The sequence below is a fragment of the Lagopus leucura genome, unplaced genomic scaffold (genome assembly GCF_019238085.1).
Source record: "Lagopus leucura isolate 7727_CA_CO unplaced genomic scaffold, USGS_WTPT01 Super-Scaffold_73, whole genome shotgun sequence".
NCBI lineage: Eukaryota > Metazoa > Chordata > Aves > Galliformes > Phasianidae > Lagopus > Lagopus leucura.
The window spans coordinates 47,127,685-47,233,492 of record NW_024962252.1 but is presented as its reverse complement, the minus strand read 5'-3'; the positions used below and the strand labels follow the sequence as shown (position 1 = coordinate 47,233,492).

General features: G+C 40.3%; 7 protein-coding genes, 1 long non-coding RNA gene and 4 other non-coding genes across 17 annotated transcripts; 7 read left to right on the top strand and 5 right to left on the bottom strand.

The window, feature by feature from the left end:
- Positions 1–14,409: 14,409 nt before the first annotated feature.
- Positions 14,410–14,494, bottom strand: LOC122174940. Its single transcript, XR_006177283.1, has one exon. It is a non-coding gene; the product is annotated as a small nucleolar RNA SNORD100 (small nucleolar RNA).
- A 332-nt stretch (positions 14,495–14,826) lies between these two features.
- RPS12 (ribosomal protein S12) lies at positions 14,827–18,464 on the bottom strand. The gene is made up of 6 exons (XM_042895230.1): positions 18,424–18,464; positions 18,234–18,285; positions 17,677–17,793; positions 16,073–16,175; positions 15,467–15,568; positions 14,827–14,909 (listed from the first exon to the last, which is right to left on the bottom strand). The coding sequence occupies exons 2-6, from the start codon at positions 18,245–18,247 to the stop codon at positions 14,847–14,849; spliced, it is 399 nt and encodes a 132-aa protein (XP_042751164.1). The 5' UTR covers positions 18,248–18,285; positions 18,424–18,464; the 3' UTR covers positions 14,827–14,846.
- LOC122174939 lies at positions 15,215–15,349 on the bottom strand. The gene has a single exon (XR_006177282.1). It is a non-coding gene; the product is annotated as a small nucleolar RNA SNORA33 (small nucleolar RNA).
- LOC122174941 lies at positions 15,635–15,721 on the bottom strand. Its single transcript, XR_006177284.1, has one exon. It is a non-coding gene; the product is annotated as a small nucleolar RNA SNORD100 (small nucleolar RNA).
- Positions 17,037–17,109, bottom strand: LOC122174929. Its single transcript, XR_006177272.1, has one exon. It is a non-coding gene; the product is annotated as a small nucleolar RNA SNORD101 (small nucleolar RNA).
- Positions 18,465–23,900: 5,436 nt separating the features above from the next.
- On the top strand, positions 23,901–37,904 carry SLC18B1 (solute carrier family 18 member B1). Of its 3 annotated transcripts, none has more exons than XM_042895247.1 (14): positions 23,901–23,973; positions 24,388–24,527; positions 26,194–26,289; positions 27,968–28,041; positions 28,909–29,056; positions 29,624–29,780; positions 30,913–31,049; positions 32,564–32,665; positions 33,547–33,638; positions 34,367–34,462; positions 35,209–35,283; positions 36,601–36,694; positions 36,792–36,838; positions 37,329–37,904. In XM_042895247.1, exons 1-14 carry the CDS (start codon positions 23,928–23,930, stop codon positions 37,399–37,401), a joined length of 1,377 nt encoding a protein of 458 aa, XP_042751181.1. In that variant the 5' UTR covers positions 23,901–23,927; the 3' UTR covers positions 37,402–37,904. The 3 variants fall into 3 exon arrangements, with proteins under 3 accessions (XP_042751181.1, XP_042751182.1, XP_042751183.1); XM_042895248.1 differs by having other exon boundaries at positions 23,952–23,973; positions 24,244–24,527; XM_042895249.1 differs by lacking the exon at positions 23,901–23,973 and having other exon boundaries at positions 24,064–24,411.
- Positions 37,905–39,614: 1,710 nt separating this feature from the next.
- LOC122186169 lies at positions 39,615–41,406 on the top strand. Its single transcript, XR_006181076.1, has 3 exons — positions 39,615–39,875; positions 40,504–40,597; positions 41,245–41,406. It is a non-coding gene; the product is annotated as an uncharacterized LOC122186169 (long non-coding RNA).
- Positions 41,407–46,216: 4,810 nt separating this feature from the next.
- On the top strand, positions 46,217–56,235 carry LOC122186151 (pantetheinase-like). Of its 4 annotated transcripts, none has more exons than XM_042882592.1 (9): positions 46,217–46,435; positions 47,754–47,990; positions 48,094–48,224; positions 49,434–49,626; positions 51,059–51,353; positions 52,139–52,512; positions 54,102–54,272; positions 54,522–54,667; positions 56,091–56,235. In XM_042882592.1, exons 2-8 carry the CDS (start codon positions 47,781–47,783, stop codon positions 54,648–54,650), a joined length of 1,503 nt encoding a protein of 500 aa, XP_042738526.1. In that variant the 5' UTR covers positions 46,217–46,435; positions 47,754–47,780; the 3' UTR covers positions 54,651–54,667; positions 56,091–56,235. The 4 variants fall into 4 exon arrangements, with proteins under 4 accessions (XP_042738526.1, XP_042738507.1, XP_042738536.1 ...); XM_042882573.1 differs by having other exon boundaries at positions 55,479–56,235; XM_042882602.1 differs by lacking the exon at positions 56,091–56,235 and having other exon boundaries at positions 46,220–46,435; positions 47,762–47,990; positions 54,522–54,827.
- A 102-nt stretch (positions 56,236–56,337) lies between these two features.
- Positions 56,338–65,486, top strand: LOC122186166 (pantetheinase-like). The gene is made up of 7 exons (XM_042882617.1): positions 56,338–58,515; positions 58,608–58,738; positions 59,623–59,815; positions 60,476–60,767; positions 61,980–62,353; positions 62,518–62,688; positions 63,260–65,486. Exons 1-7 carry the CDS (start codon positions 58,306–58,308, stop codon positions 63,377–63,379), a joined length of 1,491 nt encoding a protein of 496 aa, XP_042738551.1. The 5' UTR covers positions 56,338–58,305; the 3' UTR covers positions 63,380–65,486.
- A 7,027-nt stretch (positions 65,487–72,513) lies between these two features.
- On the top strand, positions 72,514–74,633 carry TAAR1 (trace amine associated receptor 1). The gene has a single exon (XM_042885408.1). The coding sequence runs from the start codon at positions 73,384–73,386 to the stop codon at positions 74,380–74,382; it is 999 nt and encodes a 332-aa protein (XP_042741342.1). The 5' UTR covers positions 72,514–73,383; the 3' UTR covers positions 74,383–74,633.
- Positions 74,634–78,049: 3,416 nt separating this feature from the next.
- Positions 78,050–84,609, top strand: TAAR2 (trace amine associated receptor 2). The gene is made up of 2 exons (XM_042874586.1): positions 78,050–78,072; positions 83,574–84,609. The coding sequence occupies exons 1-2, from the start codon at positions 78,050–78,052 to the stop codon at positions 84,607–84,609; spliced, it is 1,059 nt and encodes a 352-aa protein (XP_042730520.1).
- A 6,782-nt stretch (positions 84,610–91,391) lies between these two features.
- TAAR5 (trace amine associated receptor 5) lies at positions 91,392–92,390 on the top strand. The gene has a single exon (XM_042874573.1). It carries the CDS (start codon positions 91,392–91,394, stop codon positions 92,388–92,390), a length of 999 nt encoding a protein of 332 aa, XP_042730507.1.
- The last annotated feature ends 13,418 nt before the right edge of the window (positions 92,391–105,808 follow it).

Below are 105,808 nucleotides of genomic sequence, written 5' to 3'. Positions count from 1 at the left end.
TTTTTTTTTTTTTTTTTTTTTTTTTTTTTAGTAGAGCTATGATTAAGAGGAAGCATCAATCTAACTGCATGATGCATATGATAGTTGATGTCTTAATTTTATGCGTACAACAAATTACCTCATGTTTAAATCTGTTTTGTTTGAGCTTCTCTTTGTCTGTTTGCCTTACTGTTTCCTACCACGCTGCCTTCTAAGTACAGGAAGTCTACTTGGAAACGTTTTTTGTTTTTAAGTTGACTAGAATTTCTTGAGATAATTATTTTAACATTGTGTTTATGGCTGGGCTGTTTCAAATTGATGTAGCATTACCTTGCAAGAACCTGCTGAATTTTTTGTCAGTTTTCTACCAAGACTGAGATCTTTAAAAATGCTGCTCTTTTCCACTGAGGTCATCTGATGATAAAAGCCAATGGCCTTTTAAATTCCCTACCTAAAGCAGCTTCAATGTGTTTCCCTCCACCTCTTTTCTTTGTTTCATTAATTTTCTGATGGCTACTTAATTTTCACCAAAGTTCAGCACAAAATTTCAGCTGCTCAGCAACTAGCAGTCAGTGGATTCCAGGTTTTCCAGGCCACTCAGATGCTGCAAGTGTCTTAAGACCAAGGAATCATGGCAGTCAGAAACAAGATGGAAGGAACCACTGATACTTCCTACAGGAACCAAGGAGACATTCCATGGATGAGACTTGGATAGGTCTGAATAAAAGTTATTCATGATCCAATTATAAATCAGCTCAACACCTGTGCAAACCTTTTTAATGGAAATAAATTTGATACACAGTGACACTCTCCCAAGCCCAAATATTACAGCAGTCGTGTAACAAAAACGTTACCTGGCATATCACATGACCATCAAAATACAGAATGCTGGGAAGCTTTTTGTATTCTGGGGAGCTCTTCAACAAGTATTCCATAGATTAAACTTTTGTTCTACTATTGCTGGTAGATGGTGATTTTGTGTAAAGGTCTATCCAAGAGTAGGATCCATGGCACACGTATTTATCACAACACAGTCTATGTCCTGAAGTTAAGGTTAAGCAGATGAAACGCATGGCAGAAAAAGAAGCTGTTACGTTCACACTGAGGTTGGTGAGCTGAGAGACAGACATGCTCTAGCTTTCATAGTAATCACTGGCAGAGCCGTGAAACAATCCAAAGCCAGCATCCTAACCATAAAACCATGCTTGCTCTCCTGGCATAGAGAGAAACAGAAACATGCCAGAGATGGAAAGCAAACACCAAGTAGTAGAATGGCCCCCTAAAGTATTTTGTTCCCAGGGGAGAGATTAAAGTCTTGCAGTACATATAAACACCTGCCTAATGATGACAGAATTGAATTTATTGCTTCATGCAACAAAAATGCCTCAGAAATAAGATACTAGACTTACTATTGAGATCATCCAAAACATACCACGTGTTGTAGTTATCATAAACTTCAGGTGAGCAAGCTGAAACATCTGCAGCACATGTACTATCTGGTGAACACCAAGGCACAGCTCATAGAAACTCTGCCTGGGACCCTCCAGAGATTGTAAAGTAGCTGAGACATGATAGACTCGAAAGAACACCTCACTTCATGAACCTCTCATACTACCCCAGCACAGCAGCTCCAGTGGAAGCACTGCCAAATGCCTAACTTGCACACCCTCTCCTTCAGGTTATCATGCTCTTCGGTTAGTGGAAACACATTTCTGAGGCTGGGATGATAAGTCTGAACAGAGACCTTAACACACAACTGCTGCACTTTTCCCTTTGGGGATCAACCATCTTCTATAAGCACTTAAACTGTAAAACATTTCAATAAAAGAACACTGGGCCTCAAAAAACGTTAATAGAATTCAACTTTTAAAATAAAAATAATAAAGACAACAACAACAACCAAATCTTTCTCATTCACCTTGTTACATCCATATGGTCAAAAAACAAAGCACCTCTATCGTAATTACATCTGTTACAACAGGTTGTATTAGCTCTTAGGCTGCCCATACAAAACAGTTTACCAGCTCTACAGTATTTACAGTTGGTACAAGTAAGGGCAATTTCCATTAAACTGTCTATACTCAGCTTGACTGTGCTGTTAAAGGTGAAGTACCATAATTTATATATTGGCTGTGATATGGTTAAAAACAGTACAAATGGCAAAAAGATCTACACTGCAGTCATCTGATATTGTTGGATTTATTTTCTCTTATGAAAGAAAGTTTTCATGGCTTTTTATTGTTAGAAGATGTAATCAAGATGGTCACTCTTGATTGAAGAGAATTAATCATGTAGGTTGAGGAGGAACCACATTTGCAGATCGTAAATTAGGTGAAAATGATCCATATTTATTTATTTTCATTTCTTCTCCTCTGGGCAAAAATCCCTGCTTCATTATCTGGAGCAACTGGCAATTTCAAAATACAGTCCTCACAAATTACAAATATAGCTTTGCTCCTCAGATCTCGAGCCAATAACAGCTACGAGAAAGAAAAAACAAATAAATCCTTGCCCCCGCTCACCCTTTCACCACCTTCACTATTCTGTTCCTCTCAGAAAAACTTGAGAGAACTGGCGAGCTTTGCAGTATGCCAGAGAAGTCGATGTGCATGGGCTAGTTTAGATCAAAGGGAGAAATGCCTACTAAAGTGCCAAGAGCTCCTTCACTGCTATACCAAAAAAGTGCCAGCTCACCTTTCCTGCTGGGTGAAATATTGTGGAAGGAGATGAGATGCTCTCTAACATGGGCAGGTCTGGGTCATTAGATATATTATGGAGCAAAAGAATAAATGAATTTCAGTTCCTTTTGGAAATACCTCATTCTGGTGCACAAAGGCAATATGCTCACTGGGCAATAGAGAACATGTGCCAAATTCAGCCCTTCAGATATCAGTTTCTGAGCTGGCTTGACAGGTGGTTCCAAAAGAAGTACATCACAGTAACATATTTCTCATGATGACCAAGGCTTGTTGTTTCCTTCACTTTGGTAACTCAGTATGCAGGCCCTTCTACAGCTCCCTTTAACCTTCATTCTTGAGCCAGATGCTAATCAAGGAGGTTCCTAAAAAAAAAATCTAGAAAAAACATTCTAGCCACCCAAGTTTCTTGACCATACGAGGGCCAAAGTAGCCACCTCCTCTTCACTTGCTCTCTCTGCAAGTGCTACTGATTCTTTTTGTACTTTTTTATGGCTGTGAAAATGAAAGAAGACTTTAGGTAGCCATCTGGGTTCTTTTATCATTCCTGGGAGCACATCCACCATATCCTTTCCAATCAAGAATGCCCACAGGATGACATCAATGATCCACTTGCCCAGTTTTATCTCACACAGTGGCTACTGCAGAATTTGCTCAAGGAGAGCACATGGAACAAGATACTGAAGTCCAATCTTCGTTCTCACCCTGCATCATGCTTTTAGATTATGGATATCATCAGGAACACTCCTGCCTATTGCCAAAAGTATCCGATTTGCACCTTTTATCCATTAATTTGTCTAATTTGCTTTGAAGTTCTTCATATGCTGCAAGTGTCTTAAGACTTTACACTTTCTTGCAACAGCAAGTTGCAAAGGTTTATCACAAGCTTTGAGGGCATACAGTTTTTAAAATCCACTTTAAATTATCTCCTATCAGTTTCAATCCACGTCCCCAGTCTGCTATTACAGGATTTGGTAAATAAGTTTAGCACTCATGTTTTGCATTGCTTTTGATATGGTAAAGCAAGCCCATCTCTATTCAGCCTTCTCTCCAAACTGAAGTGAGCTTGCTGTTACACACCCTTAATAACTTTCAGTGTACTTACTCCTAGCTTGTTGTTTAAAATCTTCTTTTCCTCTTCAAACTATGCTTTTCATGAGATGTGGAGACCATCAAGAATACATGCAGTAATCAAGATGTGGGGCATAAAAGACTTCCTACAGTGAGAAAATTGTTCTCAGTACCCATTCCAATCGGGGCAGTTTTGGCTGCAGCTGAACACTGAGCCAATTGTGACAAAGAAATGATAACTCAACATGGTTTGGATTATCCTAGATCACCACGAAGTTGTTTTGGAATGCCGAAATTAAGTTCAGGCAAGTGACTAGACTAACATAACATGGGATAATGCTGTGCAGAGATAGATACTTGCTTAAGCTCTGGAATATAACTCTCTCAATGCAGTGCACAGACTCCTAGATTCTCTCAGCTAGTGTGTTTACAATTACAGTGCACTGGATAAAACAGACAGTCCAACAGTCTCTCCCACACATATGAAACCTTTTCATGTCAATACCTCTCTTTTAGGTAACCCTCACAGAATCACTAAGGATGGAAAAGATCACCTAGTCCAACCACCAAACCATCCCCACCATGCACCTCAGTGCCACATCCACATGCTTCTTGAACACCTTCAGGGATGGTGACTCTACCACCTCCCCGGGCAGCCTGTGCCACTGCCTCACCACTCCTCCAGAGTTTTTCCTAATAGCCAACCTGAGCCTCCGCAGTGCAACCTAAGGCCATTATCTTCTCCTCTACCCTCAAGATATCCAGAGCACTATATACAGGTGAACATTTGGATTATCAGTAAAGATCAGTCAGTAACAAATTCTTTCCAATTTAAAACTTGTTTTCAATCCCTGAGAAAATTTACCATTACTCCATCTGAAGGCCAATGCTGAGCTGTTATTTGACAGAAAAGAACGAGAAGTAAGAACAGCTTCCTTTTTCCCCAGCACTGTATCTTTTCCCTCCCCATGTACGCCACTGATGCACCTCAAAAAATATTTACGAGTTCTCATTCAAGTATTTCAGCTGATAAATTTAATATCACAATCCCTGGGGTAAGCAAAAAATAAAATACTGCATTGGCCTTCGCACATGTGGAGATTATATTACTTTACAATGAAACCCAGCAAGCTGCACGTTACAGCTTTTACCACAATCTCCTCGGTAGGAATGTTTCAAATACATTGCATATGTGTGAATACAATATAAGCATACTGAAATGCTTTGAACGTTGTAATACATCAGACACTTCAGGGAGAATAAAAAAATGCTTTCACCTATCCTGGCTCTTATCTGAAGCCCGCACAGTCCTTAAGCACTCCATTTGACACAGGTGTGTCCAAGCCTCACACAGTGCTGCCCACAAAACCAACCTATTTTCTAAACAACCCACTGCTTACACATGTCCCCATAACCTCGGCAAATCTGTATCTTATTCATTAATGAAGATATCTCTGTGAAAGAAAGAAAGCAGGCAGTGCTGCTCGCTCTGTGCGCTACAGCTCTGAGAAAAACAGATTAAAGCAGCCACAGCTGTACAACAAAGCCCTTTGCTTCATGCACTCACATTTCTACACGCTGTAAAAACCTAAACATCTGACTCATTTGGATTTTACAAGGCTATCACGCTGGAAAATATGCATAAAAATCGACAGCATTCAAAGGCGCTGAGGAGTTCCACGCCACGTTTGTTTCCCCCGCAGCCGGCTCTCGGGATCACCGCAGCACCTGCTGCCGTAACTCTGCGGGAGCCAGCAGCGCACCGCGCCGCCCGCCGCCGCGTAGCCGCGACAACAGCGCCCCCTTGTGACCGCGTGGCGGCCGCCTGAGGGTTGAGCGCGGCCCGGCGGGGCCGGTCCCGGCTGGAGCCCACCGGTAGCACCCTGCGGGCAGGGCACTCAAACAGCTCCAGCTCAGGGACGTTATACAGCCCTGTATACATAGGTTATTCAGAGGTGAGAAATGACCAAAATAAATAAATAGCCATCCTGAAAACTTTATTCTTCCGAAATCGAGTATCTGTTGTAGCTTCCCGTGCTTAAAGCGAAGTTTTGCTATCTGTGAACACCTATTTCTGTCGGGACGAGGCACAGGCAAGATGGTGCACCCAGGAAATAAAAACACACATCGTGAGCATTTCTGAGTGACTCATCTGCCTCTGATTAGAAGCCCAGCAGCAGAAGTGGAATCCACATCACTGTTTTTAACACAAAAATACAGGTGGTTTTATTTTTTCTTTCTTCACGGCATAGTTCGGGATCACTCAGGGTCTGTTTTCTCTTTGAACTAAAAGAACTGTAGAAACAGCAGCATGTGCCTATTGTCACAAGGAATCATAGAATCACAGAATTGCTCAGGTTGGAAAAGACCTTTAAGATCATGGAGTCCAACCACGACCTAACCATACTACCCCAACAACCCTCCACTAAGTCATGTCCCTGAGCACCACATCCAAATGGCTTTTAAACACATGTAGGGATGGTGACTCAACCACCTCTCTGGGGAGCCTATTCCAGTTTTTCAACAACCCTTTCTGTAAAGAAGTTTTTTTTTTTCTGATATCCAACCTAAACTTACCCTGATGTAACTTAAGGCCATTTCCCCCCGTCCTGTCACCTGTCACCAATGAGAAGAGACCAACCCCACTCTCACTGTAAGCACCTTTCAGATATTGGAATAAAGCAATAAAGTCTCCCCTTTGCCTCCTTTTTCCCCAGACTGAACAGCCCCAGTTCCTTCAGTCACTCTGTACATGCCCCAAGAGCCAACCTTCTGCTTGCTTTGAGCTTGGTAATCTGCCTATGACAATTTTTATCCTTCCACCAACTCTTCCCTTCCATGATAGTTTGCCTCTCTATGGGCCAGTGCAAGAAAACAGAGAAAAGCATTTTGCTATTAATTTTGTGGATGATTACTGTTTGGAAAGGAATGGTGAAACTGTGGCCTCTTCAGGTTCAAATCCAGATGTCGGATAGGGAAAATCTAAATGCTTGGACACATGTCTCACTGACTCAGCCTCTTGCTATTCCTGTTCTGACCTTACCTGCTAATTATGTTCACCAGCCTTAGTAATTATCCATCACTTTCTGTTTCCCACAAATCCACCCCTCTCTCTTCACACATCTTCTGAAACTGCTCCTTCTCTCCCCCTGCTTTCCAATTACACATCAAGTTTGTGGAAAAAAAAACAAAAAAAAACCAAAAAAAAACACTTAAAAATCTTTTCACTGGGAAGTCTAAGTTAATGGAGTTGAAAAAAATAAAAAGTCCCCATCACTTTATTCCCAAGAAGTCTCAGAAACATCTTTGCTACTTTAATTGAAAAGTAAAAATATCAGTTAAAAAATAAAAATATCTGAAAAATTTCAGGCCATGGGAAATAAACTTAACAAAACTCACACATATAAGTGGAATCTTATGGGAAAACATAGTTAACAAGTTTTATATTTACAACACTATTAGCTCAGCCAATTACCATGTTATGGATTTTATCATATGATTGACAGTCACACAAAAGGCTCAATTCCATCACTATTTCTTGCCTGCAGGACATTCTGGCTACAAGCTTTCTTGTCTTCTGAATACATGCAAAGACACTTCACTCATCAGCTCCTAACAGTATTTTTAGGGGCATTTTCACATAGTCGCAAGCAGAAGAGAGACATATTTTAATTAACTTCCAAATTAAAGCTTTTAACATACGTTAAAATGTAATGGAAATTGCTACCCTTAAGGTATAACTTACCGGGACGAAAGCATAGGTGCTTTCCACAACAGTCAAGATAACCTTTAGTAGTCTAGGAAACGTCTGACTAAATTATGTACGCAATTTCCTTTCCTGTTTACAGCTTTTATGGTTTTGACCAATGCTTATTAGTTTGCAGTAAGGTCAAAAGAAAACAAAAGAAACGCTATAGTCTAAACACACAAAGCATTTAGTATTGTAACTACACTGTCCATCCTCTGAGAGCATTTCTGTAATGAGCTGCTTTATGTCTTGTGGTTTTCTGTGTATTTTCCTTTTTTGGAGAGGGAGGAATAAACACACTGTAGTTGAAAGTGATCAGCACACGTGGTTAATCACCTGTGAAGAAATTGCCCTTCTCATAAGGTACTGTTGTGCAGCACCAGAAAGTCTGGGTGTAGGTTGCATCAGCATGATATTTTCCTGAAAGCACCAGTGATTTAAAACACAAAAAGGAGAGGACTAATTTCTTTGCTTACTAGTTGAGCAGAATCTTTTATCCCTTTTGTTACCAGTTTTAAGTGGGAAAATAAGAAGCTATGGCTGTTCAGATTGCTGATCTAAATCCAATTCTCATTTAAATGCTCCATTTGAAAACAAATTTGCATTCTTTACTGAAAAAAATAACAGTAGGGGGGTTTTTTCTTTCTTCTATTTTTTCTGTAGACTCATATTTGGTGATGACTTTTCCTAACCAAGATTAAAGCACAATCAGACTAACGTGAGGTTCTCTACACTCTCTTGCCCAAATTTTATTAGTTCAAAAGACATCTGAAGTTCCCAGAACACATTAGCTAGCCCAAATGAAACTGATGTGATGACTTACCACCAACTAAACATATGGTAACATCAGAATTGTACAACTAGCATGTGAGTAACCACAAGCTGGAAAGGAAACATTTTCCAGCTCGCTGCAGAACAGAATGTTTAGTCTTCTTATGCACTTGTTATCAGAAATTATTTTCAATTCTTGTATTATGCATCACCACCCAGAATTTTTTTGCAAATATAGATATTAGGAAGTATTACTTTTCAGAAAGGGTGGTCAGGCACTGGAATGGACTGCCCAGGGAGGTGGTGGAGTCACCGAGCCTGGGGGTGTTCAAGGAAAGGCTGGATGTTGTGTTGAGGGACATGGTTTAGTGGGAGCTACTGGGAATAGGTGAACAGTTGGACTGGATTGTCGGAAACGGCGGGAGAAAAGATACGACCAAGGGCTTGATCAAGCTTTCTCACCTTTAATCAAAAGGCACCGTTATTTATTACAGCATATAATGAGGCTAATACATATTGCAAAAGGCGAGCTCCTGATTGGTCGGCGCATGGGTAGCCGATTCAACAGCAGCAGCATTCCTGCGGCCAGCACCCCCAGATCTGCATCCTGTTATTGCTTCGTGTTGATTCCTCATAATCCTGCAAGGGCACGCCGTCCTTGATGATGATAGGTCAGCAGGCTCGTGTTTAGGCCTAGTTATTTCAGTCTTGTCAGCGGGGTTGTGTCAACATGACCCTTTTCTGCAAGCCAGCTTTCAGCAATGCTCTCCACACTGGATGATCTTTTAGGTCTTCTCCAACCTTGGTGATTCTATGATTCTATGATTCTATGATATGTGCTACCCTGAAAGAACTGCCATTCCTGGGGCATTGCTTACCTCCTTTCACAAGAGGTGTCTTGTGAAGAACCTACAAGTTGAGAACTACCTGCCTGCAGATGCAGTTCCAAGGGAATGCAGGATCCTGCACAGTAAGCGGGAAGGTGCATCTCCCTTTGTGAAGCCAGGGAGCACACACTAAGCAAATGAAGAGAATGGGAACAGCCAGGCCTGGATGTTCCCAACAGGAACTTATTCACTCACAATACACTCCTCAGTGAAATACTCCTCCACAATTGTATACAAATCTTTTTGGAATCTCTGTACAAGTGGTTATTAAGCATACTGCTATCTTTTGATAGTCTGGGAGAACAGATTGAGACAGACCAATTAACCAGTGAACATAAATGCGCCTTAGGTAGCACTCTCCATTTCTGAAAAGGTTTAGCACTAACCATGCCTTTTCGTAACATCTTAAGAACAGAAGCCCGTTAAAGAAATTTGGAGGAAGGTAACAGCAAGGTAACATTGCAGATGTTTAGGAGCTTGTCCCACGTGAGGCTCAGCATATGAAAAACGTATGCTGGTCTTTGTTTGCTGGGTGGTTTTTCTTTGGACAGATTATGCAATAGGCACCCAAGAACTGCTCATTCTGAGCAACAGATAAGTGATATGATGCTATATCAAAAAAGGCCATGACAAATGCAAGACAAGCACTTCATGCATCAAACAGAAATGAATTCATGCCATGCTTGATGCCAAGAACATCAACCTGGAACTGCACAGAGGAGATTGCTCCAAAACGGTGGGATTGTACTTGAAGAATCACTCTGAAGAGATGATGTTGAACTGCAAGCCAAGTAGGAATCAATATAGAAAACTGGGGGGAAAAAAAGCATCTTATAGGCTAAACAGCCAGAAAAATGATGCTCCTGTTTGCAGTGAAAGAAAAGGATCAAGACATGTTGGTCTTAAGAAGCAATATTATGAACAGTCTTGCTGAGTTTGAAATAAACAGCTGAGATTTTGATTTGGATCACACATCCATGGAACAGAAGGGTAAAAGTCAGTGACTGCAGAAAGAAGGAATTAATTTATATATATTAAAAAGCAGCTTGCTAAATTCCATTCACATAAAGGCATTTCTCAAACGTGTGCTGACATTGTATTTTGCTACCTTGAAAGAAGTAAAGCCGAAGGGTGATACTTCAATATTGTAATATTTAATCCACTCAAATATATAGATGAAAAAGTCACCGTAGCTTGTATTGACATATACCTTTATAAATATATGTGGATATCTGAGGGTGTTTCATTTTTTTACTGTGGAGGGGGTTCTACAAAGCGTGACCTCCATTCCCTTAAACACATACCCTTAAAACTAGAATATTTCTAGTCTTCCACCCCCATCTGCCTTCGTAAACCTGTCCTTAGCATCTGCATTATGTTATCCAACACACTGGCTGCTAACAAGACAATCAGAATAAAAGGTGACTTCAGGGGCATGGTCGTTTTTTTTTTTTCTTCCCCCCCCAAACTCGGTCCTCAAAATACAAAGCTTATTTTAACAAAGATTTAAAGTCTTTCTATGTGGAAAGTATCTTAGATTCATTTCAATAGGGGAAAAAAAAAAAAAGAAAGAAAGAAAGAAGGAGGGGGAAGGCTGGGAATTAAGCATATTGGAATTGTAACTCTTTTGGAGCAACAAAACAGGAAATTTGCTTTAATAAACATTTGTCTGCACATCAGCACAAAATATATTTGTTTCATAACTTGATTGTAAAATTTTACAGGGCAGTAATTTCACAGATATGGCCTGAATGCAGATTATTTCATTGCTTTTAGAAAAGAGCATCTGATCACTTCGCACTGGTATTTCTGCAGAGTATTAAGGCACAAAAACTACTGTTTTGCTTCAAACAGTCAAACTTCTCTTACTGATACTAATCTCAATCAAGCTAGAGTGAAGACAAACATATTCCTGGTATTTACTGAGCTAGAGGGAAAACAGAAATTGTCCAATCATATAAGCAAAACACGATGTTGATTTTCCCTTGTGGATATTTTTTCAGAACTCCGCCTAGTACCTAGTAATCTTTCAGCAGCACAAAGCATCAGGTTTTGTTTGGTTTACTTAGAAGTTTGGTTTACTTACCAGGTACAAACAAAACCATAAATTCTAATTATCAGAAAAGTGTGGTTACTTTTCCTTACTAAAAGTATCCCCATTTCATGTAATACTGTATTTCTTGCACATATGTCAGTGAAAATAAATAATTTTGCTTAAATACTATGAGAAGTCTGCCTAATTCCTTTAGAATTGGAGAACAGGGGAGAAGCTTCTGCAAATCATGGTTACTCCCAAAATGGTTCTTATCAGTTCCTGTATTAAATGAGCCAGAAACTTATGGGACTGAGAGAAGGAAGCACAGTTACAGATGCTGGGAGACTCATATGCAGTGTTTCACTCCCATAATACTGTACTATCAATTACAGTAACTACGTGAAGCAATTAATGTGAATATAGGTTATTCCATCAGTGGAACCTTCATTCAAAAATAATGCTAACTCATAATAAGATTATAGATATGTGCATCATTACATAAGAGCATGTCTATCACATCATCTGTCCAACATTTTTTAAAAAGATGGTAAAATTAAACATCTGCTTGCTGACCAGTGACTGGAAGAATCTGTATTTACTTGACAGTCAAAACTGCATTGCATGTAACTACTGAGAAAGTTTGCCATTTCTTCTGTTTTTCTTCAGTTTAGGTGAGTCACACCACACTTTTTTGCTTGCCCAGCATACAGTATCTGCTTCGAAAAGCACAGTTAAAAATCCTTCTGCGATTTCAAACCTCAAACACATAATCTCCAGTGTAGAAGGCAAGACTAACATAAGACCATTCTAAGTTCCTTTGCACCACTGGATGTGAGGCCTTCAGAAAGCAGAGCATGTTGTCTGCACCAATCTTAGCACAGAAGGGCACACTAATATTCTGCTTATTTCTCATAGTTAAGGGCACTGTGTGGTTTAATACCAAACATTCTTTGTGCAGAATTGATGCTCACCAGCCATAACATTCTTAGCATTAAGTAGAACTGGCATATTCACTTCTCTCTTGGTAAAGCAGAGAAAACACTCTCCAGAGGAGCAGAGCCTACAGATACATGCACACAGCAACTTAATGCTGACAAGCTGACCCCTGGCATTTATGCTACTGAGGAACTTCTCTACACTGGGAGATCCAGTGCACAAGAACTTCTTTACAGCAAGGGTGACGGAGCACTGGAACAGGCTGCCCAGGAGGGTTGTGGAGTCTCCTCTGGAGATGTTCAAGACCTGCTTGGATGCCTACCTGTGTAACCTGGTGTAGGGAACCTGCTTTGGCAGGGGGGTTGGACTCGATGATCTCTGGAGGTCCCTTCCAACCCCTACAATTCTGTGATTCTGTGAACGAGCTGTTCTTAATCTTTTCAGTGAGGACTTGGCTTCCACTGCACATCATAAGCATAACTACTTCCTCCTTCACAATAAGATGCATGCAGTATGAGACCACTGCCATTATGCCAGACTTCAGAGGTCTCAAACAGTAAAGCGGGAATGCACACTGTTAATGGAAAGTACTGTCAAGTCCCTGACAAGAACCAGTCAAATATATTCCATCAAAGTAGGAGAGAAGGGGTATGTATGCACTTGGATGCTCTAGCAGTTTTGACCTAAGACAAAAAAAGTGTTAGTACAGGCCAGGATGACATACAGGTGCCTCTAAAAGAGTTCCACTGGTCTCAAAATACTGGGTTTGAATCCCACACAGATGACCCTGTTAATACTGCCTAAGGTCTGCATACTTCACAACCAAATAACTTTTCTTCAAAGGACTTCTCTAGCTTTTTCCTTCACACAGAAAGTAAAAATTTTGGCCTGAGAATGACCACCAGTTCAGGCAAGAATTTTAACTTATTTCCAGAGAACACATATTGCTGCTTCTACACACCAGAAGGCAAATATCTGTACATTGTTTAAACTCCCTTTGTAGTCAAGTGAAATTTACCTGAATTAGCAATTCCCTGCTATCCATGTCATTTTGTGTTTAAAAAATGAAAATGTTTGTGTCTGATTAAAACATTAACACCTGGAAAAGCTGTTTTTAGTCACGTGCTCAGCCAGGGTTTCCTTGGATCTGACCATGTAAGTATAGATCTCACTGTTTTGATGAACCTTCATCCACTACTCCAGAGGAGCTTACTGCATTGCACATTTGTTGCTCTCAGCCCAGAGAATTTGAAGGACCTCACTACTTTTTGTAGGTAAACACACTTAGACATTTAATTAAGAAAATTTCCAAACCCTGCAGCATACCAGCAAGTTAACCTGGACATTAACCCCAGTTTCAGACCCCAGTTCCCTGTGAATTAAACTATAATGGAACAGAGAGCCAAGGAAAAAGCAAACCTTAATACAATTAAGATCACTGCTACCACCATAATTCCAGACAACTTCCCCTAGCACGTACCTGGAAACATTTTAGAAATATTACAGGCACATAGGCATGGGTATACCATGCATTTTCAAAAGGGAATCAAATCCCTTGAAAGGTAGAGCTCCTAAACACAGGACAAAAGATAAACCACACTTTAAAACATGCCAATTTACAAGAAATACTTAAGCTTATTAGCCAAATCAACCTACATTTTGTGGTAGCCTTTCAATTCCATTTTGAAAGGAGTATTCTTACAAATTAATTGCTTAGAAACCTCCAGTAATCCAATGAGATAAACTGAGGATCCTATCAACAAGAGAATTCCTGTAATTTCAATGGTAATTGGTAATATACTTAGTAATATAAATTTAATAGTAGCTGTAATTTATTCACAATTAACAGACACACATTCCAGACCTTTCAGTGTACACGTGCCCAGTCCCAGTCCCATTCATGTCCTATTTAAGCAAATCCTTAGGAGTCCCGTTGGAGATGCTCCACTTTGCAGAAGATGCAACACATAGGAGATATTAAACCTGTTCAGATTTCCAAAAAGGTTTTGCTTAACAAAAAGTTTGTACCTAGCCACTATTAATGAAACCAAGACAAAGGACAACAGAGGACAAGACACTATTAAGAACTGCCTTGTCTCAGCAATGAAATCCCAACCATTTGGCTATCCTGACAGCAGTGTACACATGCACACACAATCATTAACTACATGACAGTACTATTTTTATACAGGTAATTCCACGCAGTTTGTTTCAGAACTGAGTGAAGGAAAACAGAACTAATGTCAAGTTAGTCTCCTGAATAAGATTTATTTAAAGAATTTCTGCAACATCTCAGAAGATTTGGGTAACAATTAAGGCAGTTCTCCTCATTTGCTTCAGTAGAGGGAGCCAAATTTTCATCACAGATGCAGCAGTTACTTCAGACTTTCCCAGACAAGTTACTCTGGAAATGTTGTAGAAGTGCAGGTCTACATGCTGCCAAACTAGGTGCTAGCAAAGACCATAATCAACTATCAGCATTTCTGCAATTCAGAAGCTGTATGAAGTTCCCTAAGTTGCAAACCATGGTACAAACATGGAAAGGAGCACCAAGGAATAAGAATAGCAAGGATTCCCATTACCTTCTTAAGAAACAGAACTTAAATATTATGGAACTACTCAAGACCTTTCATCCTTTGTTATCCTTTGTAATAATGAGAATCCCACCAGCACCCACCCATTAATCACACACACACACGCTCATTAGGCTCAAAGTTTATTTTTCATTTCTTGCACTTGAAGTACTCTTCGATGACATCTTTGGCCTGAGATTCCTTGCCATAATCCTGTAACACAGAATAACCCATTATAAACAAGACAACCCATTCTGAAGTTTACATCCTACTTTTAAAAGAGCTAGTATTCTGACATGATGTAACCTCAAGAGAAATCGTATCTACCAGTTGCTTTCCTTTGGTTTGCTAATAAATGACTATTTTAATATTGGACTATGCTATTTCATTTAAGCATATAACCCACTGGTGAAGGTCCAAGCAGACTTAATTTCTGCTTAAAGGAAATCAAATATATCAGTATGCAAAACAGTAACAAGTACTACAACACATGCAGAAGTCATTACTGCTTATGGTGAAGATGTAGCCATCTTTTGGGACCTCAAAGACAATAAATTTTCTTCAAGGCTCGTACTGTGGCTTTACTTTACCAGTAGTTTTAAAACATGCTCTGCAAAACATTTTCAAGTTGAGCAGAGACTATTAACTGGTGTTTTTTTTCTCTTGAGTTTATTTTCTAGTTAAAAAACTTGTCTTTAATGCTTAGTGGCAAGAGGACATAAACAAATCTCATATTGCTCATTTCCAGAATTAAAGGAGTATCATCTTACTTTGACAACCACACAACTGCAGCCCACTACTTTGCGAGGTTTCCCTTCTCTGTCGATCTTGCAGAGTCCTACCCATTCACCCAGCTTTTTGTTGTCATCAACCTGCATAAAACATTACATCACATTAGAACTGTTAATTTCTAATGTAACTATACTCAATAAAAAACTGCTGTACTCTCAGAGGTATTGGGTAACGTATGGCTGTTTTCCCCACAACTATCAGTAGAGGGAGCCAAAGTCTCATCATTGTACAGCTCTTATGTCTTTAATTTCAAGAAAACTCACATTAAGACCCTACACACACTCTATAACCACTATTTAATGAGTTAATCTAATGAGTTCTGTTTCTTCAAATACAGTACAAAAATAGACTTCAACTTTAAACTTAAAATACATCTTTAACCATTCCATGGCTTTTATGCTGGTCACCTAAGAATCACATTAAACTGAAAAGTCACTGCTGCTGTCAGAAATTTTGCTTTCATAAACTATATACAGAATTACAGTACAGTGTCTCAAAAGTTCACCTTTTTATTCTCTGAAACAAGCAGATCAGCTCACAAGTATGGTAACTTCCAGACTTGTGTATGAGGTTCTGACACTCACCTTTATCAGGTTGATCTGGTGTTCTGCACAAAGTGCTTCAACTAGCTTTACGTACATGGGCTCATCACAGTTTGAAGCCAGGACACAAAGATGGGCTTGGCGCCTTAAAAGAAGAAATGGAAAACATAACCTCAAATGCTGACCAAGCCTTCTTAATAACCAAAACCATGACAAGCAAGATTCAGCACATTCATGTGTAGACAAGCCACTTTATTTCTGGTCTTTTTAAACCACTTTTGAATTATAAAATACACTTTTCATATGATCTACTACTATCTCCTGCTTCTCAAACACAACACAGCTCTTATGCATTGTTTTATTATGTGATTCTATACAACTTCAGAAGCTTCTAGAAACACCATTATATTAATTCTTAGACCCTAGAAAAAGGTGTAATGACTAAACACCAAGTCCCATACACAACTAGCATCTTTATTAGACACTAAAGCAACAAAATTACAAGTTGCTTTTTGCCCTCTACCTCAGATTACAGTCATTCAACATTAGGATTGTAATTACAAAAGCTTGAATTTCTATGCCAGGTTTTTAAAAGCTCTTCAGAACAATCTTTTCTACTTACGTCCAAAGAAGCTGTTATGACAGGGCCCCAATTCTAATTACGATCTTTGTATACTGCAGTACAATGTTAAGAATATCAAAGGGATACCTGACAACAAAGAGAGCCGTATAGGTCTTCTATGCTTAACTCAATGTAATGTGACCACTGCAAACAAATCTTATGTTACAGCCTTCTCCATCATGAGCACCACTAGAACATTTCAGAAGTTTCCAAGCAAGAACCATTTGACACAAATGCACCCAAGCCTTGTATAAATATTATCCTTTTAATGCACATTACGTAAATTTTTATCTTAACTCAAAAGACTTCTTGCCATCTAGTTCTCAGTCAATTACACTTCTCCCTTTTCTTATTCAGTACTGTTTTAGAGCTTTTTGCATACAGGTTTGTCAGACCACAGTTCTCACTCAAAAGGAGTGAAGGGGTATCCGACAATTTGTGAAGTCATCACTCAAACACTGTAGCTTTACACTTAAATGTTATTTAAAGGCTGATACTAGAAGCTTGTATCTATGCACATATACCAGAAATAGTACCTGCATACCTGCATATTACATTTAGCACATGTGTAACAAATTTAATACTATTTTGATATAGTACCAAGTCAGTTATTTACAGCCATATCAAAAAGGTGAAGCTAGCCAGAAAAAGGCAAGCTCTTTTTGTAAAATAATTAAATCAAGTTTTCCAGTTTAAATCTGACATACATATTAGCCTTCTCAATTCTAATTCTTAACAAGCTTTGGGAGTCCCATCCTCTCTTAAAATGCAAGGTTAAAAAGAACCCAGACTGGATGTGGCTCTGGGCAGCCTGGCCTAGTGGCTGGTGATCCTGCCTTTGGTAGGGGGGTTGAAACTAGATCTTTGAGGTCCTTTTCAAACCAGGCCATTCTATGAGTCTATGAAGGTTTGTGAGCTTGAGGTGGCAACCAATGCCATTCCACCTTAATGTGCTTAATATACTTTTTCACAATATTCCTCACTCCATATTACTATTCACAAATAAAAGAAACACAACACTTACTTGTCCAAGGCTTTGGCTGCTTCACGAATACCACGAGCGAGGCCATCATGGATAAGTGCGGTCTTCAGCACTTCTTGGAGGGCGGTGTTAACATCCATTACACCTCCAGCAGTAATGCTAAACAGAAAGCAGACATCATTGCTTTGCCCATGCCAGCATCTTCACAATCATAAGCAGAAACTTCCCATTCACCTGCAAGCACCCAACTGCTAAAAACTACAGGAAAAAAAAAGCAAATGAAAGAGCAAAACCACAGCAGCAATTGAAAAAAAGTAGCAGTTAAAAGGAACCTGAATACGTTTTAAACCTTATTGGTGAACCAGCCAGCTGTGGACTCCCCATGATCCCTCACAAAAGGGCCGGTCGCAAACCCAGCCATGCCATCAGCGCACCTCACCCCGCCTATAGGGGGCAGGTAGCGGTGGTGGCAGCACGGCGCGGCCTGCCCGGCCCGAGACGTCAGACCCGACCCGACGCGGGGCACCCAAGCACGGCGCTGCGTCCAGCAGCGACCCGCCACCTCCGCCCTCCACCCCGCCAGCCGCCGCCCCGCTCACCCTTCCTCGGCCATGGCCCTCTCGGTGGGTGCCGCTCCCGCCCGGCTTCCTGCTGCAAATACAGAGACAGACCGCCCCGGTAAGTGCCGGCGGCCGCCCCGATATCCCCGCCCAGCGCCCCCCCGCCGCGATGGCCCGCCGGCCGGAGGGATTCTGCCCGGCAGGCCCCACCGCCGCCATGGCCGCTCACCCCGCTGCCGCCGCGAGCCGCAAGCGAAAGAGGGGGCGGGCCTTCCGCCTCGCGTTCAAATACAGTGCGAGGACCCCGCCGCCAGCCGGTGCGGAGGCTGTCCGGCGCGATGCCTGATGCGCTTCTGTCGACCCGCGGGGGTTGGCGGCGCGGAGGGGAAGAATGGGGGAAAATAAAGCCTGCAAACAAACGAACCTTACTTCAGATTCTGCTGTCTTTAAGCAGTGGTCACCGCACTACGCTGCGACTCAGAAGCCTGAATTCCTGTCGGGCGCTCCTTGCTTGCTCCCTCCTGGTCCCTGAGGTGGGATCCTCAATCTCTCCTGTGCCAGACCTGGCAACGTGAGAGTGGCTGAAAACACACAGTAATGAAAATAGGCAACAGATACTGGTCACCATGGTCTGTGGCTGATGTAATTGAGGGCATTTGTCACCAGTGTTGCCAGCCACCTTTTGTGCAAAGCCCTTTGATCTCCTACCTTCGTGCAGCATGGTGTGGGCCAAATGCGGGCAGTGAGGAGATGCGCAATGATGTGAGTGCCAGAGAGGCAATGAATGGTTTTAGAAATTAGAGTGTATAATTTAGATATTAGGAAAAATTTTGTCTCTGACAGAGCGGTGAGGCATTGGCACAGGCTGCACAGGTGGGTGGTGGGGTTGCTGTCCCTGGAGGTGATCAGGAGCCGTGTGGACGTGGCACTGAGGGACATAGTTAGTAAGCATGGTGGGCAGGGGTTGGCAGTTGGACTAGGTGATCTTAGTGGTCTTATCCAACCATAGTGATTCTGTGATTTACTTTATACTGCTCAGACCCAGAAAGCACACAAACACAGACTATAGTGCCCACCTTGTGCCTCTCTCCAGGCAGAGTTTCCTATATCCATCTATATTGCTTAATCTTTCTGTTCTTGAAAAGCCCCAAACATGCCAAATCTATAGAGAAATTTCTGTGTCGAGTGGAACAATAAACCATTCTCATTCTCAAGATCATCTGAGGATAACACAATCGTATCTCATTGCATAAGTGCAACATATTTTCTCTCTGGGAGGTGGAAGTATGCACATCTGAAAGATCTGTCATAATTGTGGTGAAATTATAGACTAGTATTCTGAGAGCAGAATATGCAAGAATAGTCTTCCTAGAACAGTTGCAAGACAACAAACCTGTGCTAAGAGTTACCTATATGTAAATAGGATATTTTCATTGGCACTGAACTCTGTGTTGAAATGTTGGTATAGCACAGTAGCTATTTGTATTTATATGTAATTACTACTTTTATTATTATTTATTGTATATATATAATTTATATATATAATGTATTTTTATATAATATATATTATATATAATAATATATATTATTATAATAATATTATTATAATTATTACAGTTTGAAAGTCCACTCACTGCACAATGTGCTAATGTGAACTTAGTGCTCACGTGAGCGCCCTTTACACACTGTTAGCACTGCCCCACCTGTTGTACCATCCTGCCCAGTTTCCTAAAAGGAGTATTGAGTTTACTAACCTATGTATTTGTTCTTGATCTGGAGTTATGATGACCATTTAACACCCTGCCTCTTAAGTGCTGGCATACAACCAGGAGGAATTATACATTTCAACCACGGATTACAGTTCTGTACTCATCAGCACCATGCTAACTACATAAGTGCACCACAGTTCTTTCTGGAGTTCTCCAGAGGCAAAGGATCTTCTGTTCAACTGGTGACCAATCGCAGAAAGAATGCATGGCAGAGCAGAAAATTCTGGAATTACAATAGTGCAAAGAAAGTGTTTCTAGTCCACATAGGGTTGAATGTGTGAGGTAACAAGTGGAGTGCTAGAAAACAAATATACAGTGGAAGAGCCTGTCAGTGTGCTCTATTGGGTTGAGGTGGTGTCCGTGCCAGCAGTGGCCCAATGTGCCACTGAACAGCCAGCCCAACAGAGGAACTTAGTCCTCCTGAGATTTGCTTGCATTATAGACCATATAACAACTGTCTGTAAACCTGCATGTGTGGAGAGGAAGAATATGCACAAGATGCTGTGACAGGATGTTCAGGAATTTGGGTTCTCTCCAGCTAACTGTTCTGGACAACCCAGTTGGACTCACAATCTCACTGCATATATTTAAAATTTTTCCATCCTCTCTGTTAAATTCCTTGACACCTCCTGCTGTTCTCCCTGATTATTGTGGCAGCTTTCCTCTTTTTACCATGTGTGATCTAAACAGCAATAGAACCTGGGGGGCTTTTTTAAAAGAGCAGTACTGCAATAAGAATATAACAGCTTGCTGTATCTCATGTCTTTCTCATGCTCCTTTCTCTATTTCTCTCCTAGTCTCTGCCTGTGGTAGACTCTGCTTTTACCTTGTTCTTTCCCTAGAATCCACAACCCATATTTCTTTAGAATACCAAACTGTTGTGAAAATTTAACCTGTCATGTTCTGAACTGTGGAGATTCAGGAACTGAGCAATGAAGAGTTCACACAGAGCACAGGAGAGTAAGGCAGTCAGATAGATGGGTGAAAGTGTCAGCTGTTACAAACTTCCAAGAAAGGTCCACAGTACTGCTAAACTCCGAACAGACAGTTCTGAATTTTGGTTCTGAACAGTATTTGCAGAACTTATTTCCCTGTGAAGTCTGTTTCCAGAAATGCAAAGCACAAGCAGTGCTATGATAAATTTCTGATGCAATGAGACAGAATTATCTAATTTTAATTCCAAAATTTATCTGTCTCATGGAACATCAGGCTGGAAGCTTTCTTGCAAGTAACATCAGTGCTTATTTGACTCTGCTCTTCCTAAACAATTATTTCATTTCCTGGTCATACAGTTCAGAAAAAAAGTTTTGCATCATTAATGCTTTTTTGTAGTGGGTAAGTTACTTTTACCCATTTTCTTGCCCTATATCCACAGAAATCCTGCTCACCAGCCCAGACAGGTGATAGGAGTATTTCCAAGCACCTTCAGGCAATAGTTTGCAATAGCCATCCATGTGGCACTACTCAGAAGAACAAAAGATATCTACACCAAGTTTCAAGCACCTGTAGAAAGTATGGTGTGATCATTCTAGGGTTGCACAAAGAGGGAAGCTATGGTATATCAGCACCAATGGAAGAAAAATCTTTGATGTCATGAATATTTAAAAAAAAAAGAAAAAAATCTGTACAAGAGTCTCTCTCAAAGCATGTGCTTACCATTTGATTACATTACAGCAATAGTGAACTTTCTGACTACCTGTGTGCACCATTATAAATTCTGGGGGAAAAAATGTCATATGATACAAATAAACACTGGCCAAGTGATTTCTGGTTTGTAAGGCAAAAGTGTTTTTAAGAGTTATACAAATATACAGCACACTAATATAGGAAACATATCCTCACTTGTGCTAATTAATTCAGAATACCCTGAATGTCTACACTGAAAGCTATTCATAAAGCATTTTTCATAGCGTATTTCTGTTGCTTGTCTGTTTTTGCAGACTAAACAATGGATGTAAACTCTTTGTAGTGTTTATAGAGGGCTCATTACTGCAAACCTTGAATTCTACCAATGATTTGGGATCTGAAATACAGATTTTTTTTAAAGTTGCTGGAGACATGACATAAGCAAGAAAGGTTTGAAGTATGCTTTTAAGAAAATGAATAGTAAGGCTTAAGAAGCTATTGTGACAGGCAGGTAGCAAGTACCTGTTCAAAGGCTAATAAAAATTTATAGCTAGTTTTATAGTTTCCCTTTTTAAAAAATAGGAAGAATTAACAAAAGTTCTGTCAACCAGTTGTTTCTCATGACAACAAGCACTGCATTCACAAACTGTATGGACACACAGGGAGCTTGTAGCCCCATCTCATTTTATGAGCTGTAGCTCATGCTGATCACGTCACTTCTGTTTCCCATACTTCATCTTTCTACTGCACACATGGACTTTGTGGAAATGTGATTCCATAAGCTTTATTGGACTACTTACTACTTGCATATAATTATTAATGAGAGGAGGATGAGGTCTTGAAAGAAGCTGAAATTTGTTGGATGTGATTCTGCGCTGAAAAGTAGACTTGGAATAGAAACAACTGGAGTAGTATTTCACCTCCTGAACAGAGTTGACTGTTTAGCAAAAAAGGAAAGCTTTCTTTTTCCCAACAGTCTCTCTCTACCAGTTTATTACCTCTATTTGTGCCTCATGCTTTGTGTATACCAACATTTTCTTGTTATCCTTTATCATTTATAAGCATTTTTCCCTTCTAGGCCATTCAATGGGCAGCATCTGTGAAAAAGATTTCTGTTCATGGCTTTGTCTGGAGGCAGATGGGAAAAGGTCAAGGTAGTTCTTGGGGAATTTTTTAAATTAATAGCCATAAACATATGCCACACAAAATGCACTGTCAAAATATGATCCCAATAAACCCTTGTTCTTTGGAACTGCTAAATAACTTAAGGCTTCCCAGTGTTGTGACAAGAAAGAATTGTATTTTTTCTCATCACTGTCACTGGCATTCTGAACTAACATAAATGGGAACACTTGCTCTGAAACATCCCCATTATGCATCTTATATTATAACTGGTGACTAGATGGAGTACTGATAGCACAGCTAAAATAGTGCTTTTAGGAAGTTGTTACTGGTTTGTCTCCATAGCAATAGGTGCTCTGTCTTTCACTGGGGTTTGAAGAGGTCTCCAACTCACTCTTCTTCTCCTTCCTCATTTTCCTCCCCTCTCTGTAGGAACCTGTGCTGACTGCATTGCCCAGTTGCCTTCTTTCCAACTCCAGCCTAGATTTTCTTCCTGCTACTTTATAGCCGTTCATTCTGTAACAACTTTGGCATTCAGCCCTTTTGTTACTGTATACTGTTGTGCTCGATGAAGGTTGCGTGGATGATCGCTTAGCAGGCAAATCAGCATTCACACCTGAGCAGTCTGACCACGGTGGTAAAACTTCCAGAGACCGCCACCAGGTCGGTCACACTGAGCAGAATGGAACCCTGTGCCTGGTCTTTTACCACCAAACCGTTGCTCAGCTGGCCTTACTGCAGAGGAGCTCCTGGGCCCTGCAGCCCCTAGCGATCACAGCATCGTGATGCTCACAGGCTGTTGCTGGGACAGGTGTGCGATGTGTGTGGAGGCCGGCTGCTTGCTAGCAGATTGCATGGCGAGGCACAGCACACCTCTTGCAGGATTCAGTTGGAAGACACGAGTGACGGAGCTCATGTAAACCCCTGTGACACCGCGCTGCTCGGAACCCTTTTAGAACTTCCGACATAAATAAAGATTTATCGAAACGGTCGGAATCGAAACCCTAACATCTCAACGCTGCCAACAGCGCTGAGCTCTCCGTGCCCACCGCTCCGATCCCAGCACATCCCACGAACCCCTCGGTCCGCAGTCAGGACGAGCCGCATCCCGAGCATGCTCAGTGGCCGGCGTCTGTCCCTGCCCCGCTGCGTTACCAGCACGGGGCCGCTGCCAGAGGAGGCGGTGCCGGCCATTGCGAACCCGCCGCTCTTCCCCATGGGCAGCCGCGCGGCGGACGGTGCGGGGCCCGATCGGCCGCCAGGTGGGAGTGGGGCCGGCGCCCCGCGGGACGGCTCCTGGAAGGGGCTGCCTCAGCGCGCGGGGCGGCGCTGGGTGCGGGACGGGGCGCTGCGGTGGGTGCCGGTGTCGTGCTTCGTGCAGCCCGCCTGCGGAGCGGGTGCCCCGTGAGGCCGAGCTTGCGGGACAGAGGCTGGAAAGGCTCCGCTGCCGCCGGGCGAAGCGGCTGACACTGAGGGATGGGCACGGGAGTACCGAAACGCGGCTGGGACTGTTTGCTTCGTGTGTCGGGCAGGTGGTGCCTGTGTGCGGTCCTGCGTTACGGAGAAAATACTGCTGCGTGGTGAGGAGGATCGGCGTTTTGCACAGAATTTGATTTCCAAACGTGATTTGTAAATCGTGCTTTTCTCTATCCGGTTTTTTTTCGTTTTCGTTTAAGAGGATGGCACGCCAGAAGCACCAGGTGAGGAATCGAGTAGGCTTACCAGGCAGCAGCTATTTACCATGCTTGCAGCAGCTTCCATAAACTTCAGCTCAATGATATGCTATTCCATCCTGGGCCCCTTTTTCCCTGGAGAGGTAAACTACCTGTCTGTTCTTTCGTTTGTGTTTTTCACCTTGAAGTTTTTAAGAGGATCTTGAGCACTATAGGACCTTTATAGCTGTGCGTGAGCTGTGGTTTACTCTTTGGTTATGGGAATTGGTATCGATGGCCTGGTGCTGACTAAAATAGCTCAGTGTAAGTAACAATGACCTGGTTCCTGCCCACTGACTTATTTCATTGTCCCCGTGGCTGCAGAGGAGACAGCAAGTAAATGGCTGGGCTACATTTGCTTGCTTGGTTTCACATGTGGTCGCTTTGTGCTAAGGCTCCACAGCTATTTCCTGCTGGAGCTTCCCTGCTCTCTCAAGTCTAAGAAACAGGTCTCCCAGCTGGCATCCAGCTCTTAGCGTGGGAGGTAATAGATTAGATAGTGAGTTATAGGGACAAGATAGATTAAAAATAGAAATGAAGTAATTTTTTGCAGTGTTGTTTAACAGTTTGGTGATAGAGCTGAGATTAAAACTCAAGCCATGTCCTGACTTGCATTTCAGTACTTTAATCTCTCAATGACTATTTATTTATTTTTTCCTCTTTGTTAACTCATGCTTGACTATCATTCACTGTGTTAAACTTGCTGAACTGCAAGAAAAAATATACTTTCTACTTCTGCTGAGTGACTGCAGTGCTTAATAAGGGATGCAAAACATTGTCACAGTGCCTTTGCAGCAGAAATCTACTTCTCTCATGACCAGGTTGTTCCCAATTTTTAAAAGGAATTGTTGAAATTCTTGCCCTTGATATGCCAGCATAAGTGTGCTGTACCAGCTGGATAAGTAAAAAATCTGCTGGACACTTGTTATCATAGAATATTATGAGTTGGAAGGGACCTACAAGGATCACAGAGTTCACTGGAGTCCACATAGGACCACCAAAATCCAAACCCTGTGCCGGAGAGTGCTGTCCTAATGCTCCTTGAACCCTGGTAGTTAGGCCCATGACCACTTGAGGAGCCTGTTCTGTGTCCACCTCCCTCTGGTGAAGAACCTTTCTCTAACTCCCAGTCTGACCCCCCACCAGCTCAGCTCCGTGCTGTTCCCTTGGGTCCCTTTGCTGTCCCCAGAGAACAGAGCTGTGTGCTTCCCCTCTGCTCCCCTTGTGAGGAACCATAGGCTGACATGAAGCCTCTCTTCCGGCTTCCCTGGTCTGAGCTGAGCAAACCAAGGGACCTCAGCCGCTCCTCATACACCTTGCCTCCGGACCCTTCACCACCTTTGTATCCTTCCTTGTGTGCAAAGGTGGGCTACAAAGATGATGAAGGGGAGAACTGATACAGTGAAGTTAACAGACTGCCCTGCTTGCTACCTTCTCACTGTGAATGAGATCAAATAACTGAAGGTACAGCCCACCAGCTGGAGCAGTGGGTATAAAGTCTGTTCACCTGGTCAGTAGCGTAGCATGCGGCGCAGCATTTCTGTTCTTTGAGGATTTAATGTTGCTTTTCTTTTGATTATGTGTAGCTTAAGTAGAAGTGGAAGATGTCTTTAAATTGCTGTGAAGTTACCTCTTGAGCACCTGCTGCCTTTGAGAAAAGAAATAGTTTTGTAACTGCACAGACAGAATTAAAAAGAATTTACAAAGTATGAATGTTACTCACCTGAAGGGTTTGCCTCCATCTTTACTTAGTTGTGATCTTTTTTGCAGGCAGAAAAAAAAGGTGCCAATAACACAGTTGTTGGCCTGATTTTTGGATGTTTTGCTTTGGTCAATTTCTTGACTTCTTTAATCTTGGGAAATTATGTAAGTACCATTGAAGCTGTGATTTACTTCTTTGATGACACAGGTTGCTACACAAGGATAATTCTGTGAGGATGAGAAAAGAAATGTTTCTTCAGGAGCGCCCTTGAAATGTTGTCTGTGGTAACTGGAGCCTGGCCAGTCAGTCTGAATCTGATCTAGGTCTTGTCAGCACAGTTTAAAAATTACTCTTCTACAGTTCCTGAAAGCAGCATAGGGTTTCTGAACTGCAACTGTTGTGTTTTTTTTTTGTTGTTGTTGTTATGTCCTTTTCTGGTTAACTTTTCTGTTTGCTTCAGAACAATCTATCTGTCCATCAGTCCTCCTTTATTTTATATCTTTCACTAGCCTATATTTTATTTATTTCACTTGTATATATATTCAGTTTTATTTGGGTGTGTTAGTAAGATGGGTTTTTTATTTTTTTTCCCTTTAGTCTGCTTCACCCTTTTTTTTTCTGATATGTTGCCTTTTTCTTAGCCTGTCCTTCCATTATGGCACTGTTTCTTAACTCAGTTTCCCCTTTCACTTCATCCAACTGCAATATGAGGTCAACGTCTCCAATTTTTCCAGCTTCAGTTTTCTTGCAGAATCAGTGTTTTTCTCTGGTTGGTTACAGTTACAGATAAGTTACATGTTATATAAGTAAGCACATACATAGAGCACTGGTTTTTATTAATCCTTGGCCAGAACCCTGCCTGAGCTGGGGCTGTTGCAGTTTCGCTTTCTTGTTCTTTGGCTGGGCAGTCTCTCCTCTTAAGTCAGTGGTGATGTTTTGTTTCCTGGTGATGAGGTGGCTCATCAGTGTCACACCAGTGCCTTTGCTAAGTCTGCTCTTGGTGCTTGTCATGGTATTTAGCTATGGCACACCCTCACCAAGTATTTCACAGCAGAGAGAGCCACACTCACTTGAGGACAGGTGAAGTGAGCATGTCTTGCCAATAGAGGTGGGCAGTCCAACAGTCAGAAAACTTGAGGGTTTCAACGAAACTTGCTGTAATAGAGGTTTCAGTATTAGTGGCTGGAACACAAGGATGCTGTCCAGGTCTGAGCAAGACAAACAATCTGAAATACCTACTGTCCTTAGGGTATGTTACAGTGTAACAGCTTGGAATTAGAAGCTCCAGTGTACTTTGTTATTGGATTAAGTTTTCTGTCAGGGCCTGTTCTCAACCTTCACATTAGTGATGAAGTCTGAAAACTGGGTTATTTATCTGGTAACAAATAAAAGACCTGAAGTTACTATGCCTCCTATTCCAAAACTTTATATTATTAAAGGTCTTTAAAATCAGCTTCTGCTGACTCTTCCAAGCCATGTATGAAACAGGTATTGCTGACTTGGCACCGCTGACTTTACTGGAGGGAGAATGTATTAATTTTAGTTGGTTATGAGGAGTCCTGCAGCAATCTGCTGCCCTGCAGAAGCTGCAACATGCAGCTGTGAAATAGCTAACTGCGCCATTGTCTTACCCAGCTGAAAACTGGGTTAAGTCACTTAACCATTTAGAATATTTTTAGGTTCCGTGTTGTGTGAAGACACACAGGCAGGAGAATTGTCTCCCGATCTTTTGGTTGTATAGACTGTAAAATAGAGATTTCTTTTTCAATCAAGAATGCTTTGATTTCTTAACAATAACTTTCTGATTGAAATAATAACTTGGAAATTATATTTAATTTACAGCTTACAAAGATTGGAGCAAAATTCATGTTTGTGGCAGGGATGTTTGTTTCTGGATGGGTAACAATTCTATTTGGGTGAGTAATTTTTGTTTGGCTGCTTTGTTGCATTTGTCTTCTAGTTATTTTCATCCAAATGAGAAGACATTCACAAAACAACTGGAAACTCTTGAACATCTTTTACCTTTTTTGCTTAAGTCATTTTTTTGCGTCTGCTTTTATTTATCACTTGTAAAGCCCAATAAATACTTCTCCTTTTCAAGGTTTCAAGGCTTGTATAGTACTTTGAAAACTAAGGAGAAAATTTCTATAAACAAAAATCTTCCAGAGTTAATGAACTGCAAGAAATCCGCCAAAGTGCAGCAATAAAGGAACTACATATGCATAATATTTTAATTGTTGCTTTCTTAAAACAAACAAACAAAAAACAACAACAACAACAAAACCAACAACAACAAAAAAAACACCCACAATTGTGGGTGCAAATAAGATTTGCCTGGCATCCAGTGAGGCTAAGCCACTCATTATAGGAAAATAAAAGTATTATTAAAAATTAAGTAAGTAATTTCTTATTAGGTAGCTGTAATTCATTGCATCAGACTCCTTGAATCATTGCTCGGAAGAACTATGAGATACAACAGAAGATGGCATTGTTGTGTGGGGTTTTTTTTTTGGTGAGGAGTTAGGAGACTGTGATTCTTTTTTTCTTTTGTAGCATCAAAGAAAGGGGGAAAGGATAAAGATGTCAGAAGAGATTTGATAGGGTTTGAATGGCTGTACTGATGTGATTAAAAAAAGATGCAGCAATAGACAGTATTGTGTGTCTTACAGTTGTGTCCTTTAACTAGTAACACTGATATTCCTGAGCCATTTTTGGATGACTTGTTGCATCTAGAAAGGTCTGCATTTATATCTTTTTTTTTTTTTTTTCTCTTTTCCCCCTAGAATGTTGGACAAGGTGCCAAGTGGACCAATGTTCATTGGTTTGTGCTTTTTAGTAAGAGCAATGGATGCAATAAGTTTTGCAGCAGCAATGACAGCATCATTTTCAATTCTTGCAAAGGCATTTCCCAATAATATAGCTACTGTCCTGGTAAGTACAAAAAAACAGTATTACAGCTGAGTACCCGCAATACAGTGGATTAGCTGTAGGCAGTTCTAAAACTGGGAGGATAAAATCTGCTGTCTCACACGCAAATGTATTCAAAGTTATCACGTAGTCTTTATATAAGATGCCAGATTGGCTATAATTTAATTAATCTGAGTCTTTCCTACTGCAGTTTCAGTGTTTCCCACCCCTAGTGAGTGAATCTTGATGGCCATTTGTGGAAAAAAAGCTTTAACTAGACATGCTCATCTCCATACAGGAGTGCATATTCCCACCCCACCATAGAGGCCATAGTGTAACTCTGCATGTCGGAGAGGGGTTCACTTCAGCCTGGGTTGGACTACAAGTGCTTTTCATCAGTAAAGCATTTGCCCTGCCTCAGGACTTGGACACCTGGGTGGTAGCTGAGTGGCTAACCCTGCAGCGGGTTTGGGTACAGGTGGTTTGAATAACATTCTTTTTGCTATCCCACTTTGTAAAAGTCATCGTAACATTGAAATTTCTCAATATGCTGACTTTTGTTTTTAATCTGCTTTCTTTTCTGTTGTTTAGGGCAGCCTTGAAATTTTTACAGGGCTTGGACTGGTGCTGGGCCCACCTTTAGGTGGCTTTTTGTATCAATCCTTTGGTTATGAGATCCCTTTTGTTACACTGGGATGTGTGGTATTGCTCCTAGTGCCTATGAATATGTGCTTATTACCAAATTATGGTAAGCACCTTTCTCCCTACCCCTTTTTTTACCTTAATTTCTTGTCTATCTAACTGTCCTTTAGAACTCTGTTGGTTTCTGGAATCTGATTCAACTCAGAGGGCTGAATTAATTTGCAGTCTTCATCAAGCCCATCTTTTACCAATTGGTGCATGCAGATGGCCTGGAATGAATCCAGCATGTCATGTGTATTTCTGCAGACACTTAGGACTCTGGAATTAAGCTGAGATATATTTTTTTGTGTGTGTCTCCTTAGCTTCAGAGCCTGTAAAGGGTCAGTGGTATCTGCTTAATATCAGTTTGTTATAGCCAGCTGAAGAAAGGCAGGAGATAGGCTTTGCCTGGGACAAGAGAGCTTGGTGTGTTTGAGGATTTGGTAGTGGGGAAAGAATTACAGTGAGAACAAAACGGGATTATTTGTACTGACTGACACCTAATCTGGTTATCATGAACGAATGTTAAAATTAATAAATGCAGGGGTTAACAGAAGTGCTGGAGATCATACACATTTGGTTAAATTTTAGATGATCCAGTACGGGCAGAAAGATAGCTTGAAGATAAGTCTTTCCACAGGACGGCGATTGAAAGGTTCTGATTTTCTTATGTTCTAATTCTAGGAGAAACAGAGTAACTATAAAATAGTTTTGGGGTTTTTTTTTCCCCTCATTTTTCTTCTTAAATTCAAAAGCCTTGAAGATTAACTTCACTTATACTGGCTTTTAGAAGAAATTTGCTGTGGTTAACCACATGGCCACTTGAAACTACACTAATAAATGTAGCTCTGAGTTGGTGGATGCAGATGAATGAACTTTAATTTTATGTATGCTCTAAGATGGCAGTCAGCAATTAGAGCACAGACAGCGTCAAGAAGGGAGCCTGACTTAGAAATGATATCCAATAGAGGTACCTTAAGTGAAGCTTCCTGTCTGCAATATGAATTGAACATGTAGGAGATCTGAATTAGTGTTAGTGTACAGATGATATACTAAGAGACTTCATTTTCCCTCCTTTTTTGCTTGTTTTAAATTAAAACGTATGCATGAAATTTTCATTGTATAAGGACTAGTGAAGAAGTAACTGCATTTTCACAATATTTTTATTTCTCCTTTGCCTTTCTTTTCTTTCAAATCAGATTCGATCCCCACCAAGGAGTCATTTTGGAAGCTCGCTCTTCTACCAAAAGTCTTATTTCTCTGTTTTACTATATTTTCTCTAAGTGCATGCTTGGGCTTCTTGGATCCCACAATGTCTCTATTTATCTTAAAGAAGGTAAGTCCTGTTAATGTGCAGGAGAGTCCTAACTTGCAGTGAACAACTGGTAAAAATTGTACTTTAAATTATCCTGAAGAATATTATGCCTCATTCATTTCAGTTGGTTTAATTAGCTTGATTTCCAAATAATTTACTCCTTTAGTTGACATCAGGAACTTTGAGAATGAGAAAGTTCAGGGCTTTTAAAATACTTGCTTTTTCCATTGAATTGGCTTTCAGCTGCAGAAGCCATTCTCTTAATAGGCAGTTTTTATACGCAAGGGACTTTTTCCTCTTTACTGAAAGCAAATTCTGTAAAGTTGCAACAGTCATTTTCAGCATCGTGTTTCTTGATGGGGACATGGTGTCACAAAACTGCTTTCACTTACAACAATGCCAGAGAGAAATTGGTTACAACTAGGTAGTTGGCTAGCTGGGTTCTTCAGTACTCGTTAAAAGGCAAATTGTTGTCAGAGGCAATGCAACAACAAATGTTTTCCTTGCTTTTGATTTACCTTAATGTTTCTGTCTAACGTTATTTATTTGTTTTTCCAATAGTGTCTAAAGTAATTAAGAGGGAACGGTTCCTGCATGAAATTAAGCAGTGCTTTTTGAGTTGCTTATTTATCTGTTTTTCTAGGTATAGCATTTTATAAGATGTAGCACTACAGCTACTTTTTCCCCGTCTAGTTCAGCATAAAGTGTACTTATCCAGAATTGAGAAGGCTTGGTGCTAACCTCTTACATCTTTAGAAATGTGAACACGTCTTCTACCACCTAGACAGGATCTGTAATTATTCCACTGTCAAGTAGCGTGCAGTGGTGTGACTGCTGCTTTTTCCCTGCTCTGTGCTAGCAGGTGCTTGCTGTGAAAGGGCTGCAGCGTTCTTGGCAAGTATTCTAACCACAGAATTAGAGTTATTATCATGTTTTTGCATATGGAGAGGAAATACTGAATGTTTATGTAGTTCATGCCACATGAAACACCTTGGAATACATTCTAGCTGTTAAAGCATTCATTTGAGAGTATGCATTTGGTTCATTATGTATTTTGTTTCAACATAGAGATGTTGCTGCATTATGAAAATGTAGTCCTTGGAGTGTTTCTTATTCAGTTTAAAGTCTTTCTTTGGTTCAAAAGCCATTGTTGTGTTTTACAGTACTACTTTCTTTTAAGAAAGAAAGTAGTTAGCAGTGGGTGCCTATGGTTTTTATGCTTTTCTAAATGAAGATATAATTGAAGATTGGAGATGTAAAGATTAAATCCGTTTAAATTTCAGTGTATGAAATACCTGTTTCAGATATGCCAGATATCAGCGTTAAGGTCCTGTGTGCTGGTGTAGAGATACTGGGAAGGAAACTAGCTTCACTGACTTCAAATACTTGACAAACATCTGTATGAGATCAATAAAATATGTAAAACTCTTAATAGATTTCATTTATTTGGCCTAAAATATAATTCTTGGATTGTCCTTTAATTAATGTAACTTGTATGGCTTGTGTTGTTTTGTTGTGTTTTTTCCTTTACATAGTTCAAACTCCCAGCTGGATATGTGGGCTTAGTGTTCCTGGGTTTGGCACTCTCATACTCCTTGTCTTCTCCCCTCCTTGGACTCCTAAGTGACAAAATGCCAGTGAGTACTGTCCCGATTGCTTGTTTAGTGGTGATGATGTGCTCTATACATTTAGCTGAAAGTGGAGGACCTCCCATATTGAAGTAATGTACAATGACCTGCTGTTGTGAAGAGATCTGTGTTTCAGGACCTTGCAGGTGCATTGAATAATGCCAACTTAAGGTTGCATTTGCTAGGTCTGGATTGTACAAGAACAGACGAAATTGTACAGGACACTGATTAAGTTGAAATGTACTGAGTTTTCTTTTGATGAACTAAGCACAGTGTTTCCAGCCTGTACAGAACAGACTGTTAAAATGTGTTATGAACAAAAGCATGTTATTCATGCTTTTGTTTGCATCTGATTTGTATCTACTTTTGAGAAGAGTAAGATTTATGTAAAACTGCCTTGTTGACAACCACTACTAACTGATCGAGGAAAACTGGGCTTTGAATAATTTCTATGAAGAGCGATGACAGTTCTGGTTGTTTTGGGGGTTTGTTTGTTTGTTTGTTTGTTTCCTGACTGAAGCTAATAATGACTTTGTATATGAGAACTGGTTGCAGTGCTGTACTATATTTCTTATGCTAAGGAAGAATGAGACCTAGAATATTTTTCCAACAGAGCAGCACCTTTTTTTGGTATTCTGAAATCCCTGTTCTAAGCACTGCTGACAGTGATTGCTTTGGTGACAAGAAAACGTGAAGTTAGTGTTTCTTAATATTGTTTAGAAATTGTGAATTGCTAGTTTATTTGTAATGATGGTCTGTAGACCAGCAGTACTTTTTAAAAGATGAAGATTTAGAAGAGGAGTATTAGATTTTATTAGAATTAGTATTACAAAATAGCTGCATTACATATTCACATTTTTAAACTGCATGCTTCTTCCTTTCTTTCACAGCACCTCAGGAAATGGCTGCTGGTGTCAGGAGGCCTAGTAACAGCCCTGTGCTTTTTCTTGTTAGGACCTGCTCCTGTACTGCACATTGAAAGGTTGTGAATTGTCTCTTCTTGAACCTGTCTCCTGAAGCAATGTTTTAGTCTTTGCTAGCATGGCCATTATTGTGTTTGTCCACAAATCTATGTTTAGCACCTCTGACCTTGAAACAGTATGTTTTTCACTTCTAACCCAAGACTTTAAATGTAAATCAGTGAAAGTACCTGAAAATTGAGGTGTAGCTAAGGTAGAAATGATAGCATTTTTAAATAGATCCTTTTTCTAAGTATTTTGTTAATATGTTTATATGTTTGCTCGTGTTAACGCGTGTGTTGAGAAGAGTGCTGCTTTTTTATTTTCCTTGCCTCCTGGTTCCATGGCACTTCTACTTCAGCAAAACAAAGTCCTCTTTCTGTCTTATTTTTCAATCTTCTCAATTTCATCAGTGTTCATTAACTATGGGTTTTACATGCGTACTTGTATTACTAAATTAAGCTCATCTGTCCACCGCTTCTCTTGTGTGTTCCTCTTAAAATCACCTATTTTTTGATGGAGAAATACTTAAACTGAGCATGCAACACTGAAATGCTTTGTTGAAGTCTTTTTTTTTTTGTTTTAAAGCACAAAGATTTATTTTCAAGTCTAAGTGTTAGGACAATTCTTTTTGGCTTCAGGAAAGTCAGTTTTGTGTTCAGTCAGCGTGATTTGACATAACAGCAATCAGTCAAATGGTGTCTTGATCTGAAAAGAATCTTCAGCTGTTTTTTAAATGCCTCTTTTGCAGTCAGTTGTGGATGTTTGTCCTAGTGCTGGTTTTCCTTGGCTTTTCCCTTGGAATGAGTGCTATCCCAGTATTTCCAGAGATACTGCAGTGTGCATAGTAAGTGAATGTCCAGTGTATCTTCCATGCTACTAATTGTAGGAAGCTCAAGATGTAACTTATTTTCAGAGGTGAATGCAAAGTGGGTTTTTGGTGTGGCTATTTTCCCGTCTTGAGACCAAAGCAGTGAGTAATAATTACATGCTTCTTCCACTACTTTTTTTGTCCTATATTTTTGTGGCTGAGCGTCCCATTTACACAGTCATATTGCAAGTAAATTTTTGTAGATGTGTACTTCTGCACTACTGGCACAGTTAACAGACTTTTAATCTCATAGTTAGGGGTGACTCGTGTGTGGTTTCATATACACAGGACTTATTTCACCTTCTGAAGAACATTAGTCCACAGTGTGAACTGGATTTTCAGTCTGCGTTGGCATTTTGCCAACAACTGGCAAGTTGCACTTGCTTGAGGTACAAAGTCTGTGATGTGGCTTGACAGCAATGCCCTAGAAGGGTCTTGATTTACTTTTGTAAGTATGATCCCCTTGAAGCAAGGTCTTTCCTTCTTAAAAGCCACCTATCGTTGTTTTACACTTGCCGTATGAAATATGGAGGCTGAGTGATGGTGTTAGAAGTCTGCCCAAGAAGACATGAGAGAGAAGTAGCATTGCAGCCTTCTAGAAAAACAGCAAAGAAAGTACTGGATAAACAAATGTAATTCCACCAAACCCATTTTAGGGGGAGGATGTAGATTGAGACACAGTAATGGCTGTGCATCTCTAATTGTGCTCTGTCTCCCTGCAGTGAAAATGGATTTGAAGAAGGCTTGAGTCTACTGGGGCTGGTGTCTGGGCTCTTTAATGCTGTGTGGTCCCTTGGGTATGTATGCAGTTACCTTTTAATAGGCTACAGTGTTTGGTTGTTCTTCACTATTGCTATGTGAAAACATGCTGAATTCCAATTGTGGTCACTGTGTTGACTTCCATTCAAGAGATTCTTGCCAAATGTGTAGTGGATGTGTTGAAATAAGGCTTTTATCCTGCAAGGGAATGGACTTGTCTACCTTTAAAATGCCTTCATATAAAAAAACCTGCCCTGATTAAATGGGTGTTAGTTTGCCCTCTTTAATGGTTATTTTTGTTGCCACTGAAACCTTTGGTGTTTATTATAGACATAAGTAGACTGGTTTTTTTTTTTTTTTTTTTTTTTTTAATTTTTTTCTCCTCCTGCATTTACCTTTTTTTATGTTCTGCATGGAACACTGTTCTCTCTCAACTACAGCCATTATTCAGGGTCTGTTTTTGCAGAGCTTAGCACAGTGTTCCTGAATTTCTTACCCAGTGGTTGTCACAGAAATGAGTGAAAGATGCTACTGATCTGAATAACTTTCCAAAGTTGTTAATGAGAATTGAATCCCTCTGTTGGCAGCCACTTTCACAATATTCTGTCAGTCTGTGTAGTCTTCCGTGGCTGCAGGTGGGTTTCAGTTGCACAATTTTTATAAGATAAACAGGACATCTAGCACTTAAGTTATTTGGTGTACAGGGTTCAGTACAGATAGATGCAGTATGAAGTTAATAAAACTCAGTTTTGTGCTGCTGCTGAGCATGCTGTTATTATGGCTGGCTTCCAGGAAATCTCTTCTTGTACAGAGTTTCATCCCTTACTGTAGCAAATGACAGAATCATGTAGGACTTTTTTGCATAACCTTTCATGGCATTCTTAGGCTGACGCAGAGGAGCCAGGTTTTACATACAGCTCAACCTTGTGAGCACAGTAATGAGAACCATAACCATCACACTGTGCCTTTCCACCTGCTTATATCCATCTATTTCCAGATTTGGATGGTTTAAATTTTGAGAGATGAGGGTTTAAATTTCTTTTATGGTAGAAGGTATCTATGTAGGTGCTGTTAGAACACTGTAGTTAATGGAGCTCCCAAGACATGCAGGATACAGAAAAGAGTGCATTTAGCATTCTAATGTATGTCCTGTCTACAGCTGAGGAGACAACTTAGTAAATTTATTGGGGCTGTAACAAACAAAGAGTTAATACTTGCTGCAGAAGTCAGCTTCTTTGTTGATGAGGAAAGAATCAATGGAGGAAGGCCACAAAGTCCAATAAAACCTGTGCAGAAATACAATCTGTACCTTTTATTTACTTGGGATATCTGCACCTCTTTTTGCTTTGTTACAGGGCATTTGTAGGTCCCACTTTAGGAGGATTTCTAAATGAAAAGCTGGGTTTTGAATGGGCGTCAGCCATCCAAGGAGGATGGGCAGTGTTAAGTGTAAGTGATAAATGTTTTGCTTTTCGTATATGTTGCACTTAAGAGCTGTTGCATAAGGTTGTTATTATTATGATTGTAACTGACCATTTTCTCAAAGGGACTTGCAATTGGAATATTTTATATTGCTGAGGCCACAAGAAAAAGGTATGTGGAGTTATTCTTTGTTTTACTTAAAGCTGTATAAAGCAGATGTTTGGAAGCCACGCTTCTGTTTCTTCTTCACTACCAATCTGATATTAAATGACAGAATGAGCAGTAAAAGTATTGCTTACATACATCTCTATTCTTTACTAAATCCTTACTGACCTAAACAGAGACCTGAACTGGGTCTTGCCTTTTCTCTAAGTGCAATTGGACTTTACTGTGACATTATTGGACTTTACTGTTATATTAAGGGTTAAATCCCACTGATGGCTCCTTCAGAAGGATATCTGTGAATTATGTCAGTAGAGACAAGGGGTGTGAAAGTAGTACTACGTAGTTCTGCACAATGCTAAGGAAACAAATTCAATGATCCACTTAGCTCTTTCCATATCTTGTGTGAGTTTTATGTTATAATATTGGTACTACATAGAAATATCTACAGAATGTTAAACCTGTTTCTCCCCTCCTATTCCTTTCCTTCTGCAAACAGCTCCAGTTCCAGCCTGCAAAACCCTTCTAGTGATAATGAAGAAAGAACTCATCTACTGGGTAGTGAAACATAGCCAGAAATGAGTTTGATTCTCTGTTTGTTATTGTAGTTTAACTTAGTGTTGAAGTGAGCGGGCTTAACAGTGTTTTGTTGTTGTGGTCTTGGGATACATGATCTCCCTAATGAATGACCAGTTGTGGTTTAGTTGGAGCTGCATCACTGTTTTGAAACACTAAACACTGACTGCCTTTCTTTTGGAAGTCCTCACGTGGATTGGCTGCACTGATGAGTAACCTTCAAATGTCAGCCTGTTTAATTGTATTCTGTATACAGTGTACCACTGTATGTGAAGAGGTGCATTTTTAAATGTCTGGCTACTGTACTTGAGCCTGCTGTGCATTACTCTCAGATAAAGCTACTATTTTGCTACTATGATTTTTCTCTATTCTTTTTTTAGAAGAAAGACTATCTTGTAATACCTTAACTGACACTGTAAAATTTTGAAACAGAATTTTGAAGTGGCAAAGCATTTAAGCATAATGCTGTTTTCAATAAAACAACTTCTTTTTTTCCTAAGTTCTGTGAATTTTCTTGAACAGGAAAAGTCTTTGTGTCTGCTAGCGTTTATAATATACGAAAGTGCCTGAAAATGAGAAGTAAACATCTCCATGCAGAATTGATTTCCAGTCTTGGAGGAGATGGGGTACTCCAAGTGTGCGTGCGTGTGTGTGTGTGTGTGTACGCATACATTCCTCTAACATGTGGAAGCCTAGGTTAGTCTGTGAGATAACTGTTTTGCTAGTAAATGCCAGCTGCAGTGTTTGTCCCAGTTGCCTGTGTAGTAAGTGTGTCTATCAGAAGTCTAGGGTCAACAGAGAGGAAAAAAAATCTCCTTCTAGATACTAAGCACAAAAGGTGAAGTGAACTGAGATATGGACATGCCTAGCAAACTGACTCTAGATTTTTAGTCTTCAGTTGTGGCATGAGTCTTAGTTTGTCCTTGAACCCAGAACCGGGCCCTAGAAGAGGTACTCTGTGCTATCCATTTGTCTCATAGATAAGGAAAATGGTTTACCCCTAGGTTTGCAATCAACTTTTTTGTAGTGAGTAGCCAGTGGAATTTACATGAAAAATTTTCTGCCAGAGCTCTTTTTTGGGTACTAATGAGAAAAACTGCTGTGAGAGAGCTGAATAGGGTGCCAAAAAGCAGAAAAGCAATAGCTTTCTGTTTGTGCCTGGTATTAGATCTTTCTGAAATCTAGAGTGTACCACTCAGCCTGTTTTAAAATGCCAATCCTGCCCTTGCTGTGGGTGAGGCAGGTGAGAGGGAACTGAGAAAACTAGGGATAAATGCAAAGGGTACAAGGTACAAATCCATAGAAATGAGATTTCATTCACTCTGAGAAATCACCTACTTTCCTACCTGATTTGTGCTGCTAGGAGTTGAAGTGGTAAGGATTTACAAGAACACAAATGTCACTGAAAATAATGAGCTGTCCTGCAGCCCACGAGCTTCTCCAGTTGTCCAGTAGAAAATTAACAGGTCTGGCACTACATCTTCTCTCTCCCTTCTTTCATGTTTGCAGTAGAAGTTAAAAAAACAAAAAACAAAAAACAAAAAAACAAAAAAAACCCCACAACCTAAATTGAGGTCCTGGTTTCCAGATCTGTTCTTCAGATTAACTCTCAAACCTCCTGCTGTGATTATCTAGGAGTCCAGGAACTATGGTTGAAGAGCAGTGGAATCTCCTATGGGAAACTGAGTGCTCCCATGTCTGGTGCTGTTATTCTGTCATCCAATGGCAGGTCTAAATACCCAGTTTGCTTTATTAGTGTAGTCGTACAGTCTAAAATTGTGAATAAATACAATGCATAAGTAAACTCATTTGGAGCAGTGCTGAGCTGGTGGTGGCACCATTCGCATCCAAACAGCAGTGCTGACCTCAGGGCCAGTTCCCTGCCCACACCCTACTAGATCTGCGTGTGCTTTTTTTTTTTTCCTCAGGTTTCCCAAACTGGCTTTCTTCTGCTGTGACCTGGGCTTACATTAACCTACCTTCCCACAGCAATGATGTGTTTGAATAGTTTGCTAATCTGGCCGGCAGTGTTTCTTCAACTGCGGCACAGCAGTGACTTCTGTATCAGTGGCGTAATGCAGATTGCTCAATGCTCGCAACTCTCTGACCTTTCGTTTTGTGAGGTTTTTGAGACATGGGGATTGTGTTGCATGGTGTTGACTTCCTAGCACTTCAAGGAACTCACAGGTTTCTGCGAGACCTTCCTTATTAAGTTCCCTGTCTTTACTTGCCCCTGTCCTCCTCTTGGGTGACTTCAGGTTTCAGGTATGGGGCTTTTGAGGTCTCATAGCTTTGCTGTGGTTTTGGTGCTGTCTGCTCCTGATGCCTGGGCCTCAGACAGCTATGTCACAGCTGCCTACAAGCAGTGTGCACTTGTCAGAGGACAGAGAAATGTCTGCTTCTCCTGAGGATGATGATGTTGATGGCAGAAATATGGATATTTTGGAAGCGGCTGTCAACAAAGCAGCAGGTAGGTATTATGACTTAATTTGAGCCATTCATTTTGGTAAATGCTTGTCAACTACGGAGAGGGGGGGAGATGTTGTCTTTTGTTTTTCTGTGTCAATACTAGGGTGCCTGTATTGTTGTGACTTCTGAAGATGGTATTTGTGGCTGGGTCTTTATGAGGAGAATAGTATATGCTTATCTTGAGAATATTCCAGACCCCCAGGTGGACTGCATTCCATGTACTGATTCTGAAAGGTATAGTCTTTGCTACAGAAGGGGAACAGTACAGTTGAGAAAAACAACTGCATTGAGGATTGCTTATGCATATCATTTAAAATGTCTTGGGGCAACTGTTAGAGGAAGAGAATTTAGACTTTGTTAGTTGCCATAGATAGCTTCAGACAACTTCCTTGATATTTTTTTTTCCGTAAATCTTTTTCGCTTTAATTCTTTTTCTGTGTGTGTATTAGTATGCTCATGAAGGTCAAGATTTATATAAAAGAAATAATGGCCATTTAATGTTAACGTATTTTACTTCCTTCAAATTAAAGTGTGATATTGTTCTGACCCAGTTCTTTTTGACATCACTGCATTATAAAGGGAAGGAAGCTCAAGTTTTATTTTTCCTTAATAAATTGTACCATTTTTAGTGGCTTACAAGGAGGCTGCGAGAAGATCTCTTTGGTCCCTCCAGCAGCCTGAATGGAGGTTGCAGTGAGAATGGTGTCTCTCTCCTTTCCTCAGGTAACAAGCGATGGAACAAGAGGAAACAGTCTCAAGTTGTGCTAGAGGATGTTTATGCTGGACATGAGGAAGTATTCCTTCATGGAAAAGGGTGATCAAGCGTAGGAATGAACTGCTTAAGTGTTGAAGAGATGTGTGATCAGTGCACTGAGTTTATTGATGAGACCTGGTAGTTCAGGTTGATGGTTGGACATGATGATTCTGAAAGTCTTTTCCAGCCCGGTGGCACTAAGATTCTATGAATTTATGAAAGATAATGGAGCACAATGTAGAAGAAACAAATTCTGAGCTACATCATGATAGCAGCTGAATCAAGAGCTGAAGCAGAATGCTAAGATCTCCTCAGATGTCAAGGTCACATCATTGTTCTACAGGACAGCAGCAAAAAAGAGAACTAGAAGGTGCAGAGATTAACTTTCACTATGAGGAAACTGCTGTGTTCCTCAGTTATTTGATTTAAGATAAAGCCAGAGTTTCAGCATTCTAAGCTTTGAAACACAAAACCGCTGCCTCCTGTTGAACAATGGAAAACAATTGTATGAAAAGCAACTAAACTGATTATTTTAGTGGTCTTTAGTTTTAGTTTTGGCATTTATACTGTTTTTGATGTCTTATTTCCTTCCCTCCATGCTGATTTGCCTGACCAGTACAGAAAAGACTGAGCTGTGCTGCCTGTGCTGGCAAGGAATTATTCCATCTACGTGGTTGTGAATATGGGGAACCAGAAGCCATGTAAGTTCAGTGATCCAAGGTAACCAAGAGTGATGGTTACTACCAGTACAATACCAACATTGTCTTTGATTCCAAAAGGAAACTGGTGGCTTGTTATCACAAGGTACAACAATTCCATGAAGTTCAGGAACTGGATGATAAGTGGGTAATGAAAAATGTGGAATAAAGGCTACTTCTCAGGCTTAAGTGTACTTGTACATAGAGTCGTTATTTAGCAGACATCAGCAAGGAAAAGTCACTCCTTTAAGATACCTTCACTCCTGCTCTTCTTTAATTAATAGCAAGTAATGAAATGAAATTTAATCAAAACTCTTAGGACCATCTATTTTTAGTGTTTATCAGTAGGAAGTAGCATGAAGCATTAAAACTTTAACGTCTTGAACTCCTGCTAAGTAGAAATCTCTTTCACTTCTGTAAATCAGGATCGCAGATATTTGTGCTTAATTCCTCTTGCAATGGTTTGAATTTTCCTTTTCAAAATTAAGTAACATGTTCACAAAACATATTCTCAATTACTTGTATTTAAGTGAATGAATGCTATAATTAATATTATTGATTCCAACCATTTGATTCCTTTTCTAAAATACTTTTCTGTCAACAAACAATACATCCTTTTTTGTGACAGAAACAGTTTAATTGCCCAAAGGATCCAGAATTTTTGACTTCTGATGCATCCTTTGGATACTTTGGCATCTTCACTTGTGCAGACATACTCTTTTGTAATCCAGCTATGGTTTTGGTGAGCACATTTCAGGTTGCCAACATTCTATTTTCAACTGCTTCTGTTAATAACTTTCCCACTTTTGTTGGTGATCCAGTTTCACTCAGGTATGGGAATGCATGTCAATTTTCTCTCAGCAAATGCACACGACTCTTCTTTGGGTACAAAAGGTAATATGATATTTATCTTGTTCGGAAGGAAAACATTTATATATTTGTAACTCTGTTGTCCCGACCTGAAATACCCATAACTTTTGGGCATACATACAAATGTAAATAGGATTAAGACTTCTACAAATAAAGAGGAAATCAAAATGTGATATATAGCAACTCAGAAATGTTTAAGATAGCTGGAGTACCTTTGGTGCCTTTTAAAGTGATAATTCCTGAGATTTCGTGTGTGATTGGTTCTTCATCTTCTGACTCACAGAAGTGGCGCTCATCAATGTTTTGTTCGTGTTAAGGCCCAAACTTTTTTTCTCCACTAGGTGGAAACATAGTGCTAAGCAATGCTCCTGAGAGTCTGGTAAACTACAGAAAGTTCTCTTTGCAGGCTCTTCACTGTACAGTTTTCTTGAAAGGATGGTAGAAGTAAAGCACAGATTTAATGTTTTCAGAATGAGAGAAACTTACTGGTGCTGCTAAAAAGTATCCTTAAAAATTACCCTTGAAATAAAAGCAAATACAAGCTGTACCTATTCTCAGTAATTGATGAGCGTAAGCCAGACAACTCATATTGTTTATAGATAGTTTTACTCTTGGCTTTAAAGATACATTTACATGAAGAACTTGCATAGGAATGTGACTTTTGGTAATTTAATTCTTTACAGGTAATGTTTTTTACTCAATAACATTAGTGTTCACTTTAATCAGAAGCACTCCTTTTTCAAGTGGATCTAGTGGATTTCTAGTGGAGCTAAACTTAAGAAGAAACGTACATCTTCAACTACTTAAATCCTATCTTACAGCATAGTGTACTAATTTTGTGACTCACAGTACAAGAAACATCAGAGTTCCTTTTACTTCTCATTGATAGCAAAAAAGCTTTAGATCAGGACTGTAGTCTGTGAAGACCTGATTTAGTTTCAGAACAGTCCAGTAGACATGTTTAGCTAGAAAAGTCTGCTTACTTGTGCTTTCTTTCAGATCAAAAGCTTACTGGTTTTGTGTGTGTGTGTGGGGGGGGGGGGGGGGGGGGGGGGGGGCGCCGCCCCCCCAGCGGTACTTATGCCCCAAATGGTCTGAGAGCATACTATTATAATACAAAAACAGGAAACAGTCACCTTCTGGTGACAGAACTGAGTTTGTGCCCTTGTCTGTCTCCTGACTATCTTTCTGCTGTTGACTGGAAGTTGTATGACAGCAGTATCAGACAGTTTCCACCAAATGAGAATTATTTCAGCGTAGTTGTGTACCACATTCTCTTATTTTTCACTGAACTCAACCTGAAGGAAATCATTCCATTTGCCAGAAGGACTTTTGTTGCCACCTGAGTTGCAAGATGTCAGACAAGCAGGAAGATGAAATTTCATGTACTAGGTGCCTTTGATAGACACATGTTGTTGAAGGAGAGTATTATGTGCAGGTAATAGTTTTCTATTTGGACAGCAGGAAGGTTGGAATATTCTATTTACAGACCCTTTGTATTTGTCCCATTTTTGATTGAGGTGGTTCAAGAAGAGACATTTTTAGGCCTCTTTCAAAACTACTTCATGAGACATGTTAACATGAATGATGTTGATCTCATTTTTCTGTTTATATTATGATAATATCATAGTCATGAAAGTCAAGACCCTGAATTGATCTTTGCTCTAACATGCTAAGGTTTCTCTTGTATGTTTATGAAAGGGAGAGAAGATGTTAGAGTTCTCACTGACTTCATATGGATGCTCTTCTCACAGGAGAGAGATATTTTCTGCTGTGGATTTTGCCACTGTGCTAATGTTATTTTCTAATGCATAATTATCTTTCAAAATGAAGAAACTAAATATGGATATAATGTTTATATCCACATGGCTTGTCAGCATAGTGGTTATTTTAAGTTTTTCTGCTAGGCTTCTTTTTTTTAATGTGTTAGATTTTTGTACCTTTCTTACTATCTTTCTGTATGTTTTCTTACTATCAACTTACAGCTCTTGTTTTGTGAAAGCTGACTGATATTTTTGCTTTTCAGTATCCTCTTCTGCACAGATATGCACTCCTGAAGTGTAGAAGCATAGAACTGAGCTTGTGTTGGTAGCCAGCAGTGACCACACAGACCAAGTTTGCCATGTTCTCCCTCAGCAGCATGTTTGGCACTAACTACATCTTTCTACAAGTCTTGTACGGTGGTGTGCAGCTGGCCCCTGGGGAATTTGAGGTAATAAGATACCCTTTGGAGTTGTCAATCATGTAGTATGAATGATTAAAAAGGCACTGCAAGACATGGAATTTAGTGCCCTCAATTTCTGTAAGTAGCTCAAGTTCAAGGCAGCTTTGTTTGTCTGGTTTTGCTAGTTGAATTTGTACAGCCTCTTGATCAATCCAAATCCCTCAACCCCAGACCGAATAACTGGAACTCTTATGGACTGATAGAAAATTCACAGATCAACCCATATGTCCACCTAAGTCTCTTAGAATAAAATCTTTCCCAAGACAGAAATATTGTATGGTTTCTATTTAGGCATAGTAACTCTGTATAAGTGATTCATACACATTGCATTCACACAGATTGCTATGTCTTTTTTCTAAGACATCTTTCAACCAGGTCAACATTAATGAGTATATTATTTTGTGTTTGTCATACAATAATATTGCTTAGTTGATGTTCCTTTTTTCTTTACTTTTCCATAACTAGATGCTAACTGATGGACCTCTGATACGCTGGTCTGGTACATCCTAGCCAGTTTTGAATGTAGTGCTCTTTGGGAGATGGTATGAAAAGGACCCTCTGCATGCTCCAAGCTTCACCACAATATCACTGCAGATGCTCTTAAGATTCTGCTTGTTTCTCTGGTACTAACTATCATATTAACTGATTTTAATTAATGCCAATACACACAATTATAATGGAAATTATTTCTTAAATTGCCCTAACAACATAGTCATCGCACATTGATTTGTGTACTTAATCTTGCAACAAAGTGAATTACTCTGCTGGACAGTTCTGTGTCTGTTTTTGTATGATAGCTTAGAATTGTCATAGACTTGACCTTGATCCCACTGGGGGAAGTAAATCCCGTTGACTTCAGTAGCATGAAATCCAGACCCAGAATAGAGGATACTGGCCCAATAACAAAAGATTTTTAACCATCTGAATTATTTTAGGGAGATGTATCAAAGTCAGTTCCACAACACTGTTCAGCCACATATCTGAGCAAGCCCCTTCCTAAACCAGATAAGAGTAATGAAAACTTTGAAGGCAGGTGGCCGAACTTTTAAGTTATCATCTACTTGTAAAAAGAAAACAAGAATATTGCTTCAAAATCAGATAGTCAGCTCAGCACTGTGTAATATGTTGGCATGCCATGCCCTAAATTGCAGTTGTGGGAGGCTACTTGATCTTCCTGGATACAGTTTTACAATGTGGAAAATCTCTGTTCCACAAAGCTATTGATAATTATCACCTTTTCTAAGCAGTTAGGTGGAGCTATAATAAAAATCCTGAAAAGGAGCAACTTCACAGGATGTATCAGTCTCCCAGATGAAATGGTTGCTGATACTGATGTGTCAAGGCTGCATGCAGGTGTTGGCACAAGCTAGCAGCATGAACAGATTACTTACCCATAGGCCAAGAGGGTGCACTGGATTACTTTGTGTGTACTGGCTAAGATTTTTATATGATGTAAACTCTACAGCTTATTTTTCAGGTTTGTTTTTGGAAGAAAAAAAAAGAAAGAAAACAACATTGTTTGCATTTAATCTGTTCAAAATAATAATAAAAAAAATTAGACTTGCAGGGCGTAAAATGCTTTGCGTTTGAACAAAATGATGTGGTAAAAATAAGATTTTACTTTGTAGCTGTATTAAATAGTAACCGTGTGCAATTGATATAGTGGAGGTGGAAAACACTGCTTGTTATGAAAAGGTACAGTGTCTCAGCATGTGTATCTATGCCACAGGACGTGGTATCCTGTTTCAGAGCCGTACCACAACTATGTGCAGTGGTTAAAATAGGAGGGGCTACTGAGCTCACTCAGCCTGTTCCTGCTGCTCTGCAGTGATTTCCTGGTTGAAGGAATATTCGTTCTCACAAGTTTTTCCACAGAACGATTAACTTTTCAAATGAAGAGTCATTTTCCAAGCAGTTTCTCTTAGTTCAAGAAAAGGAGCACGAATGTGTTGTGAAGGCAGACTGTCCCTACAGCTGAACTGATTTGGCACCAAATTGTGTTCTCTCTCTTAAAGGTAAGTAATCATGTAAATTCTGTCCTCATGTAGTAGCAGGAACTGGGGAAAGGGGGAGAACAGAGGTGTGAAAAATAGAGGGAATTCCAGTATAACCATCTTCTTACACTGCTTGTGGCCATCTATAGCTTGGACTGCTGTAGTTTTACAGGATTTGACTCGGTACATTTTATGTTGTTTATTTTCTTAACCTGATTATTTCCTTCTTCCTGGGTGAGCTCCCAGTTCTGCTGGCAGTTGACAGTGGTGCCAGCTGGCACAGCACCAGACACTCAGCCTTACTGCAGAAACCTCGTCCTGGCAGGGTGACTTCAGCCTTGCAGGCCAGTGCACACCCTGCCAGGGTGGTCATCTGTGTGGGTTGAATGTTTTCTTGGCTCTTGCTAAACAGGGGAGCATTTTCCACTTCCTCCTTAGACTTAGGGCTAATTGAGGCTATTGTGACACAATCTGTATTTCCTTTTATAACAACAACGAAAAAGCCTTCCAAACTACATTACTTTGCTTATCACTAAAATCTCTGTTGCTACCCTTCAGGGGCTTATATTCAAGGTTCCTGAATGAGCATGTTGTATCTGACATTGTACCTGGAGAAGTATGTAGTGATGAACATCAGCAGATGTGCATTGATGTTCCTAATGCTTGAAAGCACTTGTTCACTGTCTCTCTGTGGTGCTTGCATTCACCCAGAGCATTTCTGTCTTTCCTGAGATGCCTCTGCAATGGTGGCAGGCACCTTGCTCTGCTTTCCACTCAGCAAACCTTTCTGTTAAGTAATCATTTCCAAATGAAAATGCTGCAACTGTTAGAATGTAAAAAAAATGTTATGCAGAAAGGCATTTGAACTGAAGTTAAAAATTAAAAAGGAAGCACTCTGATCAATAAACAGAATGTTGTTGGAGGTAGGAAGGGTGAATTGTGGAACACGTGCTGCAGGGCCTGGTGATCTGTGCAGCCTTCTGTGTATAAGGCTTAAGCCAATGTAAATGGCAGAAGTGCATTGTAATCAGTGACAGAAACAATGTAAGAGAAAATTTGGATGCCTTTTTCTAGTCATATGCTTAATAACTTACTTAAACTTTGGCATTATTACACTTGGCTCTACCCACTGTTTTGTGACTGCCTGTGTCCTCTGCCAGCTTTTATTCTGAGTTGCAACATCCTCACCTTATGAAGTTGAACTTTCCTGTATATCACCAGAGACGCTTGATTCCAAGGTACTGCTTTAACAGGCCAGCACTTCTTCCCTCCCATGTTAAACTTTGACCCTCTTTTATTTTCTGTGTATGTTCCCTCTTCATTTCTCTGTGACTTGGAGCATTCAAGAAACTGCAAGGCAGCAGCCATGCTCCCTTCCCAGATCCTGGTACGTGCTGCAGTGCTTGCCCTGGCAGTCCTGCAGGCCCTGGCCTTGGACACCTTCATTGCAGCCGTGTATGAGCACGCCGTCATCCTGCCACGCACTGTTGACAAGGCTTCTCCTGATGATGCTTTGGCCCTGATGAACAGAAACATGGATGTTCTGGAAGGAGCTATCAAGGAAGCAGCGCAGCAGGTATGAAATGGATTATGAGTATTGTTGATTGGTGTTTTCTGTTCCCTCTGACTGTCCCAGGGGTGCCTTGATGGTGCCTTCTTAATGGAGCCTGTTGTGCCAGGGTGCCCGCATCATTGTGACTCCCGAGGATGGCATTTATGGCTGGGTTTTCACGAGGGACACCATTTACCCCTACCTGGAGGATATTCCTGATCCAGAGGTGAACTGGATTCCCTGCACTGATCCCACAAGGTGATTCTTTCTGTGGTGTTTGTGTGGTTTCAAACTGGTGCCACATGGAGTCATGAGCTCCCAACAAATGTCTAAGCACAACTAATGCATTTTACATCAGGGTACATTTCTATTTCATATTTCAGTATGATCTGAAGTTTTATTGCATCATAAAATTGACAAGAGAAAAAAAGATACTTCTAAAAGATACTTTTTGAAATAGATACCTTAAAGAGAAATTCAGACCACATACAGAATTCAGGTTGCTGAATGTGGCAAAAATATATGGGTTTTTGTTGCATTTTGAAAAGATTAGTACTAGGCTTTTATTTGTTTTGTCTATTTATTTTTGGTTTGGGTTTTTACAAATGTTATGACCATATAGGAGCCCGCATACAGTTTTTGTGAAAAGCCAAAAGCTCTCTGAAAAGTTAGTGACAGGTGATGAGATCACTAGTCAAAGTATGAATCTGTGAGTGATACAAACCCAGAATGTTTTAGTCTCTTTTTTTCCACAGCTGCGATAAGACAAGGTCCTGATTGATAGATCTTTTGTGCTGTAGAACATAATCTTTCCTTGTTCCACCAGGGACATGGTTACGTGTAGGTGAGCACCAGACTTCAGACCCATCCAGCGTGAGCTAAGTGCTCAGCTGTAGAAATACAGACATGGTCTGATTCTTGCACCACAGTGTTCTGCACCTATCCAAAGAGGAGGTGCTAAGACCATAAGATGAGCTCTGTGAGGATGTTCCTCAGTGGTTAAAAGAGGAATATTTGCATTGAGTGATGTGTGCTGAGAGAAGTGCAGGATGTGCAGCTTCTTGCTGGGACATAAACAACTGAAATATAAGGAGTCTTTTTCAATGACTGTGGTGTGGGGTGATGGCAACAAGTCTAAGCACATCTTTACTCCAGTTCTTTACACAGTTAAGTTTTGTGAAGGTGATTTGTATCTCTTCATTGTCTTAAGTCAGGATTTTCATTAGCATCCTTGCTGGACTGTAGTGCCTGCCATCACAGTCTTTCAGTGCCCTATTCCTCTGTACTATCTATGTATCTGGCATGACAGTCCTGCTGTACAGCCACCCTTTATGTTTGCCTGTCCTGCCATGACAGCTGGGACAGAGGTGCTGCCTGTGTGCCCTCAGTGCTCCTATGATGGACACCACCGGCACTATGTATTTTCTTAAGTATTTTTTTCTTTTTTTCTGGTCTGAAACTTGTTAGATTTGGTCGAGCACCAGTGCAGGAACGACTCAGCTGCATGGCCAGGAACAACTCCATCTATGTAGTTGCAAATATCGGGGACAAGAAGCCATGTAATTCCAGTGATCCCAAGTGCCCGAGTGACGGGCGCTACCAGTACAACACTGACGTTGTCTTTGACACAGAAGGGAAACTGGTGGCTCGTTACCACAAGGTAAGAAGTGGCCTACCAAACCTTCCAAAATGTCTCTATTTGACAAGGCAGTTTAATGCCAGTAAATTGTCCCATGACACATACTTATCTCTTATGGATTTTTGCTTTTAATTTAATAGAATCTTTCTGCTGCTGTGAAGTGTTGACACTGTTTGTATTTGCTGTCCTGTTTCTAAAAACAGACTAGAATGAAAACTGAGTGATTGCACAGTTCCCATGTTAGTTGATTCACTGCGTCAGTTTGTTAACTACTTTAGTGAAAACCCTGCTGCTTGAACAGCTCTAGTTTTCAGTGCCAGCTTTTCACCAGACTACTCCTTCATGTTCCAGCATTTTAAAATGTTCATTTGCATGCCATCTTATGTGCACAGTCTGATTTAAGGAAAAAAAGCCCTTTCCTATTATTTTTTTTGACGTGATGTTTAAGCACATTTTCAGCACAGTTTTTGTATAACTGGAATTATAAACCTGTGCTGAATGTAAAATGAGAAGACTACACTGAATCATTTGCACCTCATGAAAGCATATGTTTTCAGTTCTATGTATTTTCTTATGAGGTTCTTCTAAATTGTTTGGGGGCAGGGTGCCAGATGTCATGCTGCTGTGGCTAGACTGAAGTCAGTTGTTTACTTAATGTTCTTTGAACCCAGTACTTCAACTAATTCTTTGCAGGCAATGCCAAGATACTTGCTTGTGAGCATACTGGGTCAGAGAGACACTGCCAATACTGAGGCTGAACTCTGTGTGCCAGCTAGGCATGGTGCAGGAGCTAAGAGCCAAGTTCAGTAAATTTGAACTCATTTTCTGGCTCGTTTACCTGTGTTTATTCTCTAAGTTGCTTGTATATTAAAGGGCTCCCTTATTTAAGAGGAACCCAAAGGACGAATGAAAATGCTGCAGAGCTGAAAGGGTCATACACTTGGATTCTTCTGTCAGTTGAAATCATATACCTCTTCCCTGTCACCACAGCCTCTAACTTCTCTGTTTTTTGCTGTGCTGTCCTGTGCTTCCTCTTGATACTGCTGTGCTTCCTGTTCATACATGCATCTCCACATTGAGATCACCAACCCATCAGTTGCTCTGAGATTCTCTTCCATTATTATTTCTCTGAAGTGTGTCTTTGGATTCAGCAGTATTTTAAACTTAGGTGAAGAGATTATTTTTATGGGAGCTTGTGGGTGGCTGACACATACAGAGTAGCAGATAGCCAGATTTTTTTTCTAGTTAGGTGCCAAGGCAACATATATTTCTCCATATCCATCTTTGGGGCGCTATGGTGATCGTTGTATTCCAGCTTGACTTCCTACATGTGAAGCATTCTAACATTGATTAAAAACTTTCTCTGGTCATTCTGAACAGTTTTGCAAAATGACTCCAAGTTTCTGCATCAGGTACCTTTAACTGGTTTCTCTTACTATTCTTTCCCTTGCAGTATAATCTGTTTATGTCAGAAGCAAATCAGTTTAATTACCCAAAAGAGCCAGAAGTCATCACCTTTGAGACTCCCTTTGGGAAGTTTGGCATTTTCACTTGCTTTGACATCCTTTTCTGGAAGCCCGCCGTGGTGCTGGTGAACGAGCTACAGGTGGACACGGTGCTTTTCCCAACAGCCTGGATGAATGTCTTGCCCTTTCTGACTGCTGTGGAGTTTCACTCTGCATGGGCTATGGGCATGGGAGTCAACTTCCTAGCTTCCAATACTCACAACACCACCATGTCTATGACAGGTAATTCATTTTAATTCCTTTGAAAAATCTTTTTAATTATGAATCTTAATTCCCTGTTCTGCAAAGAACATAATGCAAAGGAATATTATGTGTTTGTCTGGAAGGATTTAGTCTCTGAATTTTAAACTTTGTAAACTCTTTCCCTACCGCTCCATATAAGACCCAACCAAACTTGTGATGCTTTCTTTTCTTTTCCTTAGCTTCCTGGGAGTTCTCTTTCTTTCTTTGTTTCCAAACAAATTGTGAAGTACTACCACTTCTACCTGAGTTCCTCAGTGATTAGCATTACAGATTTTCTTTGATTTTTCTCCATCACTTAGGACTCGTCAGATGTGAATTTCCCATGTATGGAGGAGTCTTCATCTGGTATAAACTGGGCTGGACAGATGCTATCCCTTTTGGTGCTCATGAGAATGGGCTTATGATATTGGTCTATATGGTGTTTTGAGTGGTTTCACTCAGTGGTTAATCTTTTTACATCGACTTGCCAAGAATGAAGGAATGTTCAAGTGACTCTGCTGCATGCAGAAGAGAACTGAGGGGTGCTAAATGCAGTACCATAAGGTGACACTCTGCCTTTCAGCTACATCAGACAGACCTCATGCAGTGAAACAAATGCTACCTTTTTCCAAAGTCTGATCTCTGAGTACTGAGTGGCTAATGGTTACATTTAGCGAGAATTCTGTAACGTTTATACAATACTGGACAAGCTAGCAATGAAAATAATTGAAAGGGCAATATGAAATGTTTGAACTATTTTAGATTAAAAATTCCACTCTCCACAGGGAGCGGTATTTATGCACCAGATGGAGCCAGAGCATATTACTACAATATGAAAACTGAGGATGGGCATCTCCTCATTGCTGAACTGGATTCACACCCTCGCCTTTCTACTGCCTTCCCTTCTGCTGTCAGCTGGAGCTCATATGCTTCAAATGTAGGAAGCTGCTTACCAGATGAAAATGATTTCAGCGGACTTATCTTTCATGATCGGTTCACTTTCACTGAGCTCTCTAAGCCTGAGGGGAATGTCACCGTTTGCCAGAAAGACCTCCGCTGCCACTTGAGCTATAAGATGGCAGAGAAACAAGAAGATGAAGTTTATGTGCTGGGTGCTTTCGATGGGCTTCATGTTGTTGAAGGACAGTACTATCTGCAGGTAATAATTCTTTGAGGCATCACTAGTCCTATTTCACTTTTCTTCATAGTGTCCATAAACATCGATTAGCTTTAAGCTGGAGAGCTAACTGTAAGGACAAAAGGAAAGCATTAACCTTTCTTACTTTACTTTCTGTGCTGCAGCTGCTAATACAAAACTGTGACAAAGGATGCTGACTTCACTACATGGTCATGTATTACAGAATCATGGTGTGGTTGAGATTGAAAGGTACCTCTGAAGGTCACCTGGTCTTAGCCCCCTGCTCAAGCATGGCCGCTTGGAGGAGGTTGCCCAGGAGCATATCATAGAAACATAGGATCATAGAATATCTCAAGCTGGAAGGGGCCCACAGGAGTCACTGAGTCCAACTCCTGGCTCCACACAGAACCACCCAAAATTCAAACTCAATGGCTGAGAGCATTTTCCAAACGCTGCTTGAACTCTGGCAGCTTGGGGCCATCACCAGTGCCCTGGGGAGCCTGTGCCAGTACTCAACTGCTCTCTAAGTGAAGAACTTTTTCTCAGCCTGACCCTCCCCTGACACAGCTTCATAATATCCCCTCGAGTTCTATCATTGTCACCAGAGAGCAGAGATCAGTGCCTGTCTCTCCTCTCCCTTTGTTGAGGAAGCTGTTGGCTACCACAAATTCTCATTCTCCTCTTCTCTTAAGATGTCCAGCTGGTTTTGAAGATCTCTAAAGAGGTGTAGACTCCACAACCTCCATGGGCATCCTGTTCCAGTACTCCATCACCTGTACAGTAAAGAAGTTCTTCTTGATGTTCTGATGCAACCTCTTATGTTCTAGCTTGTACCCATTGCCTCTTTTCCTGGCACTGGACACCACTGAAGAGGCTTGATCCATATTCTTTGCACTTTCTTTTATTTATAGACATTGATGAGATTTCCCTTGAGCTTCCTCTTGTCCAGGATGGCCAGTTCCAATTCTCTCAGCCTTTCATCATAGGAAAGTTCCTTCAGTCCTTTCATCATCTTGATGACCCTACATTGAATTCTTCCCAGCACATCTAGGTCTCCTGCACTGGTGGGCCCAGTAGACATGTAGACATGTGATTCAATGCGATTCTACAGTATTCAACAGAAGCTGGATGGAGAATATCTAATTCAGAATTCCCATGGACTACCAGCCCTCCTACTGAAGTATCATTAGCAACATGTACACCTACCATTAATGTGTGCAGTTGCACAATGTACCTTTGAGGAGGAGAGCTTTGTTTCATTTGTACAAAATTTCCATTCACAAACTTGTTAAGTGTTATTAAGACTTGTGAGAAGGGAATCTTTAAACAAGAGAATTGGAAGCTGGAAGAATTAGTGGAAGTCCCACTGGTCTGCAGGGACAAAGTAAGGTGCTCTGGCAGTGCTTACATCAGAAACTGAGGTTATTTCTAACTATTAAAGTGCAAGTCTGGTATACCTTTCAATTAGGTCAAGGGGTGAATGAATAAGCTATGGAAGAGATTCTGTGACAGTCATCTACTCCAATGCATACCAAGTTTAATGACACAAGGCTTTCATAACTGAGTGTTTCCCTTTTGCTCAGTATGTTTCCTTTTTGCCTTCCTGACAGATATGCACACTGCTCAAATGTAAGAGCACGGACCTGAGCACGTGTGGGGAGCCAGTGGAAACTGCACAGACCAAATTTGCCATGTTCTCTCTCAGTGGCACATTTGGCACTAACTACGTCTTTCCAGAAGTCTTGTACAGCGGTGTGCAGCTGGCCCCTGGGGAATTTGAGGTAATGGTACACTTTGGAGCTGATTCATGCTAGATTCTCTGTGGACTAATAATGGCATAAACTATGTCACAACAAAGTGAACTCTTGTAGTGATAATCAAACGTATTTAATACCATTTAATGAAGTCAGTAGTTAATGTAAGTGGTATGGTCTGATGTACCTTCTTGTTTTGTGACATCTTTCTGAGCTCTTCAGCTGTTCATATTAGTATTTCTCTAACTATATCCTTCTGTTACTTTTTCCAATCAGGTACTGAAGGATGGGCGTTTGATAAGTAAGTCCACACCAACAAAACCAGTTGTCACTGTGACGCTTTTTGGACGGTGGTATGAAAAGGATTCTCTGAAACAAGATCCACAACCGACTGCCTCCCTATGATGTTACCATAACTGAAGGTGTACACTAACAATCCCATGTCTAAATGAGCTGCATTATTCTCTACCAAAATAATCAGGATTATGTTTCTAGTGATAGGATCAGAGGGAATGGTTTCAAGCTACAGCAGGGGAGATTCAGGCTGGACATTAGGGAGTATTACTTTTCAGAAAGGGTGGTCAGGCACTGGAATGGACTGCCCAGGGAGGTGGTGGAATCACCGACCCTGGGGGTGTTCAAGGAAAGGCTGGATGTTGTGTTGAGGGACATGGTTTAGTGGGAGCTACTGGGAATAGGTGAACGGTTGGACTGGATGATCTTGAAGGTCTTTTCCAACCTTGGTGATTCTATGATTCTATGATTCTTCCTGTTGCACAAACTTTTTAATGCGTTCCAATTAATAAAAATGCAGTTACTTTATTGATACCATTTATTAAGAACTATTTCTATATTACAATATTAGTAGTCTTTTATTAATACAAATTAGTAGTTGTATTTCCCTCTGTTTTCTGTATTTTGAATTTTCTAGCCCTCAGAAAACCTATATTTTTGGCCAGAGGATAACTTCTTCTTAAAATAACTTTGCAAATTTTATAATTGCAAATTATTTTGAGACCAATAGATAAAGCAGTAAGAAATATGATAAATGGCAGCTTTCTACGAAAAAAAAAGCTCAATAATTATATTTCTCTGGTGTGCAATTACTAATGCTGACTTATACAGGTCTTTTTTTTTTTTAACCACAGTTACACGTGATTTTTTTCTCCTATTTGTGCTGTTTTGGTTTTGTTGTTTTTTATGTTGTCAACACACATTGTTGGTACGTTGCAGCACAGGACAGTCCATTGTGAAGACAGAGCAGGAATTTCAGTCAACATGTCAACTCTGAACCAAAGCCTGATGCCTCTTTTTGTACACAGCTGCCTTTGAATGATCACTTCTCTGAAATCTCTGTTGAATAACTTGAGACTGAAATCTTGGTATATTCTGCTTGCTAGCTCTGAACAAGAGTTTGTTAAGGGCTGCTGATTGTACCGTATGCAGTGCTGGAGATGTCTGTAGCCACTAATGAGGTCACCAAGTGCCTAGTTTCATGTAACAGCTTCTTCCTCCCCTCTTCTCGATTTCTTTCCGGTCACGTAATGCTGGAGTATGTGAAACAAGCCTTCTTTGCTGCTTCATGAAATTGCTGGGTGGTGCTGCCCTGCAAATTCATTTACTGTTGGGACTGGGAGATCAGCTACTCCATGAGAAGGGTCTGTTTATGTCTTTGCTTCTTTTTCCTTAGTGACCTGTGCCTTGCTGCTGCTGCAGGACCCTTGTAACCTTCCTTCAGTGTATCGCTCTGTCTCTCTTTGTGCATCTCTCCCTATGGCTATGTCTTTTAAAAGGGTCAGGCGCCCCTGCTAGTCCCAATACCTCTTTCTTTTTTCCTCAAACTAGGCACCATTCCTGGTTCTTCGGTTATGGAGATGGTGAGAAGTCAGAAATGCAAATACTATCCAGACTCCAACACTGATTATCATTGATGAGTGCTGTGTGAACCCTTACGCTTTTAAATGCAAATAAATATTCACATGTGATATGACATAATAGTGTAGATGTGCTTATCAGAAACCATCTTCCCAGCCCCACCCCTGCGCCGCATCCTCTGACTCATGGAATCTCAGCATCCGTGCTGCTGGAGCCACCCTCTGTAAAAGTCTTGTTCACTTTTAGAGTCAGAGGTTGCCTGACTGCAGACAGATCTCAATCTGGCAAGGGATTATTCAGCCTCATCCGCTTCCCAGGTGGACAAATAATGCATACTCTGTTTTTGTCCCCTGGAAACCTGGGTCACGTTTGCAGCTCTCTCCCGGGGAAGGGCCTGGATTTAAAGGATGCAATGGTGTGCAAGGAGGTTTCATCTTGCAGTGCAACAGGAATCCAGGACTGTGGGGCAAGTCTGGAAGGCAGTTCCTTCAGGGCTTCTCTCTGCTGATACAAGTCCATTAGCTAAGACACAGGCAAGTGCCTTGTATTCTGGATTTGATTCTAGGCTGTTGCTGTCTGGCTAAATACATTTCTATGTCAAATACTTTCTGACAGAAGATTGGAATAAACCATTAAATTCTTTTTGTTCGTGCATAGCAATTACAATCGTGAAATATGTTGCTGTGCCAAGTGAGGCAGGCCTACAGAATGAAATCCTCTGCAAATCTACCCATTCATATGCATACCAACTCACTACGCATGAAGATGACTACAATAAACTGTTCTTCCAGGTCAGTGTATCAAAACAATTGTTTTGATTTCTATTGACTTCAATTTCTATGCCTGACAGCTAATTCAGAAACAAAGGAGGTAAGAAACCGCAGCACCCAGATACAAGGGACTTATGTGCACGTGTAACTTAATCTTCAAGATTTCCTACAGGATGGTCTGTAGATCTCACCATAGCAGGGTGCAACAGGCAAAATGTAGAAGTTACGGCTCCCAGGCGTGACTCTTCTCTAGCAGAGATCTCTTTTCTAGGGAAGAGAGATCCTCAGAGCTCAGTCAGTAAGCAGTGTGCAGGCCTGCCCAGGCTGGCATCCCTGCTGCAAGGTGGCCCTGAGCCGGGAGCAGCTGGGCTGTGCTCAGATGGCAGCACTGATGGCCTGTGGCCGTGCCTGCACCCAGCAGGAATGTGTCCAGGAATGTGTCAGTTCCGGGCTCTGCTGTCATTTCCCAAACTCCTGCAATCTGGGTTTGCTTTGAATGCCATGCCTGAATAGTTCATTCATCTGACAGGCGATATGTTTTTTCAGCTGCAGCACAGCCAGCAGGATTGCTCAATGCTCACAGCTCTCTAGCCTTTGATGTTCTGAGAGTTTCAGGAAACGGTGTCGGCTTCCTAGAACTTGGGGAATTCACAGATTTCTGCAAGACCTTCCTTATTAAAGTTCTCTGTCTTTCCTTACCCCTGTCCTCCTGGGTGACTTCAGGTTTCAGGTATGGGGCTTTTGAGGGCTCACGTCTCTGCTGTGGTTTTGGTGCTGTCTGCTCCCTGGCCAGCTACATTGCAGCTGCCTACAAGCACAATGTGCACTTGTCGGAGGACAGAGAAATGCCTGCTTCTCCTGATGAGACCTTGTTGCTGGGCAAAAATAAGAGTTCTGAGTGGAACTGCACAGTGAAAAGGAAGATACTGTCAGGGTGGCGAGTCTATTCCTTGATGCCTTGCTGAGCAGTCTGTATGAATAGCAAGATTACTTTCCTTCCTCAGAGACATACCTCAAGTTGGAACATCAGAATTTTTATGAAGCATTTGGAGCTATAGTAGAAATGTGCCTTTCCAAAATATTCTGCAAAACATTGCTCTTCGTGAGGAATAAAAATTGTTTTGTATGATCAGTTTGAAATTGCTCATTGTGCAAAAACGTGCTTTTAATAAAATAGCAAAAATAAAAAATTGTATGTTAATTTATTTTCACAGAACAAGTGAATATTTTAGCTCTAGGCAGAAAGGTGAGAACAATTCAAGGGTTAGTTTGTACTGCAGTGTGTACAGATTGTACTTCCTCATCTTATGCAATAGGAGCTTACTTCCAAAACAAGCTTGTTACAATCTTTACTCCTCCTCCTCCTATCTGCTTTATATTCCTATGCGCGCACTAGTAGCAACAAGGCAGTAGCCATGCTCCCTTCCCAGATCCTGGTACGTGCTGCAGTGCTTGCCCTGGCAGTCCTGCAGGCCCTGGCCTTGGACACCTTCATTGCAGCCGTGTATGAGCACGCCGTCATCCTGCCACGCACCATTCACAAGGTTTCTCCCGATGATGCTTTGGCCCTGATGAACAGAAACATGGATGTTCTGGAAGGAGCTATCAAGGAAGCAGCGCAGCAGGTATGAAATGGATTATGAGTATTGTTAATTGGTGTTTTCTGTTCCCTCTGACCGTCTCGGTGGTGCCTTCTTAATGGAGCCTGTTGTGTCAGGGTGCCCGCATCATTGTGACTCCCGAGGATGGCATTTATGGCTGGGTTTTCACGAGGGACACCATTTACCCCTACCTGGAGGATATTCCTGATCCAGAGGTGAACTGGATTCCCTGCACTGATTCCACAAGGTGATTCTTTCTGTGGTGTTTGTGTGGTTTCAAACTGGTGCCACATGGAGTCATGAGTTGCTCCTAAGAACTGCTGATTTTTAAAATCTCTCAAAAATCGACTGTATAAATGTAATGCATCAGAAAGAACCCTTATGTAAATGGTAGTTAGAACGTGTAAGGTAAAAAGCATTTGAGTCTGCCTTAATTTTGAAAATTAAAAAAGGAGGAAAATGAGGAAATTTTGGCAGCATCGTTATTTTGAGAACATGCAAAAAGCTTATCACTTCAGACTGCTTGAGGAAAATCTTCTGTTGCTTCTCTTACTGTAAGCTAGTAAATTATCATGGCTTCAGCAGAGATGAAACAAGATGATTCGGAACTCAGCTCACGTGTCTGGGGTGATTTCTAAATCAAATTGCATAAAATATTTCTCTAGATCTGAAATAACTGCCTTTTAGAGATCTAACTGCTTGCACAGTCTGTTGTGGCATACTGGGCTACTGTGAATGTCTGTCTTACAAAGGTGGAGCTGGAGGGACACAAAAGGGACCAGGGTTATCTCTAAGCCAAGCTTTTGTGTTCTTCTATTCTGGGAGTTTATTAAGGGAGATTTCAAGAGTCAAAAGGTCTGTAAAAGTTGTGACCACTCTTTCCCAATGACTTACAGCCTTAAACAGAGTGAAGAGTCTTAATAAAAGGTCTTTTGAAGTTGAGAATTAGATTTCCCTAAAAATTAATGTTTGTTTTAAGTTTCTATCTGTATACTGGCTTATTCTCTCATTTGGTTTCTAAAATTATCCATAGCTTTGTATGTCCACAGCTAGGTATCTTTATGGCCCCTTCCAACCCAAGCCATTCTCTGATTCTATAATTGTTTTTCCTTTTTGTCAAAAATCTCTTAGATTTGGTCGAGCACCAGTGCAGGAGCGACTCAGCTGCATGGCCAGGAACAACTCCATCTATGTAGTTGCAAATATCGGGGACAAGAAGCCATGTAATTCCAGTGATCCCAAGTGCCCGAGTGACGGGCGCTACCAGTACAACACTGACGTTGTCTTTGACACAGAAGGGAAACTGGTGGCTCGTTACCACAAGGTAAAGAAAAGCTTTGTCATCACACTGTAACTAACTGTCAAAATACTTTTAATCTCTAGGGCACAAATTTCAGAAGGTTTATAGAATTAGATTATTGTAGAATGACAGTCAGCCCAGGACAATCCAATGGAGGGCTCCTGCAGCTAGAGGAAAGAGCAGACAAGCACTTGGCAATATTTAAGAGCTATTCTCATGAACACTATGGCTGCAGAAGGCATGCTATCAAACAGCTCAAGGCTACATTAGCGATAGCAAACTAGAATGAAGAGTGATGTATTCAGTCATCATCTCATTCAGTTAGATAGTCTTTGGCGTAGTTTTGAACAGGTCAGACTTTTCCCAAGTGATGTCTTGGCAGCAGGTAGCAGAAAGCCCTGGCTTGACACTGCTGCCAGTAGGCAGAAGGAACAAAGTCCGTCCTTTCTCAGTAGACCTCTGGGATGAGGATCTTACTTACTTTTGCTCCCTATCTTCACTGAGCCTTTTCAGGAGATCTCCAATGACTATGAAGGAGATGTCCAATGACATTTGAGTCAGGATGCCCACCTTGACCTGAAGGAAACTCAACTGTCAGTTTTGCTTTAATCTCAGACACTAAAGTGGCATTCTGTAATCTTGCCTTATTTTTATTTCCTAATATGTCTTTTTCTTTGCCTGCAGTACAACCTGTTTAGACAAGAAACTCAGTTTAATTACCCAAAAGAGCCAGAGTTCATCACCTTTGAGACTCCCTTTGGGAAGTTTGGCATTTTCACTTGCTTTGACATCCTTTTCCGGGAGCCCGCCGTGGTGCTGGTGAGTGAGCTACAGGTGGACACGGTGCTTTTCCCAACAGCCTGGATGAATGTCTTGCCCTTTCTGACTGCTGTGGAGTTTCACTCTGCATGGGCTATGGGCATGGGAGTGAATTTACTGTCAGCAAATACTCACAACACCATCATGTCTATGACAGGTGAGTTGCTTTTTGTAAGGAGGAATTGTCTTCTTCTACAGGATTCAGAACTGGGAAAAAATTAAAAATCATGAAGTCTCTGGAAACTAGTATGTCAAGAAGAGTAAAAATATTCTTTGTGTTGTATTGGATGGATGGCACAAACATTCAGCTAAATATTCACCCTCTTTCTTAGAAGCAGAATTTTTCTGTTTAGAACTTACTCAAAAATCAAATGGAGAAAAAAGTATTTTAAACAGAGCTAAAAACGAAAAAGTATTTCTGCTTTGTGTTGAATAAAAAAATTCAGGTTTCTGTTGCTGCTCAAGAATTAGAAATGGTATGTTTTGGCTTGAGCTGAACAGATAGCTACTGCGATTTTTTTTCTGTAAGCTGACAAAACATTTCCATAGTTGCCATTATCTGTAACTATTCTCCAAAGCAGAAATGAAAGCCACAAAGGAACATTTTTGTCTGTCCTAAGTGCACTGAGTTTTATCCACAGCTTTATGTTTCCTTCTTTGAAAAGTAATTATGCCCCGGGACACCTTCTTTGGCAAATATGTTTCTTGCAGAGCACTAATTTATATAAAAATTAATAGCTTTATAATAGTTTTAATAAAGTTTTTTTCTTCTTAAAAAGCATGACCTTGTGTGAAATTGCCTTTGGAGGCTCATATTCAAGATCCAGTGAAGCACAAAAAGGTGCTTCTCTGAATTTTAGGTCATTTTTTTTTACACTGTGAAGTGTACTTTAGCGACTCTCTGCTTTAAAATTCTTTCACAATTCTGGTTAATATATTGACTGAAGACTGCTTCATGTGGTACGGGAACTGCTGAGTCACGGCCTGAACCTGTGATTGATCACCTAAGGCAAGCAATGAGTCAGCCACAGGAGCACAGGTGAAGGCAATTCACCTGTGCTGCCGGAAGGGGTGGAGCCTGGCTCCATCTCTCCTAGACCCATTTAAGAGCTGACTACCAGTGGAGAAGGATCTCCTCTGGAGATCCACTCTCCTGGAGTTTTGTAAGTGAGCCCAAGATATGGGTAAGCTTTCTATCTATTCTCTTTTTGTAATCTGCTTTGCCTAACATTCTTGTTTATTTTGTAATTGTAACATCTTAATATTCATTGATTACACTCATGTTTACACACAGTACGCTCATGAGGCACCCGTGGTGGTTCACTCATCAGGTGGCGGTGACCCTGGGTTCCATGCATGTTGTTTGCAGGCAGCGGGCTGTTCACACCCCAAGGGCCGGCCATGTACTACTACAACAGCAAGACAAAGGAGGGACGTCTCCTGGTAGCAGAGCTCAGCGCACGACCTCGTCTTTCTCCTAACTATCCTGCTGCAGTCAACTGGAGCTCATATGCTACAAGTGTCAAAAACTATTCAGGAGAAAATAAGACCTTTTCAGGAGCTGTCCGGCGGGATATATTCACTTTCAGTGAACTCAAGCACAAAGCTGGAAATCACACAGTCTGTCAAAAAGACCTCTGCTGTCATTTGACCTATCGGATGTCAAATAAAAGTGAAGATGAAGTTTATGTACTGGGTGCATTTGATGGGCTTCATGGCTCTGTCATAAAATACCATTGGCAGGTAATTTGTTCAACAAGAATTAGTGTAACTATATGCCAAAATGAATGAAAAATTCCAAAACATTCATTTGTTTTTGCATCAGAAGAAGTTTTCTTGTTATTAAACACAGCTCTTGAGTATGAAAGCTTACTGTATTTTACTTTTCTGTGTCCTCTTCCCCACAGATATGCACCCTGCTCAAGTGTAAGAGCACAGACCTGAGAACGTGTGGACAGCCAGCAGAGACTGCACAGACCAAGTTTGCCATGTTCTCCCTCAGTGGCACGTTTGGCACTAACTACGTCTTTCCAGAAGTCTTGTACAGCGGTGTGCAGTTGGCCCCTGGGGAATTTGAGGTAATGGCACACTTTGGAGCTGTTTGTAGATATTCATAGTCTACACAGAACAGTGATGAGAATTTGACCTGTAGAAAGTAACTAAGCAAAGCAACATTTGGCTATTAGACTTCACTCCTCTTTACTTTCATCTGAAAATGATTTAGTGGGCTACAATTTAAAACAAGCAAACAAAAATTTGCTGCCCTGGTCAGGTATATAGCCTGCATCACTATGTGTGAATAACTAACGAGAACATACAAAACAGTTACTGCCCTTCTCACATTCTGAAGAGATGGAGAAATGATCTTTATTACAAAAATGGAGCTGGAGGGAGTTCTGAAGACTTTCTGGAAATGTGGGAGGGCAATTGCAGCATGACATTTTGATTGTCTGAGCTCTATTCCAGTGCCTGAAGTGCAAGAGTATTTCCATGTGCAAGATAGAAGATTCACATTCTTTTAATTCTTGTGATTGTCTTTAAAAAGTACTGCATCAAGTTATTTGACCTCAGAGACTTATCCTCTCTGTACCATGAAGTAGTGTTACTCTGTTATTGGATATTAGTATCATCCTTTCTCTATTCAACTAGGTACTGTCTGATGGACGTCTGCAAAGTAAGAATGGCACATCAAAACCACTCTTAACAGTGACGCTTTTTGGGAGGTGTTATGAAAAGGACCTGCCTCATCCCCTGCGAAGCTTCCTGTGATGTAACTCCCTAAATGTTAATCAATCAGCATAGGCAGGATGAGAATTTCCCACAGTGATCCATAAGCTTCTCATGATTTGTAACAGTTATCCTGTATCATTCATATCCTTCAATCTTATTCTTCTGCTTAGTAGCTGGGGCAGATGAGTTTATTTAGAAGATCAGTGGTCACTCTATTGTGGACCTAGATCAACAGTACACTACTGTACTAGTGCTTGAGCCAGTGCATTTGTTATATTCTGTCATATGAAAACTCTGATTAGAAATTATTATACTTTTCAAAAATATAACATAGGTTGCCAGAATAATCCTAGTCATAAGACTGATGCTGAGATGTGTGGAATGTGTATTTGGCCACCTTTCTGCCAAATGAATCTTCCCCAAAGAAGTTTCTCTGTCCCTTCTGGCTCTTCCTGTTTTTCAGACTAGAGGAGCACTAAATGTCTGTGTCCCTCAACTTTATGTGCCATTCACCAAGGCCTTCCTAATATTCAGTGGGACTCAGCCATTCTGACCAAGCTACTGTACTATGAAACAAAAAACAGATTTGAAATGGTTTTAGGTGCAATCTCCATGCAGTTTTTCATGATCCACACAGTCAGTGAGTCTGCTCCATAAAGAACCTTCAGTTCTACGGTCCTGCACTGCTTTGCATGTGTGGCATACACATGCTAGGTCCAATGCATTTCAGATCACACTTACCTTATAAGTGTAGTACATCATTCCTCTGGATATTTGGAAAATTTCTTCAAAACTGTGAAAATGTAGGAAGTGGCAATGTTTTAACCATACATGTAGTGTAAGAAATGTGCATTATCTGGGACTTCTAGTGATGGCACATGACACTTGGTAGCCCTGGGCTGGCTTGTATCTACCATGTTTTGCAGCAAACAGGCCTTGTTTGACCACATATGCCTTAGTGTGATCCCTGCTTTAACATTAATCCCACAGTCTTTTACATGTATTGTTCTTCACATCCCTGGCATGCGGCATGCACCGTGTTTAGCATCCATTTGCCCTAAATGTGGCACATAAACACTCCGTGGCTTCCCACCTCAAGCTCACCAACATTCATTATCCAAAATTTTTTTTAACCATACGAGTTCTGTTTTCTTTGTGCTGTTGCTTCTCAGTACCCAGGTTTGGAGACTTCTTTGAGGCTTTGTTTCATCCTGGAAAGAAAACAGCTGAGCTTATAACCAGAGGAGGGGCCATGCAATTTGGGAGCAGTTATTCAAACATGCAGGGCCTCAAGGTTGTGCTTTCCAGTGGCTCGTCCAGCACCTCACCCTTTTCTTGCCTGACTTGTGGTTGTAACCTGGAACAGCCATCAAACAAATCTTGGTCAAGAGAGAGTATGACTTCCCAGTGGCAGTACTAATCCTACATGGCTATTGGTTGTGTAACAGGTATGGGGTCCCGAATTTCAAGACACAGAAGGCCATGCTGATGAGTGGGAGCTCATCCCTGCTCCCCAAGCCAGTCTAGTACACTCCAGGGGCCTCTTACCTGGTTTGTATTGGGCAGCAGTTTGGGAAGGGCAAACAAGTACAAACGTGCTGGTTTTGAAGGTTTGTGTTGTCATTCTGATGACAACATAGGTCTCTTGGTTTTCACTGGAGTCAACTGCCAGGCTTGTATAATGAAAAGAAGAGCAGCCAAGAGCAGCATGTGGATGTAATTTGAGTTTTGTTTTTCTTGCCACAGTCAAATCTCTTGATTAAAGCTTGTTTTTTTCAGTGGTTGGTATCAATAGGATTACTTTTTAATTCTTTTCCCATCCTTCCCCTTCCACACACACAAAGGAAGAATCTGGGGTCATTTTAGGGATTATCAGTGTCATTCTCAAAAGAGAAGTCACTTTACTGGTTGCTGGTTCTCTAAATCCTGAGTATTGTGTGCACTCCAAATGGACACGGAATTGATAAAAATCTTTCTAAAGCTGGAGAGGAATACAGACAGGATTGAACAAACGGTAGACATTCAGCTTATTATTTATTCCCAGGCTTATCTTTCTCACGGCAGGTTTGTCTAGACCCTGTGGAAAGTAAAGTGCCTGCTGTTATTTCAGCAGGCATTATTTGTTGAGCACAAATAATAAAATGAACTTTTGGCCTACATCCTTGCTATTTTACTTAGATGTTTTTTAGGATATACTCTCCAGTCCTTGTTGGAGATTGTCCTAAGTTCTCTAAACAGCATTCAGTTCTGCTTTATCTAATTGTTGATATCTAATGCCTGTCTCTCCTACTTTCAGTTTGTCTGCACTAAGAGCCAAATATCTTAAACTAATGAACTTTTCACTGAGGTCTGGTAAGGACAAATGGGGACAGTGAAGTTACTATACTACTACTAAAATCAATGTTGGTACATCAGTTCACGTCTGCTGATCATGTGCCTGCGGAGTCAGAGACTTCCTGCATTTAATTTTGATTTCAGCTAGTTTTAATTTTGATTTCAGATAGTTGAGCTCTCTTTTCAGTTCATGCTTCAAGGTAACCCTCACATCACCTGACTGGGTCTGGCCAGGGTTGGAGGTTCTGGTTTCTAACCAGGGCAGTTCTTATAAATAATGGTTCATAAAGCTCCATATAGTTCAAGTAGCATTTGGGCACCTCTCTCAGACATAAGGTTTGAATTTTGGATGGTTATATCCAGAGCCAGGGGTTGGGCTCAATGATCATTGTGTGTTTCTCAGAATATTTCTGTGATTTCAATTTGTGAAATCACAGAATCACAGAATCACCCGGGTTGGAAGGGACCCCAAGGATCATGTAGTTCCAACCCCCAAAGCTCTTTATAATTCATTCATTGAAACTTACAGTTTGAAAAAATAATTGTGTGTCCAAGCAGAAATCACACGTTTGACACTGTGATATAAAATGGAATAGCAAGCTGTTGAAGTCTAGCCATTAATGGATAATGATGTACTTCCTGGTAGCTAGCCTGAAAGATAGAAAGCTTTGGCAGGTGAAAGTACATGTGTGGTGCCTTTCATAACAGATGTCATTTAGCTGTACCTTGAGAGTATCAGATGGCTTTATTTATAAGAGCTGGAGTCATAAACAAATAAAAAGCTTCAGTCTGATCATTCATATTGGTAAGCAACAGGCTTAAAAATTCATTTTGCTGAAGACTTCCTGATCTTTAATGTTACACTAGACATTTTGAATTCTTTATTCACATTAACATTCAAGCCTCTGCTTGAAGGGATTCTTCCAAGTGCAGCATTAGACTAAATGAAAAGTAGACATGCAAACTCTCTCAGTTGGGTTTCCTACAACACTTACTGGTTGTAATTACACTTGGGTTTTACCAAGGGATTTTTACAGTGCCAGTTGTTTTCTGCTGAGTATTTTCTAATACGCCATTGCTCTTCTTTCACTAAGGCTGCAAACCATAACTCTACTTGATTTTCTAATGCTTAGCATTAGATGGTATCTTGATATCAAATGAACATTTGCCATAGTAGCACTTCCATAAACAAGGGAGTAAAGTCTATCCTCTCATGTAGAATAGGAGATGAAGTGCAAATAAACTGATGTTTACAGTAGACGCTAATTAAGATGCCAGAATATTTCATATTACAAAAAATACTTTATATATTCAAAGCATCATTATCACTGGTTGCAGCTGTAATTGCTGGCTACTTATAAAAATCAGCTCCTCTTATGCACCCAGAAAATGAGAAAGATGTTTAGTGAAACTTCAAAAAACTGGTATGGAATAACCTACCTAAAAACATATATAGAAGCAGTAGAATTACCACATGGATAGAGAAAGTTAGAAAGAACGGACAGGAGAAAAGGGACCTTCACAAAGCTCCAATTTGGGCATTAGTTCATGTAGACACCCAGGACAGCAAGGTTTACAGGGTTCAGAAATGAGAAACAGTAAAGACTGCAGTTCAGAACAAAATGGCCTACGGGGGAAGAAAGGAAGGAAGAAAGCTCTTCTGGTGAAAAGTCACACTGCCTCGGTTTGTCTTCCTGAGATGAGGCAGCAAATGGTGTACGTGAAAGGGTGCAGGCTTTGACTGGTAGTTTCTGTACAGGCTGAACTGCAGTGTCACTTTACTCATGCACAGTGCAGCTACTTCCTGCAGCAGCAAGCAACTGTTGAAGCAGAATAATAGAATAATTTTAGTTGGAAGTAACCTTTAAAGATCATCTGATCCAACATCCCTGCAATGAAAAGAGACACCTACAGCTAGATCAGGGTGCTTGGAGTCCCTCCATGCTGACCTTGAGTCTCTCCACGGGTGAGGCATCCACCACCTCTCTGAGTAACCTATTCTGTTGCCTCACCACCCTTACTGTAAAAAACTTTCTCCAAAATAAATCTCTCTTCCTTTAGTTTGAAACCATTTCCCCTTGTCCTTTCACAACAGACTTTGATAAAGAGCCTGTCCCCTTCTTTCTTACAGCCCCCCACTACTTGGTCTCCCTGGAGCCTTTTCCAGATTGAACAGCCCCAGCTCTCTCAGCCTGTTCTCATAGGAGAGTTTTCTATCCCTCAGATCATCTTTGCAGCCCTCCTCTGGATGTGCCCCAACAGGTCTGTGTCTCTCCTGGGTGGGGGACTCCACATCTGGATGCAGTACTCCAGGTGAGGCCTCACCAGCACAGAGTAGAGGAGCAGGATCACCTCTCTCACCCTGCTGGCCATGCTTTTTTTGATACAGCCCAGGAGGTGGTTGGCTTTCTGGGCTACAAGGGCACTTTGCTGGTTCATGACCAACTTCCCATCCACCAGTAAAAATAGCCTACAGTACAATGCAGACTTTTGGGCTTGCACCTGGGCAATTAGAAATATTCAAATTTACTTATTGTTTCTAGGCAAATAGCATGCACCAATCACAGTCAAATCCATTTGAGAAAAGGCAACAGAAGCTTCTGTGTGAGAACAGAAGCTCCACTTGATTTGCTTATTGATGTGTATGCCTTTGTGGGCGATTTTATTTTTTAGTGGCTTTCAGTAGAGCAGCCACCTTCAGACCAGAAGGTGTGAATTTTCTCCTCTGTTCAGCCTCATGTCCTCTCTGCTGCTTTGCCAGTCCCATACTCCCCTTCCTCCTAACCCAGCGAGCACACAAATATTGTGACCTGAGCTGTGCATGTCCTGCTTGGGACTCAGAGAAACCTCAGAGGAGCAGGAGCTGACTTTCCATCAGTGCAACTCACTAGCTGACACATGGAAACTAGCCCAAAATGTGTCCTCTCTCTTGGAATTACTTCTTACTGGTAGGACTCTCTCCTTGGGCTCCTCAGCAATACTGAAAATCTTGCTGTTAGAAGATGCAGGTGCTTGTAAACGAGCTTTAAAAATGAGCAAGTTGTGATTTGATCACTGATGATTTATAATTTGTCCATACTTAGGTATAGATCCTCTGGGATGGCAAAAGAGGTACAAATAGGCAATCAACATTTATTAAGTCTCTGCTACAAAGCATACTGAAACCAGATCACATAAATACAGGATAAACAGAAGTTTTCAATCAGGAAGAAACAGCATCTTTTTTTGCATGTCTTGTTCTCAGATACTCTTGAAGTATCAAAACTGAATTTTTTTGAAAATACCCAGTCTGCGATAGACATGTCACATTTTCCAAGATAACACCAATTGCTAACGTTTGACAAAGTTTAACAAAATTGAAAGTAGGGCCCTGAAATGGAAAACGTCAGACTACCATAGTGACGGTTTAGTGCTGTTAATCTAGACTTCGAACATAATAAACACTTTTTGTTTTGTTTTGTTTTGTTTTTTAAATGCATCTTTACATGAGCCTGACTTTAACTTAATTCAGATGTGTTCATCTTTGCATATGCAACTGGCTTGTGATAGACACTGTCTGCTTGTCTTTTCTGAATAGCAAATATCTACGTCATTCTCTAGATGAGATTTTCCCATCAGGCTGTAATCCAGAGGCAGACCAAACCAGACAGCTGACAAGCCGTTGGCTCTGCATGGGATGAGTCACTGTTGTGCTGTATCTGCAGGCTGTGCCAGTTTGTCATGAGGAGGTAGCTCCTGAGCAGGTACAGCCTCTGTATCTCACCTTTTCATTTACAGGGAGCTGCTAACTCGCTAGATTAGGAATTCGATTTGTTTCAAATATGAATTTTCCATGGTGAGCACTTATGATAGCAGTTATCCTGTGTTCATTCTGTACAATCAGATCTTGGTGATGGCTCAGAGGATCATTTAAAAAGCTTCTCATTCTCAACACCAGAACAAACAACACAGCTAGGGGACAAAATTCTCTCCAGTCACAGCTATGAATTCAGAGCAAAGCTGTGGAGCTGTTCCAAGGCCATGGTGACATAGAGTGGTCAGGCTGGATCCTGTGTGCTTCCTACCTCCCTCTTCCATTTGCCTTTGCACTGGAGGTGGTGTTTGGAGGCCACCTACAAATTGGCCATGGTCATGAGTTCACTCTTGTGCGACTGCTGGGTGCACAGGGACGGCAAAGAGGCACAGAGAGTCTGCTTCACTCATACACCGTGGCTCAGGGAATTCACTGGCCCTTCTGAGGAGAGTCCTGCTGCTGCAGTCAGTGGGAGCAGTGTCTGCTAATAGCAAGGCTATGGAGTATTTACAATCCTCCTTGTGCAGAAGGTTTCTTTGTTTTAGTTGAATGTGTTTTGCTTTGTTGCAGAAAGATTTTTGTCTTACTGGACTCTCTTTCTCCTGTGTGCATCTCAGAGACTTGCATTTATATTGTTTTGGGGGTTAATCCTAAAAACTGCATTTTAGGAAAGTGCATGAATGTCACATTTCTCTGTATAAACAGCTGTTGGCAAGGAATAACGATGCTTTGGTAATACATTGTGGAAATATATCTAGAGGTTAATCAACTCATCCGTTCTCAGTGGAATTACATCAGGTTTGCAGCAATAGCATTCAGTTTAGTAGTTGGTACATCTTTTCATTTAAACAGCTTGTGAAATACTTGTTTTGAATTGATGACTCACTGGGAATTTGTGCATATTTCAAACATAAAAATGGAAACATAAGAAAAAAACTTTTTTTTTTTTTTTTCCCCTGAGAACTTCGTAAATGACAAGTGAAGTTGAATACTTCCAAAAATTCTCTTCAGCCACGAGGACACCTTATAGCCTCAAACAGTTGGTTTTCCTAGCATGGCTATCCTTAGAGAGACCAAGTTTTTAAAATGAGCCATATGGAAACGAGAAACTTTTTTCTGTCTAGGTAGTAAATCAAAACCAAAAGGAGCAGAGTTGCTCAAAGCATAGATAGGCCTTCCAGCCTGTCTGCTCTGATTGTGATGGCACCGGGATGCTGGAGGATGAAGGAGTTTGGCTGATTGATGCCAGGTAGCTGCTTCTGAAATCTGAGTTGCTTTTCCAGATCACAGTGTGCTTTTTTTTTTTTTTTAGTGAACTCTTTCTGTAGCAAGCAAACTCTTGAACTATAACGCTCTAGTCCTCAAGGAAAATAAAGGAAGTTGTTTGCATTCGTTTGGATTTTTGTGGACATAATATAATGAAGCAGCTAAACAACTTCATGGAGTACAGTTAGCAAGTTAGCAAGTTGGCAAGTTGACACCTATGTTGTTGTGTATCTCCCTGAGTCACCCAGCGTGAGTGGGCTTTAGCTAATGCTCACCACATTACCAGTTTTTGATGTAACAGCCCTGTTTCAAAGGACTGCGTGGTCCTTTGTGGAGCATGAAGTTAATGAGCCTCATCAATGACTCCAGTGCAATCAATATTAGGAGTTTACTTTCGACACCTTTTTACTAGCTGTATTTTGCAAATAGCTGTTAAATGATTAGGCTGTCAGATTAAACCTGTTTGCTCAGTAGTGTAAGCAGAACTAGGCTGACAAATGCACGTCATGGCAATCTGTGTGCGGTATCTTTTCAGTGTAATGTTACATGCTGCTTTAAACCACCTGTATATATTTGCTATATTTTAGGAACTTACAGAAGAGAGATTACATGATGATTTTTGTTTGCCTCCTGGTTAATCTTGAGCTGCTCACAAAATGATCACAGTGCTTAATTAAGCAAGTAAATATATTCCAGATGAATTCAACGTGTCTATAAATAAGGCTTGTTAAACAAAGACAACTAGATGACAAAATAAATAGTTAGAGCTTCTGTTCATATTGAAACAGAGGGCCAAGAACTCCATTCATTGCACATAATAACACAATAGTTATCAAGCAATATGCTGGGGACCCTGGAGGCTGCTCTGGATTGAGTGCCAGTCCTCTTAAATTCATGCTATCCAGAGTAGTTATGACGATGAAGAGGCTCAGCTGTGTTTTGAGATCGTCTTTAAAAGAAAAGGGTGGCACTGACTGAGCAGAGAACAAGTGAGCACCAGGAGCAGACTTCTATTCAGTGTCAGGAGATAAAGGTAGGAGGGCAGGTTTTTAAAAGTATGCTTCTTCCAATTTTCATTTTCTTGAATTTTAAACCAATACTTGTAATTAAGGACAGTGTTCTAATTTCTTGTTGAAAACTTCTTCAATATTCAGCTTAATTGGACAGTTTGTTGTAGGAGTTTTGATTTATTTTGTTTCTCTTTCCATGCAAAGCCACACACTCGATCTCAATTTGCTTTTTATTTAATTTTTTTGTTGGAATTTATTCTTGCTGTTCAACAGCAACAGAAAAATTCCCTGAAAATAAGGTTGTTTTTTTTTTAAAGATATATGGTTTCCAGGAGATCTCATATACCTTTATGTATGTAGTATATATATACTATATAGTAGCATTGTCAGAGAACATACACGTATACGGATAGTAACATTGTCAGAGAACAGAAATAAAATTATTCATCTTTCAAACAGAAAAGGAAACAAGAGAGCACCTTAATTCTCTCTGATTGGTCTTATATTTTTTTTACTATACTTAATTTCCTTACCCATAAAACAGATGAAGATCAGAATGTATGTTTATACAAAATAAACACAGGCAGCAAAGCCCCAGAGAAAATTAGTTATATTAGTGATGCCTGAATTGCTGTACTTTTCAGACTTAAAAGATTATGTTATATCATAATGCTAATGCTACTGAACATAATAGGACAATATTCTTTATTTTTCATGATAATAAAATTTTTCTCTTAATTAAAGGAAAATGATGATGAACGTTGCTTGCTAAGTGCTAGAGTACTTTCATGAAATGCTTTTGCAAAAAAATAGCCTTGCAAAACAGATGAGTTATTACACACGCAAAAGGACAGCAATATTTGTACCCCAAAGATGCTAACACAGTATTAACACAGCAGTTACACGTACTGATGCTAAATGTGTTTAAGAAAACTTTAGATATTTAGATGCAGGAAAATATTGGTGGTAAGTGGATGATAGACTGGATGATCTTGGAGGTCTATTCCTACCTTGATGATTCTATGATTCTAAACTACTACCACTGAAATAAACCAGAGCCTGACAGTAGCGATGTTTGCTTAAATAGCAGCTAATGCTTCAGATTAGTCAGGCTATTCAATTACATTGTAGCAGTACAAGGTCAGAAAACTTCATTTCTCCACTCAGATTTCTTTCCTTACATGCCTCCTTACAGCTCGATCATACAAGATTTTACAGAATGATTTGATCTGGCCAGGCAGTGCCATGTGTCTGAAAACCAGGGGCTCAAGGAAGCATTTTGGCTTTGCCAGGTGAACAGCAGGTCCAGCTGCCTCTGTGAGGACAGGGCTGGAGTGCTATTCTGGTGTGGAGATCCCCAGTTATGTAGTTTATTTTATCAAATGAGATACATGCTTCAAGGGAAGTCTAGTGAAAAAAACTAATTCTGTTAGAAGTTCAGTTACAAAATAATTTAATCCCTCGTAAAGTAAGAAATGTGATTTTTGTTTACATTCAACTAGTTGAAGGTGTTTATGATGGTCTCTTTATTTCTTCTTGCAGCTTCCTTCACAACAAAAAGAGGAAACAGCTGTAAGTGCACTTCAGCACTAGGGCAAATCTATACCACATAGCAGCGTGCATTTGATCCCTCAGTAAGGATGCAGCTGTGCTGTGAATCTGTAAATGGCTCCTGTGTGAAGAGCAATTGGTCAAACAGTGTCCGTATTTCCATGTATATCTTCATGGTTTGCATTATTCTGACCACAGTGATTGGAAATCTAATGGTTATCATCTCAATATCACATTTTAAGCAGCTCCACACACCTACCAACTTCCTGATAATTTCCCTGGCTACAGCTGACTTTTTGCTGGGATTCCTCATCATGCCTTGCAGCATGGTACGCTCTGTTGAGCACTGCTGGTATTTTGGAGACTTCTTCTGCAAGATCCACACAAGCACGGACATTATGCTGAGCACGACTTCCATCTTCCATCTTTCCTTCATATCAATTGATCGTTACTATGCTGTGTGTGACCCTCTCAGGTACAAATCAAAGATAAATACTTTTGTAATCCTGGTCATGATATTGGTAAGTTGGACCGTCCCTGCTGCTTTTGCTTTTGGGATGATCTTTCTAGAGTTAAATTTGCTAGGGGCAAAAGAGATTTATAATCACATCCATTGTGCAGGAGGGTGCTTGGTCTTCTTTAGTGAAACTTCAGGTGTCATCACTTCCATAGTGTCTTTTTACATCCCTGGATTAGTTATGCTGTTCATCTACAGGAAGATATACTCTATAGCCAAAAGGCAAGCAAGATCCATTGATGCAGTTAGCAAAAGAAAGAAAAGATATGAAACGAAGCACATTTCATTCTGCAGAGAAAGAAAAGCTGCAAAGACATTATGCATAATAGTGGGAGTATTTCTCATATGCTGGAGCCCATTCTTCTTCTTTACAGCAACTGACCCATTTATGAATTATGCAGCACCTCCTATTCTCATTGACGCTTTGGTTTGGTTTGGTTATTTAAATTCTGCATTTAATCCCATTGTTTATGCATTTTTTTACCTGTGGTTTCGCAGGGCGTTAAAGACTATTCTGTTTGGAAATATTTTTCAACAGGACTTATCAAGGACTCAGTTATTTTTAGAGTAACATCCTTTACATGGCTGGCTTCATAGCACTGAGATTTGCCTGCAACTCCAGGAGGCAGGAGCTGAAAATGGCAGAAAAAGCACTTATTTGTTTGCTCACTTATCAGATTTGGTTTAAGCATATAAGTGACCATTTTGTTTTGTCTCCTTTCATTCTAGACTGCGAATTGTAGGTATGTAGTGTTTTGATTTTAGCTATTCATATGACATATATGGAGCAATTTATTAACTGCTTTTCTTCATTAGGAAGTGATTCCTAAACGACAGATTAAAAAATAAATAAATAAATAAAAATGTATATTTGCCATTCTCTAGAACTAACAGAAAAGCCTTTTCTCTTGAATTTTTAGATGCCTTTGAGTAAAATCCCAAAGTTTTTATGTTTTTTCCCTTCCCCTTCAGTATGTGTGCAGAAGTCAGAATATCCTAATACACAGCCATGTCAATACACTCCAAGGAGGGAGGATGCGACAAGGTTCTCTTTACATTTCAATTGGTGCTTCTCACTTTTGTGTTTGTCACTTACAGGCTTTGCCGCTTAATGAAGACAAAAGCATTTTTAATGAAATCTAAGATATGGAAAACATGTCATAAGAAATGAAAAGCACTTGTGAAAAGCAATTCTGAATCTGATGTTGCCTGAAAATGATACTTTCATAATGAAAATTCAATGTAAAATATGCTCACATTTGCCTCTTTCAACACTTTTTTTTTTTGGCTTGAGTATATTGTTGTTTTGTCTGATAGCAACGCTGTGACAGCCAGAGAGGAATCTGTATACTGAACTGTTACAGAACTGTTACATCTGGCCCAAATATAGGGTGAGTGGGACAGAGTGGATGTGGGAGCACTGTGAGGAGTGGCAGAAAGGCCATAGAAATGGCTTGGGGTGATGATGCCTGGGTTGGCAGGCTCTCAAGATTACATCTATGTGTGGCTTCTCTGGACATCCACCAACCACATCAGGATTCAAAGGACAGACAAATAAGTCAAAAACTAAAACATGGTCACCAGCTGAAGAAGGCCCACAGGCTGTAATTTTCTCTAACTTTTTTTGCTAGAATTAACGTATCACCAAACAGAAGGAAATAACACTTCTGGCCTGATCCTGTGACATCTGGTTGGAGCATGGACTAATTCCGGAAATGCACAATAAAAGATTAGTACCTAAAAGTGCTATGGTGAAATTGATGCTTTGATGTTGAAGTAAGAGCTATGCTCAGCTGTAAATGTTGTCCTCCATTCGTGTTGCTGGGGTAAGCACACATTCTATGTGTTATCTTCTTTTTTTGTGCTCTCAGAGCACTGATGCACTCTGCACTGTAGAGCACAAGAGTCCAGTGATACTATATTTCAGCAGAGCAAAAAAACAACCCAAAACAACAGGATCTGACACTCCTTTACAATGCCATTGTGTAAGTTAGCACACTCCAAAATGAAAAAAAAAAAAAAAAAAAAAAAAAAAAAGAAGAAGAACAGTGACTGAAATATGCAACACATCAGCTTTGTACTGTGGAAGATAATTCTTAATTGTGACAAAATGACTACTTTAATACTTTATCTCAGAGAAATAAAGTAATTTGAGATTTTAAAAAATCTACCTTTCCAATAAATGAATGCATAATTCCCTTTCTCTTCATCCCATTGAGGTCAGCCTGATACAGTTCATTTTCTCATGTTTCATGTTGCTTTCTGAAGTGAACTATGTGATCATTCAGATATATTGATCTCCCTTGAAATGGCAGCTTCAAAACTGCTGTCAGGTGATATCTTCTTTCTTCTGGTACTGTTATAGATTGAATCATAGAATGGCTTTGGCTGGAAGGGACACCAAGGACCATCAATTTCCAAACCTGTTGCCACAGGCAGGGCCACCAACCTCCAGATCTGGTACTAGATCAGGTTGCCCAGGGCCCCATCCAACCTAGTCTTGAACACCTCCAAGGATGGAGCATCCACAGCCTCTATGGGCAGCCTGTTCCAGCACCTCACCACTCTCTGTGAAGATCTTCCCCCTGATACCCAATCTAAACTTTCCTTTGTTGAGCTTAAAACCATTCCCGCTTGTTCTATTACTATCTACCTGAGTAAGAAGTTGATTCCTCTCCTTTTATAATCCCCTTTTAAATAATGGAAGGTTGCAATGAGATCTCTTCACAGACTTCTCTTCTCCAGGCTGAACTAGCCCAGCTTCATCAGCCTGTCTTCTTAGGGAAGGTGCTCCAGCCCTCTGATCACCTTAGTAGCCCTCCTCTGGACCCTCTCAAACAGCTCCACATCTTACTGTACCGGGAGCCCCAGACCTGGACACAGTACTCCAGATGGGGCCTCACAAGGGCAGCATAGAGAGGGACAGTCACCTCCCTGTCCCTGCTGGCCACCCCTCTTCTGATGCAGCCCAGGATACCATTTGCCTTCTGAGCTGCAAGAGCACACTGCTGGCTCATGTTCAGTTTTTCATCCACCAGAATCATCAGATCCTTCTCTACAGGGCTCTGCAGGTAAGTGGTGTTTCCATATGAGGAATGTTGACCATCTGAGAGTTTCTAGGTATATTTAATAAATTCAGCATATGTTACTGTAGTCCCTTCAAGAAGCAAAAGGGGACATTGCCTTTTCCCCTTCATTCACTGTATAAAAACCTCAACAATGTGTGGCAAGACCAGAGACAGCATTCTATTTGCAACTCTTAAAAATGTGCACACAGATCACAGTTTGAACCTTTCTTCATCTTTTCCTTTTATGCCATGTTCTAATTTGTTCTTTCCTCTTATTTATGTGTAGGGGGTTGTTGTAAATTGCAATTTTGTAATAGGTTTATAAATAACCTCTGCCTAAGGCAATTGAAATCTTACCCCTCTGGGTCTGTAACTGAAAAAGTATGATCCCATCTGTTTATCTTGCTTTTTGCTGGTGATCATTGGCTTCTACGTGACTGTCCCACATTCATGAAGGCTGATGGTAATCTAAGCTAATTTTAGACATCTAAAAAGCAGTACTTTTATCTACTTTAGTCATTTGCATTTCTTTTTATGCTCACTGGAGAAAAACTGTTACCTTCAAGGGTGTTTTATCTCACCACCTTATCCATTTTTAGGTGAAAAGAATTGCCACCGTAGATGCTCCTTTTCTTACTACCATGAAGGTTCTTCTAGTCTCTAGCACAAAGTTTTAGGCAATTTCAGATACAGTTTTTAGGTAGCTTAGATGAAGGTTACTTGCACAGATGTATCTCACACTATGGAAAAGTGGGTATGTTCTTGGGACACCAAAAAAACTTCATCGAGGCCAGTTTTCTGAAACTAGCAGTTAGACAAATTCTAAGGACCAACTCTTGACTAGCAAGAGCCCTGAAATGAATCTTTGGATCGAGGTTGTGGTCCATAGAGCTAGTAGTTGAGGTTTGCCTGAGTAGCTACAAGTGGGAGAAGGTGGTGCGACAGGTGGAGTCCCAGAGGCATACATGAAGTTCCCTGAGGTCTTGCCCTGGAGCACACTGAAAGTGAAGCAGGTCACAAACTGTGAGCAGCTTGTAGGTAATCTTGACTTACTGGAGAGTGCAGAAAAAGAGACCTTCGCTTAGGATCACCTTAGCCATCCCATGAACACTGTGCAGAAGATCATAAAACATCATGGCTGCACAGAACCACCACAGCCAAGTTACGGAAATGGTGGAAGAATTTTTCACTGTGTAAACCAACAGTTCTGCTAAAAGCTAGTCTGGCCAAGATGTCACCAACGCTAATAAATTGCAAAAGTAAGGGATTTCCACTCTCTGATGACCTCCATCCATATCTAGAAGTCACTTCTCTTCATACTTGACCTATAAGTCAGTTTTGTGCACAACCCACCTCAGAAAGTTTCAGAAATAACTTTTTTTTCTCTGGTATCCTGTTACCCAAAGGTGTCACTTTCCCAAAGTGCCTCCTTGCCTTCTGTTTACAGAGTGTCTCCTTTGACAGAGCAACTTTAATGAAGTCCCACGTTACTTTCTCTCATTAGCTCTTCACAGGTAGCACAAAGTTATTTCTCAGTGTGAAAGGGACATACAAGTGAGAGGTGTTAATGAGACCATGGGGTCTCTATTCAAACCTGAGTTTTTAATAAATTAGAAGAGCAGAAAAAAATACCTCTTGCTGGTGTCCAATCAGATTATCGGTTAGCTTTAGTGATGTAGAAGGTACCTGATTACAAGGTGACATCATGTAAATGAACTGCAAAGGGTCTTGTTAAACTACTTATCAACACATTTAATTAGTGACCTTATTAAACACTTCCCAGATGTCTACTTTTTCGGAAGCAAATGAATCTCCAGTGGGTGATTTTGTATGTTTTAACTTCCCTGAAAACTTCTGCAAAGCAATTATTTCAACATTATGAACAGATCTTTTTTGTTGGTAAACCCAGGTCTATTTGTTTTGCCACCAGTGAAAATAGTTTTCAATGCCACCTCCTCTCATGCTTTAAACAGAAGTGACAGGTTTCTTGCAGTAAGTCCAGGACACAGAGTCACCTGTTGCCTCTGTCTTGGTAGCTGTAGCTTGTGTTTTGGTTGTTTTGACACACTATTGCAGCCTGTGAATGGCAACCTGATTTGGCTCAATGCACAGTGGTCCCACCTCCAGCTGAGCCTCATGGCCTGCCCCTTGGTCACCAGAAGTGGCACAGGGAAAAAAGATGAGCACTGGCTATCCAAGCAGAACCCTTCCAGAAACCTCACAATGCAAGTATCACTCCAAAATGGAGCATTCTTACCAGCTGGATGAAAAAGTGATTTAGTGCAGTTCTCAAACAGAAAAAAATAAGCTCTCAAACTGTGTAAATTCCACAAAGTGTATGGCTTTCCCTAGATCATTAACTCATCCAGGCTGGACACACTGTACTCTCTTGTACATTGCATAAATACTCATTCAACACAGATGAGAAGAACAGAAATGCTAGATACAGTCAAATACAAGATACTTAGTGTTCCACAAAAGGCTTTTTCTTGAACATTTTTTTCTGATCATCTTAGTTATCTACAGTCTTCAGTGTAACTGCATCATCCAGTGACCTAATACAGAAAAAGACTATGCTAGCTCTAATCTCCTTTTTGAGTAAGTTTTTTTTCCACTAGGCATGACCCAAATTTGATAAACATCTGTGATGTGAAATGACTGACTTGGTAGTCAGTCTAATGGGATACAGTGCCAAGACTGTACTCAAGTCAAGGCAGACAATATATACTATCTGACTTGGTAGATAGTAGTATATATTGTCTGCCTTGACTTGAGTACAGTCTTACAGCACTGTATCCCATTAGTTCTTCTATATAAATACAAGCTGCTGAGATATGGACTGGATAAGCATAGTTGATTGAAAGAACAGATTGAATATTGAGAGAATGGCCAAGGGGTTGAATGGTGATCAGTGGCTCAAAGTCTAAACAGGAGTCAGTGTTTGTTTCACATGTTCATTAGTGATCTGGATTAGGGAGTTCTCTCAGCAAGTTCACAAATGATACCAAATTGTGAAGAGTGGCTGATAGAAGAGGGGTAATGTTGCAACCCAGAGTGGCACCTGGAATACTGGGTCCATTTCTCTAATCCTCTGTACAAGAAAGGCATGAACGAAGTGAATACAGTCCAGTGAAGGGTCACGATGATTAAGGAACTGGAAAATGAGACAATGAGCACAAACTGAAACACAGTGTGTTCCATCTGAACATCAGGAAACACCTTTTAACTGTGAGGGTGACCAAGAAAAGACACGTTGTCCAGAAGATTGTGGAGAACATTTATTGTAAATATCTTAATGCCTGGAGATATATAAAGGCCATTTAAGCACAGCTCTGGTCAACCATCTCTAGATAGCACTGCTTGAGCAGGACAGCTGGACATGGTGACCTTCAGAAGTTCCTTCCAATGTCAATTATTCTGGGATCCTGTTATTTTATGAAATTTAATTCCTATCATACTTACCAAGTCTTGCATAGTGTTATTTAGCCTCGTTAAATTAATTATTTCCAACTAAATTCAATTTCCTTCTTTTCCTTTAAGTTTGTTTAAAACATTTTTTATTCTTCATGATCTTCATAGCCTTCACTTTAAATCAAATGTTGTGCTTAGATAATTGAAAATATTTGTGTGATGCATGCACTAGCCTTTGTAAAACAAATTAATTTCCTAAGAGATCAGGTCTGCAAGCAACTTAGGCAGTGAGAACTTCATAACCCACTCTAGATATATGGAAAGAGAAGTTATTCTCTTTAAGCATCAAGTAGTCATAGCATACTAACTAAAAGATATACATCAGTTAAGGAGAGAAAACTGAAAAACAGAGTGTAGTGTACCTTATACTCTGTACTTTCTCAGTTACCAACAGGAGAAAGCAGTCATTTGAGAAAATTTGAGATGATATTTTATGCTTCTTTGTTGTGATTTCCACTTCACTGAAGTCATCTCAGGGTAATAAGAGAGGTCTGTCTTCACAGTGCTTTACTGGAACCAATCAATATTTCAGAGCATCAAGGAAATAACAAAGTGCAAGATGAAGCAAAACATAGGCAAGAATTAGGTTGTGCTATCAATGAAAATCGTGGCTACACCATTTTCTCTCCAAACTGCCAGTGCTGTGTTGCAGTATCTGGTATGATTAGTTCTCAAGGACAGCTTTCAAGATCCATTTAGCAACCTTCCTTCAACCCAGTTAAACAGATTCTTTCATAAAGGTTTCAATTCCTGTAAATTTATTATTAGTTGTTAAACATCTCATTCTTGAAATATATCAAATTGTTCCCCCATTGCAGTCTGCTGCACCGTGCTGAAAAGAGAACCGCTAGTGAGGTGCATGGAACACTGCTTCCTGAAGGTAATGGTTTTTGAAGCATAGCCTCCTTTAACAGTAATTTGTTGGAAATCTAATATAATTTGGTCTGCATAGATTTCTGCAGATTTATATTTTAGTGACTCTTTTAACAAAAGATCAACTGTGTGAAGCTTGCCTATTTCTCAATTACATAAAAAAGGGTTTCTAGGTATGTTTGTCACAAAAATACTGTCAGATCTCAAAAATAAAATATTTCTACTGTACACAATGAAAAAAAATATTATTTTATTATTATTTTATTTTGGAGTTAATAAATGATTCTGTTTTGTATTTGCATTTTATTGCCAGCAGAAAGTTCCCCCATTTATTTGTCTTTTGAAACAACTGTCAAAAAGGTAAACTCCATTAAATGTTCTAACATTTTCCTTAGTTAATTTTAAAACCGGTGTTCATTTTCTGCCCTCTTTTCATGACGTACTTTATTAATCAATAAGAATCCATCCTCCATATGCTGAATAACAACAATTAGCACTTGGGCTTGTAATGAATCTTCCATACATCCATACAAGCTTCACTCAGCCTTAACATCTAAATATCCACCTCTAACCTCAGAAGACTCAATTTATTCATATAAGTAGTGAATTATTTTTGTCTTTTCTTGTAAGGGTTTTTCTTTTGTTGGGTTTTATTTCTTTTTAAATGGGAAACTGTCCAATAACAGATGATAAATTGTTCTAAAATAACATTTCTTTTTGTACATCTTTATTGTTTGCTAAAGTATAGGGAAGTTCCTCTGTACCTTGTACAAAAGCTACTGCTACAACTAGCATGAGAGACAGTGCTGTTTCCACTCATTAAGTTACAAGATGATAATCTTAAATTTATTACATATTTTGTTTCTAAGTTTCATTAGAAATAGTAATTATTTAAAATTGAAAGTTAAGGAGCACTTTCTAATACTGTAGATGAAAAAACATTACAACTTCCTTTCATCTTAAACTTTACTATAATTTTTTAAAGACTAATTTTAATAAGGCTTATATTTACCTTAACTCACCAAAGCAGCTCAGTAATGCATGAGGGTAAATGAATGGAGAAAAGAGAAATAATGGTCTTGGGATTTCAGACACTTCACTATGTTTATCTCCTGTTGATGTCAATCCCTGAATTATACAAATATTTTTAACTTAAAAACTCCTGGGAATTAAGTATTAAGCCATAAAAGAAAAATAATTTCCCACATTTCACTAAACTGAACCGTGGTATAAAGATGGTCTGCCTTTTACAGGCATTGCAACACCGCAGAACAATAACAAAACAAGAAAATACCTACTAAAGAATCTACTGATGATACTAAAACAGATTCAGGTAGTGTTATTCTATAAAACAGATGACTATTTAAATATTTTGGTGCTCTCTTTCTGCATTTTCTTCATTTCAAGGTGATGCCCATTGGAAAATTCAGTGGACTAAAATGCTTCTCAAGTTATTTCTGATAGGGTTATATTGATGTGGAGAAGAGTATCTCTTTTTGCTTCTATTTCTAAATTTCTTCTGAGTCTAAGAGAAGAATTAGATGGGGAAGAAAAGGGTGTGGTTCTCTGCAGAAGAAAGGGAATTTTTTGACTCTTGAAAATAGTCACAAGTGTATTCATATGTATTTATTGCAGCTGGACCACAGCTTACTTCAGGAAACAAGGCAAGGCTGAACCCTTCCAGATACTGAAACTATAATAACTCAAAACAAGCATTGAAACTGATTTCAATCAGATGTATTCATTGTTAATACTTTATAATCCACAAAAGGTGAGTTTAGAATGATTAATAATTTGAAAAGGGGGAGCTGGCAGCTGATTTTTGACTTACAAAATGAGCATTAGAATATAACCCACTGACTGAAATCTCTAGGAAAGTTGATGTGATGACATGTTTCTCCTTTAGAAAATATCAATGTTCTAGGATTGAAGAGACAAAAAAATCCTGTACAGTATTTGGAGACTGAAGTGAGCCTGGGTCTCTCTGTCTACGCATCTTTTTCTTCTAATGTTTTAGAATGAGTGATATTGACATCTATTTGAAAGACAAAATATTTTACAAAGTAATCTAGATACAAAAGAATGCATAAAATACTTTTGATGCTGTATTATAGTTCAGTTAATTTAGAAGATAATTAAGCTTGCTTTCAACTGCTTTTTTATACACTATTTGCAATAATTAAGCCAAGAGAAAGTTTGTCTCTGAATTATTGCATTCCCCTCTGTAATTTATTCATGCTCTTGTCTAACTTTTTCTTCTCTTCTCATGTTAGGACATGGAACCTTTTGGAAATTTGTGAAAATTGTATCTACTTATGGAACTTCATACCCAGTAGAAAAATTGATAAAGGATTATTATATTTTCCATGAACATCTCGAGAGATTTTACCGACTGCTTTGAGTTTGGAAATAGGTCCTGTTCTGACAGCTCTAGGTCACCGAGAGTACGAGGGGTATTGTATTTCTCCATAACTGCAGCCTTCCTTCTCACTGTCTCAGGGAATACGGCCATAATTTTTTCCATCTTGTATTTCAAACAGCTTCATTCTCCAACCAATTTTCTCATCTTATCCATGGCTGTCACAGATTTCCTCTTGGGCTTTGCCATTATGCCCTACAGCATGGTGAGATCTGTGGAGAACTGCTGGTATTTTGGGATGATGTTCTGCAAAATTCATTACAGTTTTGACCTGATGCTCTGCTTGGTTTCCATTTTTCATCTTTGTTCCATTGCAGTGGATCGTTTTTATGCAATCTGCCACCCTCTCCATTATGCCAGCACAATGACCATGGCTGCCATAAAGCAAATAACAGCAGTGTGTTGGTCAGTGCCAGCTGCATTTGCTTTTGGTGTTGTTTTCTCGGAAGCTTATGCTTCTGGAATTGAGGGCTATGAAAGTTTGGTCAAATGCTCAAGCTTGTGCCCTATTATGTTCAACAAAGCATGGGGGATTGTTTTATTTACAGTTGGTCTTTTTGCTCCTGCTTGTATTATGTTAGGGATCTACATTAAAATTTTTGTAGTCTCCCAAAAGCACATACGTGTGTTGAGCCTGACACACAAGCACAGAAAAAGTGATATGAAAAATGGACTTCCTAAGAGTAAAGACAAGAAAGCTGCCAAGACTTTGAGTGTAGTTATGTTGGCTTTCTTTGTATGCTGGTTTCCTTGCTTTTTTGCAGTCCTACTTGATCCATTTTTAAATTTCTCTATTCCTTCCCCTTTGTTTGATGCTCTAAACTGGTTTGGTTACTTAAATTCTACCTGTAATCCATTAATATATGGCTTTTTCTACCCATGGTTTCGGAAAGCTTTTAAATATATTGTAACAGGCAAAATATTTAACTCCCAACTTCGTACAACAAAACTTTCATCTGAAGATTAGTCACAGTAGTACATTGTAGATTCTACAACTGACACCCAGTTCTAAAGGTGAAGATTAAACAACAGATTACTTGGTGTTCATAATTCAGTGAATTATTTGAAATGTACAATATGAATCTCACAATTCAGTTCTGTAGAATTATCAAATATTCCCTTAATAAAATCAGACACTTTATATTTTGGCATTTTGTTGCCACCTGTGCTGACTCTTACTGCCTTGATTCTGTTTGAGAAGTTAAATTTTTCTAGAATCTCTGCATGAACTATTTCAGGAAGTATACAGTCTATAAACATCTAATTTCATCTAATTCTGCGTGCATGCAGCAAGTCTTTCTTGAGGTTCACCATCAATAATTTCCTAAGCTGAATACATCCCAAACCAGTATGGTGATAGTATTTCCAACCTTTTGTCTAAAGGTTGACTAAGGCATTAATGTATAGATGTATATTATCTGCTGTAATTCCCAGCGTATAGAATTTCAGTGTAATTTTGGCTTGAAGTTGCTCTTTTCCTTTGAAATCAGCGGAATCGGATTTGCAGCATTTATCCCCCATATGCACAGTGCACAGGAATGAGAGTTCTACTCACATTTTATGTACATCCCTGTGCTTTCTTAGCTTCCACATCAGGCTCCAGGTGCTACAGAATATTCCAACCACGAACTCTCCCAAGATTCACTCCAGCAAACCCGAACATGGAACTGAAGCCTCTAGCTGTGGCTCTGTGGTGGTGCAGACTCACCATAACACTCTACAAGCTCAGTGTAAGCCACCATTGTGCTTTTGCCTTTCAAGTGTGGTGAGTTTAGATGATCAGGCACTCCCTGACCACGCCTGAAACTCAAGCTCCTTGTAGCCTGGCCTGAAAGGCACCAGGAATGTACAGTCTGAGAGTACCAGAACTCTACAGGAGAAGATTCCAAGATTGCCTCACCTGAATTGTAGCCAGAAATTGAAAGATTTTTGATTAAAGTTAATTATCTCAAGATCTTATAAATACTGCCCTAAGTGAAGAACCCCTTGAGCTCTTGACCACTGCCTATTGCCCTTTATATTCCCTTCAGTTGGGATGCCTTTCAGGGTAGACTTCTTGAGGTGCACTGTTGATCAGCATCGAAAATGAGAGATCTTTTGCAGATGGACCCTGTTGTCCACTAAGAGCTGATGAAAGGGAAAATGATTCGCTTACCAGATAGGAAGGCCCTTGGGCATGAAACTGAACTCAGAAATCTCCCTTTGGAAATACCCTGTTTGTAAGTTTCATGTGAGCCTTGCTATACTTAAAGATGCAGGACTTTCTGCCTCTCCTTTGGAGATCAATCCCTTGAAATTTGCAGTGCTTGAAGGGATATGTAGCATCCTCAGTGTGCTGCTGTCAGCAGGGAGGGTTTCATGACAGATGATAGGGGAGACTACAGAGGTGGTGTCACAACCAGATGTCCCAGGCCATGCCTTCATATGGTTCAATGTGGCTGCTTTAGAGGAACTTCTGTGCCATCAGATCAGTCTCTATGTGAAAATAAGAATGAGCATCTGCAGACAGCACAGGTGGAAGTCCATGAAGGGTTTGTGTTGAAAACTAACCACATATCCTTTAAAAGGATCTTCACAGTGTTTGCTGTCATAAGTGATCACCACTGTACTCAACTATTGGGCAGGCATGTGTTAATTCCTCCTGCTACTTCAACAGGACTGTGTTCATGGTAGGTATCCAATTAAGTTTGTGGTTCTGCATTAAAGCATTTCTGAAATTTTTTTTCTATATATTATATACCTAGCTGGTGACACATGATGCTGTCAAAGACAATTTAAGTAATAATTTCAGGATTTCTGTAACATCCATGTAAACTGTTCACAGTCAGCCCAATATATTACACCTACATCTCTTCTACTGCAAATACTCAGAAAATGACTTGCAGCTACCTGTGAGGCTTCGGTGTCTCATGTCCTTGGGTGTGTTTGGAGTATTCTGCTCAGTCTGCCTACAGCTGGATCTGGACTACCGGAGTAGTTTTTCTGGACAAGGTGTCTTGCAGATCTGTCACAGGGAGGGGCTTGCAGGATACAGCACTATTTGCTGTTCCACCTGCTTGTAAACAACACAAATTCAAAACCTGATGCTAAACCAACCACTGCTCTGCATGAAATCAAGGGCTGCAGATTAACATCTGCAGACCATGCCTGCTAGTCTGCAGGTGAACTGGAGCGTCTGCAGTTTTTGCTATAACCCTCACCACATTCAATTCCATGAGGTACACATTTATATTCAGATGTAAGCAGTGCAGATCTCTTCAAGATTTCGTCTCTAAAAATAGCATGTAACCTTTCCCTCTGAAACACGTTAGCCTCTTACACATTTTTTCATGTTTTATTGCAAATTCTGCGAGGCTGTTCCTTTCCTTGGGACAGCAACCAGAAGCACTGGGGCTTCTATTTTTTCTTTTTTTATTTTTTTTTAGCTGGGAATGGTTCCAGCAGGAGCTAACACTGCCTCGGAGGGAGTGGAGGCAGCAGGAGTGTGTGTCTCTTTTTTCCATCGTTTGTGTCACATCTTAAATAAACTGAGAGGGTTTCCTTCCCCCTTGTGGAGTCCACCTGCAAAAGCAGTTTTAAAGAAGACGACTGACATTTCTATCTTGCTTTTATCTATACAGGGATAAAAATAAAATAAAATTGAATCTTTAGGTTTCAAAAACACCATTTTGTACGTTTTGTAATACATAGATGGATTTAATTTTACAAGATCTCTGCTAATCTTTATTTTGTGCCTTAATAGTGAAGAGCATTTAGGAGGTGTTTAACACCAGATCACTGGCATAACAGGGGATCTAGAGGCACAGAGGTATGTTTTGGAGATGAGCAGCAACACAAAAATCCAAATGGCAATTTCCTTGAGACACTGCCATAGTATTTCCAAAATTAATGCTCCATAGTCAGTATCTAATCTGTAATGTCTTTGACAAAGACCTCCCTGAGATATTTTATATATGAAAATTAAGTAAGTGGAAGTAAGAGTTCTATGAAACTCCTGACAAAAGGGGCATGTACAGACGTGAACATAATATATTAAAATACTTTATTTATTCTTCCTTTCACATAACCAAACCAAATCATCTTCCCGGTCGACTGGTTGTGTGTGTGTCTGTTTTCAAGGCAGCAGCAGCAACAATGCATCTTTGAGGCATTAGAGAGAAAACTGATGTGGCAAAAAATGAGTAACTTCTCAAGGGACAGCCGTGAGACTCTAACTACATATAAACTGAGAAAATTGTGGTCATTCTTGTATAAAAGAAAGACTGGTTTTGGATGTATTCCAATTAAACATCTCTTCCCAAATGCAATAATGGGAGAAAAAAGTACCGAAAAAAAGCATTCTAATAACAGACCAGATATTTAAACATGTTTTGCTGGCTAGCTCTGAATCAGAGCATTTGTCTAACTGAGGCTACACTGGAATGAAGGGGCAAAAAACAACTTGAAGCACTGTTGAGAATACAAAACAGACAGACAAAATACTTTGCCTCTAGTTGGTTTATAAATAGCAAAACTCCTCTTAAGTGTCTGCAAAGCATATTAGAGGATATTATTAAGGATAATTTCTTAATGAAGGATATTATCACCTGTATTATAAAAATATCTGAATCACCACATATAATTAAAATCAGTGCAAATTATGTGGCTAGATCACTTCTGAAAGAATAAATAGTTTTTTTCACCTTTCTAAGCTACATTCACAGTTCACACATGTACTTGCTCCTGTGCATCAGATGTCTGAACCTGAGACAGCAGAAATAGCAGGGTCACAGACCTGCTCCTCTTTGAAGGTATTTCGTTTGCCATGTAAACAAAGGCTAAACTGTTTTTCTCCATCTCCTCTCCAGCCAAGAAAAAAAAAAAAAAAAAAAAAAAAAAAAAAAGAGAAAGAGAAAAGCCAGGACTCTGAAATAAAAACCACTGTAAAATTAGTTTTACTGTACAAGAAAGAGCTACATAGATCATTAAGCTGCTACTCTTTGACTTTTGTTATTGAAATATTGAAATGCTCTGGTGTACAGACTGGAGACAAAAGGAGAATCCTTCAGGTGGAGATTTACCTTCACATAAACTGCAGGTACCTGGCATCAGCGGAGCTAGGATCCAGATTTTGTGCCTTTGCCCATCAATTTGGTAATCAGGTGAAGAAGTCCTGGTGACTGGAAAAAAAGTAAACATCATATCCATTTTGAAAAAGGGTAAAAAAGATGACTCCGGGAACTGCTGACCTGTCAGTCTCACCTCCGTGCCCGGGAAGATGATGGAACAGATTCTCCTGGAAGCTACGCTGAGGCACAAGGAAAGCAGGGAGGTGATACTGGAGAACCATTATGGCATCATAAGGACAAATCTTTCTTGACCAACCTGGTCACCTTTTATGATGATGTCACTGCATCAATGGACTCAAGAGTAGCCACTGATGTCCTCCATTTCAACATCAGTAATGCCTTTGACATGGTACCCTACAATACCCTTTCCTCCAAATTGGAAAGATATGGATTTGATTGGAGGAATGTTTGAAGGATGAAGAACTGGGTACAGGTTGATCCTGAGAGTAGGAGGAGTTAAGGAGTTCAGACTTAGAGATTACTTAGAAAAACTTAGAGCCCACGGACAGCAATTTCAACAAAAAAGATCTTGGTCTATCCATGTCTTCACTGCAGGAGTTTGAACTATGCCAGATAGAACACTTTTCCTCCTATATTTTTTGTGGGCTTTTTTTCTGCTGACTACTAGGCTATGTAGTACTTTCAACAAAAACTCAGTTTGAGATTGTATCCAGCAGTTTTGTCTGAAAGAGGAAGAGGTAAGGGAAGGAACATTTTGAGAATGATTGACATTTTTCATTTTATGATACCATTCTTACATTCAGAGTTGATACATGTTAATAATCTCTTCCTGTTTTAAGCTATAAAGGCATACATTGCCACTGTCTGAGGCTTTTCTTGATCATGAGCTGTTTCATGCAATCAGATGTCAAGCAAATTATATGTGCAGGAAGGGCAAACTGAGATTGTTTTGTTACACACCAGCCTCTTTCAAGGTGACAATAATCACCTCAGAAGCACCATGATAGTTAGCTAGCTGACGGGTATTTTGACAATGAATGACAAAGGGATTGAGTGAGAATGGTATTTTATTACATGTAAAATATAGGAAAAATGAAAATTAATGGGAATACTAGAGCACAGAGTATAAAAAAGCTATTGGTGATATTAAAGCCATCCAAAAGCCTCTAACGATCTAAACATAAATGCTTGTTTATTAAAACATGGACATAGGAAAAGGAGAAAACTTTGAAATATGTCCAGGTTAGTGCAGTCCTTCACTGAACTATGCCTAATTTATGCTTTAATGCACTGGGATTTTTAATGTCCACACTGGTCATGGAGGCCTCCATGGGGTGAGGGTCAGTGACACCCCAGGATGAGCTAGCATGAGCTGCATCTTCTTTCAGAAGCATCCTAAGAAAGAAAATACAGATACTAACCTTGAGATAAGCCTTCAGAGATTCAACAGCAGCTGAGCATTTGTGTGTTTGAACAGCTTTTCAGAAAATGGCTATTTTTGCCAGATACACAACAGTCCCCCTATGCCCCTAAGGTATAATAGCCACCTACAGGGACACTCCATCTGGTTTATTTAAGGCGTTGACTGATCTCACATTTTCCACTCAGACAATGAACGTACTTGGAAAAGGATTTCAATACACTGCAGTACAGCTCCCGTAGCATGGAAAGAGCTATTTCACCGTAAGTATTCCCAATTTAAGAGCTCTGTTGATGCTAGGAAGGATGGGAAAGGTGACAATATTATCCAGCTATTACAGCAGTCATTTTAAGGAAAAAAGAATACACTGAGGAAAATACCGTGTTTTTAACTGTAGCTGTTAAAAACTATGCCATTCAGTTATCTGATATAGTAATTCCAGATTACTGGAACAACTCATTATAATCCACTGATATCTTGTATTTGGTACAGCTCAATTTAAAACTTAAATAACTTAAACGTAAAGTTTGAATAGTAATGTCACAAGTATAAAACAGTGGCAATCTTTAGGACATACAGCAATATTTGTGTTTGTCTTGCTGAATATTTGTCATCGCCTCACCAGATATCCATGCATATGCCCATAGCTAGGAAACTAGTCTGAGAAATGTGCCACGCAGGTTTTACTTTTGCAGTGAGATGTTACTTTGTAAAAATCACTTCTCAGTTTCTATTTAATAAAAAGATTCACAACTAAATTGGAACTTCCTTTCCAGGGAAATTCACAAGAATCAGTGTGCTATGATACTGGAGTCAGCTTTAATATATTCCATGAGCTTTGGCTCACAAAGCCTGTTACTCAGCAGTATTTTTCCTTCTATGGCAGGACTTCATTTTGTTTATTACTTACACAGATTTGCTGCATTCCCTACACTACTCACAGTATTGGATGACAGAAAATCAAGTAAAAAATGCAGGAAAATTGTTGCAACTAAAATTGAACATGCTGATCTGAAGCTTCAGGAGATACAAAAGTGATATTATAGGCTCATTTTTTTTCACTTGAAATATGCAAACTGTTCAATAGTTTAAATGAAAGTATTTGATTAAAAGGCATCTCTCCTTCTAATCTGCCTTTTAAACAGCTTTTTGCAGGTCATTTGGCAGCTCCACTGGAAGCTGAATCCTTTTCCAGGCTTGCGGCTAACCCGAGCAGGCACAGGACCTGCCATGGGCTCAGCCCAGGGCCGTAGTGCGGAGATGGGGACGCTCATCGCCTTGTGCTATGAGGTGAACGGCTCCTGTCACAGAACCCAGCATCCCTTCGGGGTGCAGCTGGTCATTTACCTGGCCTGTTCCTTAGGCATACTGATTACAGTGCTGGGGAACCTACTCGTTGTCATCGTTGTTTCCCATTTCCAAGCCCTGCACACTCCCACCAACTTTCTGCTCCTCTCCCTTGCCTTGGCTGACATGCTCCTGGGATTGACTGTGCTGCCCTTCAGCACTATCCGGTCTGTAGAGAGTTGCTGGTATTTTGGAGATGATTTCTGTAAACTGCACACCTTTCTGGACACACTCTTTTGCCTGACCTCCATATTTCACCTGTGTTTCATTTCCATAGATCGGCACTGTGCAATTTGTGACCCTTTGCTCTACCCCACCAAGTTTACTCTAAGAGTGGCCTGCATGTGCATTGGGGTGGGGTGGGCAGTCCCCATGGTCTACACCTCTATCTTCCTGTACATTAAAGAGATTGCAGAAGGGCTGGGCCATTTTTTGCAAGATGTACCCTGCGTTGGTAGCTGCCAGCTGCTGTTCAATAAGCTCTGGGGGTGGCTGAATTTTCCAGTATTCTTCTTCCCTTGCCTCATAATGATAACTTTGTATGTAAAAATATTTACTGTCGCTAACAAGCAAGCCAGATTGATAAACAACATGAATAAAAGTTTTGGGGCTCAGCTACACAGAGGAGCATCCAGAAGTGAAAAGAGAGCAGCAAAGACTCTTGGAGTAGCTGTAGGAATCTATCTCCTGTGCTGGCTGCCCTTTACTATTGACACCATGGTAGACAGCCTTCTGAATTTCATCACTCCTCCAGTCCTATTTGACATCCTCATTTGGTTTGCATACTTTAATTCTGCCTGCAATCCCTTGATCTATGTGTTTTCCTATCATTGGTTCAGGAAAGCTGTGAAACTAGTCTTAACTCAGGGGATCTTTTGTTCCAGGACATCAAGAGTAGACTTGTACCAATAATGACCAGAGCCTTCTCATGCACCACTGAAAATATTTTAGGCTATGTTTAGGCATTCCTCATGAATATTATGGATCATCCAGATAGCTAGTTTTTTATTTTTCCTAAAACAGCTGGCTTGTGTAAATCTCGGGTTTAAATAGGCACGCTGTTCTGTGAATAATTGTCCACAACATTTATCTCAGCACACACGCCTTGTTAGTCTTGACTTTGCTATGTGATGTGACAAGCATTTGACGCTTGTCTATAGTCAGCTGCAAAATAGGACACCATCCACACTGTTACTGAAAAAATTGCTGCCTGTCTCTGAAGACACCTTTCTAAGAGACAGTTGTTTTTAATAAACAAAGTAGGTGATGATGATTTAGTAAGTTACAAAGGGTGTATGCTAATTTTTAAGTACAAAAAAGTATAAGGATGCAACAACAGGTAAGACAAAATCCTTAACTATGGCAGTGGACAATAGCAGAGGAAAAGAAACATCAATCTGACATTTTAAACTTAATTTTCCTAGCCTGCTACTGAGCCAGATGTTACATACGGGAAATGCATCCTAAATTCCTTGGTAGAATCTCTTCAAACCCATGGAATGAAGACACCTGTTTAATCAGAATGTGCAAAGTGAATGCTCCATACCTTTGATCCTTATTTTCCTTCTTCGTATCTTTTCCATTCCTACTGTGTAAGGGAGTAGAAGAAGGGGACAGAGGGAGGAAAGGAGTTGCATGGAGTATTCAAACTGTTAATAATTTTTGTGGTTTTTTTTTTCTTTGCTGTCTTTCTTTTCCCTAGGATTACTCATGCTTTTGTGTTTGATTGATTGATCCCAAAGAAGTGGGTCTGCTTACAGACATAACATATGCTTACATATTTGAGCTGCACATGAAATGTCAGTGCAGTTTCTTAGTTTTCTTCAGCTATGTTTATGTTTTTGTGATTTCATAGGCCAATTTTAGATCTGTAGACCATTGTGATCTCTGTTCAGGAAGCAGCAAGCTGAATGGTAAAATTTTGTACTATACATAATGGAGCTATTTTCTACCTCAACGTTATGACCATTTTATCAAGAAAAGAAGTGTACCAAGCAATAGTAATTCTTTTATAAAGAATTAATAGGCATACAAATAATAAGCGTAATAATCCATCATTTTATTCTGTTCATGGCATGTGAAAATGTTATCAGGTTTTAATGTTGTTTGAATTATTATTGTCTTCTAAAGAATGTCATTTCATCTTATATTCAGAGGCATATTTTCTATAGGACAAACACTGAAAGAAGAAAAGAAGAGACAGCTACAGAAAGAAAGTAACTAATAGCAAGAGACCAGCAGAGACCCAACAATTTTCTTAAAAGAGTGATTAATTTTTTACTAATTCGGTAGGCAATTGAATCAATCCCACATGGGCACATGTGTCAGAACAAAAGAGAAGAATTTCACAACCGATACTCTGTCGGAAATCAGAGCAATAATGTCATTGTTGCAACAGCTATATACTTTAACTATGTATGTAATAAACTAAATGCCAAAACTCCTTTTGCTCTTTTTTTTGTATCATACTGTTAAGATTTCTGCATGGCAAGAGTTTCCTCAACTAGCAAAAATGAGTTATTGCTTTAGCATTTTGTAATCTGTCCTGACATCAGATTATTTCAAAACTTTTTACTGTTTGTCTATACTCGTAACACCCTAGTCAAAATATATATATGTATATATATATTAGTATTCAAAATAATCAAAGCTCAAGCTTTACAGAGGAAGGAGAAGAATACCTAAGAGTTCATCTCGAGGTTGTCCTGGACAGTGACAGTAAACTGTCGATGTTTTTAAGCTAAGACATTTATGAAGCCCTATGTCTGTTAGTTAGAATGTTAGCGTCATTCTATATCACATCCTTCTCTCAGTGTCTGATACTCCCCCCGTTTGTTGTATTAATTTTCATTATTTCTTAGGATGGAATACAAAGACTTTTCTACTGTTCTTCTATCTACTCATTCTGTAGGAAAAGGTAAAAACCTCACACCCTAGTGCCTACATCTATAGACTTTGTACAGTTAGCATAGCACAGCAAAGCCAGTGACCAGGCTAAAGAAAGAAAAGCAGAATCAGATTCTTAGGGAAATACAGGTGACAGAATGAGGAAGACTGTTAAGCAAAACAGACCTGACTGGCCTGAAAGGGTCAAACAGGGAACACGCGGCCCCTCCTGAAAGGGAAGGACTGCCATGTGAAACTGGCAAGCATAAGTTACAGCTTCTTCGTTCCGTGACCAAGAGCAGAACATGTTCTGTGAAGAGAACACCTTTTGATCATAATCCACAAAAGAGTTAATTAAGTAATGATGTATTGCTGTCAGCTGCATGAATGTTATCTGATTTAAGTATTGTATACTCCTGTAGCTAAAAGATATAAAAACCCTGTAACAACAATAAACTTTGCTTCTTGCGCCACCAGAGCCTAAGCCCGTCTGTCCCAGGCGTCTTGAGCTGGTCTCCATCAACAGAATACCACAGAAATATGTATGAAAACAATATATATATTTAAAGTCTTAGATTGTGGCTTGAGTTTTAAGATGAAGGCTCTTAAATTTAATGTGCCTAGCTGTCCATGATTACAGTAAGTGTTTAAGCTGATTATAGTTATAACCAGAATGGCTGTTTAAGCTCTGCTTGCAGTCAGTAAATTTCTAGAATATGAATCAGCTGCCTGGTGACACCAAAGATGCCTTAGGGAACCTGAGATGACTACAGAAGACTAGCATTCAGCTCAGAGGAAGCGGAGGCATAGAGCCAGGTGGGACATACCTGGGTATCTAAAACAGCACTAGATGCCCCTGTTTGGGTATTTAGCATAAGCAAGGGCATCTTACAGAAGTTCAGACATTTAGTTATGTAGAAATCTGCAAGCCTCAAAACGAACTGTGTCATATGGATATCTTAAAAACAGCTTTTATTGACACCTTTTTCTCTTGAACTCACCACAGCCAAAGCAATAGAGAAAGGGAGCTTCCACCGAGTTTCCAGTTGTTATTTGAGATATTTTCTACCAATCCTCAATAGATTCAAGAAAGTACACGTCATAAACATATTCAATTGGCCACTTCTTTTTGGAGTCCCATTGCATAATCTGTCTTTATAATTTTCTTCTATGGAAGAGGATGAGCATTGTTCCCCTGATGGATTATCATTTTCTAGGTTACAGTAGAAGGATTAGCACATCACATTAGGTGACTGTTGCTAGGTCTTCTTTTTGGTTAAACGGGTTGGGACAATGGAGAGAGGCACATACAGTGCTAGGACAAACAGGTGAGACAGGTCTGGAAGCAGCCATAATTGCTTTCCTGTTCTTCTGTCACTGCATTTTGTAGCAATTGTAACTCATGCTTTCATCATCTTTATAACCCCTCCTCTTACTCCTTACCTTTGATGTTTACGTAGACAAATTCTGTCATGACTCCTTTGTGCATTTTTCTCCATGGTTTCAAAAAGCAATGAAGGTAATTATGAATTGTAAAATGATAATGGTGATGATGAGCTATAAAACAGTGGAGATCAGTTGCTCAACAATTAACTCCTTTTCCAAATGAAAAGATATTAGTTCCGTAAGATCTAGTTGCTGGCCTCAAATTCCATAGACTTATTCTTTTTAATGTATGTTCTTCCATAGATTTGTATTTCTTTATCTGAACAAAATACTGACAATTAATTTTATGCCCTGCATAAATCTTCATCTTGTTACAGTGGTCTGCCTGAGGGAAGAAGGTCTTTTTATTTCCAGGAACCTCTTAATTAAAGACCAGAATTTGCAAGAATAATTTCAGCTCACTTCTCTTGTGCAGGTAAAGCATATTGTGATTTTTGAGAATTTAATAGAAAGGCAAATAAAGATTTAAACAAGTTGCTAGAAAGCCTCATTTTCTTTTATTCTTTTAGGAAACATCCATGTTGGGAATAGAATTTTTCTCTTGTTATTTAAAGTATATACTATATGACAATTACTGCTGCTGGCGAGTAAGTAGCAATCTAATTAACCTGCAAATGTTCAAAACAGTTTTTTAAACAATTTTTTAGCCATTCTGCAATGTAATTCACCCACTAGCTTGTTAAGGCTTGAAATAGTCATCTGCCATAACTTGGAACAGCATCTGGTGTAATAGGAACATAATCCTATTTCAGGTTTTGGAGTGGATAGCTGAATTAAATCTGCAAATAGCAATAACAACAGTAAATCCAATTCTTCACTCTGTGGAATGCATCAAGCATTTGCTGGGAAGCCTTGCTAGACAATTTGCCATTTGTAGCAAATGTGAACAGCATGGCTCTCCATATCTAATGTCAGTGGTGCGCAAGTGAAATGCAATAGCCAAGAATGAGATTTGCCTGCAAGGTAAATTATGCACTGCTCATGCCTGGGAGAGAAGACACTTGTAAGGAGTATGAGGATAGGGATGAATTTCTGCATTATTGTGCTGTTGTGTATCACACAGGAATGCAGAGCTGGTTAGGAGTGACTGCCCAGCCCCAGTTTCACCAGCAACTCCAATGCCTGTGCCACCCTGTACTCATCATCCACACTCAGCGACAGCGCCTTGCTGGCTACACGTGCTCGCAGGTGGGGACTGCAGAAACAAGAGGACTCCAGGAAGGAGACAGGAAGGTGGAGCAGACTATTGGCTCAGGCACTGGGAGAGCAGGAAGCAATGTCTCTCCCAAATCACATGGTGTTGGTCTTGGTCTAATTTCAACCTCTTTCAAGTATCGGATACCATAGGGAATATAAACAGAATGTTTTTGAAGTTACACCACATCAGTTTAATTTTACATAAAATAGCAGAGATATGAAATGCTGATTTTCAGACTCAATGAATATCCAGAGTATCTTAAGTGATATCTACTGAATATCCACAGTACCCTCTCTGCCAAATCTATGCTTACCATAGTCTCAATATTTCTCCTTTTCTTTTTCCAGAGCTTTCCCCATTTTGTGTAATGTAGTCTGCAATTGGATGAACATATGGTTCAGAGCTCAATTCTTAGGTAACACAAGTGAGGTCTAGAAATATGCTGATGGCATGAATTTATAGATTAAATTTTCTAGCAGCTCTCCTTTCCAGCATCTCTGAATATTACACTAAAAGGCAGCTTTTTCAGAACTCCTGCCATATATTACAAATGATCGAAAACAGTATTATTTATTAGCAAAGGAAATAATGAAAAAAGTGAAATAACACTGCTGTTTTAACTGTAAAACAAAGCACATTTTCATAGTGCTGTTTAAAGGATATTTTGTGCTCTCAGGAGAACCTGGTCAATAAACAGGACTTTCTGGCTGCTGTCTTAACTGCATCTTACTTCAGATTACTATATTAAAGAGGCTGTTTAAATATTTTCATAATAAGACAACACTGTAATGAAAAGTTTGTTTAATAATCCAGTTTCCTTCCCAGGCTGTAAGATATTTGTAGGAACTGGGTAAATTAAAGAATAATATCACAAGCTTTTCTAGTTATTTAACAATGAAAGGTAGATGCTAAATGAGCTAACAGCATATGACAACAAGCATTTTGTCCGTAGAACACCCAGTATCTCTAGGCAATCATTCATCTCACCTATTTCCAAGGTGTGAGAATGAACACTGATCGATGAGTGTGTTATCTGCAAGCTAAAAAAGAAGTGGCAATCTGCAGATGAAGTACTCAGTAAGAGTAATGGGGGCAATAATGGGAAGAATAACAGGACACTTCTTTTTTCTTTTATTTTTCAATTGGAAGTACTTATTTGAAATCATTGTTTTCTGAGGGAAAACTGACAGTGAGCCTAGCTGAGGCTCCTGGAAGTAGGAGTGGCTATGCTCAGTCAAAGATTTTATAATCAAAACTTGGATGTAAAAATCAAGGCAAGGCCTTAATACAGAAAGGAAGTGCGTTACCCTCTCATTAGTGCACCATCTAGTGGGATAATCCTGGATTAACTTCACTGCTCAACAGCGTGGAGGGAAAATTTTCCCATGCACGTAGCTGCATTAAGATCACTGCTAATCTAAATAACATACTAAATTTAGAATGAAGAGGTAAACATTCCCATGGCAAGTTAGAAAATTAGGCATATCAGAATGCTTTTTCTTAACAACTTTAATTTATAAATGTAAGGCTGGACATCTCCAGGCATCTATTAATATAAATTTATGTAGATATGCCAGTCTTGAAGGCTATGTTGTTGTCCTGGTTGGGACAGATTTGACTTTCTTCGGAGTTTTATATGCTGTTGTGTTTCGGATTTAGGAGAAAAAAACAACACACCGATGTTTCAGTTGTTGCTGGGCAGTTCTGTACAGAGACAAGAATGTTTCAGTTTTTCAGCTTCTAGTACTGTCCTGCCAGCAAAGGGGCTGGGGGCACAGGGAGCTGGGAGGAGACAGAACCAAGGCAGCTAACCTAAACTGTTCAAAGAGATATTCTGTACCATATGACAGACATCATGTGAAAAAAAATTACAAAACTGAGAGGAGTTGGATGAGGGAGCTGCTGCTACTAGGGACTAGCTGGGCATCAGTGGGTGGATGGTGACCAATTCCACTGTACGTCACTTACATTGTAGTTATATATATTATTTATCTCTTCCTTTTCTACTTTGATAAATAGTTTTGATCTCAATCCATGAGTTCTACTTTTCTCTTTTTCCAGTTCTCTCCCCTATAACACTAGGAGGAGGAAGGGAATAAGAAAAGATTTTGTGTGCTGAGCTGCTGAATTAAACCACAAAAGTCCTCTCCCATTTGAGCATGCTTTGAAAAATATTAAAAATCTACGTAAGGGTAAATCTTTCAGGCTTTTTACTTTGCTGCATTGTGTTTTAGTTTTCTTGTACTTTTCTACTAGTGCTATTTGCTTACCACGTTATGAGAGTTTCCTCCACTCTAGTTATTTTCAAATCATAGCAATGACCAAGATCCATGACAGAGCAAAAATAAACACTCAAGACAGTGAGGCAGCTCAAGAGGAGGAGAAGGACGATCACTCTACCCAACTTCCTTGGTCCAGGCTGGGTGTTGCAGAAGAGAGAGCATTCCCAGCCACCCATGCAACAGGGTTTACTCTGCAGTATTTAATTTAATCTCGCAAGTTAAGCATCCCAGCCTGCAGGGCACTGGGGAACACATGATCCTGTGATTTTTCCATTTTAAAAATGGAGCAGGATTCAGGAGCATTCGCAGCTGCTATGAAAGAAGCCTCAGAAGTTCATCTATCCCATGCTCTCAAGTAACTGGGTTAGGAGACCCCAGGTTCTCCCATGTCCAACTGCTAGCTCTGCCTCTCCCTGCCGCAGTGGTTTTTAGGCATAGAATCACAGAATCAATAAGGTTAGAAAGAAACACTAAGGTCATCTAGTCCAACCTTCAACTCTTCTCTACCATGCCCACTAAATTATGTCCCTAAATACCACATTCACATTTCTTGAACACCTCTGGGGATGAGGACTCCACCACCTCCCTGGGCAGCCTATCCCAATACCTCACCACTCTTTCTGAGAAGAAATGTTTCCTAATATCCAACCTGAACTTCCCCTGGTACAACTTAAGGCCATCACTTCTCATCCTATTGCTGTTAAGTGGGAGAAGCAACTGACTCCCACCTTGCTACAACCTTCTTTCAGGTTATTTGTAGGGAGTGATAGGGTTGCCTCTGAGCACCCTCTTCTCCAGACTGAACAGTCTCAGTTCTCCCAGCCACTCCTCATACAACTTTTGTTCCAGACGTCTCACCAGACTTCTTTAAATATATTTATAATCTCCCATTCTTTCAGTTTACTCATAAGTTTCTACTTCCATTTAGAGATGATGACCAAAACATAAGGTCAGAAAGAACATTCACATAATGGCACTGTATTTCATTGTATTTCAGTGTTTTTAAGTTGTGCCAGAGGAAGCTCAGGTTGGATATAAGGAAACATTTCTTGGAAAGAGTGGTGATGCATTGGAACAGGCTGCCCAGGGAGGTGGTTGAGTCACCGTCTCTGGATGTGTTCAAGAACCACATGGATGTGGCACTGAGTGAAGCGGTTTAGCGGTACGGAGGCGGTGGGCTGACGGTCGCACCAGATGATCTCAGCGGTCTTTCCAATCTTTCCAACCTTAACGACCCTCTGAAACCTCGCCGCTCGCTGGAGGCCGCAGCGCGAAGCCCACACCCGCCCACCCCGAGCCCTCCCAGCCGGCAGCGCCCCCTGCCCGCAGCTCTGGGCCCGCAGCCCTCCTCTGCCCGGCCCGGCCCGGCCCCGCGGCCGCTCCTCCCCCCGCCTCCGCCGTCACGGCGCGGCCCCCGCCCCATGACAGGACGGGGTGGTGCCGGGCGGCCAGGCCCCGGCCCTCCCTCGGTAAGCCGGCTTCCCTGTCATCAGCGCCCCGCGCCCGGTGCGAGGAGGTACACCGGAGCCGGGTAAGGGCGGCGGGAGTGGATCGGGGCGGCCGCTTCTTTCTCGCTTCCACGCTCGGGTGGCCGGCGAGGGATGGCGCGGGCGGGGTGGTGGCCGAGCAGGGGCTGTCAGAGGGCGTCACGGTGGGGCCTCGGTGCTTGCGGTAGCTCCCGGCCGCCGCTTGGGCCTGGGGCTGAGCTGGGCGGCTGAAGGCGGGGGAGCCCCGCTGTCGGGTGGAGGCTGCCCAGCTCCGGGGTGGCAGCTCGTGCTCCTCCCGCCGTGACATCCCCCTGGCTTTCTGCCGGGCGCTGCCGTGCTGCTCCGAGGCCTCCAGCCGGTGTGCTGTGGCGGCTTAAGTGCAGTCTGAGCCGGGGGAGTTGAGCTGCGCTGCATCAGAGCGCTCGTGGTGTTGGAGGTGTGAGGGGAGCAAGGTGTGCTGGCTGCGGGAAGGAAGGCTTCAAATCGCCTGTGCAAATAGAGCCTGGGCTTGGGGCCCGGCGTTATCGCTGCCTTTCCTGTCGAGTGACTTGCTGCTGCCTGAGAAGTGGGAGCTCGGTGAAGCTGTGGGGGAAGTGGAGGGTTCGGCTCTGCCAGGCGTGAAACGCGTGGCGCTGCGTCTTCATCAAAGCTTAACGCTAAAATCGGAGGGTGCTTAATGCCACAGCTGATGTGTCCGTGTATTCTGACTTCCCCTGAGGAACGAGCAAAGCAGAAGCTGGGAGTGGTGTTGCCCTGCAGCCTCTTGCTATGAGCCCGTGGCTTCACATGAATGTTGTTACTAGAAAGGAGGAATGTAAACAGTTGAAATTTCTTAAAATTAGAGGAAAGTGGTGCCGGGTGCTCTGTTGAGCTGTTGTATTTCTGTTCCTGTGCAATAGGCATCTTTTGTAGCCCTGTATAAAAATAGCGAGTAACGCTTATCAAAGAGAAGCTCTGGAAAAATGAAGACCTGCAATTTAGTCATTGCCGTATCCTGGTGGGCCAGTTCCCAATGTTCATCTCCTGTTTCTTCCTCAGAAGCATGATTCTCTTTGTGAAGGCATTTCCTTGAGAACTTGTGTTGTTAGGCTTGCAAAAGGCACATTCTTCTGTTGCTTCATGTAATAATCAGTAAGAATGAGTTGGATAGCAATAAGTATATTCCTTGTTAGCCATGTGTGCTGAGGCGACATTGGTTGTCCTTTACGCCTAATCACGTTTCATGTTTCCATAGTTCAGTTTTACATACTGAGCACTTCTAATGCACAACTGCAAATGTAATGTTTAAGTTACATCTTTGTTGGGAAATCTTTTCTAGGGAAATGACACTGACCAGTTACACAGTCTTAACAATTCTTATTTCTTCTTTAAAAATCATCTGGTATTTGCATGATGTAAGTTCAGTTTTGATGTGCTTCAACACAACTGATGAAGCAAGACCAAGGTGATTGGGCAGAGTGGAATAAAAAATTATCTTTTGATCTCTTCTATCTTAGTGTTCCTGCATTAGAGCAAATAATGTTTTAAAATAAACTTTGCTTGCTTTCTTCCCACTTTGGATTTAGGCTTAGTTTTACCTTAAGCTAGGTGATTTGAAGAAAGGAAATCTGAATAGTTTAACTTTCACTTCTTTTAAACAGGCAGGGAGGAAATCATGTTGCTGTTCTGTTTGTTATGTCCCGTAGTTGTTCCTGTATTACAGATGCCCGTAGAGTGCCTTTGCGGATCAGGGTTTCAGCCCATCTGGAGCTGTAAAGCATAGAAGTGGAAAGTATGATGTTATTCTTAATACATTTTGGCCTTAATTAAACTGTGGGGAAAGGATATATCCAAACAAAACTTACCTCCCCATCCCCTCTGCAGAGAGCAGGGGCAGATTTAATTCTTGCCTGTATAAGTCAGTTGTGATAGTGCCTCTGGTGCAGTAGCAGAGGAGTAGTTACCTTATGGTGTGCAGTCTCTCCCTTATTCCAGAAGCTTTTATTTCTTGAAGTTTAATTTAACTACTTGCTGCTAAGATCAGCAAAAGCTGATGTCTGATGATTTGTTTTGAGCTGCTTTAGAATGGGAGCTGGAGCCACTCTGTAAAAGCGCTATGTCACCTTGTCTCATCTCAGAAGCTGGTTGGCAAAGCCTACTCAGATGAGGTGGACAGGGCATTGTCAACTTGCAGAAATCTTACTAATCATTGTGATACAAATCTTCAATAGTTAGTAGTGTGACTGTCTGATGTTTTTTACGGGGAATGGGAGTAGAATCTTTCTAATACTTACATCAAAAATTTTTATTGTGTTTTTGCCCTATTTGAAGGATATATATGCGTATATATATAGCAGAGATTATATTACAAAGAAAGTCATTGAAGAAGCTTTATTTAAAAAAAAAAAAAAAAAAAAAGAAAAGCATGTCCAAGAAAACCACATGACTTGTCTCTGGATATTTAAAGGCACAAAATCCTAATTCCAATCAGATTTAAATTTTCAAGCATTTCTCTGGAATGCAGTATATAATTTTTGCTTACCGTAAGCTGAGGATTCATGTAAATATTCCTTAAATAGTAAAATTATTGCTTAAGTGTTCTTTGTCTTGATGCTGTGTATTGGCAGTTTTTATAGGAGAAGGAAAAATCATAGAATGTCTTAATGAGAAAATACCAAATGGATTAGATGTTTGTTAACTGTAACCGGCCAGCACCTGCAGTGTAGTTAGATGATGGCTGCTGAGATCCAGCCCATGTTGTGCTTGTCACATCTCATCTTTTTGTCTCAAGAGAGCTTTCAAGGATGGCATCAGAGAGCTGCTTGGTTGTAGAGTTCCACGTCCTTGCCTGGTCAGCGGAAACTGGCCTCTGCAGTCAGCAGCAACCTTACTGGAAACAGCCAAGGGAAAAGCAAATTATTTCCATGCCTGATGAAGGAAAGCAAGAAAGCAAGTTGAAACTGAAGTTCTTTATTTACTTAGGATATCAGAGTGACTGTGATGGACAGTAATTCATTAATAGAGAAGTTAGGAAAAATACATATTGATCTCTTGAATTCTTTAGATTTTCTGTATGTACAGAGAGATCTTGTTTCATTCAGTGTTATGTGTTCTGAGTCTTTTTTTTTTTTTTTTCCCCTCCTGTCAATAGACTCAGTTCTTTGGTGAACCTTTTTCAGGCATTTGACTAGCTGAGTTACCTCTAGGTGTGGTCTCAGTCTCAGACCATGTTGGCAAGCAGAAGATGAGAGTTAAAATCAAAAGCTTGCACCAGGCTGAAACTTTGAGAGGAACTGAGTGCTACTACAAACGCAGGTCTGTTCCAGTTTGAATGCAAAATGTACTTCCTCAAACTGCAGCATATCATCATTAGTTCCTATTTAAAAAGTCATGCAGGCAGTAATGCCAAAGTGTTGCATGATGGAGAAGTTAAATACTGTGGAACTGAAAGGGATAATTTCTATGGAAATGTACGGTCTTAATGAATGCTCCTGTTGGCTTTGTCTGGAAGGAAGTGCTTGGTGCACATCTGTTTTGTTCCCCAGTGGCTGATTGCCTGACCTTGCTGTTAGCAGAGCTCCCCTTGGCTTCCAGGGTGCAGTTGTCTGGATTTTCAGAGGGCAAGTGACTCCAGACTGACAAGTGAAGGGTGTACATCTGGAGTGCTCATTCTCTTAGACACCAGAGCTGATATAACTAGAATGAGGAAGAAACTCATACTTCCCGTTTCGTTTTTTTTTTGTGTGTGTGTGTGTTTTGTTGCTGTCGGAGAGGGTGGGTTGGTTTTTTTGTTTGTTTCAGATACAAAAATTTCCTTTTCTTTGGGCTGCTCTGTGATTGGGAATTGATGAAAGCTGATGGCTGCCTGCTTACTCCTCTTTCCAGTCTGTTACCTGGACTAGTCAGAGACCAGGAACTTAACCCTGCACCAATTTGCGCTATTGATGTGCTCTGGAATATCATAGCTGATGGAAGAGTTTGTATGGGATAAGACAGCTATGAATTTACATTGCTATGCTGTGACTTGACTGTAAATTCTAATTAAAAGAAGTATGTTGTTCTTTGCCAAAACCGCACCCCTTCCTCTTCATTTCACTTTAATTCTTTAAACAACCAAGTGAACTTCCCAAAGAAGCAACTTCAGAAATTGAAAAAAAAGTCAGCATTTTAACTACGTACACAGTTACACCATTAGAAAGATTTTCTTGGCACCTGCTGTTGTATGTCTGAAACGGAAGCTGTTTGTTGATGTCTAGAAGCTGAAAACTTTCCAAATAAAAAGTTCGATTTAGGAAATGCTCATGAATCGCATCAGCTTTTATCATTTTGGGGTGTTCTTAGAATGGGGACTAACTGATTTCTGCAGCAGTGCTGACTGTTGTAGTTACAAGTGTGTCCTAGACTCAGCACTCTGCAGTGTATATAATTACAGCTGAAATTATTCTCCTCATGCCTTCTGTTGATAAGGTGAGGTGAACTCATTAGAGAAGACCACATGTGCTAGAGTGTATCATGTGAACTTTGCGATTTTACCATCTGAACATCTTCTCACTATCTGTTATGTTTGGCTGCCCAGCTATGTAACTAGAAAGTTGAAAAGCTCAAAGTTTTGTGTATTATACAACCAGTACGTTTGAGGCAGCTTCCTCATTGAAGTACAGTGCAACTTGTTTAAAGATATCTGAAAGTCAGCTGTATTAAGCTCCAGGACAACAAGAAAGTTAAGCGCTTTGCTTTTGTCAACACTTAAATGCTTGAAAAATGTGTTATGTGCAGCTGCGAGTGAATACAAATACAAGGGAAAAAAAGCCGTGAAGGACTGTTTCAGTTCTGCAGCCTTTTACCCAAGATGATTGGTTTCTTGCTGGCTCTTCCGCTCAGCAACTGCATTTTAATGTTTAACTTCTAACATTAAATATAATATTTAACTAAAACGTATTTTTAGCCAGCGCTGGCATTCCAGTTAGCATGATACTGACATGTTTAGAAATAACATCTGAAGGGAAAAAGCAGTGTCAACAGTTTTGAGTATTCTTCTGTTTTTTAAACTGA

Excerpts from the sequence above, each read along its gene's own strand:
- TAAR5 (XM_042874573.1), top strand. The coding sequence starts at position 91,392 with ATGGGGACGCTCATCGCCTTGTGCTATGAGGTGAACGGCTCCTGTCAC.
- RPS12 (XM_042895230.1), bottom strand. Across the intron at positions 15,569-16,072 it reads ACCAGATCAACCTGATAAAG|GTTGATGACAACAAAAAGCT; the intron begins GTGAGTGTCAGA and ends TGTTTTATGCAG. Across the intron at positions 14,910-15,466 it reads GCAGTTGTGTGGTTGTCAAA|GATTATGGCAAGGAATCTCA; the intron begins GTAAGATGATAC and ends TCTGTGTTACAG.
- LOC122186166 (XM_042882617.1), top strand. The coding sequence starts at position 58,306 with ATGCTCCCTTCCCAGATCCTGGTACGTGCTGCAGTGCTTGCCCTGGCA. Across the intron at positions 58,739-59,622 it reads CCCTGCACTGATTCCACAAG|ATTTGGTCGAGCACCAGTGC; the intron begins GTGATTCTTTCT and ends AAAATCTCTTAG. Across the intron at positions 59,816-60,475 it reads TGGTGGCTCGTTACCACAAG|TACAACCTGTTTAGACAAGA; the intron begins GTAAAGAAAAGC and ends CTTTGCCTGCAG.
- SLC18B1 (XM_042895247.1), top strand. The coding sequence starts at position 23,928 with ATGGGCAGCCGCGCGGCGGACGGTGCGGGGCCCGATCGGCCGCCAG. Across the intron at positions 28,042-28,908 it reads TGGGTAACAATTCTATTTGG|AATGTTGGACAAGGTGCCAA; the intron begins GTGAGTAATTTT and ends TTTTCCCCCTAG. Across the intron at positions 36,839-37,328 it reads GCTGAGGCCACAAGAAAAAG|CTCCAGTTCCAGCCTGCAAA; the intron begins GTATGTGGAGTT and ends TTCTGCAAACAG.
- TAAR2 (XM_042874586.1), top strand. The coding sequence starts at position 78,050 with ATGGTGGAAGAATTTTTCACTGT. Across the intron at positions 78,073-83,573 it reads GTGGAAGAATTTTTCACTGT|GATTATTATATTTTCCATGA; the intron begins GTAAACCAACAG and ends AAATTGATAAAG.
- LOC122186151 (XM_042882592.1), top strand. The coding sequence starts at position 47,781 with ATGCTCCCTTCCCAGATCCTGGTACGTGCTGCAGTGCTTGCCCTGGCA. Across the intron at positions 48,225-49,433 it reads CCCTGCACTGATCCCACAAG|ATTTGGTCGAGCACCAGTGC; the intron begins GTGATTCTTTCT and ends GAAACTTGTTAG. Across the intron at positions 52,513-54,101 it reads AAGGACAGTACTATCTGCAG|ATATGCACACTGCTCAAATG; the intron begins GTAATAATTCTT and ends CCTTCCTGACAG.
- TAAR1 (XM_042885408.1), top strand. The coding sequence starts at position 73,384 with ATGCAGCTGTGCTGTGAATCTGTAAATGGCTCCTGTGTGAAGAGCAAT.